The sequence below is a fragment of the Lagenorhynchus albirostris genome, chromosome 20 (assembly GCF_949774975.1).
Source record: "Lagenorhynchus albirostris chromosome 20, mLagAlb1.1, whole genome shotgun sequence".
Taxonomy (NCBI): Eukaryota; Metazoa; Chordata; class Mammalia; order Artiodactyla; family Delphinidae; genus Lagenorhynchus; species Lagenorhynchus albirostris.
The window spans coordinates 43,309,847-43,442,423 of record NC_083114.1 but is presented as its reverse complement, the minus strand read 5'-3'; the positions used below and the strand labels follow the sequence as shown (position 1 = coordinate 43,442,423).

General features: G+C 49.9%; 5 protein-coding genes, 1 long non-coding RNA gene and 1 other non-coding gene across 15 annotated transcripts; 6 read left to right on the top strand and 1 right to left on the bottom strand.

Moving 5' to 3' along the window:
* The first annotated feature begins 6,542 nt into the window (after window positions 1-6,542).
* WNT9B (Wnt family member 9B) lies at window positions 6,543-26,957 on the top strand. Its single transcript, XM_060135744.1, has 4 exons — window positions 6,543-7,192; window positions 23,377-23,633; window positions 25,341-25,606; window positions 26,484-26,957. The coding sequence occupies exons 1-4, from the start codon at window positions 6,543-6,545 to the stop codon at window positions 26,955-26,957; spliced, it is 1,647 nt and encodes a 548-aa protein (XP_059991727.1).
* A 32,335-nt stretch (window positions 26,958-59,292) lies between these two features.
* GOSR2 (golgi SNAP receptor complex member 2) lies at window positions 59,293-79,412 on the top strand. 3 transcript variants are annotated; one of them, XM_060133801.1, is made up of 6 exons: window positions 59,293-59,379; window positions 67,698-67,762; window positions 69,372-69,480; window positions 70,488-70,620; window positions 73,086-73,226; window positions 76,348-79,412. In XM_060133801.1, exons 1-6 carry the CDS (start codon window positions 59,351-59,353, stop codon window positions 76,507-76,509), a joined length of 639 nt encoding a protein of 212 aa, XP_059989784.1. In that variant the 5' UTR covers window positions 59,293-59,350; the 3' UTR covers window positions 76,510-79,412. The 3 variants fall into 3 exon arrangements, with proteins under 3 accessions (XP_059989784.1, XP_059989787.1, XP_059989785.1); XM_060133804.1 differs by lacking the exon at window positions 59,293-59,379 and adding an exon at window positions 59,443-59,462; XM_060133802.1 differs by lacking the exon at window positions 59,293-59,379 and adding an exon at window positions 66,357-66,691.
* A 10,080-nt stretch (window positions 79,413-89,492) lies between these two features.
* On the top strand, window positions 89,493-94,019 carry LOC132511223 (uncharacterized). Its single transcript, XR_009537557.1, has 2 exons — window positions 89,493-89,717; window positions 93,088-94,019. It is a non-coding gene; the product is annotated as an uncharacterized LOC132511223 (long non-coding RNA).
* Window positions 94,020-95,395: 1,376 nt separating this feature from the next.
* On the top strand, window positions 95,396-132,322 carry LOC132511221 (lysozyme-like protein 6). Of its 7 annotated transcripts, none has more exons than XM_060134234.1 (5): window positions 95,396-97,471; window positions 128,450-128,641; window positions 129,867-130,053; window positions 130,933-131,011; window positions 131,982-132,322. In XM_060134234.1, the coding sequence occupies exons 2-5, from the start codon at window positions 128,503-128,505 to the stop codon at window positions 132,171-132,173; spliced, it is 597 nt and encodes a 198-aa protein (XP_059990217.1). In that variant the 5' UTR covers window positions 95,396-97,471; window positions 128,450-128,502; the 3' UTR covers window positions 132,174-132,322. The 7 variants fall into 7 exon arrangements, 4 of the variants coding, with proteins under 4 accessions (XP_059990217.1, XP_059990216.1, XP_059990215.1 ...); XM_060134233.1 differs by having other exon boundaries at window positions 128,414-128,641; XM_060134232.1 differs by lacking the exon at window positions 95,396-97,471 and adding an exon at window positions 115,007-116,187 and having other exon boundaries at window positions 128,414-128,641.
* RPRML (reprimo like) lies at window positions 103,017-103,592 on the bottom strand. The gene has a single exon (XM_060134237.1). It carries the CDS (start codon window positions 103,590-103,592, stop codon window positions 103,227-103,229), a length of 366 nt encoding a protein of 121 aa, XP_059990220.1. The 3' UTR covers window positions 103,017-103,226.
* Window positions 112,067-112,139, top strand: TRNAG-ACC (transfer RNA glycine (anticodon ACC)). Its single transcript has one exon. It is a non-coding gene; the product is annotated as a tRNA-Gly (tRNA).
* Window positions 119,935-120,197, top strand: LOC132511327 (NADH dehydrogenase [ubiquinone] 1 beta subcomplex subunit 1-like). The gene has a single exon (XM_060134452.1). The coding sequence runs from the start codon at window positions 119,964-119,966 to the stop codon at window positions 120,138-120,140; it is 177 nt and encodes a 58-aa protein (XP_059990435.1). The 5' UTR covers window positions 119,935-119,963; the 3' UTR covers window positions 120,141-120,197.
* Window positions 132,323-132,577: the final 255 nt, after the last annotated feature.

The following is a 132,577-nucleotide window of genomic DNA, read 5'->3' as shown; positions in this document are numbered from 1 at the left end:
GTCACTCTGCAAGATCCTGCTCAAATAGCACTACATCTCAGTATTGTCCCAGGCATACCTTCCCTGGAACAATGAACGGCTCGTCCTCTTGCCTGGTTCCCATCTCATTTGGCAGTTCCTTCTCTTTGCTGCAATTCGGCGGTGAAACACATACCGGCTCCCTGGTTTCTAATCCCAAGCTTACTAGCTGGGCAGTTACTTAACCTCCCTGTGCCTCAGTTTCTTCATCTGTAAAATGTTCTGAGGATAAAATGAGTTAATATTCCTATAGGATTTATAACAATGCTTGGCACATAGTAAGTACTCAATAACGGCTTATACTGATATAGAAATGTCAAAATGCTATATGTACTTATGGACATGTCTTTCCCAAAAAACTCTGTGCTCCTCAAGGACAGGACCTCGTTCATCATCTCTTACTCCCGGGGTTTAACATCAGACGGTCAAAGTTTGTTAAATTGACTAGTATATAATCATACTTTCTATGAAAAGGAAATTTTGTAGTAAAATGGAGTTAGTCACTCTGTGTGTGTGTGTGTGTGTGTGTGTGTGCACTTGTGTGTGAGGAGTTAAGCCTGAGCTTACTGTTTCCCAGAGATAAATTAAGATTTGAGCCTCTCCCCAGTTTCAAGGAAGACCTCTGGCTGGGCCATTGAACGCACACATTGAGTTTAGGAAAACATGCTGTGGTCCAACTGTCTACTAGTAAGACTTTGTTAGTGAGCACTTCCTGCAAACTCATGTGTACCTGTGGTTGTGCAAATGTGACCTGGAGAAGGTGGTCTGTGATGGACACCTTCTAGAACTAATGCAACGGATTGCATTCCTCCAGGCACCAGCTGAACATTCTGAACAAGATGGGAACGCTTTCCTCTCATCCTTCCCTTTCAGAAGCAAGAAGTTTCTCAGATGAAAACACACTATACAAAAAGAATACGTGAAGTGTGCCTCTGTTCAGAGTCGGATCTTCAGAATATTATTGATAGTAAATTCTGGATGATTTCTCATTTCTATTTCCTAAGAAAGTTGTTTTTCTTGCCCTCCTCGTACCCTTCCTTCCTTCCTTGTTTTCTTTCTTTTGAGCCGTGTTAGTAGCCGTGGCTTGTCCGGAACACCTTTCTGTTATAAAACACCCAAAAGTAGAGTCTTTCATTAGCGCTTTGCCAGTGGGATAGCTCTGGAGTGGATTCTCAGTAGTCGAAGGCAGAAAGCATGCTGCCCCGTGCTGCTTGCCCGGTCGTCTCACTGTGTTCTAATGCTTCTGGAAGTGGGAACCCAGGGGGTGGGTATGTATATTCATGGTGAGCCCAGTACCCAGGCAGAGCACAGGCATATATGTCACCTGACGGTTCTGAGTTCACTTTTGGGGACAATGGAGCAGGCTGTTTGAAATTGGGGTTGTCCATCCAGATAGCCATTTCTCTACCTACCTCCGCATTCAGTCTTCCTCGGTCAAGTGCAAAGATGCTGTTATGGGACTTCCCTGGTGGTCCAGTGGTTAAGACTCCATGCTCCCAATGCAGGGGGCACGGGTTCTATCCTTGGTCGGGGAACTAAAACCCTGCATGCTGTACGGTGTGGCCAAAAAAAAAGATGCTGTTGAATCAAGGCTGGAGAAGGGCCTGAAGCAGGGGCGGAGGTGCAAGGAAGCGTCATACCACCTTCCATACAACACAACCTCCACTCAGAGCATAGTTCAGGAGCAAAGAAGGCTAGGAAGGGAGGAAGGAACAGAGGTAAGAAGGGCTCGGATTGGAATTGCCATGGGTGAGGTGTGCCCTGCCAGCTATAGCACAAGCTCCCCAAGAGAGGACAGGAGCCCTTCCTATAGAAGAATAGGTAGATGGATGCCATAGGAGAATGTCCAGGAATACCTTCCCGGTTCCCCTCCCAAATATTTTTCCTGCCAATGCTTAAAGTTCTACCATTAGAGGGACTTCCCTGGCGGTCCAGTGGTTGAGACTCTGCGCTTCCAATGCAGGGAGCCCGGGTTCGATCTCTGGTTGGGGAGCTAAGATCCCACATGCCTCATGGTGTGGCCAAAAAATGGGGAAAAAAAAAAGTTCTACCATTAGAGATTTATTCTTGTGTCTTTGTTCCCTCCCACATTTAAGAAAGAAAAATTGCATTATAAATGTTAAATATGCTTGCGATAGAAAATTGGAAAATACAAAGAGGATAAAAACATTTTTAACACACACTCGCAACCTCCAAGGCACCCACAAAAAAGTAATATCTTCGTATCCTTCTCTCCCATCTTTTTGGCTGTTTTCAAGCATAGTTGTGTCTCCCACGTGTGGAATTCTGTGGCCCACTTTCCCCACTTAGTTTCAGTCCTATTTCAGTCTGATGTTCTGGAAAGATCAAGTACCCAGCCACCAAGTGCCGATCAGTTCCATAATGCTGAGGAAGTTACTTACCTTTCTGAGCTCCAGTGTCCTATCTGTAAAGGGGGGACAGTGATGCCCCATGTGATACCTCATGGCCCCCTGGAACCAAATCAGAGAGAGAGTGAGAGTTAAGGCCAGTTCAAATGTGCTGGGGTAGGACGGATGGGAGTGGTCAGAACAGAACTGGTTACAATGAGGCCATAGCACAGAAAGCTAGGTCTCAGGGAGTGGGGGAGCCCAGGCAGAGGGACAAGTGAGCACACCCACACCTGTCCGGTTGGGTCCTCCCCAGCACCAGCTCCCCTGAACAGCCATGCCTCGGGCTTGGCTTGGGCACTGGTACCTTCCCTCCGAGCCACTGGGTATCACTTGCCCCACTTCCTGTTGGGTCGAGTCCATTTCCGGTGCAGCCCTGAGGGTGGTTAGAGAGAGATAGCCAGCCTGGAATTCCTCATTTCCACTTGCTCACAGCCTGGTGGTGAGCACAGAGGATTGTGTGAGTGCTGGGCTCTGCCTGGGGCCTGGGCTTGACTTTGGAGCTCTGGGGGACCTGGGGCCAGACAAGGATGAATGGCTCCTGGGGGTTTGCTTCAGGCAGGGTGGCCTGGTCTGGGGGCAGGTTTGCGGGGAGGATGAAGAGGCCTGGAGCTGGATTTGATACAGCCTACACAAGCCTTTCAGGTCACTCATTTGTGACCTCCATGGTGTGCGTGTATGTGCGCTTGCGCGCAGGGGGCCAGGAGAACTCCATCCCCAAGCTGTGGTTGCCTTGGGCTGGTTCTTGGAGACAGGTAGCTGCATGTGGATGTCTAAGAATGCTTCTCTTGCATACCTGTGTGAACGTGTAGGTCCGGGAGCAGCTGTGGGTCTGCCTAGGAATTTAGACAGCCACGGGGGAGGTATGGGGGAGTCTGTGTGTCACTGAATGCCTGGACTTGTGTTGTAGAGTGTCAAGGTGTGTGTGTGTGTGTGTGTGTGTATGATGGAGCATGTGTCTGGGCACGGGAGGGGGTGTTTCTGTGAGCATGCATTGTGTCAGAATAACACTTTCTATCTCTGCAGCCCCATAAAAAGTCCTTAGACCTAAGTTACAAGCTGACGACAACACACATTACCTGAGTACCTACTAAGGGCTAGGCCCTGTGTCAGGCCCTGGAGATACAGAAAGAAGTAAAACTCACCCTCCCCCCCTCCCCCCCACCCCCCATTGAGGAGCTCACGGGGCAGAGCGGGAGGTGTGAGGAACAAATCATTATGGCCCAGGCTGTAAGTCCTGAGGGCTGATCCTTGTGTCTTTCCTCAGGGGTCCCACAATGTCACAACTGTGGAGATAATCTGTTTTCACCATCATCTCCTCCTCCAGACTAGAGCCCCTTAATGATGATTGGCACTTAGGAGGTACATGATGCTCTGTAAGGATGAATTATGCAAAGGCCACTGTGAGTCAGGCTACGCCTGGGTGGCCCTCAGCCAGCCGTGGCCAATCATGAGTGACAAGCAGTGTGACCGACCCACTGGGGCTGGGCTTAACTCTTGCTTCCACTACTTACAGCTGGGTCACAAGCACCAGATACTTAATCTTCCTGAGCTTCACTTAACTCATCTGTGCAATGGGAATAATGATTGCCCTAACCTCTCAGGAGGCTTGAGGCTTCAGTGAGACATGCTGGACCCAAGGGTGGGGTTCACACCATTGGCTGGTGGAGGCTCAAGAACTTCCTTCTGAGTTTGGGATGAGCAGGTGCAGACTATTACATATAGAATGGATAAATAATAAGGTCCTATTGTATAGCATGGGGAACTATTTCAATATCTTGTGATAAACCATAATGGAAAAGAATATGCAAAAGAATGTATATATACGTATAACTGAATCACTTTGCTGTACAGTAGAACTCAACACAACATTGTAAATCAACTATACTTAAAATAAAATGTTTTTAAAAAGAACTTCCTTCTGGATATTTCCATGTGTATCTCACCATCCAACCACTAATGTCTCCGGTGAATCTTTGGTGCTTTCTCCAATTTCCCTGCATCACAGCTTTAACTGTCAGATGCCAACATGTAACTTTTATGAAACGTTGAAAATGCGTCACTTTGGGAGAATGTGCCTCCCCCTCCTCGCCCCCCGCCAGGCATGTGCATGCTTGTGTGTACCTGTGTGTATGGTGGGTGCCCATGGGCATGAGGACAGGAGGGGCAGCTGGGGCAGCTCCCTCCTCACCTGCCCGAACTCAGGTGCCCATTGGGGTGGCTGGCGCCTGGTGGGGGCTCTTTTTCCTCTCTGACTCACACTGGTCCAGCTTGGCCTCCCCTCCTCTGAGCCTCGTTGAGCCTGGTTCAAGGTCTTACTAGTTGTGTGCTGGAGCTGGTTTGGACTGGCTTGTGGAGCCACCTGTGCAAATCTCTTCCTAACTCCTTAGATCAAGGATGATGCCACATTGGTAGCTTGAAATCAGCCACGGTGGCAATATTTGCAGCACGGGAATCTGCAAATGATATAAATCAGACTCCCACCCACCCCGCAATGCAGCACATCCCTGGTCACACCTGCAGTTATAACAACCCCTGATATTGAGTGCCAGCACCTGCTAGGCATTTGGCATCACTCTTTTTTTTTTTTTTTCTTTTTTGGCCGTACCACGCTGCTTGCAGGATTTTAGTTCCCCGAACAGGGATTGAACCTGCGCCCTTGGCAGTGAAAGCATGGAGTCCTAACAACTGGACCTCCAGGGAACTCCCATGGCATCACTCTTATTTGCACAAAAATCCTGTGAGATATTTATCGTCATCCCCATTTCCTATCTGAGGTTCATAATTTACATGATTTGAATTCATGTCTCTGGCCACCACACTGGACCGTGTGCCTCAATAAACAGAACCATGAGATGCGATATCGCTGTCAGAGTTGTTAAAGATCATTCATTAGCTAATCACTCCCCTCATTGGACAGGGGAACTGAGCCCAGAGAGGCTCACTATGGCTGGGGGCTTCCTCTGTTAATATTGCAGCTCCCGTCTTCCCACCAGTCTCCCAGCGCCTTTGTGTTCACAAAGCCAAGGTCACTGTCACCTGATGTTCTGCATGCATGGTTGATTTTTTGGAAACTTTACATGCAGATCTTGACATTCAGTGCAAGTTCTATTTTGTTTTGCTTGATTTGACCCAGTGTTCAAGACTCTCAAAAACATTAAATCTTGCTTGGGCCATTTGTTGTATGCCTCCCTCCTAGATGGGTGCCACACACTGCCTTGATCACTGCACCTTCGCTGCAGGAATTGGGGTTAAACTTTAAAAAAGAATAAGCAAGACAGAGCTTTATGGCCCAACACTGGACATCTCCACCCTGTCTGACAGAAGTTCTGGCGTCTACACTCTTTGGAAGAAAGCAGGTTCCTCTCCCACCCCCATCCTGGCTCGGCCTGCCCCCACTGACCAGAGGATCTGCATTTTTGTTCCATGAACATCAGCAAATGCTCACTGAGACGTCCTCCCTGACAGTCTCCTGTTTAGAAACTGGGCTCCCTTTTCCCCACTCCTCTCTGACCAAGGGACCCCCCCGCCCCAACCAGGACTCCCTTTGCCGTTAGACGTGCATTTCTCCTGCTCTGGAAGAGCGGCTCTGCATCCACAGCCGGCCCTGCCTTCGGAGTCGTGGAGCCTGGGCAGAGGGACCCGCACCGGCCCGTCTAGAGAGCGGACGAGACACTACTTCTGCTCAGACTCCAGGCGCCTCCCTCCTTCTACGCCCCCTTGTTCTTTGGGGGAAGGTATCCTGCGTGTGCCTCCACCCCGCCCGGAGGGGCAAAAACTCCCTGGTCCCCGGCTCGTACCCCCATCTTCGCCTCTCCAGGCGCGGGACCTTCACGTTCAGCCGCCGCGTCTCCAGGCCCGCACCGCGTCAGGTGAGCTCTCACCTGGGGAGGGTGGGCGCGGGAGCTGGGGGCGGGGCGGGGGCGGACCCGGGGCGGTGGCCCCACCCGCGACGGGGCGGGGCAAGCCGGCGGGGCCAATGAGGCGGGGGGCTCGCCGCCTGCGGGGGTGCGCAGCCAGCGCCGCTCCTGTCCGCCCGCCCGCTCCGCCCCTCCGGGGTTTAAAGCCCCGCGGGCGGCTGGTGGCGGCGCTGCTAGCGCGGAGCGGCGCGAGGAGATGCGACAGGGCGCCGCGCCGCCGGCATCATGCGCCCCCCGCCCGCGCTGGCCCTGGCCGCGCTCTGCCTGCTGGCGCTGCCCGCCGCCGCCGCCGCCGCCTACTTCGGGTCAGTGCCCGCCGCGCCCCGGCCCGCCTGCCTTCCCCTCCTCCCGCTGCAGCAAGGCCAACTTTTCCCTTCCGCTGGCCCTGGCCCCGGCAGGATCTCGAACTCAGACCTTAGCCCCGGTGATACCCAGCCCCATCTCGGGGTCGGAGTTCGCGCCCAGAACTCCTTCTCTGGCTTCCCCGACTCGGACCCGGATCCCACCTTCTAGCGTCCGAGCTCTGGTCCCCTTCACCGCCGCTCTTCTCACCCTGTCCTGTCCGAGACCTCATCCCGCCCACTCGGCCGGGTCTCAGACCCCCACCCAAGCTCCCGGACTCTGCAGGCGTTTCGCACCTTGTCCCCGTCCTCCCCGGGGCTCCCTGTCCCTGCCTGTCCAAGGCGTCCCTCCCGCGCTCGGATGCCCTCTCGGATCCTCACTCGGTGCCCTGTCCGCCCCAATCCTGGGCTCTGTCCAGCCACCCGTCCTTGCCTGGGGCTCCCTCGCGACCCTCTGCCTTCGCCCCGCAGAGCGGAGACCCGGAGGGCTGGCTGGATGGGTGGGGTGGGTTTTTACCGAGGCTGGGGGAGGGGATCGCGCTGATCCAAGAGGGATGGGGGAACCTGCGGACCGTGGGGAGTGTCAGCTGGAGAGCGGGAGGGAACCGTCTGTGGGGGAAACCCAACCAAATCTCAGACCTGGCGTCGGGTGACTTCTCAGGAGAATGACGAAGAGAGTAAGAGGGGAGGCGGTATACATGATTGGAAAAGGAGGGTCCGAGTTGGGGGTGACAACTGGGGAGAGAATGGGTGGGAGTGGGCAGTGTTTGGAGAGCAAGTTACAGGGCAATTGTCCCTCCTTCTCTGACCCTGAATTGCAGGGACTTGGGGTGGGAGATGGGGTCGTGGGTGTGAAGGGACTTTCCTGACCTCCACCCAAAGCCTGTTCTAAATATATACAGTCTCTTACTTTAAATCATGGCACTTTTTGTGATCCTCACCCCAAATCAAGATGAGGTTTACAGTCTGACCCCAGCAAAGGCAAAAACAAACAAACAAAAACCAAAAAACATAAACCACCAAGCAAGTGACCTGCCAGAGACTGCTCTTAAGGACCTGGCAGGGAGGGGGCCAATAAGGGTCTGAGAGGGTCTGAGAGGTCCTGCACAGGCTGGAATAAGGGCTGTGGGCTAATTTCCAGGTCATGACCCCTGGTTAAAACATGCCTTGGCTGTGGGCAGTGGCCGCTCCTGAAATATATAGCGGGTGGCATCAGCCCAGACCCTAGCTCAGGGCTCAGCTTGCTGGTGACTTGGGAAGATCACTTAGTCTCTGGCCTCATTGTTCCCTTTTGTACAGAGAAGGGGCTAAACTTGATATGACTGAGCCTCTCTATCCACTTCAAGAGCATTGTGCATTCATGTTCGTTTCCCAATGATTTCAGTCTTGAAAAGGCACTGCTCCTGCCTCAGCAGACAGGATAAAATGGTTATAGGGCACAGACTCTGGGCTCAATCCCCAATCCATCTGCTTGCTAGCTGTGTGCTCTTGGCCAAGTCACTTAACCTTTCTGTACCTCAGTTTCTTATCCTTAAAATGAGAATAATAGTGCTTATTTCATATGAGGATCATGTGAGTTAGTACATGTAAAGCACTTAGAACAGGGTCTGGCACATAGTAAATGCTCAACTAATGTCACTAATTATTAAGGAGATACAGTGTCTTGGTATTCCAGCCCCAGCAGGGGTTTCTGAGCTGGAATGGAGAGTGGGGGCAGGAGAGGGGTGTGGACAAATGGTGCCTGCATCCTCTTGGATATCAGCTCATTTTCACAATCCTTGTGTTTGCTTGGGTTTGGAGGTTGAGGATGGGGCAAGGGCCAGATGAGATGGGAGGAGAGGGGCTCCAGGAAGCTGGAACCACCCAGCCTGGTGTGGTTGGAAGGGAAAGGAGTTTGTGGCAGTGCACAGGTTTAGAATTTGAGGACCGTGAGCAAGGGGGCAGTCTTGGAAATGAAAAGGGAGATGGTGGATCAGGCATGGGTTGGGGCTGAGAGGGAACCTCTTCCAAGTCGTGAGCCCCCCTGGACACAGCTGGCAAAATACACTCAAGCCACCACCACCCCAGTCTGGGGAGGAGGAAAAATGTTCAGAGAATAAGCTAAAACTGGGGTTTTGTGCTGTTGTGTTTGGTCTCAGAGAACAGACAGGATGCAGCCCGAATTCTCACTGAGGAAGCCCTTTCATGACTCAGTTAGGCCAGGTTTTCCATCGTACTATCCGAATTCGCTCTCTGGAAGGAATCTATAACACTGTAGTGAGAATGTGAGGCAATGTGCTTCTCCCCCCTCTAGGTCATTTGCATCTGAAGTCTCATTTCTGATTATAAGATCAAGTGTTTTGGCATCCTGATAAAAGAAAATTCAGACATCAGGAGAGCAGGTGAGGCCAATCTTCTTGGGGTTTTTAAGATCATAGAATCAGGCTTTAGAGTTGGAAGTGACCCCCAAAGTTTCTCTGGTCTAACTCCCTGCTTCAAGCAGGTCATGTATTATTATTCCTATTTTTCAGATGAAGGAACCGTCATCCCCAAATCAGTGAGCCAGCAACTGCTTCTGGTGCTTTTGCTTGAGCCTAGCACCTAATTCTGGTGATGCCGATAATAACGTAACTAGTATTGCAGTTTACAGATAATTTTCTTGTTCAGGCCCTCTGCCATCTGATCCTCAGACCCATTCTTGAGGTATACAGGATGGGTGTAAATAGTTCCCAAAAGGAAACTGAGGGTGAGAAAGTTTCAGTGACTCACGCTATGTCGCACAGCAAGCTAGTGGGAGAGGCAGGATAGAAACCAGGTCCTGCCGCCAATCTGGACTCTTTGTTCTACAGAGAGTATTAGCCACTAGAGCTAATACTGTGTGGTCACCCAGGAGAGCTGCAGCTGCAAAGGAGCTGCAGAGGGTGAGGAGGTAGAGGGTTGCCCCCTCCCCTACTTGGTTAAATCTGTCAGATTCTTGGCTGTAGTGGGATGGGTGAGGTCACAGCATTCTCCTCTGTCCTCAGCAGTGAGATAGGATGCACTGAGCCCTGCTCGGGTATCAGGTGGGCTCCCAGAGGATGGCACGATGACAGTGGGATGGAAGGTGGACCAAGTTTGTCCTGGCTCTGGACCACTCTCAGTGTTGTCCACGATCGAGTCACTTACCTTCAAGGTCTTTAGCATCTGGAGGTCCTAATGTTCCCTAACCAGCTGGTCCTGGCTTGGAAGTCTAGGATTACTCACGAGCTCATGTCTTGGCTCAAATGGCTTGGGAATTCTGCAAATCTTAAGTTCTGTGGTGTTTTATAAATGAACACTCACTGTATTATGTGATGAGCTGGGTGTATGTTAGGCCTTGTCAAAAGTCATCTCAGTGAATTTTGTATCTAGAAATAGTTCCTGCGGATGCAGCTTTTAAAATAGTAGTTGACTTTGGTGGTGTTTTTTAAATGTGTGACCTCTGCCCTGTTTGGGTTTCTTTCCTATCTAGGGATGGTACAGATCCGTTTATGAAAGCACAGGCTTTTGAGTTATCTAGAACTTAGTTTGAATCCTGGTTTTGCCTCTTGCTAGCTGTGTGACTCCAGGCACATGTCTTAACCTGTCTGAGCTTTGGGTGATGATAATACCCATCCTAAAGGCTGGTGTGAGGCTTAATTCAGACAACGAATGAAAGGGCCTGGTAGGGTGCCTGGCACATACTAAGTGCTCAGTACAGGCTCACTCTTGTTGGTTGCTAGGGTTCTAACCATCTTCTTGGGTTGTGGAAGTTTCATCATTGTGAAGAAGCAAAACACAACCTTAATTTTTTTTTCCAAATCAACATTACATGCAATAAAATGCATGTATTCTAAGTGCATGGTTTGGGTTTTTTTTTGCGGTACGCGCGGCTCTCACTGTTGCGGCCTCTCCCGTTGCGGAGCACAGGCTCTGGACGCGCAGGCTCAGCGGCCATGGCTCATGGGCCCAGCCGCTCCACGGCACGTGGGATCCTCCCAGATCGGGGCACGAACCCATGTCCCCTGCATCGGCAGGTGGACTCTCAACCACTGCGCCACCAGGGAAGCCCCCCCGGTTTGGGTTTTAACAAATGTATACCCTGTGTAACCACCACCACAATTGCTATATGGAACAGTGCCATCATCCCAAAGGATCCCTTGTGCTCCTTTGCAGTCAACACTCTCCCACCAGCCGCCCCCGTCACCACTTCCCCGCTTTCTCTCACTTTAGTTTTGCCCATTGTAGAGTTTCATATAAATGGAATCATATGGTATATAGCCTTTTGTGTATGAATTCTTTTGCTCAAAATAATTTTTTGAGATTCATCCATGTTGCTGCATGTATCGGTAGCACATTCCTTTTTTCCTGCTGAGTAGTATTCCACTGCATGGATGTACTGCAATTTGTTTATTCATTCACCAGTTGATGGACATTTGGATCGTTTCCAGTTTGGGGCTATTCCAAATAAAGCTGCTATGAACATTCATGTACATCCCTTTTTGTGGGCATATGTTTTTATTTCTCTTGAATACATATCTAGGACTGGATATTTGGATCGTATGGTCATTTGAATGTCTTTTTCATTGGGTTATTTGTCTTATTGAGTTGTAAGAGTTCTTTACATGTTTTAGATATAAGTCCTTTGTCAGAAAGTATTGGCAATATTTTTTCCCTGTCTGTAGCTTGCCTTTTCATTTTCTTATTGTTATCTTATGAAGAACAGAAGACTTTAATTGTGATGAAGTACAACTTTTGAACTTTTTCTTGTATGGTTTGTACTTTTTGTGTGTCTCATCCAAGAAATCTCTGCCTATTAGAGGCTGCAAAGATTTCCTCCTATGTTTTCTTCTAGAAACTTCCTAGTTTTAGCTTTTACACTCAGATCTATGATTCTTTTGGGGTTAATATTTGTGGATGATGTGAGGTAAATGTTGAAGTTTATTGTTTTCCATGTAGATATCCACTTGTTCCAGCACCATTTGTCAAAAAGATGATCCTTTTTTCATCGTCATCTTTGTTGCAAATTAATTGACCCGATATATGAGGGCTTATTTCTGGACTCTCTATTCTATTCCATAAGTGTATCTTTAGGCCAATGCCACAGTCTTGATCACTGTAGCTGTATGGTAAGTCTTGAAACCAAGTACTATAAGTTCTGTCCTTTTTCAAAATTGTTTTGGCTACTCTAGATCCTTTGTATTTTCACATAAATTTTAGTATCAACTTGTCAATATCTGCAAGAAGGACTGCTGGGATTTTGACTGGGATCGCATTGCATCTATAAGTCAACTTATAGATGATTGGCATTCTAACAATATTGAGTCTTCAGATTTATAAACTGCCCATATCTCTCTTTTGGGGGCTTTTAAGATTTCTTTCAGCAGTGTTTTGTAATTTTCAGTGTATAGGTCTTGCAAACATTTAAAAAATTATTCCTAAGTGTTTTATGTATTTGGATGTTTTTTTAAAAACAGTTTTAGGAATTGACTGGGCCCTGAGAAAAATACGGTTGGAGGGAAGAAAGGGTAAAAGAAATTTTACTGCTTTGGGGTGGTAGATTGCAAGCCAAACATCACTGATAAGAATCATTGTATTGGGGGAAGGAATTTAGGCTAGCTTCTCTCTGGGCTCAGCTGTAACCCATGAGGAGCTGGGCTCTAGAGCTGGGGTCAAACCAGCCTCCTCAGTGGACGGTGGTGGAGTTTCTGAGGCTGAGTGGGGAGGAAACAGAAGAGAGAGAAGCAAGGGGTCTGGGGGACACCTGGGCTGGAATCTCCTAAGGAAGAGAGGTCCTGGTGCCTTTAGGCTTGTGTGCTTAGGTAGAAGTTGGGCTCAGGAGGAGGTGGGCCAGGTGCTGTGAGGGAGACCCTCACCCTGGCATCAGCCTGAGCAGGATGGGAGCCAGCCTAATGCCCTGCTATAGTGTAAGGAGCGCTGGACTTGTAATCACACAGATCGAGTTCAAATCCTCCAGCCAACCACTTACTAGTTGTGACCCAGAGCAAGTCAGTTAACTGCTCTGACCTCAGTTTTCCCATCTATAAAATGGGCTTATCCTTACCTTGTAGGGTCGTTATGAGGGTTTTATGTATATAAAAGTGCTGAAATGCTCTCCACATGTATGGAGTCCAGGAAATCTAGTGGCCCGTCTTAGAGCATCCCAGGTTAAGGAGTATCTTTTTGACATCTGTTCCTTCCTCTCTTCATCTTTATCCAGTCGTTATATAATTTGAATCCTTCCTATACTCAGCCCTTTATGTGCATAATCTCATTTAACCATTGTGACATCCCAGGAGGTAAATGCTGGTGGAATTATCCTCGTTTACAGGTGAGTGGGGGCGTGGGGGGAAGCTCAGAGAGGCCAAGTGCCTTGCCCACAGTCACAAAGCCAGTGGCGGGCAGCACCTAGATTTGAATTCTAGTCTGTCAGAACCCGGAGCCAACCTCTTCAACCCTGCCTCCTGCACCTGTTGACTACCAGCTGAGGCCTGCCTTCCCCTGGGCAGCTCTGACCCTCTGAGCCCTCCACCCCGTAGCCTACATCTCTCACTTGGCGTACGTCGTAGGTATCTCTCGCACTGCATGTCTTCAACTCTTGGTTTGTTACCTAATTTTTTATGTGCTCACGTCTCCGATTCGTGCATAGAGCCCTTTAAGCGGAAGTCTTGGGGCCCTGTTGTTGGTTGGCTCCACCCACGGTCCCTAGCATTGCTTCCTGGTCCACAGTGAGTGTCAGGGTGGGCAGTCCCCTCTCCCTTTTGCTGACCCTTCCTCGCCCCCAGAACCTCCCTCTCTGCCCCATCATGTTTGCTCTTTCTGCATGGCCCTCTCAGGCACATGCTGCTTGGCCACGACCCGGCCTCTGTCAGCATAGGAATGGGAAGCAAAGCAGAGAGCAGGCACTAGCCCCCAACAGACTCTGGAAGTCAACCACACCTGGCCTTCCATGGGAATCCTGGGGGCAGCAGAGATGAGCTGGGGGTGGGGCAGACACCTCAAGCCCAGACCCTCTCACTGGAGAGACTGAAGAGAGAGGGTGAAGAGTCTCAAAGAATCAAGAGAAAATCAAACCACCATGTTCAGTCTGTCTTGGAAATTCCAAAGAGACTAGTTTTAGGGCAAGAGCAGAGAAGGTCTGCTTTCCCCATAGTGACAATCCCTTTGAGGCCAGATGTGTTTCAGATTTCAGGAGTTTTCAAATTTTAGCAAGATAATACAATACGCATACCACGTATAACATCATATCCCTAGCAAGGTATAGGGCAGCCCCCAGTAATCGGACACGATTATTTTTGCAGGAAAAACATCTACGTGTTGGGATAAATATAGACCATAAATATTCTCACTTTGGTTCAGGTCAAGTCTTGCTGCCATATGAGTTCACCACAACTGTACCCCAAAATTGTAGTTGTCGGAGATTTCTGGAGTCCAGAATCTTGGATAAAATTTTGTGAACCTGTCACGTGTCATCGCGAGAGGTTGGGTACATTGAGATTTAAAGAAAGACCTGGACCGAGTTCTCACTGTGTATCAGAGGGAGGCTCTGGCTGCCCAAGCACAGCTTATCCCCAGAAACTGGGGTTCAGAGGGAAGCAGCCTGGCTCTCCCTGTCCCCATAGGGGCTAAGCTGGTCAGAGGAGTCAGGGTCTGACTGACCGAGGCCAGACTGCCCTGAGATCTGGGTCGGTCCAGATCCCAGTTTGAGGGCTGGGGCAGGCATGGCCACAGGGAAGCTTCTCCAGAGCCACGCCCCTCCAGAGCCACGCCCCTCCAGAGCCTTCGAGGCTTGAGCTTGGGAAGGTTTGGTGGTGAGGTTGGGGGATATTAGGTAACCCCTGCAGCCTGGGAGTGAGACGGCAGGGAGGCCAGTGGTTTGGACCTGGGAGTGGAGGGGACTGAGGGAGAGCCTGGAGCTATACTCTGCCTGGCAGTTAGCACCTGAGGGATGTATGCAGTCAGCAGGTGCCTGGGTTGGGGATGGGGGTGCCTCAGGGGATGAGAAACCAGGACCTCTGCCAAGGGGGTTACGGCCTATTTGGAGAGACTGTCTATACAGCCCTGAGGAGGAAGAAAATAAGTGAGCTGTGCAGAACTAATGGTACTACATCCGAAAAACTGGGAGAAGACAGAGAAGTTGGATGGTTAGAGTGGGATGGGGCTGGCAAGTAAGGAGGACTTCCTGGAAGAGGCAGACAAGCATCTTAGGCTACTAGAGCTGAATAGGGCCTCAGGATCACCTTTCCCATTCCCTGCATTTTTGAGTCAAGTGTTGAAAAAGGCTGTGGTTATAAGAGTCCAGGGGATCCACGAGGGCTTTTAGACTGGGAAAGGCAACCCAGGTAGCAATTACAGCATGAAGAAAGGCATGGAGGTTGGACTGAGTTAGCCATGGCAGGAAGACAAGGAAGAGCATGGCCTGGCATGAGGGGAGGGGCCCTTTGCTACAACCCTGGTTGGCTCTGCATCCAGGAGATTCCAAGGTGGGAAGTTGTCCTGGTCCTGCTCTGGAGGACCCTGCTGTATTCTCAGGGAAGCCATTTATAACTCCATCTATACCCTGGGGCTGTCCTGACCACTCGGGCCCTCACTAGGCATACTCAGGGAGTGGCTCCTTGACCAGGCTGGAGGTTCCTGCTATCCTTAGGGCTGAGGGGAGGGGTGTGGAGGGGCATGAGCCATCCCTGGGACCTGCAGGAGGACAAATGGAATCTGCAGCATGGGACATCTCCTCCGAGAGCATATGTAAACAGTGGAATTGTCCACATCACAGGGTGATCACACACAAGGCATTCACCAGGGGCCAGGCCCTCCCAGGGCCCACAGCCCAGCCTGAGCCTGCCTGTCCACAGGGATAAGGGTGACTACCCAAGAGACTGCCAAGCTGGTTAGTTGGTCAACTTATCATGGTTAAAAAAACTCGGCCAGGGCTTCCCTGGTGGCACAGTGGTTGAGAGTCCGCCTGCCGATGCAGGGGACACGGGTTTGTGCCCCGGTCCGGGAAGATCCCACATGCCATGGAGCGGCTGGGCCCGTGAGCCCTGCGCGTCCAGACCCTGTGCTCCGCAATGGGAGAGGCCACAACAGTGAGAGGCCCGCGTACCGCTAAAAAAAAAAAAAAAAAAAAACTTGGCCAAAGTTGGCCAGCCCATGAGCCAGGATCCCATGGTCGGGGCAGAGCTGGGTATGGGTGTTGGCTGCCCCAAGATGATACGGCCTCAGCGACTACTTGCCTTTCCCTGCCGTCCCCATGCTGTGTCCCCTAAACGACTCCTCCCCTGGGTCAGGGCTGGGCCTGTGAACCCAAGAAGCTGGGGAAGCTTATCTTAAGGCTTCCAGCCCCCCTCCTCTCCTCCCCTTCCTTTCCTCACCCCAGACTTCCCCTTTCTCTCTTCTCTTCATGATCCCACACTCTCTCCTTTGAGCTTCCTCTGTCTAGCAAAGTATGTTCTCAGGTACTGGCATTGTTATATCAGACTCTCACACTTCAATATGAGTTGGCAGGCCACTGCTCCAAGCTTTATTTCTGACTCTTGGCTGAAAAGAAACTGAGTTTTAGACCAGGGTCCTCTCTCCTTTCAGCTGCTCAGGGGGCCAGAGGAGTCCTGACCAGCCTTCCTTCCCTTCAATCCTACCAGCCTTGCGTTCCGATCACCGTAGACATTTACCATGGTGAAGGCTGCTTTTGCTTCCCTGAAGTGTTACATTAAAACTGAAAGCAGAGACCGCCAATCTTGATGGAAGCAATCGGGAGACCGGGAGTGCAGCCCCAGCCCTGCCACTAATTCAGTGGATCATCTTGGACAAGAATCTTACATGAACTTCCAGGGCACCAGACAGATCAAAGCAGAGACTTGCATACTTGGCAAACCTCTTGCCTTCCTGCCTGCACTGCAGAAGCCTCTGGGGTACCTCCCAGAAGCCATCAGGGCAAAACTTCTGGACTGGATGATCCTGAAGGGTTTCCCCAGCCCTAGAATATCATGATTCAAGTGGTGTACATTTGGACCCAGCCAGGGAAGTGGGGGAGATGCTTATCATCCCAGACTTGTGAAGGGGAGGGCTTCCTTTGCACAGGAGTGACTTTGGTACCCTCCATGGTCACTGTGCCACCTGATCCATCCATGCCAGGGACAGACTTCCCCTCCTCAGCTTCAGCCTGAGCCTGAGCGGAGTGGCAGGAAGACAGGAGGAGGAAGGGGGAAGCATTTCCTCCACAGATGTTGCACCAGCCAGGCTCTAAATACCCGAGATTGTTGAGATGCAAAGCAAGCCTGTTGGGCGGCCTGCTTGCTGCCCACTTAGCTCCTGCGCACCCGTCTCCACGATGCCATCCTCAGCAGGCAGCCCAGTGGGCGGCTGCAAAACAGGAAGTGGAGCTGTTCTGGGAGAGATAAAGCCCACAGCTGGGCCAGTCTCTTTTCTCTCTGAGCCAGGGGTGGGCTGGTGGGGGGCGGGGAGGTGTGCTGATTCAGTCCTCAAGGTGGGTTCTGAGGCTAAGAGGTGGGGAGGAAAGGAAGGCTGAGACCCGGACAGGGATGTAGTGAGCAGTCTGGTTTGTTTTGGTCTTCTGTGGCCTGAAGCTGATGCTCAATATTGATATTTAAATAAAAGAGTGAGTGAAGGGATGGGGGAGGGGGAGTTGGAGGAAAAGTGGGAAACGGTACCTGCCAAATTTGCCATTAAGGCTGCTCAGTAAGGACATCCTCATGGAGGACGTATGAGGTGACAGTGAGTCTTGTCAAGGAGAGAGGAGTCTGAAGGATGGAGAGAGGGATGTGCTTCTCAGCAGAGTAAACCTCGGGGCCCCTCAGATGACGGGAGGAGGGGAGAGGAGCCAGGGGTGTGGAGGGGGCCCCCTGTCTGAAGAAGGACTGCCCGGAGCCATGTGCCCTCTTTTCCTGGGCCAGACACTGTCCTCACTAACTCTCCCCTGCTGGGAAGAGGTGGGGACTGGAGAGGGCAGGTGGGGGTGGGGAGTGTAAGTGTCAGTGTGAGTGTGTGTGTGTGTGTGTGTGTGTGTGTGTGTGTGTGTGTGTAGGGGGATTTAGTGAGGGCGGGAGAGGTGGGCTGAGATATTTGAGATGAAAGCACAAAAGGTGCACTTACCATGCAAATGGCCCTGCAGCGGAGGAAGCCTGTTATCGGAGCATCTAATAGGGTTTTGCGGGGCCAAGGCCAATGCTCCAGGCAGGGCAAGGCTTTCCTGGTTCCCAGGTAGCTGCCTGCAGTTGGCACCAGCCCTGGTGCCAGGAACAGCTCCTGGTCCCTCCAGCTAAGTGTCCAGACAGGCTGGCATTACCTGGTGTCCTGGGAACCGCCAGTCTTGTCCTGTGCCACCCACCTGCTCACCCACCCACATCCCAGGGGCGGTCTCCTCTGGAACCATCAGACCCTCTCGAGCAGAAACAGGGATGGGGGTGGGGGTGGGAGAACAGAGCCTGGGCACCCCCAGGTGATGGGAAGTGCTCTACACCTGCCGAGCCTTCTCCAGAGAGCTCCCAAGAGCTTCCTTCAGCCACCTCTCCGCCCCGGGCCTCCCACTGCAGGCAGGAGGGGACTGGCTGAGGTCAGGGTCTTACCCAGATGGTGTTAGGAGATCTGATCCAGGTCCCTGAGCAGCTATTGTCCTCTGGGACTTGGGCTGGTTCAGAGCCTTCTCCTTCCCTGCCCCTTGGGGTCTGGGGAGAGTTTGCAGTGCTCTGAATCCAGCCAAGTTCCCTCCAGACTGTGAGCTCCTTGAGGTTATGAGTGTGTGTCCCAGCACCCAGCACAGCACCTGGCAGGTAGTAGATGCTTAAGAATGACACTTACCTGGAGCTTACCGTGTGCCAGATACTGTTCTAAGAGCTCTACAGATGTCCATTCATTTAATCCTCACAACAAGCATGTGAAACAGGTCCTGTGATTATCTGCATTTCACAGATCAGGCACAGAGAGGTGAAGTGCCTTGCCCAAGGTAGAACAGCTAGTAAGAGGCGGAGGTGGGATTTGAACTGAGGCTCCAGTCATGCTCTCCCACTAGTCAAGGTGTATTTGTTAGATAGAATGAGCTCAGGGGGTGAGTGGACATCCCTGGGGTCACCAGTGAGTGAGGGCAGACCTGGGACCAGACTACCCAGGCCAGAACAGCCTTGGGGGCCTGAGGTCCTTTGGTCCCCACACTCTAGCAAGTGCTGGGTGATCATTCCAGGGTGAACTCTAGTTCTGCTCAGGGCTTCGCTGGTCCCTGGTGTCCTGTTGACCATAGACCAAAGCAGTCTCCTGGGAGGCTTCCCCAAAGCCTGGGAGAACCTACTTTTGCTTCCTTCAAGGTCATCCCAGATGGGGCAGCTTTAGCCAAAACTGGATGGTGTGAGCCTTGCGCAGGGTGAAAGAAGGCATGGGCGGGGAAGACCAGGCATGGACAGAGGGGGTCTGGGGGCGCGGGATGTGAGATGAAGTCCGGAGGGGCACCCTTGGCTTTTCCCACTTTGGAGGGAGATGTGGTGGCCTGGGAAGTGGCTGGGGAGGCTCTGGGGTCAAAGCCAAAGGCATCTCATTGTGTGAAGGTGGGGGCTTCCAGTCTTATCGACCTGACCACCAAGGGCCATGGGCTGAGGGTGCAAAGGACAGAGGGGCACAGGCTGGGGGCAAAGAAGGGAGGTGAACGGAGACGGTCACGTGGGGTGGTTGCTTTCCTAATGGGACAAAAGAGGCTGGAAGTCAACCTGGGAGAGCCCGACAGGAAACAGGAACTGGGGAGACAGACCAGCTGGGCCAAAGCAGGTGCAACTGATGGGGAAGGGTTGGTCCCAGGTGGCTCAGGGGCACTTGAGTCAGGCAGGAGCCTGCAGGTGCTCTTATCCCTCAGCCCAGAAGGGTAATCAGCAAGTTTACAGGTTATTTGTCCTCTGCTCTTCAGTCCAGAACAGCGCTCGCTTGCTTGACTGATAGCGTCCCACCTGACCATGGGGAGATATCTTCATTAAAACCCCAGATTTTGTATGGATTACCTTAGGCTCAACAAAGCTCACTCGATCTTCTCTGGTTGTACATCTTACCCTCAAGATGCAACTAACATGTAGAGATTTTTGCAGAAGGGCTTGGTGGGTGGGGTTCTCAGGCTTGGAGTGCCAGATAGAATGATTTCTTCAATGGGAACGGATCATGCCCACGGACCCCGGAACAGATTGGAACCTGCAACACCTAGAATTCTTCTGAGGTCCAAGAAGAAACCGTCTCTAGCAGATGCCATGGCAGCCACAGGGCATGTGTCAGAGCATTTACTAGCACTGTTTAAGGAAATCAGTTGAGGTATTTTCTAAGTTTGATGTCCTGCCACTATTTCTTCAAAGAAAAAATGGTCCCAGAGTGCAACATAGAAAACAAATGAAAGGGAAACTGGGTCCTGGTATGTCTCTCGGTTGTCTTCCTAGGTCCTATGGGGGCCCCTGAGGCAGTGTGAGGGGGCCTTTTTGGAGAGCAGCCCTGGGCAGACCAGGGCCCAGTATGGCCTGAAGCTCCTGTGCGGTTGGCTGCCTTTCCTGACCATTAATCGCTACTAAGTGTCATTACTGCTAATAAAATTAACCGACTTTATACTGGACTCCTGGGGCCATCAATCACAGGGTCTATTACACGAAATTAAAAAAACAGTGGCCTGTTGATGGGAGGAAAATGTGTTTGCCGAGCCTGGCTCACAAGTGCAGCGTAGGGTGTGCTGGTACTCCACAGCTGTCAGAAGGTGGTGACCAGGGACGGCACCCTTAATTAGACAAACTGACTCTCAGCCTTGACATTGTTCTACAGATAGAAGTGTCTCAAGAAAGAACAGAGATGACCACAGGGAGACTCTGGGGCCAGGGGCTGAAAATCTCCCCCAATTCTCCCTCCCATTTTCACCTCTGTTCCTCTCTATGGGTTTGGTTCACTCTTTTTCTCTCTCTTTGGACCAGCTTTCTATCTCTTGAGTTACAAGCCCAAAGAAAGAGAAAACAACTGTATGCTGTCTTAAGTCAAAGAAAGAGAGAGAGCAAATGTATGCTCTCTTAAGTCAAATTCCAAATTCCCAGAGAAAGAACTGATTGGCCCAGCCTGGGTCATGTGATCCTCAGTGGTCCAATCAGCAGGCCAGAGGAGCAAGATCATATGGTATAAAATGGCCGACAGGGTAACCATGTAGATAGAAGGAACAGGTAGGCAGCCAACCCAACAGGTGTCTGAAAGAGTAATTTAAAGGGCTTAGTAATAAGCACTCAGAATGTGGTAGCTAAGGGAGTTCCCTGATGGTCCAGTGGTTAAGACTTGGCACTTTCACTGTTGGGCCTGGGTTCAATCCCTGGTCAGGGGATTAAGACCCCACAAGCCACATGGCATGGCCAAAAAAAACCCCGTGGTAGATGATATTATATAATAGAATATAAATTATACATTATATATTATATAATATAGCTATAATGATATAAAAATAATAGCTATTGTTCTTATAATGGAATTTGATCCTTGAAGGATCTGCTGTCCTGTTGGCCAAAATTCCCATCATTCCCTGCTCGTTCTCTCATCTGTTAATCACTACTACAAGGGAAACACAAGAACTGCATGAACAGAAGTTGCCCCTCACACCAGTCCCTGGTGTGGGGAGGAAGACATTTGAGGGGCTAGATGGCTGCTGCACCCTTTGCTCCTGCAGCCCCCAAGCTGCCCTCCACACCGGAAGTCAGTCAGGGTGGGGTCTCCTGGGCTGGAGTTGACATTGGGTTCTGCTCTGGACCTGCCAAGGGTCAAGCTCTAAGGGTTTCCTGCCAGACTGCAGGGAGGGGTTTGGGTGTAGACCTGGTGGACTGGAAATTTACCCATTTGCCCCCAGATTAATGATTAACGGGTCCCTGCCCTCACCCTGTCTGGGAGGGGAGCCCAGGGCCAGGCTGGGCCAGGAGGAGCCCGATAGCATCTGTCTCTGCTCGGGGGTTTCCGAGATTTGCTCCACACTGGGTTGGCTGCACCTGATGGATTTGGGATCTACGGGCACTTTCTGGGGGCAGCTGGGACCCGGCCAGGACCCACACCCTCCCTGGGGTGGACGGGGAAGGTGTGGCATCCAGCCAGATGTCCTGGCTGGGGCAGGTGGCTCCAAACAGGAGAGCCGCACCCTTGGCCCTGTGGGATGTGCGCCTCTCTGACCACTCAGGGCTTGGCCACAGGGCTTGCCTTGGCTGGGGGCCCTTGAGCACTATGGGGTGCAGCCCAGACCTGGCCACACAAGTGACAAGGGCCCCATCCAAGCAGGAGCTTTAAGAGCCATCGCCTGGTTCCACCTTTGACCTTTTACCACGGCACAAGGCCAGCAACTTCCAGAAAGGGGCTGCTTCCTCCAGCCTGGGTGCCGGAATGATGTATATTTCACCCACTCCGAGGGCCGCCAGGGTACAGGACAGCATATATTTTGAACTGGGAGAAACATCTCATGGACCGCTTCTGGGCGGAGGGAGGGTGAGCTCTATTTGTAGTCCAGAGGGCATGGGTTCGATCCATGGTGGGGGAACTATGATGCCGCGGGGCACAGCCAAAAAAAAAAAAAAAAATCACTGTAGTCCCCACCTTGCTGCTGATCTGCTGTAAGACTCAAGTTAGTCACTGCCTCTTTGTAAAACCTTTGTTTCCTTATCTGTACAAAGGGAAGACTCTGCCCAGCTTAGAGAGTAAAACATCTTGCAAGAGGAAAGAGTTTTGAGAAACTCCAGCTAGCAGGAAAGTGAAACAGCAAGTCCCAGGCCCTGTGGTTAGTAACTTTTCAAATAATCCTCCCAGCAGCCCCAGGAGGTAGCGAGGATCACACTTTCCATTTTCCAGAGGAGAAAATCAGTGCTTCTAGGTTACACATCTAGGAAGTGACGGGCCACTGGAACGTGGCAGCCTGACGTCAGCATCCGTGGACTTCAGATATAGTAGAGCAAAGAGTCTGGAGCTGGTGGCCTCATGAAAATATACTTCCTTCATCTTCATCCACCTGTCAGTCCATCCAGCCATCCTTCCTTCCTCCCTTCATCTCTCCATCCTTCCACCGTTCCATCCATTCAGGTATTCCCTAAGTATCTTTTTGTAACAGGCATGGAGTGGCCAGATGGTTAAAGATCTCTCTGGGGATTATGGAAACAAGTTAGGTTGGCATGGCATTACTTGGGCAACAACCTAATGTAAGGGAGAGAGGAATACCAGGGAAATTGGCTGGATGTCTTCTTACTGTCGACATCCCTCTGCCTGCCCCTCTTAGGAACATACAAGCCAGGCAGCAGCCAATGCTATGTGCAGTGTTTGATCCCCAAAGCTGCCCAGGGAATGTGGAAAATATACAGATTCCCAGGTCCTATTCCAGACCAAGAGAAGCAGAATTGCTAAGTATAGATCCTGGGCATCTGTATTTTTAATAAGATGATTTTTCTGATTGGGCAAGTTTGGGGAATAAGGTGGGTAAGAAGAGCAGAGACTTTGGCTTCTGGAAAACTTGGGTTTGAGATCTTGCACTAGCTCTTGTTATAAGCACCTTGGTTTCCTGCTCTGTAAAATGGGGGCATGACCCCATGGGGCCATCCTCCCTCCTAGAAGGGCGAATAGTGCAGCCCCCAGGAAGGCCCTTCCACTCACCTGCCCCACATTCTTAGAGACTGTCATCCTTCCTCCTCCCCTGTCACGACCCAAGGGTCACTGGTCTCCCTTCTCTCTTGCTCCCTCTAGCCTAACCGGGCGGGAGGTCCTGACACCCTTCCCGGGTCTGGGCACTGCCCCTGCCCCAGCACAGGGTGGGGCCCACCTGAAGCAGTGTGACCTCCTGAAGCTGTCCCGCCGGCAGAAGCAGCTCTGCCGGCGGGAGCCAGGCCTGGCTGAGACCCTGCAGGATGCCGCACACCTCAGCCTGCTCGAGTGCCAGTTCCAGTTCCGGCATGAGCGCTGGAACTGCAGCCTAGAGGGGAGGACGGGGCTGCTCAAGAGAGGTAGGGAGGCGGGCTGGGAGGAGGAGGGCTGCGGGGAGGAGGGCTGGGGGGAGGAGGGCTGGGGGGAGGAGGGCTGCGGGGAGGAGGGCTGCGGGGAGGAGGGCTGGGGGGAGGAGGGCTGCGGGGAGGAGGGCTGCGGGGAGGAGGGCTGGGGGGAGGAGGGCTGCGGGGAGGAGGGCTGGGGGGAGGAGGGCTGGGAGGAGGAGGGCTGCGGGGAGGAGGGCTGGGAGGGAGGAGGGTTGGTGAGGAGGAGGATGCCTTTCCCACTCCAACATTCCCAAGACCACGTTGCCCTTACGAGCCCAGCGCGGTCCTGAGTAAGAAGGGTCCTGGAGCTAATGAGCCCTAGCTTTTCCCTGTTTGGTGGGGGCAGGGGAGCAAGGAGGACACAAGAGAGGAGAGGAGGAGCACAACCCATTCCTGGAAGAGCCCACAGATGAGATGGGTGGTCCCCCAGTCCCTTCCCTCAGCCTCCATACACACACACACACACACACACACTCACACTCACACACACTCACACTCTCACACACTCACTCACACTCACACACACACTCACACACACTCACACTCACAAAGGTATGAGAGCAGATAAGGAGGGATGGCAGTTAATAGCTGGCCAAGTGACATGACACAGGCCAACAACAGACTTCATTTGTTCATTGACTCACCTGCTTCTTTGTTGATCATAAGCATCAGTCCATGCTTCCCTCCTTCCCTTCCATTCCCACGCTCCCTCCCTCCCTCCCTTCCATTCCCACGCTCCCTCCCTCCCTCCCTGCCCGCCCCATGTCTCCACTTGGCCATCATTTCACTAAGCATCTGGTGAGGCTCTCAGTGAGCCAGGCACTGTGCTGGATGCTGGAGATATGGAGCCGAGCAAGACCCCATCTTCCCTCAGAAAGCATTCAGCCCAAGTGGGGGAAAAGGTCATCCTGTGACTATCACCAAGCATCAATGGGCTTTTGACAAAAAAGGGAGCGATGGTGCATCAGAGCAGCCCACCCCCTTTCAGGCAACTGTTCCCCGTGGCTGGGAGCGTCTGGGCAGAGCTGATGCCCCCCCCACCTCAGTGTCACAAGCACCCCGGGTATATCAGAGAGCAGGTAGAAGGTAGTGAGCTCACGGGGAGGCCAGCTCTGGGCTGCACCCCATAGTGCAAGCGCTGTGATTGTCCTGGAAGTGGGTGGATGGTTGGTTTGGGACCAGTCAGGTGGGAGACCCGAGGTCCCTCAGTCATTGGGTCTACTCCCCAGTAGGTAGCAGAGGGTGACATTGGGAGGCATCAGGAAGCATATTTCAGAGGATCAGGGGCTCAGAAACGGGGTGGTCCAACTTGCTCACACATCAGCTTGGAGTCAAGATCAATGGTTTAACCCCCTTCGCCACTCGCCAGATGCCCGTGTCACTTCTCTCTGCATTTGTGTTCTCACCTGTTTAGTAGAAGGAGAAGCCCCTGTCCTGCTGCCCTTAGAACCTGGGCACACACTCCCTTGGGAATTGGAAGTTCCATTTAAACAGCAACTTGCATGCTGAGTTTAAAGGGCAGGTGACAGGGAGGCTGCCCTGAGCTGTGCCCTCAGGTTCACAGGCCCTTCATCCTGCTCGCCACAGTGGCCCCACCACCCACTGTATCCTCAGAGGGCAGCAGACAGCCCCTGAGCCCACTCTCCTCCTCCCTCCCGATCCTCCCGGGGCCCGGCCCAGGTTTCAAGGAGACGGCCTTCCTGTACGCGGTGTCCTCGGCCGCCCTCACGCACACTCTGGCCCGGGCCTGCAGCGCCGGGCGCATGGAGCGTTGCACCTGTGATGACTCTCCAGGCCTGGAGAGCCGGCAGGCCTGGCAGTGGGGCGTGTGCGGCGACAACCTCAAGTACAGCACCAAATTCCTGAACAACTTCCTGGGGCCCAAGAGAGGAAGCAAAGACCTGCGGGCACGGGTAGATGCCCACAACACCCACGTGGGCATCAAGGTGAGCACGTTCCCGGGTGACCCAAGCCCTTCCCAGCCAGAGTGCAGGGCTGCGGAGCGAGGTCTCTAGGAGGCCATTATCCGCCCTGCCCCCAGCACACGCACAGAGCTGGCCCAGGATGAACCTCATCCTTGCAACCAACATTCCTTGGGCATCCATTCTGGACCATTACCAGGTACCAGGAAGTAGGGAAGGATCCTGGACATCACTGTCGGCTGGGCAGCAGGTGGGAGCTTGGCTCAGGATGGGGCCTTGGTGAGGCAGAAACGTGTTTGGAGAAGGGTCTCCATTCCAAGCACTGGCCTTCCTGGAGGTCCTAGAAGCCAAGGTAGTTTGAAAACTGACCTGGTACAACCCCTGTCCCTTCTCCATTTTACAGATGGGAAGACAGAGGAGGCCCAGAGAGGGGAAGGAACTTGGCTGAGGTCACACAGTAGTGGGAGGGCGGGAGGGTAAAAGCTATCTAGGTCTACTCGGACCAGAAAGCTGGGAGAGGCTAGGCCTCCATTTCTTTAAGAAATTGAGTTCTGTGTTCTGTTTCCTTATCACTGAGTTTGTGTAAACCAGGGCTGCTGTGTTCAGTTGTGCAAGCTGTCTGCTCCACAAGGACTTTGGGCCAGGGGAGGAGCTGGGGCTAACATCCGGCCCACACTGCTCTTACCAAGATGTGAGGACTGTCTCTGCCCAGAGGAAGGGGCGCCTAGAGCTAGTTTTCACTAAGGTGCCACGTGGGCCGGCTAGAGTCTTATCTGCGCCCCCCATGGGGACCTTCCCCTGTCTCTTTCCCATCCTCCTGTTGCTTCCCAGCCAGGGCTGGTGCTCTGGGGTCTGTGGGCCCGGGTCTCTGACCACGCCTCCCTGCCGCCTCTCCTCGCAGGCCGTGAAGAGTGGCCTCAGGACCACGTGTAAGTGCCACGGCGTGTCGGGCTCCTGCGCCGTGCGCACCTGCTGGAAGCAGCTCTCCCCGTTCCGCGAGACAGGCCAGGTGTTAAAGCTGCGCCACGACTCAGCCGTCAAGGTGTCCAGCGCCACCAACGAGGCCTTGGGCCGCCTGGAGCTGTGGGCACCGGCCAGAGCAGGCAGCTCCACCAGGGGCCCGGCCCCACGGCCCGGGGACCTGGTCTACATGGAGGACTCACCCAGCTTCTGCCGGCCCAGCAAGTACTCGCCCGGCACAGCGGGCAGGGTGTGCTCCCGGGAGGCCAGCTGCAGCAGCCTGTGCTGCGGGCGGGGCTATGACACCCAGAGCCGCCTGGTGGCCTTCTCCTGCCACTGCCAGGTGCAGTGGTGTTGCTACGTGGAGTGTCAGCAGTGCGTGCAGGAGGAGCTCGTGTACACCTGTAAGCATTAGGCCCCCTGCCCAGTGTGGCAGTGGACTCTGCCAGGACCTCGCATGGCACCGGGCCGCCTCGAGGCCACCCAGATGTCCAGCCAGCCCCCCTGGGCAGGCGCACGCAGCGTGCATGCACTCACCCACGCGCATGCCAGTGCACATGTGTTCCTCTCCCCACTGGGCCCCATCAGCCTTCCCCTCCCTCGACTCGAAAGGTGGGAGCCCCACCCCTGAACCCAAGGGTCCCCAGCCTTGTTGAGGACTTGGAGCGGGAGGGCAGAGTGGGAAGGATGTGGAGGGAAATAAGGGAGGCCAAGAGAAGGGCAGGACTGAGGTTTTGGAGAGGAGAGGGGGTGCATCCCGCCATCTCGATTCCTGGGATTAGTGGCCTAAAGCCAGCAAGATGTTGGGAGGTGAGCTTCTGGGCCAGGAAGGCTCAGGGAGGCAGGGTCAGTCAGAAGCAAAGGCCGGAGTCTGCCTGGGACGGGTCAGTCCAGCTGTAAGTGTGACCGGGGTCCACCTGTGCTGTGAGGCCCCAGTGCAGCTGGCATTCGTGATACACAAGACTTGGTTTATGAGTTCTGATTCGGTTACGTTTGTACACTCACAGCTACTCATCTAACTCAGATTTTTACCAGGGCTAGCGTTATAGGCGTGGGAAAGTCTTTGCTAAGCCTGGCGCCTTGGGGGACCCCTTCATTTACTAATGGTCCCCCACTTTGGCTCTTACCTGAGGAAGAGAAGTGACTGCTAATTCCCTCTGATGCTGTGGACCTTTCCTTTGCTGCCTACTGAGGCCCTGAGAGGGAGGAGAGAGAGGATGGTACATACACACGGGTGCACACAGGCACCCCCCCCACACATGCATGCACACCCCTTGGACCTGCCAGGCTGAGGGCTCTCATTCAGGGACACACACCTCTCTGGTTCAGGATCAAGACCTTGCAGGGGTCACTTTGCTGGAAGCTGTGTGCTTTCCCAGAGCAGAGCCCGATGCCAGCCGGGAGGAAGTGACCTCCTTCGGGACGCCCTTGGCTGCTTTGCTGGCCCTGCCGCGCCCTCTGTCAGCTTCCTTTCTCCCGGAACCCAGAGTTGCTGACCCTTTGCTGAGACAGGAAACTCTTCAGAAGCAGCCGAATGCTGAGAAACCATCTGTGCAAGGCCCAGGAGGAAGCCCCCGCGGCTCCCTGTGATCTCCAAGGGCAAGGAGAGGCTGCCCCGTCTTCGGTGAATCAGGCAGCCTCCGGAGGGATGCTGGAAGGATCTTTGGCAGCAGAGGCTCTGATGAGAAGCCAAATTGACCTGAGGCCCCTCCCGAGAGTGACTTTGCTGACCCAAGCAGCTGGCCCACATCTTGGCAGGAAGAGAAAAAGGACAGAGGGCTGTTTCCCTAGTTTCTTCCGCTCCCCAATCGCAAGGAGACTTTCTCTCTGCCAGCCTGCTCTATCCTCCTCCTCTGAGACCCCAACCCTGCCTCCACCTTGGCTCAGCCCTAGGCATAAGGCAGCAGGAAGAGGGCGCCCAGTCCACCAACATGCCATCTGCATCCCAAGTCCATGGCTGGCAGTGCCGGGGTGGCAGGAAGATAAAGGGTAGCCTCTGAGGGACTGTGGCCACCGTCGGCCACTAACACTGACCAGGCCAAGGGCACGGGTCAGGCTCTGAGGGCCCCTCGGCCTGTGAGGTCTTCCCTGTGCAGCCATCTCCCCTCTTCTACTTCCCTGTTCCCACCCCTTTCTCTTCCAATTGCCCCCAAAGGTCCACCTCAGCCCCGCTGGGGCCCCTGGGACCAGTGACCACGGACCTCTCCTTCTACAGCTTTAAGGGAAACACTCACAGGGTATTTTTTTGGTCTACCTCGCATATATAGTTTTTAGGGCAAAAGAGAATAATTTATATAGCTAAGAGATATGAGAAAATATTTATGTTATTTATATAGTTTCTATGTTTTATGGGCAGCCGCTCTGGGGCTTGTGTATTCTGCTGGAAGCCGTCTATCTGGGGAGCTGCAGCTGCCCTGACGGGGGCGCCACCCATCTGGACACCAGGTGGCCGGGGAGAAGGTCTTGTGGGCTCCGTGTCCCTGGACCGGGACTGTCCCAGAGCTCGTGAGCAGCATCCCCTCTGCACAAGAGCTCTGATGGGCTTGATCCGGATCCTCCTTGTAAAGTTGTTGTAAATTCTCTGCTCTTCTGGGTCCCAGGCCCCCTCTTCTGCTCTGGCCAAACTCGTCTTGCTCATGGCAATAATGATGACAAGGACGACCACACTTTGCATTTGTAAAGCACTTTTGATCTTTGGAAACACTTTCGTCCCTTTAATCTCACTTGATTTCCCCATTATCCCTGTGAGGTAGGGGCGGCTACGTAACTGTGCCCATTTTACAAGATGCGGCCCAGAGATGGAGGGCTGTGTTCAAAGTCACACTGAAGAGGTTCTTTCAGTGAATATTTATTGAACGTTAACCTGGGCCAGATTATGGGAGCTGACTTACCCAGAGCCTGGAAGCCCCAAGTCTGTATCCACCCCGAGTCCAAGAACCCAGGGATGCGGCTGCCTCCCTGGCTGTGTGCGACCCTGCCTTTGGGATCTCAGCAGCGTGTCAGCATTTCCTGTGTCTCAGGGGCTGGGACTGCCTGAGAGGCCTGGAGAGATGAGGACCCCGTAGACGCCACTCCAGGGGCCCCACCCCTGGGCCCTCCCTCCTTCTGCCCACACTGCCTGAGAGGGCTGGGTTACGACCCAGGGCCCCTGCCAGCCCACAGATGGGCTTTGTTTGCTCTCATCTGGGTTTTTCTTTTAAAAATGATTTGTCTTCAATTGGCTTTCTGGCTTCTCTTGTAAAATCAGCTGCGCTGGCAAATTGGTCCTGCATTCCCACCTTGGCCGCAGTCAGCTAGAGAGAGGGACCCCTATCAGACAGGATGCACGGGGGCTCCCCAGTTTGCTAGGTACCTCCCACCTCACTCGTGCCTGCTGCCGCCTGGCTCTTGTGGGCACATCATGTCTGCCCCTGGTCCAGATAAGCCCAGCTTCCCTGGTGTCCTCCACTGGCTGACAGAGCGACAGAGACACCCATGCCAGCCCTGAAGATTATTTCTTGCTTCCCAGAATTTCCTTTCTCAACAACCATGAACTTCAAAAGCTTTTGTCTCAGCACATTTTAGAATCACAACCAGACCTATCGTATATCGAGCACCTGTTCTGTTCATCCATTCAGTCAGCGATGGTTTAGGGAGCTCCTACTGAGGGCCAGCCACCACCCCCGGTGCTGGGGTGCAGCAGTGAAGGAGACCAAGTCCCTGCCTCGTGGGGCTGCCACTCCAGCGGGAGAGAGAGAGAGACAATGAACCAATAAACCACGTGTCAGCTATTTGTACCTATTTTGTCTCGCTTTATTGCAATAACTCTGCGTATTGGACACGACCATGCCCATCTCATGGTCAAGGAAACGGAGGCTATGAGGTGTGAAGGCTCCCGAATGCCACTGGCAAGCTTTGGTCTCAGGATTAGAACACAGAGCTGCTGGCCTCCGAAGTATGAGTCCTTGCCTCCCCTCAGAAGTATGTAGCACGGGGATGGGTCATCCCATTCTATGGATTCTGGGGAAGCTGAGGCCCAGAGGAAAGAGGTGACCCACCCAAGGTTATATACCTGGTTGGACCAGGCCAGAGCCTGGGTCCCCTCCTGGAGATGACAAGTAGTTTTAGTGACCGCGTCCTATGGCCAGCCATGCAGGTTGGGGTGGGGCAAGTTAAGGCAGAGCAGGAGCCTTCAGGGACTTACGGTTCCGTAGGAGAAATGAGACACACGGCCGTGCAATGGTTCTGGTCATTTACTTGTCAGCCTCAGAGTCCCTCCCTGGCCACTGCCCTCCCAGCATGCTTTGGGAAGTGCAAGTGCGTGTCCCCAACCAGCTGCTGCTCCTGGGGGTCTGATGAGGGAGGAGGCCTCTTTTGAGAGCAAAGGTCAGCAGAGAAGACTTGTCCCTGCCCTGCCCTGGTTCTTCAGCCTGCTGGGATCCACACGGGGTCTCCGGGGAGGCAGGCAGAAGGAGATTCGCAGTCCAACCGTGAGGGCACCTGCATTTCCACCTGCGTGCCTGTTCTGACGTGTTCCTTCTACCCTGTGTTCCTGGGCCCGGAGACGGGCTGGTTCTGAGCAGTGACAGAGGTGCCACAAGGAGCAGATATATATATATATATATATATATATATATATATATATATATATATATACCTATGTAGATGGGGCGGGGGGGAGAGAGAGGGAAATACATGTATATATTGTTGATCCATTTGTGAGAACACTGCAGACACCAAGACACAAATAATTTATCACCAATCTCCTAAAAACCAGAACATTCTCCAAAAGGATCACAAGGCTGTCATCACATCTGAGAGATTTAACATTGACACAATATTATCTACCACACACTCCTTATTCAAACTGCCCTAATTGTCCCTCGAAATATCCTTCAGAGCTTTTTTTCCTGATCCAGGATCCACTCAAGAATCGGGCACTGAATGTGCTGTCATGTCTCTCTAGCCCCCTCTAATCTAGCAGAGTCTCCTTGCCTTCTTTGTTTTCACGACGTTGACGTTTTGAAGAGTTCAGGCTGGCTGTCTTGTAGAACGTCTCTCAACTGAGATTTGTCTGATTGTTTCCTTATGATTAGATTTTGGTTAAACATTTTGGCAAGAGGTCTACTTGGTGGTGTGCACCGTTCTCTGTGCATGCTGTCAGGGGCCACCATTTGTCAACATTACTGGTGATGCTGAATTTCATCACTTGGTTTAGGTGGTTTCCCCCAGGTCTCTCCCATGTAAAGTTACCTTTTCCCCTTTGTGGTTCATGACTCATCTGTAGGGTGATGCTTGGAGACTCTGGGACCATCCTGTTGCCCAGCAACGCTTTACCCAGTAGTTTCAGCATCCATTGGTGATCCTTGTCCAAATCAATTGCAAATGGTGATTTTTTTGATTCCATAATTCCTTGCCTATTTTTCAGTTGGTATTCTTCTGTAAAGAAGAGCTTTTCCTTCTCTGTTACCACCATACCATTCCTTTTAGTTTTCACCATCACCCTGCAGGGTAAGAATTGCCACCCCCATTCTACAGATGAGGAAATGGAGGTTCCAGGAGCTTGAAACATTCACTGAGTGGGTGGCAGAGCTGGGGTTCAAACTCAGGCCTTTTTCATGCCTGAGCTCATACCCACTGCCTTCTAGAATCTTCTCCAATTCCTGGGTTTCTTCTCTGATGACTTAGCTCTGAGCAGGGGGGAGAAGCTATGCCTTCTCCTGATGGAATTCCTGTAGCAGGCGGGGAAGGCGTTTAGAGTAGCACTCGTGGGGGGTCAGGAAGGGAGATTTCCATTCTTGCAATCATGAGACAGCCTTGCTCCAGCCTCCCTGACCCACCTTCCACCTTAGAGGCTCAGCAGTGCCTCAGCCTCCCTCTTTGCTGCCCCTGTGGGCCCCTCACCCCTGCCAGCCCCGCTCTGTCCTTGCTGGGTTCCCGGAGCTGTGGAACATGACTGTGGTGACCCCAAGTCCTGCAGCTCCTCAGATGGGCCCAAGGTTGACGACTGCCCAATGACTCCTAAAGACACGTGGAATGATCCCCTACGTCCGATTTCCATTGGGGAGATATGGTCACCGTCTGGCCAGCAAGCATGTCCTGCCTGAGCTCTGCTCTAGAAGAAAGGCCAGAGGGATGACCTGTGATCAGAGTGGGGACATTCTGGAGGGACAGTGGCAGTGGGGTCCCCTGCCTACCCCAACCCTCCCCTTTCACTTATTTCATTTTTAAAAAAGAAGTTTATTTACTTTATTTTTGGCTGCGTTGGGTCTTTGTTGCTGCACGCAGGCTTTCTCTAGTTGTGGCGAGCGGGGGCTACTCTTCGTTGCGGTGCTCGGACTTCTCATCGCGGAGGCTTCTCTTGCTGTGGGGCACGGGCTCTAGGCGCGTGGGCTTCAGAAGTTGTGGCTCGCGGGCTCTAGAGTGCAGGCTCAGTAGTTGTGGCGCACGGGCTTAGTTGCTCCGCGGCATGTGGGAGTCTTCCCGATGAGGGATAGAACCTGTGTTCCCTGCATTTGCAGGCGGACTGTTAACCACTGCGCCACCAGGGAAGCCCCGACCCTCCCCTTTCATTTCCCACTCTTTACTTACACATCTCACACCTGGTCCCTTCATGGAAATGCTCACTCAGCGAACACTGACTGGCCACCTAAAGAGTGTGCCAGGAACGTGCTGGGGTGCTGTGGTGACAAGACTTAGGCCCGGCCTTCACGGGAGTCACAGACAAAGAGACAGACAAGGAGTGAGATCCCTAGTGGTTAAGCACTGTGACAGGCGTCCGACTACACGGAAACCCTTACGCCATCTCCATGTATTATCTCATTTAACTGAAATGGCAATCCTAGGGGTACATACAACCACCACCCCATTTTATAGAGGAGGAAACTAAAGCTCAGAGAGGCTCCCTGCCACGCCCAAAGCCCTACAATAAATAGCAGGGCTGAAAATTAAACGGCCTCTTCATGCGTCTTCTCCCACAGTGCAGAGCACAGTTTGCGCAAAGGCCTGGACACCAGGGAGCAGGCGGCATGGGGGAATTGCAAGGATCCAGCCTGGCCGGTGGCATCTTCCTGCCTCTCCCTCGGGCCGCCTGCTTCTCATCTTCCTCTCCTTCCCTCTCCCTCTCTCTCCTCCCTGCATACCTGCAGAGCTGAGACTGACAGCCTCTTGGGTGTCTTATCCCCTCTACTCCCATCCGTCCTCGAGTCCCCAGGGGCTGTGGGGCCCACATTCCTCCCTGGCTCTCTCGGGCCCATTAGAGTGTTTACGCTGGAGCCATCCCAGGGGAGCAGAGCCCGGGCACTCCCACCCCGCCCCCCACCACGGAGAGCAGACAGTTGCGAAGTGGTGGCTGGTCGGAGCCGCGGGAGAACCTGACCCAGTGTCCGAATTCCTGCCCCCCCCCATTCCGAACAAATCCCGGGCGGCCAACGGTAGCCCCTGGGGTCCCCGCACCCCTTCCCGCACAGCCCCTCCCCTGGCTGACAGGCCCTAATCTCAGCTGTCTTCGTGCAGCCAGCCCTCCAAGCCTGGGGTCACCTGACGCCGACACATTTTAATTCAGAAGCTGATTTCTGCTTGTTGGCAACATGTCATTTCTGAAATTGCTTTCTCTGCCCAGAGGCAGGAGATGTCAGAGCTGTGCAGGTGTTACAGTGGTGCCGCCCCCCACCCCGCACCCAACCCCCCCAAGTTCAGGAAGGATTAAGGGGCGCGGGGGGCACACATTAGATCCTCAAGCTCTGCTTCTCATATTTCCCCAAGGGCCAGGGGGGCCAGGGATGGGGGATGATGGGAACAGCCTCTGCTTTCCTCTCCGCCCAAAGACAGAGGCCCAGACTTGGGGGAATGAAGCTGCTGCCACTGCTGATACTGACAATATCAACAGCAGATCATTCTGAGCACGTGCTATACAGGGGCCAGGCACCCTTCAAAGTGCCTCTCACGCACTGTCGTATTTGAATCTCATGACTACCCTCCAAGTCGGCGTCGTCCCTACTTTACTGCTGAGAAAATGGAGGTTCAGAGAGGTTAGATCACTTCCCTGAGGTCACACAACAAGCACGTAGCAGAGCTCAGACTCAAACCCAGTGAGGGCAACAGCTGGACTGGGATTTGGAAGTCTGGGAAGAAATGAGCCACAGAGCCGGGGAGGACTTGGGGCCTGATTTCTCCTTTGCTTGCTTCATGGCTTGACCTAAATATCTTCAGTGAAATCTGCCTGCTCCCCTAACTTTCCCACTCCTGCAACCCCCCCAAAGAGTTATTTGCTCCTTCTTTAAATTTTCGTAGCATTTTTGCATATACCTGTATCTTGATTAGCAATTATCACAACACTGGCATCCTTCGTTTTATTGGATGAATGAAGGAAAAGATGAACAAATGAATTTATGACCCTTGCTCTCTGTCCTGTCGCCCCTTCTCCATTTCCCTCCCCAGCAGCACCTTACCATAACAGGCTTCCTGGAACCGTGTCCCTCCCTGACACACTGACTCCTCTCTAGCCATGCTCCCTGCTCTCTTCTCTTCTCACTTTCCTTCCCCTCACTCCCTCTTTCCTCCCCTACCCAATCCCCAGAATCCCTGGCTGCCTCAACCACCAGGAACAAGGCCCTGCAGAAGACTGAACCTGGAGTTTCCACAAGATACGGGCTGCTTGCTGAATCCCCAGGCAGGGGATGAGCTAATCTAGCTGGAAAGCAGTCCACTGGTCCCCTGGTAAAGATGGTGCATGGGCCAACCCACCTTCCCCAACGTGGTCCTCACCACTCAGCTCTACCTGCTTCCCCAGGATGAATTTCTCCCTCCTGCCTCTCCCTCCAGCTCTTCAGAGGACCTATGGCTGTGTGTGCTTGACCCTTGACCGGGGCCAGAGCTAGGAACCTGGCCAGATTGGCTGACGAGGAGAAAACTGTCCTGACCCACATCATGCATGTGTTGCCTTGGTATCAAATATTAGCTTTAATCAAAAGACTTTCACAGCTATCATTTCATTTAGTGCTGGCATAAAACAGCACCAGCTGGAAGGGGTAAAGACAGAGAAGACGTAAAAATCCATAGAACGTCAGACCTAATGGGTCCCTTCCCATTTTACAGAAGAGGAGACTGAGGCCCAAGGTAAGCAGCCACAGCAGCAATAACATCCTGGGGCTACAACACTGGGGCCGGGATTGGGCAGGACCAGGGAGACTTCTGAAGTATGATGAGGCCCTGTTTCCTGAAACATGGCTCTTTGTTCTGTGATCACTTATCGAGGGGTACTATTTCTGTTCCAATTAAAAAATTGCACTTAAAAAATGAAATCATTTCACAGGACGGTCAAAAGTCCAAGAAGAAGGGACAGGTGGCCTCTAAAAGTCAGATAAACAGGGAATTCCCTGGATGTCCAGTGGTTAGGGACTCCGTGCTCTCACTGCCGAGAGCCTGGCTTCAACCCCCAGTCTGGGAGCTAAAATCCCATAAGCCGCACGGTGAGGCCATAAAACAAAAGTCAGATAAACAGAGTCCCTGGGTGAGCACTGTCTTGGGAGTTAGAGCCAAGCAGCCAAGTTAACTTTCTTCTCTGAGCCTCATTCATGAAAACAAAGCAAAACAACAAAAAAGTCTGTATAGATATCTCTCAGAGAGAGAGAGAGCGATTATATACATAGAACTTTTACTATATGCCAGGCACTGTGCCGGGCCCTGGGAACGAAGCAGTTAACAAGACAGGCCTAGTCCCTGGTCCTAAAGGACAGAAGACAGATAAACAAGTCATCACTGTTTGGTGTGATGAAACTGACAGCCCTGGGCCTCAGGCGGCTGAACTCAGTGGCTGGGGAACAGGGATAGGAGAGCAGGACGACTTTCCACTGTATCCCTTGTTGTGGCTTTTGGATTTCGAATCATGTGAATGCATTGCTTACCCCCAAATAAATAAAATTAAAAACGGAATAAAAATAAAGCGTAATGAGGGTTAACAAAGGGTAAGAACAGGCTGCTGATGGGACCCCTGAGTCGGGGTTGTGAGCAGACCTGGCCAAGGGGAAGTGAGACAAGGCTTCCCAAAGGAGTGATAGCCCAGATCCAGCCTGAAGTTTAATGGGGTCTTGGCCAGGTGAGGAGTTTGAGAGGGAGGGGGATGCAGGTGTCAGCGGGAAGGTTACGGCATGGGGTGATACAAACCAACTTGCAGGGTCATCAGGAGCGTTAGAGGGTGTCTCTAGAAAGCGACTGGCAGGCGGGATGTGCTTGATGCGCGGTAGCCACTGCTGTTATTATTCCCCGGTTATAGTCGCTGCCGTTGGCAGGGGCTGGGGAGAGGGGGCCCTCATGCTGCCGCTGACTCTGACATATTCCTGGGCATCTAGGGGTCCCATGGTGGCAGGAACTCCTGGCACTGCTGCAGCATGTTACGGTTTACATGCACCCAGCCCTGGGGCAGGAAGGCAGAGAGAAGGCCTAAACTCAGGGCACATTGTGCAGGGGGAGGCCTTGGATCTTCTGGAATCCGCCCCGCCTAAGACACAGCACCCAAACAGGCCCAGACGGTCTGACGCAGGGGACAGCTGCCCAGGTTGTTTCATTTCCCGTCACAGACCAAGAAACCTCCCCAGGCTGGGAAGAGAAGGGACGGAATCCCCTCCCAGCCTCAGGCTCAAGGCGGTACATAGCATAGCAAATGAGAACCAGTGCTATGAGCACGGATAACGCGCTGACAACCATCCTCCCAGGAGCGAGGTACTAAGATCACTACCCCCATTTTCCAGATAAGGACGCTGAGGCGTGCAAGGGTTAAGGAGCCTTCATGAGGTCACATGATCAGGCTTTGACCCCGCCCCCCCCAGCGGCCTCTTAGCCCCTTACAGGCCCTGAAGCAGAGCTCCTGTATCTCAAATGTTCTCTGCTTGTCTGCTTAGCCCGTCCCTGCAACAGGAGGAAGACCATTTCCTCCAACTCAGTGAGCCCACTAAGCATAACTGAAACCTTCTTTGTGTCCTGGATGTAGAACCCCTGATGACACCAATAAAATTGTGAACATCTGATTCCCAGGGAGGCCAGATGGTCAGGAGCTGACTCCATCTAGATGCAGGATGGCGGGGGTGGGGGTGGGGGTGGTACACTGCTCACTTAGAGGTGTTTGCTTCAGAATCAGGCCTCGTGGGGCAGGACGGCCTCAGCCCAACTGGAAGTGCGTCCCTCAGGAGGGGGCTCAGCATGTCTTCCCCGGTGGCTGGGGGCCAGAGAGGAAGAGCCTTGACCCCAGGGAAGCCATGTTGGTGACCATGTCCCCTCTCTCCACGGTAGAAAGTGGGAGTCACATCTTGACCCACCGCTTCGACCTGGCCTTGTCAGAGTTCAGCCAGCCGTCACTGGTCATGGCCTCCAGCCCCTGGTTGGCTACATGGACCTCTGACCTCTGACTCCTAAGGGCTAATGAAGACCTCTGACCTCTGTGTTCCTGGTCCCTCCTCTCCCTGGCACTCACTTGGCCCGCATCATTCAGGCCTGGGTGGTGGTTATGAGCGCGTGTCCTTTCTTCTGTTCCAAACCCTGGACAGAAGGGTCCCACACAGCTAGCATCTCACTGACTCCTGAGCTCGGCCTTTGACGTTTGACCTTTAGACGGAAGAAGAAGGCCTCTGTGAGCAGCCAGACCCCAGCCTTGCGCTTAGGATGGGTGTTCTTTATTGATGATGGACCTCTCTGTTCCATCATTTTTACACGGTCAAAACAGGGCAGTAATACTAACACCTACATCGTGAGGATTACATTCGTGGATATGAGAGCGTGGAACGGAGTCTGGCTCATTGCAGCTCTAAAGAAGCAATAGCTGCTATTATTATTATCATCATCATCATCACCATTGCTATTGCTAGAAGACTGTGCCCCAGTCTCCTGGGCAGCCCCTCTCACACCACCTCGGCCCCGCCGGAGTCTCCATCCCTGAGGTCCTGCCTGTGTCTGCTGTCTGTCTTTTGTCCCCGTTCCTCCTCTCTCTCCCCTCCCCTCGCTGCTATCCCGCTGCTCCCGCAGCCCTTGGCTGGCTAATAACACTACTGTCAACTCAGATTAGAGCCCGTTACGTCCCTTCATCTCGGCTTAACATTTTTGTGGTTTCCCAGCTCTGCCTAAAGTGCTCCACGAGAGGCAAGGGCTGCCCAGCAGGAGGAAGCTTTGGAAGGAAGAATGCAGGTCTGTGAGTCGCCCAGGTGGGCTTTCCCGGATTCCTGCTGATCAGAGATGCGGCTGGAGTTGGCAGTGGTGGGGGGTGGGGGCCCAGGAGGAGCGACCCCTCTGTGGGCTGCGCTCAGGACACCAGGGAACCGGATGTCTTAGAATCTTGGCCCCATTGCCCTGGGGGAGACTCTCAGCCCAGTGTCCCGAGACAGATAGAACCACACTGAGGACTGTGTCTTGGTCACTCCGTCTGAGAAGTGTCCCAGAGTTGTGAAATTCTGCACCTGGGAAGTTCCCAGCAAAACCACTGGGCCCGGCCCTCACTCTGGGGTCCAGCTACTTCGGCCACTGGTGCGGCTTCTCCTCTCAGACCTTCTCAGACCTCACCACTGCCTTGCTCAGGCCCAAGCTCCGGGGATCTGACCGGCCACAGGGAACACTAGGGAGGCTCCCAGGAAGTGACAAAAGTGGGCGCGGAGGAATGGGGGGGTGCTGAGCACGATGAGGAGGATAAGAAGACAAACAACCACTCCGGTGAGTGCTTTCAGAGCCTGCAGTCTGGCCACGGCCTTTAATTCCCACAACCGCCCCCTGGGGTAGACACTCCTGTCACGGCTGTACAGGTGAGGAAACTGAGGCACAGAGATAGGAAGTGCCTTGCCCAAGGTCACACAGCTAGAAGGGGAAAAGCAGAATGGGAACTCAGGTTGGTCGGTCTCCGTTGCAGAGCATTTGACGACGAGAGACAGAAGGAGGGCCCCCAGTGGAGTCCGGGGCTCTCTCTGGCTAGGCCCAGCCCCTAGCAGACCTGGGTGCAGAGCCCTGACCTTCCAGGTCTGGGTTGTCCCTGCTCTGTGACTCAGGTGTGACATGTTCATGATCACAGCTGACTTTTTTTTTTTTTTTGCGGTACGCGGGCCTCTCACTGTTGAGGCCTCTCCCGCTGCGGAACACAGACTCCGGACGCGCAGCCTCAGCGACCATGGCTCACGGGCCCAGCCGCTCCGCGGCATGTAGGATCTACCCGGACCGGGGCACAAACCCGTGTCCCCTGCATCGGCAGGCGGACTCTCAACCACTGCGCCCCCAGGGAAGCCCCACAGCTGGCTTTTGTGTAGGGCGTTCCCACTTACAAAGCATCTCCCATGGCTCTTCTTCCTTTGTTGACCCCGCCCCCCCAATCGTAGTTCACAGGGTAGATAGAGGCTTATCATCTATCTTTTGCAGATGAGGAAACCAAGGCTCAGAGAGGTGAAGACCACCTTGCCAAGGTCACAGGTGGAAGGTGACTGAACCAGAACTCAATCCAATGTGCAGAGTGGAGACACTGCGCTCTGATTTCCCCACCCTCTGCAGAGTTCCCAGCTGTGCTGCCCCAAGAGCTGAGAGGCTTCCCGTGGGTACCTGAGCAAGGGTGGGATCTCGTCTGGGGCCCTCAAACCTTCTCCTGTCCCAGTCCATCAGTTCAGTCCGGAGGACCTCAGCTTGCCTGTAGAGAACACCAGGGGGAAAATTGCCAGGAAATATCTCCCATTCCACTCATCCCAACAGCATTTCCACTGGAAACGTCCTCACAGGTGGCCCCGTCTCGCCCTGCCACCAGGTCCCAGTCCTTCTTTGTGCTCTGCTCCCGTGGGCCAGAGGGCCGCTCTCTGCAGGGGCTTCAGGGACCCCAGAGCTTTCTTGGCTCTAAATGAAATGGTCTCTGTTTTTAGTGAAGGTGCATTCCAGTCCTCAGGGTTTCTTGGTAGGTGGACATTTCACACCCCTGCTTGGAAACCTTGGTTATTCATCTCCAGGCGAGCTCCTCAGCCCTTCCCCGCCCTCCCGCGCTCCCGGTCCAGGCCTCTGGGCCCTGCTCAAAGTGCCCCACGCCCCATTCAGCTGAGCCACTTCACCTCTCCCTGAATGTGGCCCGTTTTCCCACCTCTGTGCCTTTGCCATCCAGTCCTGCTGAGAATGACTCTCCTCCCTGTGTCCACCTGACTCAGTCCTGCTCAGCCCTAAAGACTCAATTATAAACTTCCAACGCTCCCCAGAGTGAATCACTCTCTCCTCTTAGCCACCCCCCCCCACCATCAGACTGCTTTTTCTTTTCTTGCACCAATCACCCTTCACTGTGGGCAACTGTGTGTCCACCTCTCTCTTTCTCTCCCCCACTGGACTGTGAGCTCCTTGTAAACAAGGCCTGACTCTCATCCATCTCAATTCCTGAAAAAGTTCTTCCCTTTCTTCCTTCCTTCTTCTCTCCCTCTCTCTTCCCCTCTGTCCGATACATATTTTTCAGTCTTGCGATGTGCCAAGCCAGGTGCTGGGGGTTCAGAGGTGAACAAAAAGTCTTAGTAGTCATGGAGTTTACAGTTTAGTGGAGGCTGTAGATAGATAATCAAATACGCATACAATTAATCAAAAGATTGATTAGCACTGTGGTAAGTGGTCTGTTGAAGATGCATGCAGAGTTATACAGGCCAGGACTACCTGAGCTTTCTTAAGAAGCACCTGATGGTGAAGAGCAGGTTGCTACCTTCAAATCTTTCCTGGCACTCCAGCATCCTGTTGGTTTGACTCAGAACATCCGTGTGGCCAGTGTAGTTTCAGCTTGTGGTCCTTTATGAACCCCAGATCCTTTCTATTTATTCTTGCTCAGACTCATTCATTCCCCTCACCTGGCATTTCTAGGGGATCTACTAGCCCCGTCTAGACTAGGTCAGTGGGACAGTGTATGGGAAATGCTGGGAAGGCCAGGGCCTCTTTGACTTGGACCGGTCTTGACCTACACATCATTTGTGGGATTTGCTCACCATGCGTAGGGGTGAGAACAGCATCCAATTTGAAGTTGAGGTTAGAAGCCTGAAGAAATCAAACTGGAGATGCTCTGGCTTCTAGAGGCTGGGAAAAGAGAAAGAAGCAAGGAGCCTAATTCATTCTCCTGGGCAAGGGCATCTCTTCAGGGCCCAGTTGGCCAAACAGGGCTGTGGATCCCTAGTGGAGCCGGATAATGGACATCATGCTTCCAGGGTCTCCGTGGGGGCGGAGATGGCTTAGTGGACATCTTTGTCAAGACACACATAGTGAAGACTAGCCCAGCTGGATTGGCACAGCTGGCTGCCTCGACACCACCTGCCTATAGTCCGTCTGCCTGTGGCACTCAGCAACCCGCTCCCCACTGTGCCTTGCTTTGTCCTGGTGACTCCAGACCATGGTTCTCACCTACATCCATTCTTCATGGCCAGTGAATGGGCTCTGAAGATTTGCAGAATGCTCCAAATGATCATTATGCTTCTTAGGTGCAAACTTTTTATCATCCACACAAGCAACAAATGCTCATTGAACACCCATGGTGTTCAAAACACTGTGGGTTCAGTGGCATAATGAAGTCACCCTGGCCTTGATTACTCTAAGCTAATAACCCCAGTTCCCTTAGCCCCAATACTTTAGGTATAAAGAGGAGAATTAAAGATGCAGCCCCCATCCTCAAGGGACTTACAACCCCATGGGACTAACCACACGGCTGCCTGATTGCTGAGTCCCTTTACTTCTCTGGGCCTTGGGTTCCTGCTCTGTAATAACGAGGAGGGTCAGACTCCCTGACCCTGAGTCCTTGCCAGGCTCATATAATCCCAATGTAGGTTCTACATTTAAGGTCACTGGGTGATGTGCAGGAATCATTTAAGTCCTCCTAAGACAGGGGCCAGGAAACCTACCAATTGGATAATTAGGCTTGCCCCGACCCCTCATCCCTTGAGGAAGCAGATGTGGACCTCAGCTGCACTCCCCGCAGGGGCGGAAGCGCCGGGCGCCGCGGGGGTCCCCTGGTGGAATGTGGCCATGGTGGGCGCTGGGACGGAGGGCTCGGCTGACAGATCTAAGGCTGCCGCCTGCCACCAGGTCTCCATAGGGCGGCCTCCCTCCTGTGGAATGACGAGCCCCACTCCCCCCTACCTGGCGTTTAATCTTTAATGCAGCCCCAGCTGCCCTGGGGCAGGACCCATCAACCCACCCGCTCTGATAAAAGCGATAATTAGCTCTTTTTCAAGTTTTCACTTCTCCCCCACCTTCCACTCTGATGTGTGAGCATTGGGAGAATTCCAGCTAATGGGCCTGCCCTCAGCCAATTCTCGGGCCCATGCAGGCCGGAATGCGCGGGGTCATTAGCCGGGCCTCCCGGGCAGGGGCCTGCGCTCGGACGTGCTTGCCTGCCCGCTCTGGGGCGTCCCAGCCACCCGGGAGAGGGCCCGGCCTCGGCAGAACAGACCTGCCCAGACCTGCTGGATCCCACCTTCCTCAGCAGCAGCCCCTTCCTGTACCTCGACAGAGCCCACTGGGAGGTCGCCTCAGGCTCCCACGGGGCCAGGCCGAGAGGACACGGGACCGTCCGTCCCCAGGCATTGCCCTGCTTCCAGGGCAGGGAGCCCAGCCTGGGTTCAGCTGCCGGTCAGTGCGGAGACTGCTGGTTGGGATCCCCCCGGCTCCGCCCCGTCAGTGGCTTATAATAACTAACTTGTGCGCGGGGCCTGTCCCTTACGAAGCGCTTCCAGATCGCTCAGCTCAGAAGCAGCCGCGGCCGGCCGAGGGCTTAACCATGCAGGCTCAGGAGCTGCACCCCAGGAGCATGGGGTGATTCTGGCCAAGCTCCTTTTCTCTTCTTCTCCAACCAGCCCAGGTTAATGCCCACAGACTCATTGGTCACCTAGTGCCAGAGGCTGCCAGCACCTAGAGCCATGGGGCCTCCATCACTAATGCCACAGGGTCACCAGCACCCAGATTGCCCATGGTTACCAACATCTAGAGCCACCACCTCCTAGGGTCATAAACAGGGCCACCGATGCCTAGAAGCAGAGGTTACCATTAGCCAGGGCCACCTTCACCTAGAAACCCAGGGCTTACTTTGCCTGGTGCTGCTGACACCTGGAGCCAGTTAGACCCACAGGGCACAGGCACCTGGAGCCCCAGATGGGCTCACCCAGGGCGGCCGTAAACTAGACCTTTCGAGTCATCACGTTGAGTCAGCAATGTGTCAGCATCCTTGGACACATACTGGACCGAGGAACTTCGTAGTAAGCTCCCGATGGTGCTTAGTGAACGGTTTTCCTCAGACAGGCTCTGGGAATATTTCCCTTCACTGGCTCTGCTCGGCAATGAAATATCCCAGACACTCCTGGGCCACTTCTTCCACTGCCTGAACTGAAGGGCTCCTCACCTACTTGGGTCCTGGATTCTCACTGTGAACTTTCCAGAGGGAAAAAACGAGGTGGCACATAGGTGGATCCTGCACACCCAGTGTCCATCCCTGAGTGGGGCCTGTTCAGCAAGGGAGAGAGTGCATGGCCTCCTAACGTGGTCCCCTCTTTTCCCAGAAAGTTCTTTGGGGAGTAGGATCAAAGGACTTCCTGGAGGAGGCAGCATTAATGCCCCAGAGACAGAGCAGAACATTCTCGGGGACTGGTCACTGGGACCAGGACCTCTCTAAATCATACCCTCTCCATCCCACCCACCCTAGGGCCAGCCCTTCTCCACACTTTTCAGCCCTGGACAGTGCTGTGACCTTGCTGAGATACCCCAGGGAAGATGTGGGAAAGGACTTTTCTCTTTCCACCTCCCCACCCACCCCCAGCCAACAAATACCCAGCTTCAAAATATCACAAATGTACACAGAAAAAGTTTCAAGCTCTTAGCTGAAATCTTAGTGATTTTGATTTTAATGTACATTTTAATCCTGCTCCTAGGCATATATCCGGAGAAAACCATAATTCAAAAGGATGCGTGCACCCCAATGTTCGTTGCATCACTATTCAGAACAGCCAGGCCACGGAAACAACCTAAATGTCCATCGACAGAGGAATGGATAAAGAAGATGTAGTACATATATACAATGGAATATTACTCAGCCATAAAAAGGAATGAAATAATGCCATTGCAGAGACATGGATGGACCTAGAGATTGTCATATAGAGTGAAGTAAGTCAGAAAGAGAAAAACAAATATCGTTTGTTTGTGGAATCTAGAAAAATGGTACAGGTGAACTTACTGGCAAAGCAAAAATAGAGACACAGATATAGAGAACAAACTTATGGTTACCAAGGTTGGGGGAGAGAGAGGTGGGATGAATTGGGGGATTGGCCTTGATGTATATACACGACTATGTATAAAATAGGTGACTAATGAGACCCTACTGTACAGCACAGGGAACTCTACTCAACGATCTGTGGTGACCTAAAAGGGAAGGAAATCTAAAAAAAGAGTGAATATATGTATACGTATAGCTGATTCACTTTGCTGTACAGCAGAAAATAACACAACATTTTAAAGCAACTAGACTCCAATAAAAATTAATTTAAAAATATAAAAAATAAAATTGTACATTTGAAATAATTCCCACGTGGTGCCTTGGCCTGCTATCCCAAGTGTTTCCACTGCCAAGTTCAAGGGTTCCCCAGGAAGTGGGGTTCTCAGCTTCTCTCCTCCCACTCTGGCCATGGTCTGTGCCCATGGCTGTTCTCATGAAACCTGGCCTCATCTCTGGTCCACCAGGGCCTTCAGTCACCGCATGGTGTATGAGCAGGGCACAGGTGAGAACCGTGGGGAAAACAGGATTGGGGGAGAGTTAGCGATTAGGGCAAAGAGGAAAGTAAGAAGGCAGGTGGAGTGGAGAGACAACCAAACAAAAATAAAAGTCATGCTGGGGGTTCTTGCCTTGTAGAACCTCAAAATTCAGGAGGCTCTAGTCAACCATATATTTCAACAGTAATACAAGAGCACCTGGCATCCCTCATGCATTGTAACCCTCCTACACTGCTGGTGGGAACATAAAATGGTGCAGCTGCTTTGGAAAACACTCTGAATATTCCTCAAAATGTTAAACATAGGGTTATCATATGACTCAGCAATTACACTCCTGGGTGTTTACCCAAGAGAACTGAAACATATGTCTATGCAGAAACTTACATAGGAATGTTCTAAGCAGCATTATTCATAAGAGTGGAAAGCTGGAAACAACTCAGAGTCCACCAACTGGTGAATGGATAAATGAATGTGGTCATTAGGCCATCAGAAAATGAAGTACCAGGTGGTACTTCCCTGGTGGTGCAGTGGTAAAGAATCTGCCTGCCAATGCAGGGGACATGGGTTCAATCCCTAGTCTGGGAAGATCCCACGTGCTGCAGAGCAACTAAGCCCGTGCGCCACAACTACTGAGCCTGCACTCTAGAGCCTGTGCTCCGCAACAAGAGAAGCCACAATGAGAAGCCCGCGTGCTGCAACGAAGACCCAGTGCAGTCAAAAATAAATTTACTAAAAAAAAAAATGTACCAATGCGTGCTATAACATGGTGAGCCTTGAAACTATCCTATTGAATAGAAGAAACCAACCACAAAACACCATCTATTGAATGATTCCATTTACATGAAATGGATAGAACAGAAAAATCCATAGAGGCAAAAAATAGAGTAGTGGTTGCCTAGGACTAGGGAGAGGAGGGAATGGCAATGATTGCTAATGTACAACCTCAACTCCACCTTCTACTAGTTCAAGGACCTTGAACAAGTCTCTTGACCTTCATGAGCCTCGGAGTTCTCATCTGTAAAATGGGCACACTGATCTGTGTGGTACACACACAGCACAGTGCCTGGAGTGTGTAGGCATCATTATCATTAGAGATGCTTCCTTCACACCGTCCTCCCATCATTTTCTCTTTCTCAAGCCTCCTGAAGTGCAATCACCCTTAGAGGAGAAGGAGAAGCATTTACGAGAAAGTCTTCCACCTGCTTCTCTCTGTCAACTCACTCCTGCGTGATCAGCATTGCGGGGTGAGGAGACTATAGTTGTAGCTAATCTCTATCAGGTACTTTGGAAGGAGGTTTACATTTATTCTTTGTTGTTGTTGTTGTTCATTTCATCCCAGAAAAGTGGCCTGGGCTGGAACATCATTAATTAATTCATTGTTGACCACTATCTACAGGCCAGGCTCTGTGTTCCAGGATAGGGTTGGGACCAAGACAGTCCAGGGTCTGGCCCTCATAGGACTTCTATTCTAGTGGGGGTGGTGGTGGTAGATAATAAAGAAGTAAATCTATAAAGAACGTATCTTCTGATCAGCTATAATGCAATTAAAGTAAATCAAACAAAGGAGGAAGGGACTTCCTTATCTAGGTGTTCAAGGAAGGTTTCTCTGAAAAGCTGGCTTCTGAGCTAAGATAGGAGGAGGGCATTTGAGGGAGAGGGAACAAGCCTGGCACCTTTAAAGAACAGCAAGAAGGCCAGGGTGGCTGTAGCTAAGGCAGCAAGTGGGAGTGAGCAAGGGGAGGTCCCGGGGTGGGCATAGGTCCTGCTACACACAGCGAGCAAGTCTGCATCAGGGACTTGATTTTTGTATTTAGTGTGCTTGGCTGCCACAGGAAGGTTCTCTTAGACTTGCTGTGACAGGGAACCGCAAGGGAGCAGTAGCCTCGCAAGGACTGTATCTAGAATGGTGTCTCTCTATGCTTACGGCAATGAGGTAAACGTTGAGTCATTCACAACAAATCTTTGGGTTTTCCCCGCAATGTCCAGCTGCCATGCACTGTCTCTGGGCTGGATGGAGCAAAATATTTTACCACTGAGATTCCTTTCGGTGCTTGCTACGGACACAACTGGATAAGCGGCCTCCCTCCCTGAATGCTGTCCCATAAGCATCTTCCTTCTGGATGGGCCCCAGAGAGCACATGAGGTTAGATGTCGTTTCTCCTTTGCATTAGATCAAGTCCAGTCTTTGGCTATGAGTTGTTGATGAAGAAATGGAGGTTCAAAGATGCCGACTTGTGCAGACCTTGTCAGAAATGAATGGTGGTGTCTGTACTGGGGAGGGGGCAATGCACCAGAACAGGCATGTTCCTCATGTAGATGTAGGATTTAGAGTAATTCAGTGGACACCTAGATTGTGTGTGTGTGTGTGTGTGTGCGTGTGCGCGTGTGTGTGTTGTAAGACTGAGATGGGGAGAAAGAACGCCATGGCAGGAAGTTTTCACATGGCCAAGTTTTAACAACAAACAAAGAGCAGTTTGTGGCCAAGCAGTCAGTCTAGAGGGAAAAACAAACAGATCAGGGGGCTGAGAAAGGCAGGGATGGGTTTCCCAAGCTGCTCACAGGGTGGGGGAAGAAACACAAAACGCTGGGATTTTCCTTCTGGTTACCAACAGGTACTATGAGTAGCCAGCTTCTCCTTCTTCTCGGTAAAGAGAACCCCAGTTCTGGTGGGATAGCCATTCTCCCTAAGGAAGGGATCTCCACTTCAGGGGTAAACCCTGATTCACCTAAGCCTGGTGTGGTCAACCCTTTTCAGAGATTAACTTGAGTTTGGGCAGGTGATGAAATGCCAGCCAATGAGAGTTGAAGGCAATTTCTGCTGGGATTTGTGGGAAAGGTCTCCTCTCTCTTAAAAAGAGATGCAAGAAGAAACTGTTCCTCTTACACTTCAGTAGTTTACAGTATTGGCATGCAGTACATGGACGTGTGGCAGCCACTTTGACACCATGAGGTAAGCTGTCAGGCACTTGGAGGGTAGGCAGGTGGAAAATTTTTAAAAAATCTAAATTCTCAGTGACACCATTGAGTCCCTAAATTGACCAATCACAGAGCCTCCTTCCTCTGGCCCTCTTGCCATGTGAGATAAGTTTTCCTTGTTGTTTGAGCCATTTCAGGCAGGGCTCCCAGGTACTTCTATCCTAATCAATGTTGTGTTCCTCACTGGAAAACAATTTGAAAGTAAGGACCATGGCTTCTTCTCTTCTGGATCTCCGGCACCCATCGCGAAGCCTGGCTTATCGTGGGTGCTGAGCAGAGGGATGGGTGGATAGACAGACAGATGGATAGAGCTCACCATCTCCCACGGCATCTTTGTTCTAGCATTTGCTCTTCTAGTTTGCATTTTATCCTTGATCAAGTTCAGAGGGCCCTGAAGAAGCATAAAGTCTCAAACTCGGGAGACCTGCATGAAGCCTCCACGTGAACACAGGGCTGAGCTGTGCCTGGGCCTGCCAGGAAAACCATGATCTTCCCAGCAAAGATCTCAGAAAGAGCCCCTTGCCCAGAACTGCCTCTCCCCTGGAGATAAGGCACTCATGTCTCCTTGGGGGTCCCCTCCCAGTGTGCAGAGCAGGAAATGCTCACCCCTACCACAAAGGAACCAGCTCTGGAATCTTGGAGCTGGTCTCTATGTGTCCCAAAGCCACTGTTGCTATATTGGATAAAGGGGAACCACAGTGGTCCTAGTGAGATGACCTTCTTAGATAGCCTGCATCCCAGCATCCAAAGGTCCCCTGTGAAGATGATGCTTGGAATAGCCCACCCCCAGCCAGAGTGGGCAGCAGCAAGAAGAGAGTTTTCTCTTTCTGCTGAGTCATGAGCTGATCCCTTTTGGACATGTTACACATGTTTGAGAGAGCAAGCTCTGGTGCAGGGTGACGTCTGTGACTATGGGAGAGAAGGAAATCCATGGTCCTATCTGAGGACTAACCCATGACCTTGACCTCTTGGGCAATGAACACTGACAGCTAAGCCATCACTCCCAACAGCCCATTTTGCATCCGGACAGTGGGGCCTTGCAGCCTGGGACAGCCCAGTGGAATGTCAAGCAGACGGCCAAGTCGACAACTGGTCGCTTCATCCCACAGCCCCGGGACTGTGCGTATGTGTGTGTGTGGCGAGTGGGGCATTGTGTGCCTGTGAGTGTGTGCCCAGCCCTGCAGACCAGGGTCCTCCAAGGGGCCTGCCCCAGTGTGAAGGAAAGACCCCGCCCAGCAATGACGAAGTGGCTAGGACATCTTTCCACAGCATCTGGGAGGAATGGGCAGGGCCGGATGTGGGCCACTGACCTTCTCCCTTCCTCCTAGAGAGGAAGCTCCTCCCGCAGCCACCTTTGTGCTGACCACTGGGCGGTCACCAGTGTGTCCCCTGCCTGATGGTCTCTTCCTGAGCCGTGAGAAGCAGTTTGTCTAGCCCAGCCCAGCCCCCACTCGCGAGAAAACCAGCGCAGGGAAGGAGCTGCAGGCCCTGGCTTCTGACCAGTGCTCACGGGTGGGGTGGGAGGCAAGGACCAGTGACCAAGCCAAGGCGTTCACCCGGCCTCTTCTGGAGCTCAACTCCCTCCCCATCCTATAAGAAAACAGATACAGGGTCAGAAGGGACTTCCCTGAACAGGACAGTTTCTGCAAAAGGCCTGCAGGGGGGCCAGGAGGTGGATGGTGAGCTTCTCTGGGCAGGGAAGGTGGTCAATAAATTTCATTTGACAAAACACTCCTGTAGCTTGTATCATGTGCCCTTTATAATTCTTACCTTATTTCAATCCCACAACAACCCTAGGAAGAAGGTGCCATCATTATGCCCATTTTACAAATGAGGAGGCTGAGGCACAGAGAAGTTAAGCAACTGGCCTGAGATTGCCCAGCTAGTAAGTGGCAGAGACCGGATTTGAACTCAGGCTGCAGAGTTATGCTCTAAACTGATATGCAACCCTACTTCCCAAAGGTATAAAAATAAGAGCCCTGGGCTTCCCTGGTGGCGCAGTGGTTGAGAGTCCACCTGCCGATGCAGGGGACACGGGTTCGTGCCCCGGTCCGGGAAGATGCCACATGCCGCGGAGTGGCTGGGCCCGTGAGCCATGGCCGCTGAGCCTGCGCGTCCGGAGCCTGTGCTCTGCAACGGGAGAGGCCACAACAGTGAGAGGCCCATGTACCACAAAAAAATAAATAAATAAATAAAATAAAATAAGAGCACTGCCTGAACACCATGTGTGTACTGGGCGCTATCACGGGGTCCTGCCTGGAGCCCACCACTCAGGAGCCCAGCATATAACTATGCCACAGTTACACTGAAGTTAGGGCAATTAGTGTGATTGGAGCTATATCGTGAAGGTATCTAGGGAAGTAGGAGGGCGGGAGACAGAAGCATGAATTCCACCTGATGGCAGCACCCACTATGTATTGTGCCAGGTACTTTCAAATACGTGATTTCATTGAATCCTTGCAAAAATCTCACAAGGAAAATGGTCAGAGCAGTCAAGTGACTTATTCAAAGATACAGAGCTAGCCACTGACCCAAGCCACATCTCTCTGATAGCAAGGCCAGATGTCTTTCCACTCTACTAGGAGTATACTAGGAGCACACCAATTAAGGAAAGGGACCTCAGAGAATTCAAGTAGCATGCCAAGGTCAAAGGGCAGCAAGGGGCTGAGTCAGGATTCAAACACAGGCCTTTCTGATGCCTCAATGAGCAACTCCCAAGGCTTGGGGCTCTTCTTGGCCCTGCTGTAGTCAGGACTGCCGTCCCCCAGTCGGGGCTCCCTTGGGAGGGAAGGAGAGATGGGAAGTCCATGCTCTCGTCCTACCTGGCAGGGAGGGCCTGGCCGTGGACGTAAGCACTCAGCACATCTGAGGCTGGCTGACCCCTGGTGCTTCAGGAGGGCGAACCAGGTGCAGGTGTTAGACCGGGTGGGGAGGATAAGCGGCCCTCTGCTCTTATCTGAGGGACCCTTCCCACTCTCCAGCCCCCCTCTCCAGCCCCAGCTCTTGGCCTAAACAAGCTTTTGGAGACCCCCCCCAGTGCAAGCCAACTCTCCTGATTTTAGAAAAAGAAAAGATAGTCAAGATTGCCTCTCAATTTGTGTGCTATTTTCTTAAAAGCAGGAGCAGACAAAAAGACCCCACCAATTTCTATTTTGCCCTGGGCCCCTAACCACAGCTCCAGCTGCTGGGTGGCGTATAGGAGATTTGTCCCTGCACCGTGAGTAAGCAGGACGGGGCGGGGCCGGGGGGGCGGCCCAGCCTGGGTTGCCGACCCCCTAATCCCCCACCAATGGAATGTGCTTGATTCCGGGAGGTTAAGGTTTGGGGGGTTGGGGGGTGCTGCAGAAGGCCCCTTTAAAAAGCCAAATGTTCAGGCAGGCCTGTGGCCCTACTGTTTGACGGTTCCTGATGGATGAGCCCACGACCCTCCTGTCGAGCCTCCTCGTCCCCCCTCCTCACGTGCCCCCCTCACTCTGTGAGGTCTGGCTTGTGCAAGGAAGCCTGTCAGTGTTGGGACACGTTGGCCGCATGGCCTGCAGCAGGACGGAGGCCTCTGAGAGATGCCTGCTGTCTGGCCCTCGCCTCAGAGGGCTCCTCTAGCCCCAGGCCTCGGGGTTTTGGGTGCTTCCCTTTCAAAGCTGCAAAATTATCACCATTAATGCAGCTTGTCTCCTGGAGTGCCCTGAAAGTAGGGCGAGGAGGCCCTGGCTACTGAAGATCTGGGCTTGATCTGGCTCTTTGGGGCCGGCGTGGTGGCTGTTGGGTGGGGTTTTTGCCCATGCGAGGTGTGGGCTATTAGGACCACCCTGGGACGGCGGTGAGCTCAGCTGTGGACCTCTGTGGCGATGTGGCTCCTGCCCGGGCCCCACCGAAGGGACCGTATTGGAGCCTGACAGGGCTGGGAACAGGGCGAGCAGCAAGCAAAGCACCTGGGCTCAGCCCCTGCGCCACCCTGAGAGCGAGTTCCTTCTGAAATTTTGTGACCTGGGTACCTGGCTTGCCTCAGCCCGCCCTGAAGCCCCCTTCGCCTCCAACAGGAAGCCTGCCTTGACTGCCTTCATACCCTAACTCTGAGACTCTTTGGATCTAAGTGGACCTCAGAGGAGCGCACACGGAGGGGCTCTTCAGTCTGGAGAACTGGGGACACAATCTGTGCTTCAGCATGTGCCAGGCCTGGGATGTTTCCACTGCAGGGGATGCGGGTTTGATCCCTGGTCAGGGAACTAAGATCCCGCATGCTGCGTGGTGTGGCGCAGCTAAAAAAAAAAAAAAAAGGAATAATATATTTTATTTAACCCAAGACATCCAAAAATGTATCGTTTCAACATGAATCAATGTAAAAAAGTATTGAGGTATTTGACGTTATTTTGTACTAAGCTTTTGAAAGCCGGTGGGTATCTTACACTTACAACACAAGCCGATTTGCACTGGCCACACTTCAAGTGCCCAATAGCCACATGTGGCTAACAGCTAGTGAGCGTATTGGACAGGGCAGCCCTAGACCAGGTGGCTTAGGCTATGGTGACAGCACCTTCATTTCAAGGGAAGAAAAATACAGGCTGCACCAAGGTATGGCAGGTTTAGGGGCTTTGGAGAGGGGCTTAGAGATTCCTTCTTGGAAACTTTTCAGTCTGGGTGGGCCTACTCCACCTCCTGGCAGATTAAAGGCTATTTCAATGGGGGAGGCTGGTTCCCAGGCCTGTACTTCGGGAATCCTTGCCTGCGGACCTTGAGCTGTGTGTGTCACCCAAGAGATAGTGTGAGGTAGGGAGCTGGGCCCTGCACTGGAGTCAGGACATGCAGGTTCCAACCCCAGCTGGGCTTTGAACTCTGTGTGATATGGATAGGTCACACCCCTCTTGGGGCCTCCGTTTCTCTCTAGGTAGATGAGCAGGCTGAATGGTCATCAGTTCATTGGTTATCAAGGGCATGGGAGGAAAATTCCTCAATACTCCTGCTTGCCACCAGAATCCCTGAGGACTTATTGAATGGTGGAGATGAAAGGGGATGACACAAGGCTCCTGTATGCTCAGGGCAAGCCCTATGGGCTGTAGAATAGAGGGCTTCTAGGTTGGTACTCTTGGCCAGGTCCCACAAAGTTGCCACCAGCCAAAAACAATCCCCGCCTCCGTATTGGCCTGCCATGGCTCACATCAACTCATGAGTGTGCAATGATCCCTCCAGTGAGCCGGATCCTCAGAGCAGCACTGCTCAAGGGGCTCACGTGGCAGGTTAACACTCTCTCCTGACTTGTAGATGGATGGAGTCCTGAGGACCTCCCCTTAAGCTGACTGCCTCTCTAGCCTAGATTTGTTGAGCAGATTCTTTGAAAGACGCAGACAGGTCTTTGTCCTCAAGAAGCTGATGATCTAATGTGGAGACTGGTTGTACATGGAAAGCCAACATGCCTAGGAAGTGAATGCTGAGGAACAGAGAATGATAAAGACAAAGAGGGTGGAGAGGGTGCGACAGGATGGGTGGTAAGGAAGCCAGCTGGATGAGGGGCTGGGATCTGAGCCAACTTGGAAGAGGGGACAAATCTCTACAAGGAGCCAGCCCAGGCCCACAGGTATGAGAACACACAGTGTGTTTAGACACCTCAAGTAGGATCCGTGACTCAAGGCCATGGTCGGGCAGGGGAGCAGAGGCTCCAGCTTTGGGAGTGAGAAGTGAGCCAGTTCTGGAAAGGTGAGTTTCAGGCCAAGGAAGCAGTAGCAGGGAGACACTGATGGTTCCTGAGCAGGAGACATGCATAAGGTGGTATGTTATGCATGTGAATCTGAAGGCAGTATTCCTGGAGAGGCAGGTGGGTGAGGAGGTGAAAACTAGAGGCAAAAATTCACTCAGGAGGTCCCATGACAATCACTGTGAAATTAACACTCAAATCACTTGCAAATCCCTTCACATTTAATCCTCCTTCAACCTGGTGAAATACCGAGAGTGGATATTAGTGTCCCCATCTGACAGAAAAAGAAACTTAGGCTCAGAGGAACTGATTGATTTGGCCAAAGGGACCAAGTTGGAAAATCAAACTCAGGCTCCCTGTATCAAACTCTGAACTCTTTCTATCCCATGCTCAGGGGTCCAGGAAAATGGGGGCCCGAAAGGAGGAGACAGAGATGACCAAGGAAGGCTCCCTGGAGGGGTGAAGTATATTCAGAGAAAAGCTGAACTCACTGGATCTAAGCATCCCTGGGAAGTCTTCACACTTAAACGCTGATGTGGTGCATCTGGTCCGACTGACACTGAAGTGCCCAGACTGGGAGTCAGCAAGGCCTGAGTTCAGGTCTCAGCTGGTCACTCACCCACTGTTTACTGTGGACACTTAACCTCTCTGAACCTCAGTTTTGTCATCTATAGATTAAGACACCTGCCACACAGGGGGTTGTAAGGAATGAATGAGCTCATTAGAGCCCAGAGAGACGGAGCTCCCGGTCAGTCCCTCAAGTCTAAATTAAGCCAACCCATGGCTCCGTGTGCTGACGCCCAAGCCTCCTTCTCCCCTCCAACTACCAGCCTCCTGCTACCTCTGCCTTCCTCAGACTACCTCTCTTTCCACAGATGCCTCCACATATGCCCTGCTCCAGGTGGTCCCAAAGAGCAGGGGCCTCAGAAGGCATTTCTCCAGCCTGGCAGAGGGCTTCCTAGAAACTGTGCTGAGCCCCACAAATGCCTAATGACCATGGAAATCACTTAGCAAGGGGGAAGGCAGACCTCTGCCCTGGCTCCGCTCACAGGTGATGGGGTTAATCGGGAATTCTCTTTCCCTCCCTCAGGGCTGCTGGTGGGGGTCCAGCTCCCCGATGACCTGGGGACACATTAGTCAGTGATAAGTGGGGCTTTCCAACCCCTTTTATCCTGTTTACAATACACTGGCTCTCCTCGGACCAAACCCTGCTCCCCCGACCTTGCTCCTGGCTGTTATGGCTACATGAGACAATTTGCTGATGGACTCTCTGTGGAGGGCAGCTTCCCTGGAGACCTCTCCCCACCTCCCACAGCACCCGGGGCAACATCTCCTCCACCTGGTGGGTCCTGGAAGGGGCCCCAGATGCTTGTTGTGCTCAGCTCATTGCAGCCTCTGAATTCAGAAATGTCATCCTTTCTGTCTGCTCAGCTTTAATCGAAGGGGTTAGGGAGAAAACCCAGAGGCGGTGAGATTATGTTTCTCCGGCTTTGGGGGCGGGGGTGACTAGGGTTTTGTTGCTGTCCAAAGCAGAAACCATCAGAGGTGTTTTATTTATCTGTGCAAGGACCTCGGAGTCAAAAAGGCAGGATGACAGAGCAGCTACCTGGAGGGCGGTGTGTGACTGCAGCCTGGACCTTGTTCCCCTCACCCACAGTCAGCTTAGGCAAGCAAGTTAATCTCTGAAGCTCAGGATGCTTGTCTAGGAAACCAGGATGGTGATGCCTGTCCTGCCTCTGACCGGGTGGTTATGAGCACAGGATGAGAAACTGTTGTGAAATCGCTTAAAGAGGAGACATTTTGTTTAGCGCTCTGCACTGATTTCAAGTGACAAGGCTTTCAACAAGAATGGCTCTTCTGATGCAGGCAGTTTTAAATTGCCTAAAAGTCAACTTTCAAATAATTCTGGGCTTCTGAAATGGCAGGCAGGTGGAATACTTAGGAGAGTGAGTTGATTAAATGGAGTCCATTTCAAGGCAACAAGATATTTAACAAGCACCTACCTTATACCAGTCACTGAGCTGGATGCTAGGAAGGTACAGGGATGAAAGACACACCTCCTGCCCTTGGGCTGGTGGACAGAGAATTGGGATACTTGTGATAAGTGCTGAGAAGGGGCACCAGGTGCCAGAGGAGCACAGGGGAGGAGCTCAGATCCAGCCTCAGTGTCAGAGGCCCTCCCCAAGGGAGGTGAAACCAGAGCTGAGACTTGAATGAGTTCATCAGGCTTGAGGCAGAAGGAAGGGTGTTTGAAGCACAGGGAACAGTGCATGCAAAGGCCAGAGGACACAAAGGCCCTTGAGAGAAGAACTCCAATTACTCTAGTTAGGATGGGGGAAGTGGCCAGAGATGTGGCCAGTAAGGAGAGCTCTGTCTGCCAAGATAAGAATTTGTTACCGTGTTCTTTAGGCACCAGGGAGCTATCAAAAGGCTCAACATTGAAGAGAATGATTGGAAAGGGGAGGGAGTGGTTGAGGAATGATGAGGGCCTCTCTCTCAGGTTTGGTAGGGGAAGGGGGACATATTCACAGCTGGCACCAATTGTGCAAGGTGCTGCACGAGCATTGACACAGGTGGGATAGACAATAGGGGGAGGGGGGCTTAGGAGGCAACAGAATCAGAAGGTGCACTGGGAGGGCGGTAGACACCAGGGCAGGGGCAGTATAGGGAGCAGTGATGGTTTGGTAGGAGGGATAACAGAATTGTTCTATTCCATCTGATTGAGTTGACCAGAGAGACACAACAGATTAATGGCTTCAGAGAGAACAATTAAGTTCCTCAAATTGGACACATCAAAAATACTCTTCAGGGACTTCCCTGGTGGTGCAGTGGTTGAGAGTCTACCTGCCCACGTGGGGGACATGGGTTTGAGCCCTGGTCCGGGAGGATCCCACATGCCGCAGAGTGGCTGGGCCCGTGTGCCACGGCTACTGAGCCTGTGCTCTGGAGCCTGCGAGCCACAGCTGCTGAGCCCACGTGCCACGGCTGCTGAAGCCTGCGTGCCTGGGGCCCATGCTTCGCAGCAGGAGAGGCCAACGCAATGAGAGGCCCGTGCACCGCAGCGAGGAGTAGCGCCCGATCGCCACAACTAGAGAAAGCCTGTGTGCAGCAGCGAAGACCCAACGCAGCCAAAAATAAAAATAAATAAATTTTAAAAAACGCTCTTCAGAGTATTGAAGTTTATCATACCACAAAGGGAAGAAACAGGCAGAATATGGATTAGTTTACCAAATCCTGGAACAGTAGAACTTCGGGACACCTCTTAAAGTTCAGATAAAAGGAGAGGGCATAAAGTCATCATATTGATTTTCCTGAAATCAGTGGAAAGTTGATTCCATTACCCAAGGCTCAAAGCCCTCCAGATGTTCCACAAGGTGGAGGCAAAGCATCTTTCCTGTTTGTGTATATTCCTCTACTGCAGAAACCCTCTGCTCTAGCCAGGAGGAACCACACAGACTGCCTGGGACTACCTACAGCTCCTGAAAATTTCTCTCTCTGCTTGCCAAGAACTCCCTGTGCCCTGCATCTCCATACATCTTAATCTTTCTTGTACTTCAAGGTTTAGCTGAAATCTCATCTCTTCTGGAAAGCCTTCCTTCATCACCAAATTGAAAGGGATCTCTTCCTTCCCTATGTTATGACAGAAACTAATTGTCTTTGCTACTCATTACACATTCATACATTGTCTTGCACTGTTACCTTTTCATAATCCCTGTACCCTGTCTCTCTAACTAGCTGATAAGCTTTTTGAGGTCAGGTATCTATTGCTGCAAAATGAACTACCCCAAAATTTAGTGGCTTAAAATATCACCCACTTTACTGTATCTCTTGATTTCCTGGACAGGAATTCAGGCACAGGCTCAGTTGGGCAATTCTTTTGTTCCACGTGGAGTCTACAGAGGTCACTTGGTGGGAGTCAGCTGACGGACAGACTAGTATTGAGGGTACAAGATGGCTTCACTTACAAGTCTGGTGCCTTGGCTGGAAGAGTGGGCTCAGCTAGGCATGTTGACTAGAATACATATAGACATGGCCTTTCCAGCATGATGGCTTCAAGGTAGTCAAACTTCTTCCAAGGTGACTCAGGATCACCAGAGTGAGTGCTCCTTTAGAGGGCTGAGTAGAAGCTGCAAGGCTTCTTATGACTTGGCCTTGGAAACCCTAATATTTCACTCTTGCTACATTCTGTTGCTCAAGCAAGTCACTAAGGCCAGCTCAGATTAAAAATGAATGGAATTAGACTCCACCTTTTAATCGGAACAGTAGCAAAGAATACAAAACCATCTTTATTCTACCACACAAGATTGTCCTAAGACCTAGGCAAGCCAAGTCCCTGGCCCAGGTCCCGGGCCTCAGGGTGTCCCACGCTTTGGAGTGCTATTTTAAATTTTTTCTAAGTCCTCCTTAAGTGGCTGGGATCATTCTAGTCTGTTTCTCTAGGGCTGTGTCTTACTTCTATTCCTCCCCTCCCCCCCCCCGAGTATCTGTGCCTGGTAATAGCAGGTACTCATTAATAAATATTAGAATAAGTGAAAAAAAATGTTAGGGAAAGAAGGTACATGGGTGGACAGTCCCTTGGGGCACAAAACTGGGTGGGATCCAGGATACAGGAAAATAGAAGCATCAACTTGTCAAAGGAAGAGGAACATCTCCTCCCTTGGGAGGAATGGTAGATAAGCCTGGGAGGATGGAAACGGATTAGGTCTACGTGGAGAGCCAAGTGTCCAAATCCTTCAAGTCCTAACTCAAATGCCACCTCCTACATTGTCTTTCCTGAATCTCTCACTGGAGCCGACTCCAGCTCACTCAACCTCTTCAGACTTTCTACCTTGTAGATGTTTATTTGTACACACATCTTATTTCCTTTCCTATACCAAGACCTCTTTGAGGGCAAGAAGAACCGGTTTCCTCCACAGAACTTGTGATACATGGTAACCACTCATTCACTCTGGGTTTATTAGACGGATAAATGGGGTGGGGGACGAGACAGGAGATGCTTGCACCAGAGACTCCAGCGAAGAGTGAAATCTTCAGACCCACAACAAACAGTTTGAAGCGAAGCCAAGCAGGAATCCTCCCGCACTTGCTCCCGCAAATATGAACTGCTGTCCTCTGGTCTCCAGACTTGCTCTGAGGACCCCACGTCGGTACCTTACGACTGCCCTTACCAATGCCTGACTCAATGCTGGAGACGGCCTCCGGCCAAAACCTAGGCTTCCTCGTCTCCCATCTGAGACAGAACCTCTGACTACACTTAGCCTTCTTCTCCAGGCCCCTTTACTCGTTTCCCTTCCCCTTTCTCGCAGTCACCACCAGTAGGGCGCGCGTTGGGGCAGCCCTAGCCGGCAGGGAAGGGAGGGTCCTGAGACCGGAAGCCGGAAGCCGGAAGTGGGGCTGTGAGTACGTGTTCTGTGGAAGCCAGCGCGGTACCCGGTGGGGCCGGCAACATGGAGCCGCTGTACCAGCAAACGCACAAGTGAGGGACGAGTCGGGCACGGGCTGGGGCAAAGCCAGGCTGGGCGAGGCCCGCCCCCTGGCTGGGGCCTCGGGCGTCCGCCGGTATGGAGGCCGAGTCCTTCCGTCCGGGCGCTGCAGGGGGGAGCAGCTCGGAAGTGCTCAGTCTTTGGCGGGATGCCCAGGTAGCGGAGGCCGGAGGGTCCGACCTGGTGCCCGAGGACATTGGGCCGAATGCCTCCGGGGACCTTGGAGGCCATGACTGCCCGCTGGGTAGACTAGGTGAAGGGGAAGTCGCACTTTGTCCAGCACCGGCCAACTCTATGGTCCGATTTGGTAGAGCTGGTGCGGACTCAGGGCCCCGGCACAGAGGAGTTTACTAGTTGGAGAGTCAGGACGTGTGCGAAAAAAGGTCTAATGTGTGGCACAATGAGGTGGAAGGTAAATGAGCAGTACCAGCACGATCTCCTTAAGTAATTTAGAAGGATCCATCACTGGGATAAGGTCGTCAGAAAAAGTTTAATTAATAGCTCACAGCTCCTAAATGATGTTAGTCCCTACTCTTTATTGACTCAAAACTTGTTGTTTCTACACTGTGATTTTTTTCTTTTATTCTGATTTTGGTTTATACTAAAGACTGTATTTTTATAATACAAAGGAATTGCTCAGATAGCATTCAGTATTATACGGTACTTGTTATTCATATCTGGTTACAGGTTACCTTTAAGGAAGTTGAATTTTGGTTTAGCTTCTCATAACTTAAATTCCTTGGTAGTGTCCTTTATTCATATTGTCCTGCATTTTTGGAACTTGCTGAAATGTGTAATTGAATATGGAAATAAGATCATACCTATCGTATTTGGGGGGATGATTTATCTTTCATTGTGGTCAGACATGCATTAACGTAAAAATTTACCATTTTAAAGTTAACCATTTAATTTTTAATTGTTACCAGTATCATTTAGTTTGCCATTTAAAATTATAATCATTTCTTTTTTTATATATTATTTATTTATGTATGTATGTATGGCTGCATTGGGTCCTCGTTGCTGCACACGGGCTTTCTCTAGTTGTGGTGAGTGGGGGCTACTCTTCGTTGTGGTGTGCGGGCTTCTCCTTGCGGTGGCTTCTTTTTGTTGCGGAGCTTGGGCTTTAGGCGTGTGGGCTTCAGTAGTTGTGGCACACGGGCTCAGTAGTTGTGGCACATGGGCTTAGTTGTTCGGCAGCATGTGGGATCTTCTCCAACCAAGGCTCAAACCCGTGTCCCCTGCATTGGCAGGCGGATTCTTAACCACTGCGCCACCAGGGAAGTCCCTATAATCATTTCTAAGTGTACAGTTCAGTGACATCAAGTACATTCACAGTGTCGTGTAACCATCAACATTATCCATTTCAAGAACTTTTTCATTATCCCAATCAGAAACTCATGTACCCGTTAAGCAGTACCTCCCCCTTCTTCCCCAATCCCCTGGTAACCTGTTCTGCTTTCTGTTTCTGAATTTGCCAATTCTATATATCTCATATAAGTTGAATAATATAATATTTGGCTTATTTTACTTAGCATAATGTTTCCAAGGTTCACGTATGTCATAGCGTGTATCAGAACATCGTTCCTTTTTATGGCTGAATAATATTCTTTTGTGGATACACACATGCACACACACACACACACCACGTTTCATTATCCATTCATCTATTGATGGACACTTGGGTTGTTTCCACCTTCTGGCTGTTGTGAATAATACTGCTGAGAACACTGGTGTACAAATATCTGTTTGAGTCTCTGTTTTCCATTTTTTTGGAGTGTATGCCTATACCTGTCCTATTCTAACAACTTTCAAATATATGCTGTAGTTTTGTGCTGATGAAAACACTTAAAATCACACCTCCAGGGCCTGGGAAAGAAAGAAAATGGGGACCCACCTCTCTAATGAATTCACAACAAAAGCAATACTTTGGAGCATTAGAATGAGAGGAAGATGATCCAGTTATTGTTTCATTTTCTAAGTTTATGTTTCATTAAGTTACTGTTTCATTTTCTACTTTCTTTCTTTCTACTTTATTGATTGTTTGGTTTGGGTGGGTGAAAATGTAGAGCCTACTTTGTAATAGTATTGAAATGACAGAAATGGTCTTACACTTTTATTCTCATAAAAATTATAGGAAGGAACTTTAAAAACTAGATCTGAGAGTCAGTTGGAAAAGGAATGAAACAGGAAATTATGCTCACGTTACTAAGATAGGGCAGATCTTTTACAATAATAAGGCTCAATGGACTGAGGTGCTTTGAAGTTGATCTGTGATGTACAGTCTCATCTGGTTAGTTAATTTGGTTAAAGGATGTTGCTAAGGAGGCCGCGACCCAGTTTATTTTTAAGAATAATTTTGTTCACAGAGTCTCAGACTACCTGTTATCATTGCAGCAGGTAGCTGATCACATAGTAAACTAGGAAGCTCAATTCTATGTAAACTTAGAGGAGCAATACTCAACGGTGTCCCAAACAAGATTTGTGGAGTGTAGATGAACTACTTACCTCTGCAGGCCTCCAGTGATTTACCCTCAAACTCTGGAGACCCTTAGAGTCTATAGCAGAGCTTGCCAACTTTTTCTGTCAAGAGCCAGGTAGTAAATATTTCAGGCCTTACAGACCGTCCGGTCTCTGTAGCGGCTGTTCAACTCTGCTATTATAGGGGGCAAGCAGCTGTAAGACAATATGTAAACAAATGGATGTGACTGTATTCCAATAAAACTTTATTACAAAAACAGACAAGGGGCAAGATCTGACCAACCACTGCTAGGCCTTCTACTATGCAGTCGTTCATTGATTCATTTCTTTAGCACCTGCTTTGTGTCGGCACCATTCCCAGTGCTAACTGTACAGCCCTGCCCTTAGGGAGTTTACCTTGTTTCACGCTGCAGTATATTCTGATCTGCCTCCTTTCCCCTCAAGGACTGAACCAGGACTGGGGATTCTGGCTCTAGACCTCTTCACCTTGTTTTCCTCATCTGTAAAATGAAGGTTTGGGGCTGATTAAACTGTAAGGCTCCTTTCAGCTCCATAATACTGGTGATTGAGTGCCTTTAAAAGGAAACACACAGAATCCTGTGCGCATCAGCAGTTAACTTTTGCAGTTGCAGAAATTAGTGATTGCAGCTGAATTGACACAGCAGTAACTGAAAGTATTAATTTTACTGGAACTTTGAACCCAATTTATAGTTATCTCTTGCCACGTCCCTGAAAGTACATTGAAATTAGATCAACATTTTAAAGTGTGTATCTTGAAAACGCCTGGACTACCTGAACAATGAATGAAGAGAAAAAAGATGAAAAACAGGTTAAACATTTTGCACTTAAATAATACTGTGTTAGGATGAACTTTATAGAGGAGCTAATAGCCAGGCTTCTATTTTTGAGATCCCAGTGCTTGGAAAGGTGCCCATATTTGTCCAGGATCATTCAGTGCCCTGGACCTTATTATCACTAGAGATTCTGATTCAATAGGTTTGGAGCACAAGAAGCTCTATTTTTAACAAGCTCTCCAGGTGATTTTGATGAACAGCTGGGTTTAAAGACTGCTACCTTATCTCAAAAACAGCTTTTCCTTTTTTTGATTTTCCCTTCTGATGAGAGGCTAAATATAGTAGAGGCAAAGTGGGTGAGTGAAAATGCCCAGATGGTTCCCACTACTTTTAAGCAAAGCTGAGTAAAAACAACAAACTTCTGTATGGTGCTGTATGGGTTACACAGCAGTTCCATATTGCATTTGGATCTATGCTTTAAGTAATTATGATTATCAGTACCCCGTTTTACAGTTGAGAACACCGAGGCACCAGGGAATTAAATGACTTGTTCAGTGTCCCTCAGCTACTGCACAGTGGCACTAGAACGTCAGCTCAGATCTTTTTACTCCAAAACCCTGTTTCCTGCTCAAGTTGGTCAGAGGCAGCATGGGTGCAAAGTGGGTGTATATGATGGGGGTGGGGTAGTTCCATGGACTTTTAAAAAACAATTATGTTTTTAAATTCTTCCTAGATCTTCTACAGACTTTTTTTTTTTTTTTTAATCAGCAACAGTGACCCTTGCTTATTTGCTACTAGGTCTCTGCTTGGTTATGTTTTCACCCATGCCCACCATGGACCCCATGCTAGGCAGGGCTAGGACTTCTGATTTCTAGTGTCCACACTCCCAAGTCATGCTTGTGTAGCAGCTGTTTCGTATTGGCTTCAAATGTGTGTCCGAATTCCCAGTTCAGTATAAAACAGATCTGCCACTCGGCACGGCAGTTCCCACCATGCCATTCATGCTTACTTTGTTGTTTTGCATTTATTTCCTCTCGGGCATGACACGTAGAGATTGTATCGCTTTATTGGCTCTAACTTTTTCGGTTCATTCAAAGCAAATAGAGATTGGATGGAAAAAGTCAGTAACATTTCCCTGCAATTTAAAGTTTATCCATTGTAGCTTAGAAAACAGTAAAAGCCAGCTGAAGAGTGCTTATAGGGTTTTGTGGGTATGGGCATTATCTCCTGCTGTCATCGTAGAATTTCGGAATTGAAAGTGACTGGCAAGATCTTCCATTCCAACTCACTTTGGTCGGGAAGACCCTTTATAAAACTCAAGGTAGTTCATGTACTCTGTGTTTAAACATGCCAGAGCTCTTTTTTTTTCCCTCTTCTTGAAGAGAGAGTTTGTAATTGTTCTCATTTTTCCCGGGGTTGAGCTGAAATCTGTCATCTTGAAATTTGTACCTTTTGGTTCTGGGTCTCCCTTAAGGAGCAGCCACAGAGAACAAGCCCACTCCTCTTTCTGTATGTCATCTCCAGATACTTGAAGAGCCCCAGCTGCCCCATTTTAGTTTAGTTTTTTCTTTTCTTTTCTCAGAGGATCATTATCACTAGCTCTTTTGACCATTCCTCTTCATAACTTGACTTCTAAACTCTTTTCCAGCCGTCCTGTTCATCTTCCATTGGGAGAAACCTTTAATTGGTAGGGTTCCTTTAGCAGATGGCTCCCAAAGTTGAATGCCAGTCTATATTGTGCATTTGACTTTTTTTTTAACCTCAAGTCAAAATGTGTGGTTTTTTTCCTTTAACATCTTTATTGGAGTATAATTGCTTTACAGTGATGTGTTAGTTTCTGCTTTATAACAAAGTGAATCAGCTATACATATACATATATCCCCATATCTCCTCCCTCTTGCGTCTCCCTCCCACCCTCCCTATCCCACCCCTCTAGGTGGTCACAAAGCACAGAGCTGATCTCCCTGTGCTATGCGGCTGCTTCCCACTAGCTATCTGTTTTACACAAAATGTGTTTTATCCCTGACAAATTCATCTTACTACTTTAGCCTAAATGAAAAATGTTAATATTTGTTTTGTGGTACAATATCCTAAGCACTCACTAGAGCACAGAATCATGTGCAAATTTCATAATCAAACGTTGATTTTTAAAAATTAATTAATTACTTATTTTTGGCTGTGTTGGGTCTTCGTTTCTGTGCGAGGGCTTTCTCTAGTTGCGGCGTGCAGGGGCCACTCTTCATCGTGGTGCGCGGGCCTCTCACTGTCAATGGCCTCTCCCGTTGCGGAGCACAGGCTCCAAACGCGCAGGCTCAGTAGCTGTGGCTCACGGGCCCAGCTGCTCCGCGGCATGTGGGATCCTCCCAGGCCAGGGCCCGAACCCGTGTCCCCTGCATTGGCAGGCAGACTCTCAACTACTGCGCCACCAGGGAAGCCCTCAAACGTTGATTTTTAAAAAACACTGAGCAAAACACAGCGCCAAAGGCAGTCCTTTGGTGGAACCTGGAAGTCTTCCCAGGATCCCTTGGGGACCATGGTTTTGCCTGCTATGAGTCCCTCATCCTTAAAGTTTAAAATATTTGTCAATCTAATGGGAGAAATATGATTTCATTGTTTATTATTTTTTAAAATAAATTTATTTATTTTGTTTATTTTTGATGGTGTTGGGTCTTTGTTGCTGCGCGCGGGCTTTTCTCTAGTTGCGCGAGAGCTACTCTTCGTTGCCGTGCACGGGTTTCTCATTGCAGTGGCTTTTCTTGTTGCAGAGCGCGGGCTTCAGTAGTTGTGGCACACGGGCTTAGTTGCTCTGTGGCATGTGGGATCTTCCTGGACCAGGGCTCGAACCCGTGTCCCCCGCATTGACAGGCGGATTCTTAACCACTGCACCACCATGATGTCATTGTTTTTAATTTGCATTTTCCTGATTACTAGAAGAGAGTCTCTTCATATATTTATTGGCCATTTGGGTTTCCTTTTCTGTCAGTTGCCCTTTGCCCATTTTAAAAATTGCTTTGTTTGACTTTTCCTATTGATTTGTAGCAGTTCCTTATACATTCTGAATACTATTCCCTTGTTACCTGCTGCAGGTATCTTCCAGTCTCTGCCTGTCTTTTTTTTTTGTAAATTGTGCCTTTGGTGTAAAAAGGGTTTTGTTTTAATGTAGCCAGATCTATCAGTCTTTTCTTTTGTGGTTTGTGGGGTTTTGGGGGTAGTTTTGGTTTTTGTCTTGTTTAAGAAATCCTTCTTTAACCTGAAGTCATAATATGCACGCCTATATTTTCTTCGGAAAGTTCTAAAGCCTCACTTTTTACATTTAGGCTTTAAACCATCTTGAGTTTATCTTTGTGTACTATTACATGAGGTGTCTTTTTTCCACGTGGATAACGAGCTGAGCCATCAGCACTTATTGTAGTCCATTCTTTTCCCACTGCCATTAGAAGTTTACCTCACTGCCCACATCCAGGCCTTCAGGGAAGTCCTAGTTCTCTTTTCCATCTCAGCATTGCCATCCAGTCCTCTCTGGCTGTTTTCACGGTTGCCCTGATCCAGATGTTGGTTTCTTCAAGCTGCCTTTCTACATCTGCCTCCATATCTCCACGTGCCTCCATTCTGAAGCATCCAGACTTGCCTTCCTGAAGTAGCAGGTTCTAGGAGTGATTTCCTGGTGCCTCTCAGGACCATGGGTCTTGCCCAGGAGCGCTCTGAGAGTCGTTAGAGAGCTGCTCTTGCTTCTGGGGCCATGGGTCATGTTTAGAGGCCACAGGGACACCCTGGAAAAGACTAGAGGCAAGTTCAAATGAAATTTGGGCTCCTGGCTCACATTGGTAAATTTGGGGTCACAGTTTGTGGTGCTCACGGTGGAGGATGGTTGCTGACCTTTCCCTCAAGGGTTGGTGATGATGGAAGAGCTCACAGGTCCCTCTCATGTGGCTCTCACGTGGAGAGACCAGAGGCACCAGGAGGCGGTTGTTGGAGTAGGATAAACAGTATCCCCAGGACTGATCACAGAGGACGGCTCGGAAGGGCTCAGCGGGTAGGTGACCTTGCCCAGTCCCCGGGGAGCCTCCAAAAGATGCTCTGGGGCCCGATGTCCGGGACCATGCCAGAGGTTCTGCGTGCAGTGTTGGCGTTTCCAAGTGAGATGACAGTCTCCTCATATTGCCAGGGAAAGATGTTGACCAAACAGGAGATCCGTATCTTTCAGGGCCTTCCTCTAATGGTTTCCTCCAGCTAATCCCTCATCCCCTTCTTCCCTCTGACCCCAACCCTCAGGCAGGCCAGCCTGCTGGTAACGCACGTGATGTGCCTTGCAGGCCTTTTTGCATGTCATTTTCTCCACATCTTCCTTCACCAAATCACGTCTGTCGTCTTCAAAATGATGTTGAGAACTCCCTTCACCCACAAAGCTTTCCCCAGCTCACTCTTCTGTTCATTGCCTTTGCTTAGCACTGCTGCGCCTAGCTCCTCAGCTTTCTTTTTGTTTACACTTCTATGTGTTAGTGTTCTCTTAAATCTTCTTGGGACTTCACATGTCTATCTGGCCTGTCCTTCCTAATTACACTGTTTCTCAAGGACAAGGATTATATCTCTCTTGCCCTTTGACTCTCCCTAGTACAGACCAGTGCTCAGCACATTGGGTCAAAGAACAGGGAGTAGGATTGGCTGGGTCCAGATCGAGGTTTATCACTTGGTGTGTGACCTTGAACAAGTTACATAACCTTTCTGGGCTTCGGTTTTCTTATTTACAAAATGAGGATGATAATAGTACTTTCCTCATAGGGTTATTGACTTTGCAGAATGTCTCAGATGTGGTAAGCACTCACTAAATGCTGCCTGTCAGTATTATTATTAATATTAATGTTAAAATATTAGAAACCGTGCCAAAACATGTGACCTGAAGCGCCACATACAAATTTTACAGTTCAGCGATACTGTCAATTTAAATCAGCTAGATGTTGGCATTAGAAAATTTGTCTTTCCTGACCAAAGTGCTGTTGATTACTCCTGTCTCACTCATTTCCTCCCTCTTCCTTTGATAGGCAGGTCCACGAGATCCAGTCTCACATGGGACGCCTGGAGACGGCCGACAAGCAGTCTCTGCACTGTGAGTAATTAACTATGGAGACCAGAGTCCTTTCTCTGATGACACGGTGCTAATGGGCTGGGTTTCCTGACTGCGTTTCTGCCTCAGGGGCTTAATGATTCAGCGTGGAATGAGTTCTGTTGTTAGGGTGGACAGAAAAACCCTATGGCAAAGTCACTGATTTTCCTGATTGTGCCCTTTGGAATCCCACAAGTCTTATCCCCCATTACCCCTCCACTCAACCTGACATGGCCCTATGGGAATGGAAGTCCTTTCCTCCATCTGTCTTAATCTCATTACCTAGTCTGTAGAGGAATGTGGTCCATAAAAATTCAGAGATGTTTAACTGGAATTGGCCATTTCTTCTGAGCTGAGAACTGTGACTTTTTAGGCGGATTATTCAGAAACGATGAGCAATATTAATTGGTTTAGTTCCCACACCGTGATTTCCTTTTAGAAGAGTGCTGCTTTCTGTGTTTTCGTTTCTTCTCTGTTGTAAGAAAAGGTCATTTTTCTGAGTCGGTCACACAGGCATTGCTGATCCCCCACCCACTGCAGATGCGGTCCCCTCCTCTCACTCCTCGGCTGGCGCCGTGCTCATTTCTCCTGTTTTCTCACGTCCGCTTTCTGCAGCTCCAAAAGCACCTGGTCTCTTCGTCCTGTGCCGCACCTTGTTCTGAGCCGTGCTCGTTAGCTGTGGGCTCTCCTAGGAAGGTGACATTTCTGTCTCTGCTGTCGTTTCTGTTTCGGGCAGGAGGCAGTCTGGACGCCTTCTGCGCAGTTCAGCTGCTTCTGTCCGTTCACTTTGTTTGCCTTCCCAGCAATCTCGTTGGTACATGATTAGAAATGGAAAAGTGGTCATTTTGACTGTTTATCGAAAGGGATAAGGTAAATGACTGTATTTATCATATCGTTACCGCTGTGGATTCTTTCCTGTTGATATTCGGTCTATTCTGGGGACTCCAACATCAGTCTGCCCATTCTTAAGGGAACTCTTCTCTATGTTTCACATACTAAATCTTTCCCTTTGCGCTTTTTTTTTTTAACCTCATTATGTTCTGTGGGGAGTTCAGTTGGCAGTCTTTCTACGAGATATTTATAACCCATATCTGAAAATAATCTCAAATGAAAAGAGGCCTCACTTTGTATCAGAAAATATTACATTTTGCTTAAAATATTTATTTGGACAATCTTTAAATGTTCATTTTATTTTCTAAAGGCAGGAAATTTATTTCTACAGATGTATCTTCAGCTTCTTAAAAAATTGGCGTTGTTATGGCGTTAACAGCTATATATATATTTTTTTTTTGAAACGTTTACAGTCACTTACTATAATTTGAATTTTTTTCCCCATCATCATTAGTGTATGCATTTTTCTCCTTTTGAAATACATATTTTTGAGTTCATTTGATATAGAAAAAAGATACGTTTGATTTCTTCCAATTTAAGTTCACTGTTATTATTATTCTTCCAGCAGTTATTCTTTGACTCTGTTTGCCTTCCCAGCAATCTCGTTGGTACATGATTAGAAATGGAAAAGAGGTCATTTTGACTGTGTATTGAAAGGGATAAGGTAAATGACTGTATTTATTATTTTTCCAGTAATTATTCTTTTTTCTCTTTTGTGCAGTAGTAGAAAACGAAATCCAAGCAAGCATAGACCAGGTATTCAGCCATCTAGAGCGTCTGGAGATCTTGTCCAGCAAGGAGCCTCCTAACAAAAGACAGAATGCCAAACTGTGAGTACTCTGACACCCCAGGCCTATCACAGCAGGCCTTTCTCCCAGGGGAGGCCATCACATATTCTGAAAATCCCATTTATACATTGAAAAACTGAGACTATGAAAAGATAAAGTCCCATAAAGAGCACAATTCTGTTTTGAGTGGTACCCCCTCGGAGTAAAAAGCCTGTGTTGTATAACACGGGGAATAGAGCCAATGTTTTGTGATAACTGTGAATGGAGTATAACCTTTAAAAGTTGTGAATCACCATATTGTATACCTGTAACTTATATCATATTGTATATCAACTATACTTCAATTTAAAAAAAAAAAAGGAATAAAAAGCCTGTCAGGTTAGTGGCTCAGAAGCCTCACGTCTCCTTTTCTCGTTGGTGTCATTTAGAAATTTTGCCCCCAGTACTGTTTTTCTGACCAGACCCATGGCCACTTGAAACCTAATGCTACCGGGGAGTTTCAGTCTGCTCTTTGGTTCCCACTACATTCTTGGGTGGAAATATCTTGCTCTTAATCACTCCAGTCGGTGTATTTATAATGAAATACTGATCTAATGTTTGATACACCCCCATGAAATTAAAATGAAATCACCCTCACCATCTCTACCCCAGCCCCTGCTCCCAAAAGTTTTATGAAACTTCATAGATGCTTTACTCCAAAGATGCCCTTGGGCTTCTTCCAGGAGAGTGATATAACCCCTAGAAGGTCAGGAAGAGGTCATCAAACCTGCTTCCTGTCACCTGTTCCCTGTCATGCATCCAGAATCAGAGACCAGCAGATATTTAAGTAAAGCTGCTGGAATCTCATGTGCTACCACCCCGCTCTAAGCACAAGCTCCTTCTTTACTTTCAATATCATTGATCAAAATCAGATTATTTGTGGGGGATGGATGGCATGGAGTCGTGTAGGGGGAAGTGAGGAAATGTCTTTTTTCCTGAAGACAAAGCCTGGCTACCTCCAATCATTGCTGCTCTGGACTCCTGGAATTTAATCTCTCTGTCAATTCTAGTCGTGTCGACCAGTTAAAGTATGATGTCCAGCACCTGCAGACTGCTCTCCGAAACTTCCAGCATCAGCGATACGCAAAGGAGCAGCAGGAAAGACAGCGAGAAGAGCTTCTGTCCCGCACCTTCACCACTAATGTAAGCCAGGCTCCTGGGTGGGATCTGCGGGAACTCGACAGCTTGTGGGAGCTGCAGCTCAGGGCTCTGAGCGGCGGTCTTTTAGGGGGTGTCTGAAGCAGACTGATCGGACAGGAGGAGAGCAACCGGAAGTGACGGCAGACTTTGTGCGTTGCCACAGAGACTAGACCTAAGCAGGGAATCTCTTTCTCTGTCACAAAAACCTGAAGAGGAAGCAGTTAAATTGAGGGAACGAGCAGAGGTGAAAATTACCTGGTTTGACTGGTCCGATGCAGAGAGGTGGACATTCACATGGTGGAAATGTTTTCCTGATCAGATCGAGACAGATGATTAGAACTTAGGCTGTTTGCAGTGAGGGCAGCGTTTCAAAGCTGCCTTCAGGCAGTTGCCATTGGTGGGGGGGGGGGTTGTGGGGGGTGTGTGTGTGGTTCCAGTGTCAGATGCATTAAAATGTTTTTGCCCCTAGTCTGAGCGGCAGTTTGGAGGGATTTGTTAACAAATATTTCATTTTAGTGGGATTGCTTGACTCGAGCCTGTTTGAAAGTGGCCTCTTGGTTTGCACGTTGGATTTCTTAGGACACCCTTGTCCGTGTCCTTTGGTCTCAAGAGGATCATTTCCCACACATGGCTGTAGAACGTACCGGCCTTTGTCGTGTCCTGCATATGTATTCCACCAAATTAGGTGGGTCTTGGTGTGTGGCGGGGGGAGAGTTGCTTATTTGTTTTGTTTGTTTTTACAGAGAGTTTCATTTTCTAAAAAGATCTTAGCTTTCTAAGCCTATCATCAGAATTCAGATCAGCTCCCACTTTGCAGATGTTTAACTCTCTTTGCTGTGTCCACACTTGGAATAATGTCCCCAGGTGCTTCAGAATGTGCCTATGTAGTTTGGTTTCTCTAGCGCAAGCAGTCAGGTAACTGTGATTAACACTTCAGAAGTTCAATGAACATGTGTTGGTGGTATAATGGTAAGCAGAGCTGCCTTTCAGAAGAGTAGAGAACTGTACAACACACGAAAAGGTGGTGGCATTGGTTATTCCAGGCTTTTTAGGCCATGGATGATGGCTCAGAATTATTTTGTTTCTTACCAGCCTAGTGTGATGCTGTGCATACACTGGGCCCTTAATAAAAACTGATTGGCCGAATGAACTTCTTCCTGGTCTTTCTACGATCGGGAGGTATAATACATTTTTCTGAGAGATAACAGCCCATCAGCTATACCTTTTCAGATGGGAGGGTAAGAAAGATTTGTATATAAAAGGCATTCAATAAATACTTGTCAGATAAATGAAAAGAAGTCTCTAATTGATTCAAACACTGGAGTCTTGACCCACAGAGCATCAGCTTATGCAGAATGCTATTTAAGGTACCGAGAGTAAAGCGTGTGTAAATTAAAAACCATGACTCCTACCTCTGAGAAACTCCCGTGTTAGGGTGGGGGGACGTATACCTGAATGAAAAATGATTGTGAACTTGAGCAGCCAAGAAAAGGTGCTTTAACCTCTTCATGATGATGGAAAGTGGTAAAAGTGGCACCGCTTGGCAGAAGAGTTTGTAATGGTCAGGAGGCGGGAGAGAAGACAGTGCTGTGGCTGGTCGTGCCCTGCTTCTGTGTCCTTCCCACTTGCCGTGTAAAAGTGGAGCCCTGGGATTGGTCTTGCTTTTCTCCCTACAGGATGGTTAAGAGGGCAGGCTCTGCACCCAGCACTGGGATTCGTGCCCCGCTGGACGTCTTACCAGCTCTGCGTACTCTTGAACAAGTCATTCCACCTCTCTGGGTTTCCGTTTCTTCATCTAAAACAGGGATAATATCATAACTACTGCGTAAGGGTAGAGTGAGGATTAAGTGAGCTTAGGGTAAAGAGCATGCAGAGTGGAAAGCACTTGATCAGTATTAGTTTTTTCTCCCTTCGTTTCTTTATAGACTTTCTTCCCTGCTCAGGTGGATAGACCCATCCTCAACACCGTTAGGCCTTTAATAGAAAACAGTCTCTTCTCTCCTTAGTCAGTCTGTCTAATTGGAGGGATAAGCTGTAGATAAAATAGCCGGAGGACAAAAGCAAACCTTTAACACTGCACTGAGGGAAAGCCAAGTAAAGGAACATTTGGAATAAGCTAGTTAGCAAGGAGTCAGAGAAAGCCTTTAGGAGAAGCCCAGCAAGGTCTTAGAAGAATAGAGTTTTTCCTAAGTTGGGGGAATGATAATGGAGGCAGGGATGAACAAGACTTGTGTGGTGGAACCCACTTGCAGAGTGATAGGTCTGAGAATTCCTTTTCCTCTGAGTGAACAGAGGCCACCCCAGATCTTTGCTTTTTCTTCTCTGTTAAGTTCCTCTGATTCTCGCACCATTCCCTCTGGCTGTTTTTCCGGCGTGACCTTGGCCAGGAGGCACAGCGGTCAGATGTGGTGGGGCCCCTGGAGCTGACCAGCAAGCAGAGTAACCAAGCGCCTGCGTTTCTTTCACAGGACTCCGACACCACCATACCAATGGATGAATCACTGCAGTTCAACTCCTCCCTCCAGAAAATTCACCACGGCATGGATGACCTCATTGGAGGCGGGCACAGTATTCTGGAGGGACTGAGGGCCCAGAGACTGACCATGAAGGTGGGGGCCCTCTTGGGGGACAGGGAGAAGGCCTTTTGTTTTGGCTTTGTCCAAAAGTGTGGGACCTGCGTTTACCTTTTGATCGCATACCCCTAAATTGTGATACTGTGATAGTGAGACAGAGCCTTTGAGTTTGGGTTCCTTTCTGTTGGAATTGAATTATTATGAGTCCAAAAGGAGCCAGATTCCCTTTGCCAGTAGGTGTTTCTTGTGTTTGCAATGAACCATAATGTGGCATCTCTTGGTATCCAGGTCTTTTTCCATTTCCTGAACTTAATGTAAAGTGACTGCTGCTATGAGAGGAAGCAGTAATGGACTGGGAAATTCTGTTACAGAATCCGCTCTCTCAAGAGGGAAGACGCAGCTGTACTTGGCCTCTCGCTCTCTTTCGGTTTTCCTGTGTGGCGCCCCCCACCCACCCCGCGCCCACCGGTGGACGGCCTTATAGCCGAGACCTCTGTACTGCAGCAACTGAAGGGGGTCTTAGGGCTGCCTTGGTTGACTAGCAGCGGGTGCCTTCTAGAGCACAGGCTGGTGATCCCCAGTGACTCTTCACTCTCTCTTTAGCAACAGGTATTCCTAGAAGCCCTGCCCCATTGGCTGAGACTCAGAACCCCTGGGAGTGGTTTACAGAAACATTACACAGCCTCTGATGTCAGTCATGATGTTTCAGCCTCAGCCCTTTTCCTGTGTCAACCCTGATGGATAATGGGGTGTGGGCTGTGTCTGTTATCAGGGTGTGGTCCCCAGTGGACGAAGCCCTCCCAGCCACTGAGCTGTGAGAAGCAGTCACTCGGAAGCGTGAGCTTTATCTTAGTTTTTGTTGGACCGTGTTGAGCCTGTCAGCTCCATGGGACTTCTGTACATTTCTGAGCAGCGCCTGCCACCTTTACCCAGGAGAAGGTCAGGCGAGCTGCGAGTGACGCTTATCTCTTGCTGATGGCCGCAGCGCTTCAAATGGTCTGGAAGCGTGGTCTCTGACAGCTCCATGGGTGCCCCCCTTTCAGAACAGCCACCTGCAGTAATCTAAACTGATACATGATGGTTAATCCTCCCTTTCTTTAGAAAACTGCTGGCCTCCTTCCCATATCTCAGAAAAACAGTAAAACCCTTTTAGGACGAGACTCACCATGTCACACTCAAGTTGACCCGCTGGGGGTCAGAGCTTATTGTTAAAGCACATGTCAGCTTCTTCCCGAAGTCTGGTGTCACTGAGGAGTCCAAGCAACTTCTGCCCCGACACTGCCCCCAGAGGTGAAGCGCCGGGAAGTCTGGTGGGCAGTCAGGGGCTGGAATGAGAGGTTTCTAATTCCGTTTCCTCTGCACGCCTACTATACCTGTCTTTTGCCTCTTGGTTCCCTCCACCTGCCTCCTACCCCACTTCTGTCAGGAAAGTTTCTGCCCAAACCATTTGAAAGGAACATAGGAGGGAGCGTGAAGGAACCGGGCCTTGATTTGGGGTGGAAAATGAATAACATTTTTGAAATTTATGTTAATTTTCAACTGATTTTCGAAGCTTGGTACTTGAACTTCACAGAGTGATGAAATAATCTGCTCTTTCAGAGCTAAGCGGAGTCTTTAGTGACAGTCTAGTTTATACCATCATTGTTATGGGAAAAACATGTCTCTGGTCTCTGGCAGAGATAAAGTTTGACCTGAGAGATCTCTCTCCGTGAGGCTTGTATATCATTGTCGGGGCAGAGCGTGGGTCTTGAACTCCTGTCCGTGATGCCTGTGTTCTCACCTCTCTTGCATCTTCTCTCAGTTGCTCGTTACTGTGTTCACTTAAAAAATGGTTGCAGGACATTAGGTTAGATGCCGTCATACAGATGCAGTTGGTGATGTGTGTAAGTTAAGTTGGGGTCTGCCCAGCTTTCATTTATATTTGTTACTTCATACGAAATTGAATGTGCTTAAAAATGAAAATTAGAAAGCAGAGAGGAAGGGTGGCCTGGGTGGTTTGGGCTGTTGGTTTAGGAATAAAATACCCTTTTGTTTTGGGTGGTGGGTGATGACATTCCTATAAGGAGTTGTAGGTCCTTGGGTTGGTGTCTGCCAGTTGTGTTTCTGTGGTTCCATCTTGCCCCCTTCAAACTCTCTTATAAACGTGGACACAGAGCCATACGTTGTACTCAGCAGAATCCCTGCGGTTTCTCCTCTACAGAGTACACAGGCTGAGCGCAAGCATTTTAGAGTCAGGGAGCAGAGAGAAGTCTTTTGATGTTGCCTCTTTTTCAATATAAAATATTCTAATTTAAAACTTTTTTTCTGGAGGTATAATGTGCATACGGTGAGGCATACAGATCTTATTTGTACAGATCATTGAATTTTGACAAATACATACCTCCGTCTTTGTAACTCACACTGCTGTCAAGGCAGAGACCGTTTTCACCACCCCGAAAGATCCCTTGTGCCCTTTCCCAGTCAGTCTACCCCTGTTCCCTCCGCCTGCCCCAGGCAACCACTGTTCTAATTGATTTCACCATTTATTAGTTTTGACTGTTGTTGAACTTAATGTAAATGTATTCACATTACGATTTTGTGTGTGACTTCTTCCTCTCAGGAATGTTTTCCAGGCTCATTCGTATTGTTACATGGTGTAATCAGGTCCTTTTTATTGCCCAGCAGTATCCCGTTGTGCACAGAACACACATTGTTAATCCATCCTCTGGTTGATATACACCTGGATTGTTTCCAGTTTGGGGACATTCTTCTGTTTTCTTCTAGAAGCTTTATTATAGTTTTAGCGTTTTTGTTTAATTCTACGAACGAATTAATTTTTATGTATAATATGAATCAGAGGTCTTTTTTAACACTAATATATTATATACAGACATATATGTACGTGTGTGTATATGATACATGTGATACTCATTATACACCATCTGTTCCAGCACATTTGTGGAAGACTTTCCTTCCCCCCTTGCTTTGCTCTACAACCTTGACCAAAAGTCATTTGGCGATAGGAGCGTGATCTGTTTCTGGTGGCTGCTGCTGCTTGTATGCTTTAGGCATGACCAGGAGACTGTCTGTTGGTAAAGCCCCGTCTCATGATGACATTCACCCATCCTTGGTAGACGGAGTTGATCTTTGTTTTTCTTCCTCTTCTCGTCTGTCCCAGGGGACCCAGAAGAAGATCCTCGACATTGCCAATATGCTCGGCTTGTCCAACACAGTGATGCGGCTCATCGAGAAGCGAGCTTTCCAGGACAAGTACTTCATGATCGGTGGGATGCTGCTCACCTGTGTGGTCATGTTCCTTGTGGTGCAGTACCTGACCTGAGCCAGCCAGGCCCCGTGGCTGAACAACGGTCCCACAGCGTGAGAGTGTGTGTGAGTGTGAGTGTGCAAAGAGAGGGAGGCCCGGAGGCTGCCTTCTGAAATGTGTGCCCATCTTAACTGTGAAGACCACTCAGAAGTAATTGTGACCTGCAACCTGGTGGGAGTTTCAAACCTCTGTTTTTTGTGACATCTTGGAGGGGAAACTCGTGCTACCAAGATGTGGTGCTTAGGAAATGAACGAAGTGTCTGTTCTCTCTCATGCTCACTGTCACTCTCACTGGGGGAGGAAGTGATGCAAGGGTAAGGGAGGACCAGGGAGAGGGGAGGAAGAGAATGGCCTTGGTGGTTTTTGTCCTCATAGCTGATGTGCACCCAGGAAGGCTTTCACGGTGAGCTTGCAGACAGGACTGTCCACTCTTTGCCATCCACTGGCCTTTCTGGTTCCTAGTAGATAGTCTAGAGCAGAAGCAAAGAGAGGAGGGGAAAGAGGCCTTCTTTTCCTGCACCCACTACAGTAGGTGGGTTCACATGCTCTTGCTACTAGCCACCTTCCCCCACACCCCTCCAAAAAATAATGACATGCCAATGACTGACTGCTAATACTCGTCGTCCTTCCCCGGAAGCAGCTACCTAGAGGAAACAGAGGCATTGGCGCTGTTGCTGATAGCAAGATTTTCCACATCACGGATGTTGGGTGTTTCTCCTTTCTAAAGTAAGGCCACTGTTAACTCCCTGGGAATGGTCAGTCTTGAAACTGAAGACCCTAGTCACCGATATTTTTCCCAGTAGTTAATGGTTGGCTTTTAAGACTGCAGCCTGGCACCCGTGCCCAGGCTTTGGTGGGTGTTTGCCCCTTATCAGGTAGCTGTGAGCAAAGGTTAGTGATTTGTCTTTTACAGTCTCATCTCTAGTTTTAGTGTCTCTAATTAAAAATTGGCTCTCTTCCCTTCCTTGAAATATATTAGCAACTGCCAGCCAAGCCTCCATTCTGCCCAGCCAGTGTGGGCACATGCCTCCCTGGAGACGTCTCTGGTGTGTATGTCCTTGTAAGACTCTGTTTTCAGGGACCAGGACCTTTTTCCTTCTCGGACCAACCCTAGATTAAGGCTGTACCGGTACCCGGCGTATTGTGGAATTTATTGTAAAGCCAGTCTGTTCAAGGAGACTAATCACTGAAAGTACCAGAAAGACCTGGTTAGCCTATTTTTTCATCTGTCACAGGCCCTACCAGCCCTAGGCTCAGTATGGCAAGACATAAATAACACTCACAGTTTCCCAGAGGAACTGTAAACCTGGTCAGTATTAACGCCACCTTTGACTGTCTTGCCCTACCTACTTCCCGTCTTTGTTTCTTGTCATTTGGACTATCTTCTGTCATCTTTCTCTTTTCTGTGTGTTTTCTCTTCCACCTTCCTTCTTTACCGCCCCCCCCCACCTGTTTCTGTAGCAGTATTGATCTTTGTAGGTACATCTGTGGCATAGATCCCTTTTGGGGGAATGATTCTTAATTGTCACAGGTTTTGTTTTTTTGGGGTTTTTTTTGCTGTACGCGGGCCTCTCACTGCTGTGGCCTCTCCCATTGCGGAGCACAGGCTCCGGACGAGCAGGCTCAGCGGCCATGGCTCACGGGCCCAGCCGCTCCGTGGCATGTGGGATCCTCCCGGACCGGGGCACGAACCCATGTCCCCGGCATCGGCAGGCGGACTCTCAACCACTGCGCCACCAGGGAAGCCCTGTCACAGATTTTTAACATGAGTTTCCTGGGTACTGATTTCACACTTTTGGTAGGATCTCTGTTGCTCTTACTTGTCTGGGCTAAACAGGGGCCCTGGGTTTCCAAGGAAAGGGGAATCTTTGATCCCTTCATAAAAGGATTGAAGGCTCTGCCAGAGTGAAAACATTGGCCTGGTGGATGGACAGAGGGGTGGAAGCATCTTCAGACCTAGCTCTGACTTTGGGGAGGCCCAGTTGGAAATTCCATCATACCCAGCACCCCTGCCATCCCAGGGACCCAGCACAGGTCTCCTAGCAGTGCATGAAATGGGTTTTTAAACTGCACAGACTTGGCTCTGAGCCTGGGCACCTGAGGATCCTGCCAGACAGTGCACTTTGGAAGAAGATGTACAAGGAGCAGCTAAGCCATTTGGACTTGAACTCTGGGGAGGCAGAAACTCCCCCCACCCTCTGCCCTCTGTTGGCTGATGTGACACCTATTTGTAATGTACACCAGTCTGTTTCCACACTTGCCTTTCTAGTGATTGTTGGCCTCGACGAACCAGAAGTAAGGCCTTCCTTCGTGCTGCACCTTCAGAGCCATTCTCCCTACTTTGTAATAAAAATAGAGGGGGCAGTTCGTGGGTCTTCACCACCCGGAGCTAAGGAACAGCAGCCACAGTATGTCTGGAGACCCTGGGGCACCTCGTGTCATCGTGTGCTTGCCCTTCCCTGTCACACATTGGCTTTCAATGCTCTGTGAGCAAGACACTTTTTTGTCTCCACAGTCCTCAGAGTGTAGGGCAGGGTCTCCAGGCCAGGGAAGGAGCACCCTCTAGTGGAGTTGGGGTGAATTCTCAGGTGCAAGAATCTCCAGGAGCCGCCTCTGCGACCTTGTACAGGATTTTGGTGTACCTATTGGGGTTTAAGACAGGTGGGTTGTCAAGGAACTTGGAGAGTCTTCATTCCGTGGATGTGTACTCCAGGTGTGATAACCTTAAGAAAAGCCGAACTCCATGACCAAGTAAGTAGGAGAGTCTTCATTTTATAGAAAGCTTCGCTGCTGGGATTTTTCCTGTCCTTTGCCCTGATGAGTTTAAATGGGTTTGATTTGCAAATTTGGCTTTACACTCATTGTTTTTGAAACACATCAGTTGAATAAAGTTGCTGTTTATTTTATTTAGAAAATTACATTTTGTAAAGGAATTTGACATTCATCGTCATAACCAATGACCCTTTTTTTCTCTCAGGCCAGAGATTCTGAAACACTGTTCCGAGATGAGGGGTGGGTTGGCTGCCTCAGCAGTAGCTGGGAAACTTTTTAAAAATTATGGATTCCTCCGGCCTACCCCAGACCTTCTGCATTAGAATATTTTTTAAGTCTCTAAGGTAATTCTGATGTGTGTCTTTTATTTATTTTCCACATTTATTTAGGTATTTTATATTTGGCTGTGTTGGGTCTTTGTTGCTGCACGCGGGCTTTCTCTAGTTGCGGCGAGCGAGGGCTACTCTGTTGCGGTGCACGGGCTTCTCATTGCAGTGGCTTCTCGTTGCGGAGCACGGGCTCTAGGTGCGTGGGCTTCAGTAGTTGCGGCACGAGGGTTCTATAGTTGTTGCTTGCGGGCTCTAGAGCACAGGCTTAGTAGTTGTAGCACGCGGGCTTAGTTGCTCTGCAGCATGTGGGATCTTCCTGGACCAGGGCTCGAACCCTTGTCCCCTGCATTGGCAGGCAGATTCTTAACCACTGCGCCACCAGGGAAGCGGTAGACAGAGGCTTTTGTTTTTTTGCTTTTTTGTTTTTTTTGCGGTACGCGGGCCTCTCACTATTGTGGCCTCTCCCGTTGCGGAGCACAGGCTCCAGACGTGCAGGCTCAGCGGCCATGGCTCACGGGCCTAGCCACTCCGCGGTGTGTGGGATCTTCCCAGACCAGGGCACGAACCCGTGTCCCCTGCATCGGCAGGCGGACTCCCAACCACTGCGCCACCAGGGAAGCCCCAGAGGCTTTTGTTTTAATCAAAGACTATAGCATTTGAAAACATGCGAACTAAGCATATATGAGTGAAGAGCAAAACTTATCAAGTCCAAAATAAAGTCTTAATTTGTTTATAACTTATTCCAGGAAAGATTTGAGGAGACTTAGAGGAAATAACTAAGACAGTGAAATATAAAGAAGTGAGAACCAAGAACAAGTCAGTAGAATGTCAGTGCCAAGAAAAAGACACATGCAAGTCATGAAGCCCCACAAAAACACTCTGGGGAATCCCTGATTAGGCCTGGAGCCAAAGCAAAGAGAGAAGCATGATCTGTTACTGTCTGTTGAAGGGTAGGATGTCATATTTGCTCAGAGGAGAGCCCAGACCTTGACTACTGCTAGCTTGCCTGTGGCCCTTACTGGAAGTCAGGCATGGTTAGTTTCCCGGGTCTTCCCTCTAATCGTCACAAAGCCTCTGAGTTAGGCTATGTGTCATTTCCTTTGTGCAGATGAAGGGATGGAGCTTTAGTGACTTTTCTCAAGGCCCCACAGGGAGTCCTGGAGGAACCAACCCCTCCTCTGTCCGGCTTCATAGCCCAGGCTGATAAACACTGCACCCGTGCTCGGGACGAGTTGCAGGAGACCAAGGCAGGTTTCTGGGATTGGGTAAAGGGCTGTAACGCATTTGGTGCACCTTACATGGCAGGTTCTCTGCTCTGAAGTATTTTCCTTATTTGAAGGGGGAGAGAGAATTTGAGGAGGAGCTTCTGGAGTGGAGAATGGAAGGTGTACTCAGATCTTGCCACTAGGGGGCGACATAACCCTTTCTGGCTGGTCTGCCCAGAACTCGGCTCTGCCTTAGGGCTGGTGTACTTGGAAGAGGAGGAAACACCTGCAGATTTAGTTTGCTTCAGATCCAGAAATTCCCTGCCGAGTAGCGGCTTCGGGCTCCCTTCGAGCTCCCTGGAGCTCTCAGGGTATGGCCCCAAATGCCTTCTGAAATCCTAGTTCATTGTGGTTTCTAGGGCTCCCCTCCCCTTTCAGTCTTTCCCTCAGCACATGGGCATATTGCAAACAACGGTGGAAAGTGTTCCCCGGTGTGATGTCAGTTCCTTCTCCCCTTTTTGTGTCCTTTCGTGTCATGTGACACATGGGAGAGGAGGGAAGTGGCATGGCGGTGAGGGGACTCTGCAGGTCCTTGGCCCGCTCAGGTGCGGTTGGCAAGCCCCCCCACCATAGAACCTCCTTGATGAGCAGGCCCCCCCTCATCCCCACGTCCCGCTAGCAGAGGGCTCCCAACCTTGGCTCCACATCGGGATTCCCTCCAGAGCTTTTAAAGATACCTGTGTGTGGGTCTTACCCTGATCCACTCTGATATAATTGGCTTGTGGTGCAGCCTAGATATGGGGAGTCTTAAGGGTTGCCCAGGCATTTGTAATGTGTAGACAAGGGTGAGAGAGACTGGTCTAGCACAGGAGGGTTCTACCCAAGGCAAGGCGGGGGACCACTTCCCCAGACCAGCTGGGGATGGGGTAGAAGCTTACTTTTCCCATGTGGTTTGGGAAGGGGCCAGATCCTTCCTGGCCTGTGGACCCCCTCATTGACTGATGCCTCTGTGTCTGCTGAGGACAGTACCTTAGTGTGACAGGCCAGCCTGTCACTGCCCCCTCCAGTGCACCTCCTGGCCCTCCCTACCAGCCCTGCCCGTTTCTCCATCCTCCCTGGACTGCTTGGCCTTCTGGGAACATGCCATGCCCTTTTGTACATCTGCATCTTTGTTTCCACCCCCAGCATACCTCTAGCACCACATAGTCCCTGGGGAGTGGTAGTTGTTGAGGTGTCCTCACTGCAGGGACCTTTCTTGTGCATCCTGTGTACACAGTAGGCGCCCCACAGGTATTGGGTCAGGGCCTGTAGGAGGGCACTGGAGCCTGGCCCAGGCAGCTGACAGACTTCTGAGAATGGAGGCCACGGACCAGCTGCGTTGCTGTGGCTAGGCCAGGAGGAAGCCGGAAGGGTGAAGGCCACTGGTGGCACTGGCCTTGTGCTTGTAGGCCCTCAACCGCAGCGATGGTCACTGTGAAAGCAGGTGAGGCACGGGAGGGAAAATGCCAACCAGCACTGTTTGGGGAGAGACGAGGGGGCAGCTAATTCGTTCTGGCTCTAAAGCTGAAAGTCCTGAATCCTGGTGACCTCCTCAGGCTGGAGTAAACCAGGGTGGTTGGTCATCCTGTGGACAGTAGACTGTGACTGATTCAGGGCACCCAGGAAGAGGGGACTGTGGCTGTGGAGGCTGTCTCCCTGGCCTAGCAGTTCTGTTGGTGGCGTCTCCCCAGCCCCTCCTCCTGGAGAGCTGACGTAGACTTGCCCAGGCCCAGCAGGGAAGACTTCCACCTCCTCAGCCTTGGGTACCCAGCTACCAGAGCCCTGGCATATGCCCAGCACCGTGTTAGCTGTTTCAGGGCAGACAGAGGGGTTGGGAGCAGCCTCTGCCCTCTGCAGCTAGCAGTAATTAAAGAGGCACGACGCAGCAGTAAAAGCCCTGAATCTAGGATGCGGATGCCTGGTCTCAAGCCGCAGCCCTGCTGGCAGCAGCCGCATGGCAGGCACCTCTCTGAACCTAAGCTCGCTCCTCTTAGAATGGGAGTAACACCTGTCTTTGTCCCTTCCCAGGGTGGACATGGGGCCCAAATAACCTAGTGTTTGTAGCAGACTCCAGAGGTCTGAAGAAGTGCTTCTCAGCCTAGGCCACTTACGGGGGAGCTTTAAAAAGCCTTGATTGTGGATCTTGCCCCCAGAGGATCTGAGCTACTTGATCAGGGGTTTGGCCTGGATTTCAGGATTTTTTTTTTTTTTAACCTTCCAAGAGATTCTCACGTGCAGCCAAGGTTGAGAACCTCTGCTCTAAATGCCTTCCAGGTGTGATAGGTTATTCCCGTTTAACTGGAAAGGCAAGAACTAGTCATGAACCGAGCAGAGGACAGAGTAGCATGCAGAATCTCCCAGGGTGGAGGGACAGCAGTTTAGAGTGGCTGTCTCAGTGGGGCATTAGCTAGGATGGGCTTTCTGGGAGAGAGCGCGGTGATGGCTGCGGGATGCTTGAAGGAGAGGAAGAGTCGTGGGAGAAGTTGAAGGGGAGGTGGCTGGCATGGGGGAGTTAACAAGCTCTAATCAGCCTCTAAGTGTCAGAGGCGGCGAGGGAGAGCCGCTGGGAGGGCTGACTGCCATCGTCTGCTTGGCTCACAGCCCATCAGAGAAATGGTTGATGCTCAGAGTCTCAAGAAGCCTGAAATGGAGCTGAAGCCTTGGTGGGCTGTCGCTCATCAGGGGCGAGCAGGTGTGGGCTGTGCAGGAGACGGTTCCACTCCCCCTTCCCCTTTCCAGCCTGGGCCACGGCCCCCCCTTCTTTCAACCAAGACATCTGGGGCAAGGCCTAGCCTCTGGCTCTGCTCACCTCCTGGCACCTGTCGGCATGCTCTGCTAAGAGTTCCTCATGCTAGGGCCTGTGCAGGGACAGGGGCAAGGGGTCGGAGAGCTGGGACCTCTGTAGAAGCAGAGAATAATCATCGCTGTCCCCTGGACCTCTCCATGTTGTTGTGAATATCAAAAGATAAAATTCTGAACGCTCCTGGGTGTCGTGTGAGTTCTTGCTGCATGCACGTGTGGGCGCAAAAGTCAGTGTCCAGGAAACCATTTCTTTCTTCTCTCTCCTTCACCGCTGTGGCAGGGAGCAGCTTCTCTTACCGCGGCCCACAGGCCTTAGGAGACCCTTGGCAGGCAGCCCCCGGGGCAGAATTCCAGTTTGGGAACCTTGGTCACCTCCTCGAATGAGAAAGCATCTTGAAACAAATTTTCTGAGATCATCCATTTGGAGGGAACAGCGCTTAATTAAAGATGTAGAAGGGCTGGGATATTCACTTAAGGAAAAAAAAAGCTCACCCCTAGTATTGTACCCTTTTAACATAAGAAGTCGATTTAATAATTACAGGAGGTGTCACAGGGCAGGGTAGATACCCCAAGACGAGAGCTTATCGAGATGGGGGCGGAGTGGTGTTGGAGTGCTTCCTGGAGGAGGGAGGACAGGGGCCGGGTGGAGAATAGGTCAGTGGCCGAGGATGGTACTGACTGACGTCCTCGCAGGACATCCCTCCCTGGGGAGGGGTGCTGCTTTGAAGGGAAGGAGTGTGAGCTCAGTTCTCAGCTGGCCGGGTTTCAGAGTGGCCTGTGGAAAGAGTGGGAAAGTATTGGGTAGGAAGCTGGAGCTGGGGGTGGAGGAAAGCCCTGCTGTGAACGCAGATGTAAGGATCCTTAGTTGTTGTCCTGAAACCAGAGCAGTGGGAAGGATCCCTGCGCACGCCCTGAGCTCTGTGGACTCAGGAAGGAGGAGGGGGGACGCTCCTAAGCCAGCCTCGCCATGAGGGTCTGGGTTAGAGCCTGCTCTCTGGTGTAAGTGTACAGGAGGGAGGGTTTACTGGGGCTCCGGGTAGCCAGTCTTTCGCAGGAGCACCTGGGTCTGAACTCCTCAGACATGGAGCAATCACCAAACGGGCACAGGTTGTGGAGGCAGCGGCTGGCACTGCCACATACCCTGAGAGCTCACCACAGCTCATTTGTGACATGCTGATGAGACTTGGTGGAGAAGCTGTTAGTCTAACGTGGGGTGTGGACAAGTTCAGCTCTCCTGGGAGGACTGGGCCACCAAGGACCTTGACGTGATCTTGTGAGATGCAGCTAGCACGACGAGGGTGGTGGGATGGCATTTGTGATGGGGTTGGCAGACATGGCTTAGCCACTTCTTAGCAAGATAACCTTGGGCTTAATTGTCCAAACCTGTTTCCTCATCTGTGTGATGGGAATAATACTAGCTACCTCATAAGGGTGGCTTATGTGCCCATATTTGAGGTCTTGGCAGTCAATGGAAGTGATTTGTTAAGAGGCAGAAAAGTTTTAAGTGGTTGGAATCAAGCAGGCCTGGGTATGCAGCCCATCTCTTGTCATTATTGTGTTACCTCAAGCAAGTCATATCACCTATCCCAAGACTCTGCTCTCTTATAGGGATAAATTATGCCCATCCCAATGGGAGGCTGGGAGCCAGTGAACACTGCAGTGTATATAAAGTGCTTCTGCACAGCCTGGGACATAAGGTGGTAGCCGAAGGTTTTTTTTTAATTGTTAATTAGCATTGTATAAGACCTAGGTCTGGTCCATTCTCGTTCAGCTGACGTGGCTGTTAGTCAAGGACCCGATATCCCTAAAGAAAGTACAGCAGACATTCACAGTTAGACTTTATTTGTGAACAGGTATGATGTCGTGGATATAATATTGCATTTGGCATCGGAAGATCTGAATTCAAATCCCTGCTTTATTACTTATTATCACTTGCTTACTGTCTCTTTCTCTCAACCTCAGTGTCCTCAGGTATGAAATGGGGATGGTAATAATGACCTACTTCACAGAACTGTGGTGAGGACAAAACGATCAATTGCGTGGACCAGTGAGGATGCTCTGGGCTGCAAACACAGGCAACTCCAAGTAGCTTAAAGAACTGATGGAGCTGAAGTAGGCTGCAGGGTTGGTTGATTCAGGGCTCAGTGATGTCATCCAGGGCAGGCTTGGGACTGCCTAGGTTCCCTGAGAGCAGGGGAACTCTGGGGAGAGGATGTAGGAGAGGTGAGAGTGATGATTGGAAGGTTAGACTAGAATTGTCACCTGCTGAAGTTCATTCATTCAGTCATTCAGTAAATACTAATTGGGCACCCACTGTGTATCATCATGGGGCTGGGCCTTGTAGTACAAACGTGATTCACGAGGTCCCACCTGCATTACGTTTGCATAACATGTCACCACAAAACATAGGGGCTTAAGATAGCAGTACTCCACTGTTATATCTCACCGTTTCTAAAGATCTGGAACTAGGACAGGACTGGGACAGCTCATCTCTGCTCCATAACGTCTGGAGCTTCAGCTGGAAGATTCCAGGGCTGGGGATGGGAATCATCTGAAGGTTCACTCACAGAGGTGCTTGGATGTCCGCTGAGCTCCTTGGCTGGACCTGTCCACTAGGACACCTGCACGAGGCATCTCCATGCAGCCAGGGCTTCCCCACAGCATGATGGCGAGGTTCCAAGAGTGAGCACCCCAAGGGTAAGAGCCTGGGGGGGAGCTGTATCCTATTTATGACCAAGCCTCAGAAGTCACACGGCATCAGTTCTGCCATACTCCTTGGTCTGTGGCAGTCACAAGCCCCCCACTCCCTTTCGGAGGGAAGAATGTCAGTCACGGGAGCATGCGGGGGGCAGCTGGGAGCTTCAGGAGCGTCTGTCTGCGTGCTCAGACATCCCCAAGCTCAGGAGCAAGATGGCCCCGAGCAGCGAAGGCCAGCGGGATTGGGGGCTGCCGCAGCATCTTACCTGTCTCAGAACCTGCTCAGCAGCCTGAGAAGAGCCAGAACTGGTCTCTGTGGGGGACACCCTGTGCCGTGGTGGGGTAGTGCAGTGGGCTGAGACGTGGGGCTGATGAGATCACAACTGTCAGGTTCCAGATGCCAGAAGAGAGGAAAAGTGGAGCTGGAAGGGTCTTAGGGACCTTCTGGGAGAGTGACTCACTCAGTCACTCAGGGATCACTCAGTCAGTTGTAATAACAGATCTGAAGTCAGAATGGAGGTCCCCTACTCCCAGTGCAGTGCTTCTGCCATTTCACCCCTGCCATGGGCATTCTCACCTTGCCAGCTTGTCCTAATCCTAGCCTGTGGCCCTCGCCCGAGCTACAGTCCCATTGCCTGGCACTGTACCATACTCTTGCCAGCACAGCTAACTCAGGGTGGCAGGAGCCATGCCAAGTCTTCTCTGATTAGGGGGTATCTCCCCAGGCCCCTCAGATACTGACGTGATCTGGCACGCACATTGCCAGATTGTGGTGTCCCTAAGAGAATGCAGGCAGAGGTGGACAGAGCCCACGAACATGGCTGAAACGGTGCTTCCAGAGGTGCCCGCTTGCCGCCCACAGTGAAAGCCTGGTGGTGGGTGGCATTCTCCCCTCGGGTTACCCATTGGACCATTTTTCATCCTCCCAGAGTCAGTTTCCATGGAAACAGCAAGTTCCTTTCCCATCATTTTCATCCTTAAAGATTCCCACCAGAGCTGTCTGTGCCTGGGCTCCTCGCCCAGCTGCCGCATCAGCCGGCACCAGATCCCAGGTTTAATGGTAAATTGTCACGCTGCCAGGTAGAGCTGCCTGGGATGTGTCTGATAACTGGCATAGCCCTTACTGGGTTAGGAACTTGCTCTCAGTGGCTCCCTCTTGCTCCCGTGTCAGAGCCACCTCCCTCCTCTCCCCTGCAATTTGGCATTGGAGGTCTTCCCCGTACCCCTCTGCCCCACCTCCCAGGCCAAGATAATTTTTTTTTTAATTTATTTTTGGCTGCGTTAGACCTTCGTTGCTGCGTGCGGGCGTTCTCTAGTTGCGGCGAGCGGGAGCTACTCTTCGTTGCGGTGCCCGGGCTTTTCATTGCGGTGGCTTCTCTTGTTGCAGAGCACGGGCTGTAGGTGCGCGGGCTTCAGTAGTTGTGGCACACGGGCCCTAGAACACACGGCTTCAGTAGTTGGGGCACGTGAGCTCAGTAGTTGTAGCGCGCAGGCTTCAGTAGTTGTGGCTCGCGGCCTCTAGAGCGCAGGCTTAATAGTTGTGGCGCACGGGTTTAGTTGCTCCGCGGCATGTGGGATCTTCCTGGACCAGGGATCAAACCCGTGTCCCCTGCATTGGCAGGCGGATTCTCAACCACTGCTGCACCAAAGCCAGACAGTGACCCAGGTCGGAAAGGGAAGCCTCCAGTTTTCTGGGGACCAGGTACACTCAGGGAGGACCCCACCCTCACAGCCTCAGGGTGGGCTGTCCACTCCTCCTCCCCTCTCTTTCCCAGCCAGCCCTGTTCCTGGCCTCTGTGTAGCGCTTCTCCCTCTGGGCTTTTGCCTCCCTGCTCCTCCTCTCTAGCCATCACCTCCTTCACACCCCAACTCCAAGTTCACTCCCACCAGGATGTCTTCCTTTCTAAACCATTTTTCTCAGTGCAGCTCTATTTGGTTCCTGCAGTATAACTTTGTATATATTGTATCAGGGAGAGGAGGAGATTCCTGAAGCTATTTTTCTTTTTAAAGCTTTTTTTTTTTTTCCGGTTATTTTCTTTCTGTACTGGAGAATTCTTGTCGTGGGCGTATGTTGTTTATCTGCCCAGCATCTCCTCTTTGGACTACAAGCCGTTATCCCCTTCTGCTGGTAACATAATCTCTCCTTCCTATGGAAAAATCTGTTCCATGGGATTCAGCTAGGGCTGCCTTCTTCAACAGGGGGAAGCCCCTGAAGCAAGCCTGGCCAATCAGAGGACTCTATCAGTAGGCCCTAGTGGTTGGTTCAGGGATGACCACATGACCATGCAGAGCCAATAAGAATCTTCCTTGGTATTCCTATAGACAGTGCTGGCTGCCCCACCAATGTCCTTTCTCCTTTTGGTTCTCGATAACAAAACCCTAATTTTATTGGAAGCCCAGTTGAAAATACTTGCCTCTGCAGGCTTTCTTGCAGTGGGAGAAGTTATGTCACCCAGTTCTGGTCAACAGGATGTGGGGAGAAGTTGCTGGAAGGGACTTACGGGAAAGTTTCAAAAGAAACAGACTCAGACTGGCATGGCCCCTTTAGTACTAATTCTAACTGGTCACTGCCTCCGTGAGAGCAAGACATCTTAACCTGGAGCTTTTGTTCCAGCCATGTGGAGAGGCTGCCTGAGAATGAAGCCCTCCAAGAGGAAAGCACAGCCAAGAGATGGAGAGAGAGGGAGGGAGAGAGAGAGGAGAAGAGAGAGGGGGGAGGGAGGGAGGGAGAGAGGAGAAAAGAGTGGGGGAAGGGAGGGAGAGAGAGAGGAGAAAAGAGAGGGGGGAGGGAGGGAGAGAGAGAGGAGAAGAGAGAGGGGGGAGGGAGGGAGGGAGAGAGGAGAAAAGAGTGGGGGAAGGGAGGGAGAGAGAGAGGAGAAAAGAGAGGGGGGAGGGAGGGAGAGAGAGAGGAGAAGAGAGAGGGGGGAGGGAGGGAGAGAGAGAGGGAACAGTGTCAGGTAAGCCCCTGGATTGAGCCGTGCCCTCAGAACTTCCCGATTTAGGGAGCCAGTAAATCCCTTTCCTACTTAAGCTGGGTTCTGTGTCTTTCATTGAAGGCTCAGAAGGAAACCCTCTACTAGACCAAAGCCATGCCTTTGTCTGTGTTCTCTCCTCCCAAGTTATTTACATTATAAGATGCTAGATGCAAAGCTGGCACACAGTAAATATTAACTCAGATAGACCTTGAGCCCCCCAAATTTTTGTCTTGACAGGAGTCCAAGTAGAGCTTGGAGGGACTTGATTTCTGAACCAGACTCATTAAGGAACACACTCATCAATTCTCTGTGGACGTCTCAGGCCAAGCACACCTCCCATGCAGTGCATGGCTTGGAATCCCTTCTCTTCACCAAAGCATTCCTTCAGCGCTCACCTCCTCCAGGTAGCCTTCCAAACCAGGTCTTAACTTCATCACCATTCCTCGCTTTGTGATTCCTTGCTTTTGCTAACACTTTGGTCCAGCTGTACTTGGTCAGATGTGTTATTTGAGCGTAGCTGTGTGTGTGTCATCCCTCTCACCTCACCCCTGGCCAACTGACTAAAGAGCTTTTTAGAACAGGGTCTCCACCATCAGTCTAGGAACCTTCTGGGGGCGGGGACTCTAACTCCCCTATTAGATCGGGGATCCAGATGCTGCCTCTCCTCACATCAGACTAGGCACTGCGCAATCTAGAATCATCTCTCCATGCCTCATGAAGCCTCATCAGCAAGGCAAGAAAATACGGTCTGACCTACAGACAGCCCTGTAGGAATGGAGAGTGGGAGGAAGAGGGGTAAGAGTGGCCCTCCTCACTCACAGGAGGGTCCATCTTAACCTTCAGGGGAAAACTGATGAAGAGCCCATAAGGTTAGTCCTGGATCAGAATGCTATTCAGCAACTCCAGAAATATTCTAACTCAGCTCCTGTTCCCTCCTGTGTAGCAGCGTAAACAGAAACCTCCCCACACGAGGCCAGAATTCTGCCTTATAAGCCTTCTTGCTTCCCTTGTTCCTTGTCTGTTGGGTAACAATGAATCCTTTATTGGGAAGCTTGTCAAATCCACGTAGACACCGAGGGGGTGGCCATATGTTTTCTGTCTCGTGGCTCCTGTTGGATGGCAGCCCTGGAGTAGCCTGTGTAGCTGACAGTGCTGGTGGGACACAATACCACCCTCCCGCTCTCTTCAACACGCTACCCTGTCTTTGTACCTCCTGCCCCCATTCCAACACTCAAGCCTTTTCAGCAGCAGCTGTGCAGTGAGCCACTGTGGAGGAAGGATGCTAACGTAAGTTCTCGGAGAAGGTGATGGGGATTCCCAACAAGGGTCAGAGAAAGTCATTCGGGGAGGACAGAGCCTGAGTAAAGCCAGTCTGAGCACGGTGGGTGAGGCTGCTCTCGGAGAGCTGACCTGGAAGTACAGAGGGCAGGGAGCCAAGGTGAGGAGGGGCAAGGTGGAGAGGGCATGAAGGGCTGGCTTGTTTGGTGGGAGAGGAAGGAATTGACGAAAGCCCTTGAATGCAAGTTGAGTCTGTATCTGGTAGAAAAAGCAGTGGGGAGATGAGGACAGATCTTGGATAGGAAAGAGACGTGATAAAAATAGTGCGAGTGATCCAGTCATCTGCATGTGGGAGGCTGAGTGCTCGGGGAAACGGAGGCGAGGTGCTAAGCCTGGATTCTGCGGCAGGATTGGTGTGCCTGTTGATGATTATGGAAGTGGGTTGGAGCTGGGGTCTAGGTGAGTGACTCCTCATCTTTTAGACAGGCTTCATCTCTTGGAGGAAGGTGCTAGGAGCTCTGGCTTAATTCCCCAAGGGGATGATGGCTCCAGGAATGGGGGCTGCTGCTTTGGGGATCTGTTGCTGCCAAAAGTCAGTGGATCTGGGTGATCCCGTTCAACCCATGGAGAGCAGGTCTCCTTGTCCTCAGCTGCACCTGGCTGAGCTCTGCCAGAGGTGTGTGTAACCTTAGAAGTCACGAAGCATCCTGAAAGTGTTTCCATTCCCACGAGGGATAAACACATAGAACAAGAGGAATCATTCTTACTGAAGCCACTGAAGTATGTACTTAAGGATCAATAAGACTGCTCTTGCGGATCTATGCTTATTCAACATTCATGCAAGAAGTAGTGATTAAGCGTCTGTTATATACAGGCACATTGCTAAATACTGTATATGTAGCTATGAGTAAGACTGACATGGGCCCTCCCCTGTCAGGCATTTTGTAATTTATAGAAATAGGTGTCTCTGAACTTGTCCAGGACTTTCTTTCCATTGGCAGCAACTGGCCAGAGACCTTGATGAAGACAGGAATGAGGTGCAGGCTACCAAGAAGCTCGGGCCCAGGTAAACCAACTTGCATGGCAAGGGCGCGCCTTCAGCCTCCCCATTTTACCCACATTCATATCACACACCAAATAAGGAGAAAGATGGGACCCATTTGCACAGTAGTTCAAGACAGGGTCTCCATGGCAACAATTACCCAAAAATCTACTCCTGACAGCCGCAACAGCAGGAGCTAGCAAAGAAGACTCTGGGGGTGGGAGATGCGCGTGGGGGCTCAGAGGATGGCTTCCTTTTATTCTTAAACTGAAGGAAGTGCTGATGGCAGGAGCCAAGGCGTCTCAGAGCCTGACTAAGCCAAGAACCATGGGAAGGGGGAGCTGGAAGGAGACTTAAAGATGAGCTACTCTGAGGCCTAGCTGCAGAACACTCCAGGAGGATGTGCCGGCTCAGGGGTGAGGGCTGGGCCATCAGGGCGTCGTCCCTCCCACCACCCACTTCCGGTGCACAGGAGTTCTCCCTGCCTCCAGAGATCGTGGGATGGGGACAAGGGGTGGACCCAACTTCCTGGGAAGTCAGGGGCTCTGGGGAGTTTGAGTCTGCCTGAAGACTGAGTCCGGTCCATGAAAACCCCCCACGTGGATGCGGGTTGGGAGAACATGGGCTCTAGCCCACTCCATCCCCCAACTTGCTGTATGACCCCTCAGTTTCCCCAACAGTGAAATGTACAACCTACCTTGAAGAACCTAGTACAAGGCTGAATGAGTAGTGTGAGATGGGAAATGCTTTACCAAAGTAAATTCCAATGCAAAGACAAGAGGTGTCCATGTGTCCAGGCAGGACAGCTTGACAAAATTAGGTGTGCCCAAGGCTCTCCTCCACAGGCAGAGCATCCTAGGACAAGTGAGTCAGTGTCAGGAATGCAAGGGGAGACCTAAGTGTGGCCAGAGAGCAGTACCAGGGAGCTGGTGGGAAGGTGGGGGCAGAGGGTGCCTTAGCAGCAGAAGCATCATCTGCTTCCTACCAGCAGACAGATGGACAGACTGACTGAGAGCAGTCAGCAAAGTGCATGACCTCCAGTCTTTAAATTTTTCAGAAGAGGTTTGGCTCAACAGGAAAAGTATTCTGCTTTCTTTTTTGGAAAAGACTGAATCTACCACTACCCCACCCCGACTTCTAAGTTTACTTCTCTTGGTCTGGTAGTGCTCAAGAACCGCTGACTGTTTTTCAGGTCCTGTAGATCACGACCACACTTAGGTCCCCCATTGCATTCCTGACACTGCATTCAAAACCCTGGAGAAAGGAGTTCTCCATCTTTCTTTGGGGAACTAAGAAAAAAGGCAAGTTGCCTCTATCTCTAGAGCAAAGAAGGCTCTGCTGCATTTGGAAATAAAACTTCTCTACCAACCCCCACAGATAGCAATCCCTTTACACTGAATTATGGTGAGAAGGGATTAAGCTAGAGTATTTCCTGAACACTTTTTTTGTTCCAGGCTCTCTCCTTTGCCCTCCCACTCTCCACCCCCAAAACTTTTCTCCTCCCTTTTTATCTCTCTAACCACGGAAAGTCCTTCCATCCCTGGGGGTCCCCAGAAGCCAATCCTCCCACCCTGGAGCTGACTTCCCTCCCTCACCTTCTGGACTGAGCAGGGAAGAGAGAGATGCAAGAGAGGTGCCATCTGAGGAAGGCTGGCTGGGCCCTCAGGCAGGACCTCACAGGGCGGACTTCAGAGTGACCATCATGGTCCAGGCTACAGGAGGGTCCAGACGGTGGGCCAGGACCCTCAACAGTGGCCACAGCCTCTCTGGACTGACCAGACTCAGTGATGAGCAACCAGAGCACCACTTCCTAAACTCAGGATGGAAGGGATGGAGGCTGCCTTTTCAGTCACTGGACTACCCATGCTCACTATTCTGGGGACTCCTTTCCTGGAGTCAGGAGACCAGGGAAGCCAAAATAAAGATCAGAAAGCCACTTGGAGAACAGAGAACCAGCGCAAGAAGGCAATAGACCTGAGTGATGCAAAGCCCAGACCAGAGTGAGTCACCTCTTCATTCACTATTATATCATCCACTCAACAGACATCTGTGGCGTCCCTGCCATGCAGGTGCTAGCTAGGTACTGAGGACACAGTAGCGGTGGTGGGGGTGGCAGTGGTTGGGGGAGGTATGGAACTCTGTGAGAGACTCTGTTAAGAGAATGAAAAGACAAGGCATAGGCTGGGAAAAAATATTCACAAATCACAATCAGCCAAAAGACTGTATCCAAACTATACAGAAGTCAACAATCAGAAACTAACAACCCAACTTTAAAACTGAGCAAAAGACACTGCACTCAAGAAGACATGCAGATGACAAATGAGCCCATGAAAAGATTTTCAACACCACCATTCATTAGAAAATAGAAATTTAACTCAGTGAGATATTGCTACACACACACTAGGAAGACACATGTACAAATAAACAAAATACAAAAATTATAATAACCCTGACATTACCAAGTGCTGGTGAGGATGCAGAGCAACTAAAGCGTTTGCACATTGCTGATGGGAATGCAAAGTGTGACGTCCACCGTGGAAGACACTTCGGCAGTTTCTTGTAGAGTTAAGTATATACTTTCTATATGACGCAACAGTCCCCCTTCTAGGTATTTACCCAAGAGAAATGAAAAATTTTTGTACACATACATACAAAACTGTACATGACTGTGATGGATTTTTCATAATCACCAAAACCCGATACAACCCAAATGCCCTTCAACTGGAGATAGATAAAAATCAAAAATTAATTTTAAAAATCTGTGATGCATTCATATGATGGAATACTACTCAACGATAAAAAAGAACGAACTATTGGTATGCGCAGCAATGTGGATGCATTAAGCTAAGTGTAAGAAGCCAAACTGGAAAGGCTATATGTCTTATGGTTCCATTGATTTGACATTCTGGAAAAGAAAAACCGTAAGGACAGAGAACAAGTCAGTGATTGTCAGGGGTTAAAGGAAGGAGGGAGGATTTGACTACAAAGTGGCAGCATGAGGAACTGTGTTTGTCTGGTAGAACTGTTCTGTATCTTGATTGTGTTGGCGATTACACAACTCGAAGCATTTGTCAAAACACCTAGTACCATACACCAGAAAAAAATGAATTTCACTGTATGTAATTTTAAAAATAAAAAGACATTTATAATGACTATTTTGGGGAGAGTTTAAAAAAAAAAGGTGTAAATAAAATACCAGACAAGAGGGCTTCCCTGGTGGCGCAGTGGTTGAGAGTCCGCCTGCCGATGCAGTGGTTGAGAGTCCGCCTGCCGATGCAGGGTTCGTGCCCCGGTCCTGGAGGATCCCACATGCTGCGAAGCGGCTGGGCCCGTGAGCCATGGCCGCTGAGCCTGCGCGTCCGGAGCCTGTGCTCCGCAACGGGAGAGGCCACAGCGGTGAGAGGCCCGCGTACCGCAAAAAGTAAAACAAATTTTAAAAAAGAGGTATGTGTCATTAACCCCCATTTTACAAACGAAGAAACTGAAGCTTGGAAAGCATGTCTTATAGCTGATAAGGAGCAGAAGCAGGACTTGAATCAAGGGCCCTTCTTTTTTTTTTTTTTTTTGCGGTATGTGGGCCTCTCACTGTTGTGGCCTCTCCCGTTGCGGAGCACAGGCTCCAGACGCGCAGGCTCAGCGGCCATGGCTCACGGGCCCAGCCGCTCCGCGGCCTGTGGGATCTTCCCGGACCGGGGCACGAACCCATGTCCCCTGCATCGGCAGGCGGACTCTCAACCAATGCGCCACCAGGGAAGCCCAAGGGGCCCTTCTTGATTATGGACTCCACACTCCCAAACATCCCATTATGTCAACAAATGGGGGAGTTGAAGGGTGAAAAACATGTTTCAGAGCGAATTGTGGTGTCTGTGTCCCTCCTAGTGTGAACTCCCTTTGAGCTTTCCTTTCTTTGTCTTTTTCATCCTGTGATACTGAGGAGTGAAGCAGATTCTGGAAAGATAATCAGATAAGTAGGCGGATGATATAAGTTGGAGATTTTATTATAGTTTTGACACGTTTCATGACAAGCAGTAATCATCCTCAGTGTTCAGTTGTCACTTGAGAAAATGTAAATGCTACATCTGCTCACGGCCTGTCTTTTCTTCCAGACAAAAGAACATATGTTCCTAACAAGGGCGTGTGCTTTGTTCATCATCGTCGGTCCTACTAGAGAAGCCTGAGCCTTGGGACAGGTGGGGATTGGCTGAATGTGTATGGGCTCTCCTGTCCCCTGTAGCCCAGGCAAGCTTCCCAGGACTATTCTGGCCCATCGGGCGTTAGGGATCATCTTAGTCCCCATCTTAGTCTCATTGATGAGAAAACAAAGGTCCACAGGGAAAGTGTGGCTTCATCAAAAACCCATTGACAGCAAATGTCAGAGTCAGGCTGGGACCACACCTCTAGATTCCTCCTCCAGTGCTCTCTGAACTCCAAGACCCTCTGGAGTCTCCTCTCCAGCTGCAAGCAGGTCCCTAGGCTCCTGATGGAGGCGGCCTGAGTCCGCCAGTCTCTGGGAGTGCTGAGAATAGCCATGATCTATTGAGAAAAGGATGTGGCCCAGGAGCTCAACAGACAGATGTTCAGCACCACAGACAGCTCCGCTGGCCTAATTTACTTGAGAGGCTGGTTGCCCCTCGAGGCAGAGTGTCATGGGAGAGAGAAAAGTACTGGAATGATCTTAGAGACCACCTAGTCCAGCTCCTTGCTTTGTATGGGAGGAAACCCAGGAACAGATAGAATGACTTGTCCAAGGTCACACGGCAGGTCAATACAGAGCCAGAGAGGAGGGCCAGTAGCCCTCTTCCTCACACCTCTTCAGGGCCCTCAGATACCTGATTCCCATGACTTATTAATGGCACAGCCAGAGCTTGAATCAAAGTCTTCAAAATTTAAATCCCTTGCCTTTGGGGATGGCAAGAAAAGAAAAGAAAAAAAGAAGTAAAAAGAAACTGAAAGAGCACCCGGCCCTGATGGGAAGGTCTGTGATTTGGCCTCTAACTTCAAGTGTTTTTGTTTTTTTTTTTTTTTGCGGTACGCAGGCCTCTCACTGTTGTGGCCTCTCCCATTGCGGAGCACAGGCTCCGGACGCACAGGCTCAGCGGCCATGGCTCACGGGCCTAGCCGCTCCGTGGCACGTGGGATCTTCCCGGACCGGGGCACGAACTCGTGTCCCCTGCATCGGCAGGCGGACTGTCAACCACTGTGCCACCAGGGAAGACCTAGCTTCAAGTCTTTGACAGGAGCTTCCTACTTCCCCAAGGTGATGTGGCATTTTAGAAACAGTTTTGTTTCCATGGCAACCTCATTCCAGGTTTCATCTCCATGGCAATTCATTGGAGTTTTTCACCCTTTTGGTAAGTACACATGTGACTGCCGATACATACATTGCAGAAAAGTTAATATAAAGCCACATTTTTAGAAGTGGAGCATCTCATTATCTAAGTCTGCAGTCCGGAGCATAACAAGGCAGGTTCCAGGGGAGACAGGGCCCATGGCATCAAGGAACCAGAGCAGTCTTTGGGGCAGGTATGCCCTCTGACTGCCATTGTAAACCTCTTCTAATCTTTACGGATCAGTGTATCTTAAGGTCACCATGGCCATAAATAATTTCTCCTTTTCTGTGTCATCCCTCGTGCCCTGCTCATGACAAAGCCTCAGAGTTGCCTCTGATGGAAAGAAGTGCTGGGACAAGGAGAGAGGAAGCTGATTCTTCTGACTACAACCTCTGCAGTACCCCGGGAGTGACTCCACCTGCTTCCCTTGCCCATGCACCCCAGTTTGGCGTACGCTGAAACAGTTCCCACCTTTTGTGGCAGACCTTGCTTTCCTGATCTGTGAGCTGTGAGTACCCCTTCCGACCTGACCTAATCTGACACCTATTTTCCAGGATATCTTCATGGTTTCTAGTCCACTGAGGGCACCCCTTATGTTTTCCTGCAATGCTATAGATTTTCTTTAGTATCTGTCCCAGTGTTTATAATGACTCAGGGCTGGATGGAGTGAGTATATAGTCAACCATCTCGACATAACCCTCTCTTTCCCTCTCTACTTCTAGTGTTTTGGGTAACTTTTCTTGTCAACTTATAGTCTGTTTAATGATGGTGGTGAGTCGTTAATTTCTCTGCATCATCACCAACATCTTCCTCATCAGTAGTAGTGGTACTATTTCATGACTAAGGAGTCACCATCACATTCTGCAACAAAGAAAAGTGAGGAGTGCTCCCCCAAATATCCCCACATCCTGAACAATGAAACAGAAAAATCAAGGCATGGTGTAACTTCAAAATTTCAATCAAAATCATAAAATGTGCCAGCTCTTCACCTTCCAAGTATGTTTTGAACTCAGGTAGACTTGAATGTGGACCCTTAACTGTGGTTTCAGAGGAATGACCTAACAGTCTGAGCCTTGTTCTCTTCAGTGGAGATGAGAACAGTCTCTGCCTTGCAGGAATTATTAGATCTGGGTTATGAAAAAAATAGAAAGGATTATGAGATAAAATATGAAAAGTGCTTCACACCATTCCTGGCATGTGGAAGATCTTCTCTAAATGGCAATATTAGCACCTAAAAAGGGAGTCATTACCATGGAATTTTATTTGCATCTGACTGAAGTGAACACTTACCCTCCTTGTGTTTTGTTTATTTCATGACACGTCTTTGATCCCTATGATGCATGACGCCCCTTGAAAGCAGAGGCTGTGTCTTCAATTCAACCAAGTTTTGTGATGTTCCTAAACAGAATAAAGCATCATGCTCGGCACCATAGAAAATACACACACAGAGGAGACAGTTCTGGTCCTCGAGGGTAGTGTAGTGATGGAGCTCTGTCACACCGTAGAGCTGCCGGGGTAAGAGATGCTGCCTCAGGGTAGGGACCCCACACCCCCGCCCCAGCTGCCATCTCAGAGACCTAGACACTTGCCTGGTTTGGCCTGCCCTGAGCTGGGTTCGGGGATCTGGACATCCTATGTACCTGGTAAGATCTTGATTGGCAAGAGAGGATCGTGGGCGGCACACAAGGAATGCTACTCAGAGATCCCACCAAATTCCCTGGTATAAAATGTGTGACCCAGGGCTTCCCTGGTGGCGCAGTGGTTGAGAGTCCACCTGCCGATGCAGGGGACATGGGTTCGTGCCCCAGTCCAGGAGGATCCCACATGCCGCGGAGCGGTTGGGCCCGTGAGCCATGGCCGCTGAGCCTGCGCGTCCGGAGCCTGTGAGAGGCCACAACAGTGAGAGGCCCACGTACCGCCAAAAAAAAAAAAAAAAAGTGTGACACACACATACCCACCCCCCCCACCCTCCCACACACACCCCCTTCCCCCAACATTGGAATGCTGGATGTGGCCATTTTTTGTCTGTGCCCACCACTTGTCAGGCTTCACTGTCCCTTCTAAACCTCCCCTAACACTCCAGGCTGCTCTTGGCCTGCTGCTGAGTTGGGGTCTGGGGAGAGTTTGGGCAGAGCGACTCCCAGAAGCCAGACCAGCATGGCTCTGTGTGAACTGGATTCAGACAAACAAGTGGGAAAGTAAGTGGATGTTGTGATGTAAGCCCTTCCTAGTGTCCCCCATTCCAGAGGAGCTCTTGCTAGTGAGAGCACAACTGACCCCAGATATTCCATCCCTGACTCAGAGGAAGGGAAGCAGAGGGTTTGACCTAGTCCCTGAGACCCTCAATACCCGAGGGCTAGTGGTCCTGAGGAGCAGTGCAAGTACCCGCGGCTGCAGGCCAGGCTAGACTCCAGTTCTGCTATTGCCTTGCTCACCCCAGTGCCTGCACGGTACCTGGCCCACAGGAGATTCCCAGTAGACACTCATTGAAAGGATGAACAGGGGCAAGTCCGTTAAATGGAAACTTAGTTTCCTCTCCTATAACAGGCTCATGGGAGAGTGTGTGCTCTTACTCACCGAGCTGTTGTGGTCAGCAAACAAGAGCATATGGAGGGAAGGCTGGAGTCACAGGCAGGGCTGAATCCTAGCTCTGCCCCTTCCTGGCTGGGTGACCTCAGACAACCTCTTAGAGCCTCAGTTACCTCACCTGTAAAATGGGAGCAGTAATGAAACCTTCCTCAGCAAGATGGGAGCTCAGTGCTCTGCTCATTAGACACACGATACATTATTTTTGTCCTGATTATGAGAGTGCTTTGAAACCTACAAAATGCTTTGCAAATACGAGTTACTATTTTTCTGTCCAAGATCCCTTTTCAGAGAACCAAATATATCTTGCTGGGGAAGAGTTCACACCTTAAACAAAAATAATGATAATCATAATCATTGTCTTTATTGGCTGTTTATCACATGCCAGGCACTGTGTCGGCTACTTTATACTCATCATCTCATGGGAGCTGTGGCTACTATGGCTTCCATTCTATAGATGAGGAAACTAAGGCTCAGAGAGATTGAGTTACTTCCCCAGAGTCACAGAGCCAGGAAGCAGGGCGGCTAGGATTTCAAAGACCAGCGTCCAGGACTTCTCTTCTGAACCCAGGACCTCCAGAGATTTGGCCCCTGAATCTTGGGCAGCCCTTGTTGGAAGATCTCTCCCTGCACAGGGGTGGGGAGTGAGGAGAGGGCATTGGAGAACCAGGCTCTTTCTTGGTCCAGTGCCCGATGCCCCAGGCTCAGGACTCTGATCTAGTCCCGCCTTTCACCTGAAGCACTATGCTTCGTGTGCTCGCTCTTTGGTACCTAAGGGTGCCCACCCCTGAGGTTTATATAAGAGAGCTCTGTAAACACATTGCAGGACATCAGGGCTTCGAAAGAACTAAGATGGACTGCAGAAGAGATGTCACCCTCCACCCTTCCCTGGACCCCACTCACACTTGCTAGTTTCCTGTTTGGGGCTTGAGCCTGGCTTTGTGTGCACCTGCCTGTGTGTGCATACTTGTCCACATGGGTGTGCCAGTCATGGGATGGGGTGCACAAACACACATGTTAGTACATGTCTTCATTGTCCTTTTTCTTCTTTACAGTGAGAAAATCCTGCAAAGCTTCCCCATTAAGGCTTTTCCTTTTTCAGCAAATTCAGGAAACTTAACTCTTGAATCCCCTTCTCTTGCCCCAGTTGCAGATCCATTTTATTAGAGGGAAGTTCTCGTAGTGTTTGCTCCAACTTGGTCAGCCAGAAGACAGTGTCTAAGCTGTGTCCCTGCCAAAACTCCCATTTTTCCTGTCATTTGGGTTTTACGTGAACACCTGCGGCTCTCTGACCTCCATTCTTCAGGCCATCGGGTCAGCCGGGCTCCAGACAGCTGTGCTACACAGAGCCAGATCCCCAGGTTGCCCCAGTTGTCCAAGGCTGCTCTCACCAGATCAAGCTGGGCTACTTACCCAAACCAACAACAGAGCATTCTTCACATTGTGGGTTTAACTCTGCAGTAGTTTCTGGCCCCTATCCTTTACTGGACTGGCCTAACTGGATGAACTCTCCCAGGTCTGAGATTGGGGTGGTGGGGTGGGTGTGGGTGGGAAGATGACACATCCTAATGATGATGATTCTTTTTTTTTTTAATATTTATTTATTAATTTATTTGGTTCCACCGGGTCTTAGTTGCCGCACGCGGGCTCTTTTAGTTGCGGCATGCATGTGGGATCTAGTTCCCCGACCAGGGATGGAACCCGGGCCCCCCCTGCATTGGCAGCACGGAGTCTTAACCACTGGATCACCAGGGAAGTCCCTAATGATGATGATCCTGGTTACACAGGAGGGCTCAGGAGCCAGGAGGATTCTGAATCCTTCATAATCAGTGACCATCATGGGCTTCCCTGGTGGCGCAGTGGTTGAGAGTCCGCCTGCCGATGCAGGGGACACGGGATCGTGCCCCGGTCCAGGAAGATCCCACAGGCCGCGGAGTGGCTGGGCCCGTGAGCCATGGCCGCTGAGCCTGCGCGTCCGGAGCCTGTGCTCCGCAACGGGAGAGGCCACAACAGTGAGAGGCCCGCGTACCGCAAAAACAAAAACAAAAACATAGTCAGTGACCATCTATGCTTTTGTTGAGATGCTGTGCACCCCCTCGCAAACCTCGTAGGGAACTAGCGTTGGAGACATGAGATGGCGCTCATACAAGAGAAGTATACTTCTCTTCCCAAAGCCAAGTAAGGCTTCAGCCACCTTCCTTCTCATTCACCTTCACTTCTACCCATGGCAAAAGAGAGAAGAGGGGGAGAAATCCACTAGAGCCCTCCCCCCAAATCTTCCAAGCACCAGGGTGCCTGAGTGGGGTTGGCACTAGGGCTAAGGGGGATATACACAAGCTACAAAGACCAGCTTTCTCTCCTCCTGTCCCCCACCCCCCAGTTTCAGTTCTTCCCCACACCAGACACTTGCAGAGAGCAGAGCCACTCACACTTCCCCTTGGCTGTGAGTGCCAAGGTTCTAACTGCTTAACACGGCTTTAAGGAAATTCTGCACCTATAAGAGGTGCCAGGGTTCTGGGAAGCAGGGGGCATCTCATAATGGGAGCTTCCAAATTCCCTGAACACAGCTACATTGGAGGTCATTTGCTCCATTTTAAACATCCTGGGTCCTTCAAACCACAAAGCCCTCTCCCAAGCATACGTTCCACCCACCCAAACTCTCCTCCCCATGCTGCAAGGGCACATCTTCAGAATCTGCTCACCTACCCTCTACAAGGGTAGCGTCAAGCAAGCCCTTACATGGGGCTTTGGGCCCTATAATTAAAATTTCCCTCGATCTAGACTGCTGCCCACACATTAATTGAATTTTATTTGCCCACTGTTCTGATGTATTATTTTTGCTATTTTCTCCGTTTTGGACTCAAGTAACTGATTTTTTTTTTCCATCTCACGGAATAGATTCAAATTTTCCAGGGATTTAATTGATCTCACCAGCTATCCCGCCAGCCTGCAGGACCTGCCTCCCTGGCTGTACGCGTAGAAAACAGGACCTTTTTTCCTCCCCGGCTGCAGCTTCCGAGTGGGTCTCAGGAGCCCGCGACCAGCCCCGACAGCTGCCCAGTCCTGAGGCCTGGCGTCCTGTGACCTGCCTAAAGTACTTGCTAGTAGGCTACACACGGCCCACCCCCGCCCACCCCCACCCCCACCATACACACACATCCCACAGGAGTGCGGGCGGAAGCCGCGGGAAGCCCGACGGCTGTAGCTTTATTGCAAGATTTCTTCTCAAATGCGAAATCAAGCCAACAAGCTCAGGGACTCGGATTCGTCAACAGCGGCGCCCCCCCGCACGCTGCTCGGAACTCGCGCCCACTCCACCCCACCTACGTACACACAAAGTTCCCACGCCAGTGACCTCAGCCCCAAGTGCATCCCACAACTTCTCCCACCCTGCCCAGAACTTCCTTTCAAAGTAACAGTTAAGAACCCCCATCCTCTACCCTCCCACCCCGCAACGCTGGACCGCACGCAGGACCGAGTCGGGTGTGGAAGTCCCTTCCCGCGCCGCCGCCTAAGGTCCCGCAGTGGCCCGGGCCCGGGCGCCCGGAGGCACGTCGCTGCCCCTCGCGCTGCCCGCCAAGAGGCGGCGGCAGAGCCCGGGGAGGGGGAACCAGGGTCCTGGGCTCCCTTCTCCGTCTTCTTCCAGCCAAACTGCCGAGGGCGGGCCGAGGCGGCGCTCAGTACAGCCCCAGAATGGCAGCGCCCACGTCCTTGGAAGGCCGGCGCTCCTGCATCAGAAAGTTAATCATGCTCTCCGACTTGATGAGCAGGTTGCAGCCCAGGAAGAAAACGCCGAAGACCACGGTGAGCGACAACACGCAGAGCACGGCAATCTGCGCCACGCGCGACACCCACAGGCTGCGCTCATCCGGAGCCAGCCCCGCGGGGACCCCGTCACTGGCGGACAGCGGCGCGCCCCCGGGGCAGCAGCCCAGCCACGTGCCCAGCCCGTGGCTGCGATTTCCCACGGCGGCCCCGCCGCCGCCGCCGCCCAAGCCACCCGCCGCTTCCAGGCCGCTGTGGTTCAGGAAGGTCGCGTTCATCGCCGCTCGGCGCCCGGGGTCTTGGCGCGCGGTCCGGGGCACACCGGGAGGCTCTCCGGCGTCCGCGCTCTCGGAGACGCTCGGGTCCACCTGTGTGCGTGGAGAGCAAGAGGACGGGGGGCTGCCCGCGCGCCGCACCCCTCGGGCCGCCGGCCCCTGGGCACCTGGCGGGAAGCGGCGGCCGGGAGAAGGCAGCAACAGGCTTCGCGGGAGCTGGAGCGGCAGAGCCGAGCGCGCCTGGCGGCACCGACTGCGCTCCTCGCACTCCCCGCCGCCCCTCCCCTAGCAACGGCCCCGCCCCCTCCTTCCTTCCCCATCCCCCCCCCCGCCCCAGGCCCTGCAGCGTCCTTGGGGGGCGGGAATCCCGCAGCGATCGCAGCTCCCCTAGTGTCCCAAGGCTGGAAGGGGTTGGGAGATCAGGGCAGTCCCGCTCTCGGTCGGCGAAGCTCGACACCCTCGGGGCAGCCTTGGTTCCAGCCGGGAAAAATCTCCCAAGGAACCTCTTCTGGGATTTGGTGCTCTTAGCTGTTAAGTTCTTCTTGAAGTCTGCCCTAAGTCTCTTCTCCGCTCTTTACTGAAGTCGCAGCAAGCCTTCCCAGATGTCAGAGGTGTTGCAGAGACCCCTCCCCTCGCCCCAGCGTTGCCTTCCCTCTCCTCTCTCCCCTCGTCACTGGGCAATGGCCCTGGGTGGCCGGCCGTGCCCCGCCGCTCCCACCCAGGTCCTCCCAGCCTCGCTCCCACCATCAAGGTGAGGAGTACTCTCTGCCTCCTTCCCACCTCGCCCCCAGCCCTCCCCGTTTGACATTTTCTTAATTTAAAAATGTTATTGCATTTTTCCCTTCTCCATTCCTTTTCACAAATACACGTCATTGTAAACTTGTTAGAAATTACCGATTAGCAAAACACAAAAAAATCTAAAAGCTCGTAATCCTACTACCCAGAGAGTGTCCACGTCACCGCCTTGGTACAAAATCTTCCTGTCCTTTTTCTATGTGTGTCTTTATATATGTATTCAGAATAGGGACGCACTGTTCATACATGCTGTTTTGTACATGCTGTTTTGTAACCCTTTGTCATTTAACAGTTTATCCTTTGGTAATGATAAATATTCACCTACAACAGTGGTTCTGAATTGCCCAGGGGGCTTGTTAAAACCCAGATTCCCGGGCTCAGCCCAGAGTTTCTGAATCAGTAAGCCTGTGCATTTCAAATAAATGCTCTTGCTGCGCCTCCTAGATGCACTTTGAGAATTACTGGTCTGCAGCATCATTTTTAGTGAAGGAATTGTATATTGTAGTCAAAGTACAGACTGTTACAATTTATTTAACCAAATTCTCTATTTTTGGATATTTGACTTGTTTCTCTCTCTCCCTTTCTTTCTCTTTCTCCCTCCCTTCCTTCCATTCCTTCCCTTCTTTCTTTCTCTTCTCCCTTCCTTCCTTCCTTCCTTCCTTCCTTTCTCTTTCTTTCTTTCTTTCTTTCTTTCTTTCTTTCTTTCTTTCTTTCTTTCTTTCTTTCTTTCTTTCTTTCTTTCTTTCTTTCATCAGAAACAAGATTACCATAAAGAACCTTGTAATGAAATCTTGGTACAGAAACTGTAATTTTATTTATTTATTTTTTTGCGGTACGCGGGCCTCTCACTGTTGTGGCCTCTCCCGTTGCGCAGCACAGGCTCCGTCCAGACGCGCAGGCTCAGCGACCATGGCTCACGGGCCCAGCCGCTCTGCGGCACGTGGGATCTTCCTGGACCGGGTCACGAACCCGCATCCCCTGCATCGGCAGGTGGACTCTCAACCACTGCGCCACCAGGGAAGCCCAGAAACTGTCATTTTTTATTTCTATTATATTTTGAAAAGTGGACCTGCAGAATCAGTAAATCACGTCTAACCAAATTGCCCTCGAGAAATGTACCAGTTTACACACCAGCCCTGTGGAGAAAGAGCATACTGCCCCCAGTCCTGTTTATTGTCAATATTTAAAAAATCATCGTGTGAATTTAGTGGCTAGTGGATGGTTTCTCACCCTTGTATTCTTTGATTGTTGAATCAAAGGAAAGAAGGAAAGCATTCAGGACTTTTTGCAATAGTCCAGGCAAAAGATGGCTGGCTGGAGACTTGGATTCCAGTGGTGGCAGTGGAAGGAGAGATAAGTGGATGGAAAGAAAGGCTTGGCAAATTGGAGGAAGGGGATTCAGGATGCCTCCAGCACATGAGCATCCCAAAGCCACCCCCTCACTATTAGTAGAACACTAATTTGTGTGTGTGTGTGTCCTGCGAAGCTATTAAATTTCTCATTTTAAAGATGAAGAAACTAACATGTATGCGCGCGCGCGCGCACACACACACACACACACACACACACACACACACAGGAGAGATTAGGGAAAGACCCAGCTCACCTCCTCAGTCTTAAGAAAGCAACCTGGCACAAGGGCACTCAGAGTTTTCTGGGCAGGAGTCTCCCTTTCCTGACCACCCCTCAGAGCCATGATAGAACAGGATGAGAACAGGTATCTGGCCTAGACATTTTGTCCTCTGCGTTTGACCAGCTGGGTTTCTTTAGAGAAATGCTTTTATGTCTTTTGTCCATCCTTTTCCTGAGACCAACCCCTGACCTTTGATATACCCTGGACTTGGAGCCCATGGCTTTGACCCCATCCAGCTGAGGTCAGTCAAGCTGTCTGCTGCACAGAAAGGTTGGGGAGGGGTGAGTAAAGGTGGGGTACAGGGGCCTGCCTACTCCAGCAAGAGGCTGTGAGGAGGCTCATGGTTGGCCTTTCCTTTATTAAGCACCTATTATATGCTCAGTGCATTCAATATATTACCTCACTGAATTCTTACAGTGGATGTCCCCTTGACATGATGAAACAGAGACTCAGAGTGGTTATTTGACTTACTTAAGACCACACAGCTAGTTAAGCATCAGAGCCAGAATTTGAGCCGAGATCTGTCCTGTTCCAAAGCTACACTCTTTTTTAAAAAAATTTATTGAAATATGGTTGATTTACAATGTTGTGTTAATTTCTGCTGTACTGCAAAGTGACTCAGTTATACATATATATTTTTTCATATTCTTTTCCATTATAGTTTGTCACAGAATATTGAATGTAGTTCCCTGTGCTATACGGTAGGACCTTGTTGTTTATCCATCCTGTATATAATAGTTTACATCTGCTAATCCCACACTCCCAGTCCTTCCCTCCCCTACCAACCCCTCCCTTGGCAACCACAATTCTGGTCTCTATGTCTGTGAGTCTGTTTTTGTTTTGTAGATATGTTGGTTTGTACCGTATTTTAGATTCCACATATAAGTTATATCACGAGGTATTTTTCTTTCTCTTTCTGACTTACTTTGCTTAGTATGGTAATCTCTAGGTCCATCCATGTTGCTGCTAATGTCATTATTTTATTCTTTTTGATGGTTGGGTAATATTCCAGTGTGTGTGTGTGTGTGTGTGTGTGTGTGTGTGTGTAGAGATAGATATAGGTATAGATATAGATATATCAATACTACGTCCAAAGCTACACTCTTAATTATAACCGTCCCCTTTCTTCCATCATCCCTGAGCAGCTTTCTCTGGTTACGTGGCAGGAGAGGAAGGTGTTGTCTGTGACCTGGGAGCAGGAAGGGGGAGAGAGAAACTTGGGCTTGTGGAAGTAAACAAAGACCACCCAAATGAACAAGCAAGGGCTATTCATTCACAGCTTACTACAGTAGGGGAGTCAGCCACCATTACTTGAGTTTGGCAGAGACACAAAGGCAGATAGAGGAGCGGGAAAGCTTTGTAGCAGCAAAAAGGGCCGGCTTCAGGTGTGCCCCGATTGGAGGCTGCTGGCATAGAAAAGCTATAGGTGGGATGACTAGACGAGGGGCAGCCCATGTGATTGGTTAGGGGAGAATATTTAACTTTCTCCAATTTGTACTGTGTTGAAAGTGGGGGCAAAATTAGGAAAGCTTGTTATTGATCAAGGCCTGGATGTTTGGGGCTGGTTGCTACAGGGGTTGTGGTTCGGCTTCCTGGGCTGTTGCTATAGGTAGTGGGTCAGAGCACTATTTTTTTTTTTTTTCCCTTCGGTACGCGGGCTTCTCACTGCTGTGGCCTCTCCCGTTGCGGAGCACAGGCTCCGGATGTGCAGGCTCAGCGGCCATGGCTCACAGGCCCAGCCGCTCCGCGGCATGTGGGATCCTCCTGGACCAGGGCACGAACCCGTGTCCCTCGCATCGGCAGGCGGACTCTCAACCACTGCGCCACCAGGGAAGCCCCAGAGCACTATTTTTATATACGGTCTGGCCATTGTATATTCAGTCTCTCAGCCTCCTTCCCAGAGTTCAGGAGTGGGAGACCTGCCTGGCCTGGATTCAGCCAGGTGCTCCCTCCTTCTGCTTTTCCCTTCTGCCTTTCTGGAGTCACTGGTCCCAGCAAGTCCGGTTGCTATTTGATTGCATTAACTGCCTTTTTTTTTTTTTTTTTTGAGGGGGCCACCTGAGTGGCTTGTGGGATCTTAGTTTCCTGACCAGGGATTTGAACCCTTGCCCTCGGCAGTGAAAGTGCAGAGTCCTAACCACAGGACTACAAGGGAAGTCCCTGCATTAACTCTTAATTCGTATAATATCCCTGAAAGAGAAGTACATTACTTATCTCTGCATCACAAATCACCCCCAAATTTAGCAAATATTTATTAGCTCACATAGCTTCTGAGGGCCAGGAAACTGGAAGCAGCTTAGCTGGGTTGTTCTGGCTCAGGGTCTCTCATGAGGCTGCAGTCAAGGGGTTGGCCAGGGCCACAGTCACGTGAAGGCTCCACTGGGGGTAGGGGATCGGCTTCTAACGTGACTCCCCAGCAGAGCTATTGTCTGGAAGCCTCTGTTCCTGGCCCTGGAGACCTTCCCGTAGGGCTGCTTGAAGTCCTCATGACATGCAGCTGGCTTGCCTTAGAGCAACTCTTGAAGAATGTGCTGGAAGGTGAGCAACCGGTGGAAGGGGGAGGGGCAGAAGAGTGAGGTTGCAGAGTAGAACATGTCAGCTGTCATTGTTACTTAATCTTCACAGCGAGCCTTGCAGAGAGAAGTCAGAAGCCCCATTTGACAGATGAGAAAATGGAGGCTCCGAAAGGAGAAAAATCTTGCCTGAGGTCACAGAGCTGGTACCTGGCACAGCCAGAATTTCAGCCCTTAGCTACCTTATAACCCAGCCCAAGTTTGTTCCAGCACGTTCTTTGTGCTTTGGGGGGGAGGGGGAGGGGGGATGGGAGTGTTTCTCTGTTAGAGAAAGACCACCCTCCCCCCAGGCCCCAGGGCTTGGGAGGGGCCTCGGGAGCCTAAGAAGGTGCCTATCAACTGGGCTGCCTTCCCGCTCTAGAATGAGGAAGCCAGAGCCTCTGGGCCCAGCGGCCACCCACACAGGACTATTTTTACCCTCCACCTCAGTGACAAGCCTGCATCTCCCAGCTCTGGAAAGGCCGTCTGGGCAGTCTGGCTGCCCCAGGAAGAACCTCCACCCAGAGGCCACCGTTGTCCCCGCAGCTGTTTCTAGATGAACCTCTAGCTGTCCACCATGCCTTGGCCATCCGGGGTTGGTAAGACGATTCCACCCCTAGATTCAGAGACTAATAAAACACCCCCAATTAGTATCAGTTGCCGGATGGACCTATCTGAACCGAAATGTTTACATCTGAAGGTATTTTAAATTGTTCACATTTCTAAAAAGGTTAACAAAGTGTTCTACGCATGAACCATTTTAATCAAGAGGTAAGAATGATTTTACTTGCGTATTCAACTGTACGCACACAAACACACACACACAAAATGTCAATAGATGACCATTGTACAACAGTGCACTTCAGGGAAGCCCAAAAGCCCTTGAAAGGAATTCATTTTCTGAAGTGGTTTCAAACAGCTGCCCTGAGCCTCCTGTTTATGCCCTTAGTTTGTTTGGCAAACTCTTCCTGGAGCAGGCAAAGGTTGCCTTCGGCCCAGGTCCTGTCCAAATGATCTCACGTTTTACATTGGCAGAGGGGAAGTTAATGATTTCCTGCATCTGGTACAGAATTTAAATAAACACAGATTGCCCTGTTTAGCTTTTGCCCCTCCTCGAGAGACTTCGAGGCTGGCCCCTGCTCTGTTCACCCGTCCAAGGTGGAGAGCAGAGGAGCGCCACTCTTCACACCAGGGTGCCTTTGCCCAAAGCATCAGGGGAAATGCCTCAGGGGTGTCTGTGCCGTAGCAGAAAGGGGGCAGTACCTGTGTAAGTACTGTGCAGTGGAGAACTTGAGAGCAGGTATCACAGGTATCAGGAACTTCACACGCCACCTCCTACCACCTGTCTGATTTGTGTTTCAGAGAATACCTGGATTTTGGAGATCTGGAATCTATTTCTGCCTCTGCCCCTAATTGGCTATGTGCCCTTTGACAAGTCACCCATCCTCTCTGGGCCTTGATTGGCTCATCCATAAATCAAGGGAGCTGAAACAGATCATCTTCAATAAAACTTTATTTATAAAACAGGGAGTGGGCCATTTGGATCATGGTTTGCCTTCCTCCACCCTCTGTTTCCTGGAAGGTGGGGGAGGGGATGTGCAGAGAGCATTGGGCCCAAGATCTGTGCCTGGTCTGCACCTAAACCACTACTTGGGCCTCCCTTACCCCATATATAAGATGAGAAGCATGGTTAGTATCTTCATTCCCCAAACTGTGCTTTCTGGATCAGCAGTTCTGTGAGGTCTGTACAAAAGTGGCACTGACCTTAACAGATTTCTTTACTACAGGACTTCTCAGGGCCTTTAGTATGTTGATGTGCATTGTGAATTTCCCGGGGGGGGGGGGGTGGGGGCGGGGTTGCAGGATGCGGTGTGTAACAATGGGATTCTTTTTCCCTACCCACCTACTAATATTTTTTGCCACTGTGCACCACTCAGCACAGTTAGGGAAATGCCCTGTAACCTCCCCAAAGCCTCTGTTTCCTTCCCTGCAGAACAGGGGTGATAAATGGTTTCTGCCTCCTAGAATTGTTGGGAAGGGTAAATGAGGTAATGCCTGGAAGCGGGCCTGGCACAGGGCCTGGCACAGAGTAAGTGTTCAATAAATGCTGGCGGTGATTATTTATAATGAGGTTCTTCCCTTCCAGCTCTGACATGCACTTCCAACGGCAGCGTGTAATTAGACCCCAAAGCAACTGGCTCCTCGAGCCGAAAGAACAAGGCTGGAGGAAGGAAAAAGGAGGAGAAATATCCTTCTGGGTTGCCCATTTGGCACCAGCCTCACTGCCAGTCGTCACAACAGGGGAATGTAGCAAAATGCCAACCCCTGATGACTAGGCTCAGGGGAGCTGGTGGTTCCCTGTTTAGCTCAGACGCTGTGGGGAATATCGGAAACTGAGGAGAGGAGAGGGCTAGGACCAGCGCTGCTTTGGGGTCAAGCAGAAGAACCCCACAGCATCCCAAGTGGGTCAGCCTCCCTTTCTCACCGTCCGGGCACGGTGATCTTGGCCATTTACAGGTCTGTGTGATGTGCTGGGGGAACAGTGACAGGAGTGCTGAGTCAGAAAAGGTAAACAGGAAAATGCAGACAAGGGCAGGAAGAGCAATCCGCAGAGGAAGCAGCATCTGCCATGGCTCTGAAGCCTGGGGAAGCATAGGGCTGTAGTCACAGGGACCCAGGGGTGGGGCGGCAGTGCGGAGGAGTGACAAAAGAGAAGGCTACAGGGTGGGCGGGGAAGTCAGCGGGGAAGCATTTACATTCCCCTGGATTAAAAAAGAAAACAAACTCTCCTCTGTATTTTTAAAAAATTTGACAATGAACGTGTATAGCTCTTATAAGAAGAGAAATAATGTTTTTGAGAAAGGAAAATGATCACCCTTGCAACCATGTAGAGATCACTCTGGATGCTACTGCAATTGACCAGACAAAAGGTAAAGATGAGCAATTCCACTCGCAGGTGTACATTCCCAAAGAGTTGGAAATGTACAAATACACATACATGCGTGTTCACAGCAGCACTGTGCATAGTAGCTGAAAGGTGGAAACGACCAAATGTCCATCCACAGATGAATGGACAAACAAAACGTGGTCTAGCCATTCAAATGGGATATTATTCATAAAAAGGAACGAAGGACTGATGCACGCTGCCACGTGGATGAACCTCAAAAACTTTAGGCTAAGTACAAGCAGCTGGACACAAAAGGTCACATACTGTATGATATCATTTATATGAAATATCCAGAGTCGGTAAATCCATAGAAACAAAAATGCAGATTAGTGGTTGCCAGGAGCTGGCAACAGCTTAAAGGGTGTGAGAGAAAGTCGCAGCATTCAGAACGCTGAAATCTCCCATAGTTTGGTCATAAGCCCTCTCTATAGCTTAAGCTACCTCGAGCTGACTTTCACTTATACAGAAGAGTCGTATCTAATTCACCTGATACCATTCCATAAGCCTCTTTGCCAAAGTTCTTAAATCAAGAATAAAGTCACCAGGGACTTCCCTGGTGGTCCAGTGGCTAAGACTCTGCGCTACCAACGCAGGGGGCCCGGGTTCCATCCCTGGTCAGGGAACTAGATCCACACGCTGGCAACTAAGAGTTTGCACGCCGCAATAAAGATCCCATACGTGGCAATGAAGATGCTGCGTGCTGCAACTAAGACCCGGCGCAGCCAAATAAATAAATAAATATATATATATATATATATATATATATATATATGAGAAAAGAATAAAATCACCTACGGGTGGGGGGAGAGGGAATTGGATGAAGGTGGTGAAAAGGTGCAAACTTCCAGTTACGAGATAAAAAAGTACTAAGGATGTAATGTACAACATGTTAAATATAATTAACACTGCTGTATGTTATACATGAAAGTTGTTAAGAGGGTAGAGTCCAAGAGTTCTCATCACAGGGAAAAATATTTTTTTTCTTTTATTTTGTATCTATATGAGATAATGGATGTTCACTAAACTTATTGTAGTAATCATTTCATGATGTATGTAAGTCAAATCTTTATGCTGTACACCTTAAACTTATGCAGTGCTGTATGTCAATTATATCTCAGGAAGGCTGGAAGAAAAAAAAAGAAGAAAATGATCATACTATCAATGTTTCTGAAAGCCATGATGAACATGTGCAATGGGAGGAACTTGAAGAACCTTCTACAAGGTTTATAATGATGAAAAAATGGAACCAAATTAAATGTCCAAGAAAAGGGGGTTGATCGGGCTTCCCTGGTGGCGCAGTGGTTGAGAGTCCACCTGCCGATGCAGGGGACGCGGGTTCGTGCCCCGGTCCGGAAGGATCCCACGTGCCGCGGAGCGGCTGGGCCCGTGAGCCATGGCCGCTGAGCCTGCGCGTCCGGAGCCTGTGCTCCGCAACGGGAGAGGCCCGCGGACTGGAAAAATAAAAGGGGGGGGGGTTGGTCAAATTACAGTGCATCCCTTCAGCAAAAAGAATGCAAGGCCACCATGGGAAAATGATTCTGTGGCACGGGGGCCCTCCAGCTTGGCCACACATTGGAACCACCTGGGGAGTCTTAAAAGTCCCATAGACCAACCCCATCCCAGGCCCATTATATCGGCCTGGGGGTGGAACCCAGACGTGAATATTTGTTAAGCTTTCCTGGGGGGTTCTAATGAGAGCCACTGTTGGAGAACATAGAAATATGGCCACTATATGCAGTCATTCCTTGATATCCAAAGGGAATTGGTTCCAGGACCTGCCTTGGATACCAAAATCCGCAGATGCTAAAGTCCCAGAGCTGGTCCTCCATATCTGCGAATATGGAACCTGCCTTGTATTGGAAAAAGTCTGCTATAAGGGGACCCGCGCAGTTGAAACCTGTGTGGTTCAAGGTCAACTTTATTGTTAAGTGAAGAGAAGCTAATAATCTAACAGAGTATACCCTATGACTCCTTTCTGGTAAATTTCTACCTGTGTGTGCACACACACACACACACACATACACACAGACTCACATAGATGAACAATAGGTGTGAAACATTGATGTGCTCATCTCTGTAGGATGGGGCTATGAGAGACTTTGATATTTTTCGTTTGATTATCTGTATTTCCTCTATGTTCTAAAGTAAACATTATGTCTTGTAATAAGTACAAAAAAAGATAAAGTCATCATCTTAAAAAGTCATATACTTTTCATTTCAGGAAAAAGACAGAAATGAGCATCTAATCAAACAAGGTGTCTGCAGGTCATCTGCGAACACAGAACATCCCTAGGGGTGCTGCCACTGCAGCCCAACCGAGAGGCAGGTCCCAGCCTCCTGGCGACACCTGGGTTCTGTGAGTTAGTCAGGTGCTCCTGCCTGTAAGCCTCAGGCTCCTCCAGGGTTAAATGGGATGGGTTTGCCGGCCTCACAAGATTAACGGCATGAATGTGCAGCGTCCGGCACAAAGTAGGCGCTGGATGCAGGCTGCTTCTTCCTCCATCGGTAAATCTCAGAGTCAGAGCCTGCAGCCCGTCAGCTCCTTGCTTGTCTTGCTGAAGGAGAAGGATTGGTTTTGCCCAAGTTCATCCACAGCTGCTGGTCCCCAGTGCTGCTGCAGCTGTGCTAGCCAGTGGCCACCTCTCACTGGCTTTGGCTGGGAATCTCTGCTGCCCGTGGAATTTTCCTGGGCTCCCTAGAAAGACCCCAGCTTCTCATCAGCACAACCTGTTGACCCTCTTATCAACATAGTCTGTATCCACCATCCCCAGGTTGGGTCCCATCTGCATAAAGAAAGAAGGGCTTTCAGTCTTCCTGGGGTTGCTCACCTTTAATAAAAATGACAATTGTAGCTGCCATATATGGACCCTACGTGTGCCTGGGCTTAACACCCTCTATCTCTCAGCCTTGACTCTGCCGGGCATGGGATGATACTATTCCCTTTTCACAGGTGAGGCTCAGAGAGGTGAAGGGACTCAGTCATGGTCACACAGCTGATAACTGGCAGGCCTGTCTGGCCCCCAGGTTTCTCCACTCTACCACACTGCCTTCTAGCTGTCTCTGTTCCCTTTTCTATCCCAGTGGATTCTCATGTGCGGCCAAGTTAGATAACTGTTTTTACAAAAGCAGTGATTCTCAACATTGACTATGGAATTGCCTAGAAAGATTTTTCTAGGACATTGGAGGGTGTGGGGTGGGAAGGGTGGAGGTGGGAGGAGGGCGAGTGGGTGGGTAGCCACCAGAAGGGGACACTCAGGGCCTTCTGCGGTTGTGGTAATGTTCTACTTCTTGATCTGGGGGCTGGGTACTTGGGTTGTTCATTTATTTGTGAAAGTCATTGAGCTGTACACTTATGATTTGTGTGCTTTTCTACATACATGTTATTCTATGGTAAAATTGTTTTAATTATTTTTTTAAGTAAAGGACAAAAGGCAGTTGTCCTCAGCCACGTCACTGCCTCCTGGGAAAAGGCAGTCTGTGGCCCCGGATTCATCATCTTAAGGATGCTTTTCACGGCATCAGGCAGTTGTTGGCCTTTGAGTCTGTGCCTGTCCTTGACAGTGAGCAGACACTTCTTCCAGGGCTCACGCTACGCTTAGCTGTAAAAGGTCCACTGCTGCTGCTCTGGTACTCAGGGACCGTCAGGCCCTGTGGCTGGGCTCAACACCCCCTCCCTCCCCACAACTGCACTCATATGACCTCACTCTGCCCAAGCCCTGGGACCTAGGGCAGCAGGGATGGAAACAGCTACAGCCCAGCACCTGGGCCTAAGCTGTGAGTTCCCTGCTGACTTCTGCCTTGTATCATAATTTGAGTCACTGGATACGTGTTCTCTGACCTTCACTTACTGACTCTCTGATTTTTAGCTGGGCCCATGAATGTGTGAAATGAAGACGGTATTTCCCATTGTCATTTGTGGCTAGGTCTAGTTATGTGACTCAGTTTTGGCCAATAGAATCTAAGTGAAGTAGTCTGCACAATTTTAGAAAATGCCCTAAAAAAGGAGACTGCTCTTCTCCTTCCCCTACTCTTTCTTGATACCTGGAATATGGCAAGGAAAGGCCGAGTCCCAGCAGCCTTTTTGGTCCAAGGAGCAAAGTTATGATTGAAGATGACAGGGGAGCCTGGGTCCTCTCTCTCTTTCATCTCCTTTGTACCATGGAGCACCCTGTTGGTGGTAGACTGACTCCCTTGGGGTGTCTTAACTTGAGAAGGAAATGAGCTTCTACCCTGTTTGAGCCAGTGATAGCTGGGGTTTTCCATTCCTCTCCACTCAGCTTAATCCTAACTAATCCTCATGGCTTCTGATTTGATCCTTAGCTTGAGTTTCTGCCTTGGTCACCTGCCCAGTATGAGGCTGAGGGCCCTGCCTTGCCCCTCCTGTGCACTGGAGTTCTGTCCCCGCCCCGTCTCAGTGCCACCTACTGGTGCCCCCCATCCATGCTCCCTGCAGGATTGTGTGTTGCTGCATTTGCCTCTTGCCAGGGAGAAGTATAGTCTGCCGCTCCAGTTGCTTTCTTAGAGTGAACCCTGCTGCTTCTCTCTCATCCTCTTACCGTGGCTCCTGCCCTGTGCCTGACAGGCTGGCAGCTCTCTGGACATCTACAGCAGGACCGATGCCTGCAGGACCTTCCCCAGTGGGCAGGTCCACGAGCAGCCAGTTCTGGAGAGGTAAAAACAATGGAACCTTCATTCATGTATTCATTCAACTATTTATCAAGTGTCGATCTTGGGCACTGGGGACACAACAGTAGGACCAGGTCGAGAGATGGTGCACTGGGTACAAGCACAGGCTGTGGAGCAGGAACGGCAGACACAGGCATCAAAGACCCTGGAACTGATCACAGGAATTTTTAGGGGTTTCCTTTAAGGTTATTCCCAGGACCTTGGTTACATGTGCAAGTCTGCGTATGTCACTACACCTCTCCGGCCTTCAGCCTCCTCACCTTCCCCATCTGAACATGACAAGGCTGAACTGGGTGATGTTTAAGATTCTGTGCAGATCTGTCCTCCTATGAAGGGAGAAAAAGGCCTAGGAGTCCTTAAGCCCAGGTTTGCCACCCATGGGCTGCTGCCTGATTTAGGGCCTTAAGACAACTCCTATTTAATTATTTATTATAATTCTGTGGGTTGATGGGGGCTCAGCTGGACAGTTCTTCTGGTAACAGTTCCCTTTACCCCTCTGACCTCTGTGCTCATATAGAAATGGGGTACACTTGTACCGACCCAGAATTCTCACAGAATTCATGAGATAATAGCCCAGGTAACCGATAGTAGAGGAGGGGAAGTTTCTCTTTATTGAAATAAACCAGTTACTAAATGAAGAAGGAATTATAGAATTAGGATGTCACCATGTTTAACTCCCAGAGAATTAATGGATCCAGGCATTGGGCATCAACAGCTGCTAATGTCACAAAAAGGAAGCCAACTAGACATTATGTCCCTTTGATGGAAGAACACAACACCTGCTTTGATCTTAATCAGATCAAACCTTTAGACTCAACTGTCAATTTACAGGAATTATAGAAGACAGAGCAATATGTTAAACTACATCATGGGCTTGTAATCATCAAAACACAGACTGTGGACAATCTACAAGGTATATGCTCTGCCTTCTTCAATAATAAATTACAAAGAAAAAGCGAAAGAGGGGAGAGAAACCTATGGATTAAAAGAGATTTAGGAGACATCAACCAATCACAACTGAGCGCATCTTATTTGGATCTTGATTTAATCCAATTGTTAAAAAAAATGCTTTTTGGCATAGAACAATTAGAAATTTGAACACTGACTGAATATGTAATGATATTAAAGAATTATTGTTTTCAGAAAGACACAAGATAATGAGTAAATAGTAATAGACAAAGTACAAAGAAGTGTCCAGAAGCAAGGACCTATCATTAACTAAGTCTGGGGAGTGTGGGAGAAAGAGACTGTGCTGGGAGTCCTACCCCCAACTTGGCCATTAGCTCACCCTGTGTGTAGCCTTGGTCGAGGCTTTTCCCCTCCCCAGTCCTCAGTTTTCCCATCTATGAAATGAAGCAAGTGGATCCAATGGGTCTGTGAGGACTTGTTTATCTCTGGCCTCCTTTTGCTTTGTCCTCACCTGTGCAGCCCTGGAGCCTTTACTTGGTGCCTGTATCACCCCTACCATGTGTCCATAAGAGCATAAAAGCAGCAGGATGGGCAGAAGCCCATAGCTGATGGGCCCTGCAGAACAGAAGAGGCCACCTCCCTGAGGCACCTTGCCTGGAGGATCAAGCTGCATGATCCCAGGCGGACCGGTCCAAGCCCAAGGGGGAGGATGTCCAGGAAAGAAACCTCTGGAGAGGGACTTCACTGGTTGTGCAGTGGTTAAGAATCTGCCTGCCAACGCAGGGGACACGGGTTCGATCCCTGGTCCGGAAAGATCTCACATTCCATGGAGCATCTAAGCCTGTGCGCCACAACTACTGAGCCTGTGTTCTAGGGCCTGTAAGCCACAAGAGAGGCCACCGCAATGAGAAGCCCACGCACTGCAACAAAGAGTAGCCCCCGCTCGCCACAACTAGAGAAAGCTTGCACACAGCAACAAAGACCCAACGCAGCCAAAAATAAAAATAAAAAAAAATTACAAAAGAAACCGCTGGAATACTTCATCACCCACAAACCACACACATGAGTTATCTGCTCACTGGGACGGTTTGGCTTTTCCTGACGACTGGGGCCTTTTGGTGAGCTCCCTGGACCTACATCCTGGTCTAGGCACCTGCTCGGGACTCCAGCTGAGGTGGGGCCCCGCTGCCTTTGACACACATCTGTGGGCAGAAATGAACAATGTCTCTGGGTCATTCCATATCACCTGCCCCTCGATTCCTTGTTGCTGGTCTCTGCCCACCTGCCCTTCCGATAGCATCACTAAGAAAGTATCAACCTTAGCACAGAATCTCACACATTGAAAATGTTCAATAAATAGAGAGGACTTCCCTCCTGGACCATCACAGGGGATTAAAATTCTTTTGAATCATCAGGAGCTTTATCTCCAGAAGTTTGAAATAAAATACCCACCACCTGCTACCAACACCAACCAATTTAACACAGGAACTAAATAATACCCCAGCCCCAAAGAGTAAGAAAGACAATTCCATGAAAGTGAGCAGTACAGAGTAGCAGCTAAACCCACCATGTTGGTGTCAAACCTGAATTCAAATCCTTGCTCTACCTCCTGCAAGCTCTGTGATTATGGGTGAATTACTTAACTTCTCTGCATCTAATTTCACAAGAGTGCTGTGAAGGTGAAATGATTCACTGCATACACGCTTCGTGCCTCACACACTGGGAGGGCTCAGTATGTATTAACAATAGTTTTTATTGGGGGGCCTCCATTGTAGCATCCCATGGGTGCTCCACCATCACCTCCCCACCCCCAATTAAACCCTGTCTCCTTTCCCTGTCCCTTATAAAAAATGACCTTTCCACCAGTGCTTCACTCTTCAGCCTGGTTAGCTAAGCCTGTGATGTTGCAGTGTCTGATAATGGAACGCTGACTTTTTTTTTTTTTTTGGCTGCATTGGGTCTTCGTCGCTGCGCGCAAGCTTTCTCTAGTTGCGGCGAGCGGGGCTACTCTTCGTTGCGGTGCGCGGGCTTCTAATTGCAGTGGCTTCTCTTGTTGCGGAGCACGGGCTCTAGGCGCGCGGGCTGCAGTAGTTGCGGCATGTGGACTCAGTAGTTGTGGCTGGCAGGCTCTAGAGTGCAGGCTCAGTAGTTGTGGTGCACGGGCTTAGTCGCTCCGCAGTATGTGGGATCTTCCCGGACCAGGGCTCGAACCCGTGCCCCCTGCATTGGCAGGCAGATTCTTAACTACTGCGCCACCAGGGAAGTCCGCCTTGTTTCATAGTAGGAGGGTTTCAGGCAAGGTGGAAGGCCAATACAGAGGGTACCTTGAGCCTGAGCGGCCTTCTAAAGGCACCTTGAGAATCACAACTCTTTGATGCCACCTCCAACTACTCCATGTCACTTCTGTGGATGACAGACCTGGAGCTCTGGCTGCTGCCTCACTGGACATAGGACATATGGTAGCACAGGGAGGGCTCTTGATGTTGAGGGACCAACAAAGTGGAATCAGGAGCCAGAGAGACCACAACCCAAATCCCGGCTCTACCACTGCATAAATCGGGGATATTAATGCCCAGCTCCCAGGCTGGCGAGCATAGAGGAGGGAATACTTTTACGTGTTGGTGTCCCCGCAGCCCGTGCCTTCCTGTACCTGGACCTCTGCTGGCCTCTAGTGGCCACTTGGATAAATTGCACAGAGAGTTGTCCTGAAAACCGGCATGTGGGAGAAACTTTGCTCCAACTTCTGAATTTTCCTAATACTGGGATTCTCAGCCATGACAGACCCATAACTCCCTTTCCACAAAATATATTTTGTGGGTAGTGTCGTTGTTACTTCCGAGGCTTCAGCATTCATGATGAACTTACTTCAGATTGTGTGTGACCACTGGGTACATATACTTGTCCCTGTGGGATTTGTCGTTGGATGCTATCTAGACAGAAAGAATGATGAAAAGCTAATTGCCTTCCGGAACAAGAGTCTGTTATATAAAAGGGAATTAAGACCCAGTGAAGAAGTCACCAGGAAGTAAGAGTTGCTGCTGAATTACAGAATGTTCACATTTTTTAAAATATAAGAGAAAAACACATTCATTACTTAAATATATATATATAGTGTAATGATAGTAATTTTTAAAGATTTTAAGCACTTTATTGACATATAATAAATGACATATTTATAGTGTACAATTTGCTAATTTTTGATTTATGTAAATTCTCCTGAAGCCATCATCACATCAAGATAGTGAACATCTCAATCACCCCCCAAAATTTCCTTGTGCCCCTTTCTACTCCCTAATCCCCCAAAAAACTACTGATCTGTTTTGTCATTATAGATGAGTTTACACTTTCTAGAGTTTTCTATAAATGGACTCATACAGTATATACTCTTTTTTTGGTCTGGCTTCTTTCACTCAGCATAATTATTTTGAAATTTATCCACGTTGTTGTGTGTACCAGTCATTCATTTCCTTTTTCTTTTTTTTTTTCTTTGCGGTACGCCGGCCTCTCACTGCTGTGGCCTCTCCCGTTGCGGAGCACAGGCTCCATCTGGACGCGCAGGCTCAGCGGCCATGACTCACGGGCCCAGCCGCTCTGTGGCATGTGGGATCTTCCCGGACCGGGGCACGAACCCATGCCCCCTGCATCGGCAGGCGGACTCTCAACCACTGCGCCACCAGGGAAGCCCCATTCATTCCTTTTTATTGATTTGTTTAATCCATTCATAATGACGGTAAATTTAAAAATCAGCATAATGCTTTAACTATAATATAAAAGAGAAACTGGGGGAAAGTAATAAAATAATAGGTAAGTTCTATGAAGATGCACAGGTATGATTACACTAAAACATATAATGATGTAATCACATGCTTTACCTATACATGCAGTTATATGAGCCCAGTTCTTTGCCAGGAATTTTGGTTTGACTCCAAAGGCCAGCAATTGGCCACCTCATGCAAGAGGGTCCGAAGCTGGGTGGATGACGTGTGGGGACTGAGTTTAAGCAGAGAAAGTGGACACAGGCAAATTTTAGCTCAGTGGAAAGATTCATTTCTCGAAGGGCTGACCATCAGGGTGGCATGCTTCTTTTTGAACTATGTGAATGATGTGTCTGGACTGGACCACCGTGGAATTTCTCCAGTCTATTAATTACTCAGACTTATGGCCCTGCTAAGGTCCATATTTGATTTTTCAAAGGCAGGTGTGTATTTCACTCATCTTGCATTTCACAGCACAATCTAGGAGCTTCCATTGCACTTTCCTGAGCAGAGACATGTCTCTCTCCTTGCCACATGCTCCCAGGTCCAGCAGCAGGCAGTGGTACTTCTCAGTCCTGCTGGGGGTCCCCCCTTGGGACAAAATATGATTTTATGGGAGAAAGTATTTGGCAATGCTTTTGGGGTGTCAAGGCTTTAGAACCTTCAGTTATATTTACTTTCTTGGATAATCTACCCACTGTGTTTTTATTAAAGAAATCTGTTGTTTGCTGGTAACCCTTGGCTTCCGAGTGGCCAGTCCTTGCAAGGAATTCACTCCAGAAACTTTGAAATATTTAGTTTACACAACACTAATGCTACAGAGAAGGATCCAAAGTCCATGGTGGGACATGTAATATTCAGGTTCTCTAGTCTTTGCTTCTTAACTTTGTTTTTAACTCGTCAACCAATATTTCCCCCTGAAGCCAATTAAATACGTTACACTTTCATTCTTATGTTTTGCTTCCTTCTGTTTTCCCTTGGGAATGTTTTTCTTCTACTTTTTCTAACTTCTTGAGTTGAATGCTCAGTTTGCTTGTTTTATTTGAATGAAAGCAGTTAAGATTATGAATTTACTTCTAAATAAATTTCCAACACTTAATATATTAATGTCATTTTCATTGTTTTGCAAACCTGTTATTCCAGATTTTAATTTTGCCTTCGACTCAGTAATTATTCAGAGGGGAAAAAGTGTGTGTGTGTGTGTGAGTGTGTGTGTGTGTGTGTGTTTCTGTTAAAGTTATAAGAAACTGAGGTTTTTAAATTATAGCCAGAGTACGGAGCTTACGTAATTCCTCCTTTGGGGACAAATTGCGGTATTATTTGTAGCCTAGTTTATAATCAATTTCATCACTATTCCTGAAGTATTTGAGAAGGTATGTGTTCTGTGGGGTAAAGTACAGGCCTAAAAGTAAAGTCAAAAATTCAGTCTTATGAATATATGGTTTGAATATGTCTCAGTAGTGACTGTCTTTTCATGTATTTTTCCTGGAACACAGGTTACCTGTCAGATCTGCAAACTCACCTTTTTCAGCTCTGGTGTCTTTGTCCCAGTCTAAGGCTCTAATCTTTATCATCCATAGCCATCCTTTTTTTGTCCCATTGTTTTCCACACGTCTTTCTGCTCTGCATTTGAAGAACTTCCCACGTGTGTGATTCCAGCCTTGATTGACTCTTCTGCCCTGTGGATTCTGCTCTTCCTGCCTTCAATACAGATTTCATTTCTGTCACTGGATTTTAGTTCCTTGTATTCTGCATTTCAGCCAGCGGTATCATCTGGGGGTTTTCTCATATTTTATTGAAAACTCAAAGCAGACACTTCCTTAACTTTTCCTCTGGTTTCTATAGCAATTTATTGCCAGAGCATACTTTTCCAGTATTGCCATTAAAACTGACAAGTGGAGCCCCTAGCTGGGCCTGTGCTTAGTGCACCTGCAGACAAGACAATTAAATTAAACCACAGGATCCCTACTGATGCCTCCAGATCTGGCACTCAGCACTAGCACAGCACGACTTAACCCGAAACATCCACTCTCTTGACTAACAATGTTTAGGCCCTGGGGAGATGCTTCTTTACATCTTACCCTACGTTCATGGGGAAAAATGCAACTGCGTCTAAAGGTTTGATGAAAGCTTAATGACTCCTGTTTGGTACAATTTCAGAGTCCAGAGACGCTTTGAGCAGAAAAGAACTTAGGAAAGAGAAAAGACTAACTTGTCAGAGCTTTCCTCTCAGGTAGCTTGAACGCAATAGATTTGAACACAATGAAATATCATTTTCTAGTAGTGCTGAGTGGTACCATTCTTATTTTCATGTTTCTACTCATGGTTCTGGAAGTACACAGGAATTAGTACAGTATTTGCCTCGGTTGTAAAAAGCTAAGGAAATTTTTGTAATATTGCATAAATCACATTACATATTACTCTTAAATTTTTATATATGTTTAGACTTCAGACATAACATGATACTAATTCTTTACATTAGCAACAAGATGGACATTGAATGCTAGACTTATGAATTGTAACATTTTCATTTTAAAAGTTTTAAATTAAAAAAAGTTTTAAAATTAATTTATAATTTAAATAAAATTTAAGTTAAATTTTAAAATTAAAAGTTACTTAATAAAATTTAATTAAACTTTCAGAGAGTAAAAGAAAGCGTTTGGATTTATATAAATAATTTGATATAAAAATTTAATATTCATTCATGTTAATTTGTATTTTGCCTTTTGAATTGTTAGATACCTTTCAATATTTTAAAACTAATTTTTGGAAAACAGAAAATTAATACATTTTTCACATAAATTTATATTTTTGATGAAAATATATTTAAAATTTTGTACTTTGAATATAATTATGTTTTAAATTCTTAAATATATTGAAAAATCTTGATAATAGTAATATAATTAGTGATTGTATTGAAAGGGAGATAAGAAAAATAAATTTCATGGAATAGTTATAATCCTTTATGAATTATGTATCTGTTTATTATTCATCCCAACATTGCCAGCCCATTAACAGAGCATCTAGACATGTGGAATAAAAATTAAATTCATTCATCTTTGACATTTTGCTAACCTTCAGTCATATATAAACCATAACTTCATACACATTTTAAAATTTTATCCTTTTAAAAGAATGTTTGTCAGAATGTGAGGATAGAAAATATTTTAGTTAACAGCTTGTTAGTTTGATTTATAACTTGTAAATATTTATTTAGACCAATGATCTGTGGCTTCCATGTCTTCTTGTCCCAGGTTGCAACATTCCGAATTTATCCTTGGGTCCCAAGTTGGGTCCCAGGTTGGGTCCCAGGTCCTTGAATGGGTAGGAATCCATTCAGGGCTCATGTCTGTCACAGTTGGGGGGTGGGGGTGGAGGGTCCCTCTGGTCCCCCTTTGAGTGCTGCCATCATCCCCTCTAAGACTTTAAGCTGCAGGGAGACCCTCCCCTGGCCCAATTTCCAGCATGTGGTCCTGGGCCATGAAAGCCTCTCCTCCTACCCAGGTCTCTAATTCTACACAGACATGGTAGTTTGGGTCATCTGAGGTATCTGCATATTTTTGGCCCCAAACGATACTTCATAAAGTGGTACCCAGAGAATACCCTCCTCCCAGAGTTCAACCTCCACCAGAGCTCCGGCTGCCTTCACATCCCAAGATGCAATGCTCTGCTGTCCCACTGGGGAGGGAAGTCCAAAGCCAGAGGGTATGGGGCATCACTGTCCACTTAGAAAGCTCTTCCTACTTCCTTTCTGTCAGACCTTATCACCCTGTTTCAGAGGGTGGAGTGAACATCAGTAACAGAATTTTCTCTTGCTTCCTTTTTGCTATAGTTGGTGGAAATGTCTCCCAGACTTTGTTGACAAATGATACTAAGATGTGTGACCTTCATGGGGAGGTGACAGGTTGTCAGGTCACCATTCCGTGGATGGTTAACCCCATGCTTTCTCTCCTGGCAGGTCTCTTTTGGTTGTAAGTGATAGAAACTCAACTCAAACATGTTCACACAAGAAAGGACATTTATTGAATCATAGGGTAGTAGTAAGGGCAAGAGGGTGTTTAGGTTGCAGAAAGGGTGGACCCTGGGGCTGGAATCCTGTCTGGACTCTGATCCCTGTTCAAGGAGGCTTATTCTCTCGGATGGGCCGTATCCACGTGATTCCAAACTGTCCGCCTCTGGCCCCACACCCAAAGTCTACCTGGGAGAAGCTGAGCTGCTCTGCTTAATTTCAGTTCAAGATACACTGGTTGGGGCACGGGCACACCCTGTCACCTGGAGTGCAGGGCCCTGTGACTGTGGCACTAAAGCCCCATGGGGGAAGGAGTTCCCTTAAAGGTGGTACTGTTCCCAGAAGGGAAGGGAGGTGCGCAGACAGAACAACCAGCCCCCTCTACCCTATCCCACAGTTGTCACCAATCCCTCCAGGCCCATCTACCATTTCTGCCTGAAGTTTGGCCTCAAGACTGAGCCAATTTGCATGTAAGACCAGAGTATTTCCAGGAGAGTGATGACATCACAGAACTGGGGTTCCAGAAGTTGGGGATGGCTGAGCACTCCCGTCTTCTTTAGAATATGGAGAGCGGTGAGCTGGGCGGGGCCACAGGGTAGTCCATGAGGAAGAGGAGGCTCCTACCCAAACGACTTTGTTCTACAGATTCTCCCAGAAAGCCCTAGGCCGGCTGGGACCTGGGGTCAGAGAGGAATAGGAGAGCGGTAAGCTCGGGAGGGGAAGTTGGGGGTTCACCTGCCGGAACCACTTTTTCCCCAGGGAACCCCAAGAGGGGCCTTCATGGGCAGAGATGGAGCTCCCTGCTTTCCGAGGTTCAGTGATACCTGTCTCTGTAGGACCCTACTGAGTCAGGGCAGAGTAAGGTTGCATGAGACACACTTATACTAAAAACTTATTTGTTGTTTGTCTGAAATTCTAATGTAACAGGGCATCCTGTAATTTTATTTGCTAAATCTGGCAACTGTAGGGTGGAAGAGAGAGGCAAAAGAATGGTCGCAAGCTCAGGCTGCAATGGAGTGAGTCTTAGGAGACAGAATAAAACATCCGTGAGGAGACAGGCATCAGGGTAGCCATGTTGTCCAAGAAGCTGCCTGACTCATGAAGCTAGTGGATGGAGGAATCCTCAGTAACATACACCTAGTTTAATGGAAAGATACACACACACACACACACACACACACACACACACACACACACTCACACCCCTAGTGATAGAAATAGCCTCATTCTTTGCTTTCATGGCATTGATCATTTTGAAGAACGTAGGCCAGTTATCTTGTAGATTTTCCCTCCATTTGGCTTTGTCTGCTGTTTCCTCAAGATTAGCTACAGGTTATGCATCTCTGGCCAGAATGCTGCATAAGTGATGTGTGTCCTCAGGGTATCACATCTGGGGGCACATAATCTCTCTCTGTCCCTCACTGGTGGTGTTAATTTTGATTACAAGGTCAAAATACTGTCTGGTTTCTCCACTGTATTGTTACTGTTTTTCTCATGCAGTCAAGGAGAGATACTTTAAGACCATGAACATACTCAGCTCTTCACCAAGCTTCCCACCCCCTCATATTTAGCATCTATTGATGATTATTTCTTGCTCAAACCAGTTTAGGATGGTTTCAAGATGGTGATTTTCGAACTTCATGACTACCAACACTTTTATCAGTCAGCATTTTCTTGTCAAGAAGAGCTCCCCTTTAATCCCCATTATGTATCTATTTATCTATTACTGTTATGAACTCATGGATTCCTATCTCATTCAGTGGGTTATAATCTGTCACTATCATCATTTATTTTGATGGTCAAATTGTTCCAGATTACCTTGGAAACCATTATGCATTGGTTTCACATATATGATACCAAAAGCATATGCAACAAAAGAAAAAAATACATAAATCAGTCTTCATCAAAATTTACAAATTTTGTGTTTCAAACAACACCATCAAGAAAGTGAAAGGCGGGACTTCCCTGGTGGTGCAGTGGCTAAGAAACTGCCTGCCAATGCAGGGGACACGGGCTTGAGCCCTGGTCCGGGAAGATCCCACATGTCACGGAGAAACAAAGCCTGTATGCCACAACTACTGAGCCTGTGCTCTAGAGCCCGTAAGCCACAACTACCGAGCCCACATGCCACAACTACTGAAGCGCACGTGCCTGGAGTCCATGCTCCGCAACAAGAGAAGCCACCTCAATGAGAAGCCCACGCACTGCAACCAACAGTAGCCCCCACTTGCCACAACTAGAGAAAGCCCACGCACAGCAACAAACACCCAATGCAGCCAAAAATAAATAAATAAATAAATTTATTAAAAAAGAAAAAGAAAAGAAAGTGAAAGGCAACCCACAGAATGTGAGGAAGTATTTGCAAAGCAAGTATCTGATAAGGTTCTAATACCCAGAATATATAAAGAGCACTTACAACTCAATAATGAAAAGACAAACAACCCAACTGAAAAAGTGGGCAGAGGTTCTGACAAGACATTTTACCAAAGTTACACAAATAGCCAATGAGCATGTGAAAAGATGATCAACATTATTAGCCATGAGGCAAATGTAAATCAAAATCATAACGTGATACCACTTCACACCCATTAGGATAGCCTTGATCAAAAAGACAGTTAATAACTCTGTTGGTGAGAATGTGGAGAAATTAGAACCTCCATACATTGCTGATGGGAATGTAAAATGGTACAGCCGCTTTGGAAGTCAGCAATTCCTCAAAAGTTTAAACTTTAGGTCACCATGTGACCCAGTAATTCCACTCTTTGGTATGTATCCAAAGGAATGGAAACATTTGTCCACACAAAAACTTGTACACGAATGTTCATAGCAGCATTATTCATAATAGCCAAAAAATAGAAACAACTCAAATGTCTACAAACCGATGAATGCATAACCATATTGTGATATATCCTTACAATGGCATATTATTCAACCGTGAAAGGGCATGAAATATTGGTACATGCTACAAGATGGATGAAACCTTGAAAACATTGTGAAGTGAAAGAAGTCAAACACAGAAGACCAGATATTGTATGACTTCATTTATATGAAATGTTCAGAATATGCAAATCTATAGAGATAGAAGGTAGATTATTGGTTGCCAGAGGCTGGAGGGAAGTGGAACAGACAGTGAGTGCTAACGGATATGGGGTTTCTTTTTGGGTTGATGAAAATATTCTAAAGTTGACTGTGGATTGGTTGCACAGTTCTGTGAAAAATGATTGAATTGTATACTTTAAATGAATTAAGTGTATGGTATGTGAATTATATATTGTGAATTATATCTCAGTAAAGCTGTTACCCAAAAAATGCTGTCCCAGATTTGGCCAGTGGGTACCCCTTTGAGCTGGCTCTCATTTCTATTTGACATGCCCCAGCATCGTTAATTTTAGACTAGGAAAAACAAAAACAGAAACAGAAACAAAACAACAGGAGACCCCCCCAAAAAAATGTATTTATAAAATAATACATGAGAGGAAAGAGAAACAGCCAGGAGGTGGGCAGTGAGTAAGCGAGGACATGTGGTTGCTCTCTCCAGATTCCCCAGAAGACTCTCTCTCCTGGGAGACCCTAGGACCCGCAGGCCTTCCTCTGCTCACCCTCCACTGCGTCTCCTCCCCTCTGAGGATGACGACCCTGCTACTCATCTCCTTGGGCAGCTGTCTCGTTGCCGTGAATCAAGCCAGCCTCATCAACCGATGTGACTTGGCCAATGTGCTGCACCAGGAGGACTTGGATGGCTTTGAGGGCTACTCCCTGAGCGACTGTGAGTACCGTTTCCTCACACACTCACACCCCTTTTCTCCTCCTCTCCCGGTCATGCCCTCCGTGGCCATCTTTCTTTTTCTCTCATTTGTTTTTCAAAGTCAAGTTCAAAAAGTAGCCCTCTCCAAGAAGCCTTTCCCAACATTCGATATTTGTTCCACGATTCTTAACTGAGCACTTATTATGTCCCAGGAACTACTTTAGGCGCTGGGGATACAGATATCAACACAGCTCCTTCTCTCATAGTGTTCACATTCTAGGGGAAGAGACAGCAAGAAAGAAACACACAAATATATGAAGTGCTTCCTGGTGGTGATAAATGCTATGCAGAAGAGTAAAGCAGTGGGGAGTGATGGGTGACACTGTTCTAGAGGGGGAAGTCAAGGAAGGCCTCTCTGAGGAGGTGACATTGAGCAGTGCTGAATGGAATAAAGGACCTAGTCCCCCAAACATCTGGCGGAAGAGCATTCCAGGTGGAGGGAACAGCCAGTGCAAAGGTTTCGTCCTACTCCATGGTAGAGATAGCTCCCTCTTGCCCAGAATTGTAAGGCACGACTGCCTTATAACACTCTCTCCTTTCATCTTGCTTTGTGGTTTTTTAGGTACATATCTTCATTCTTATTCTATAGGCACCTTGAAGGCAGCCTCTGCGTTTGAGCCAGCTAAATGGCCCTCGTTGGGTTTTGCACAGTTCTGACACACAGTAGGTGATCATTAAGTGCAGAAATCATTCATGGACAGATGGACGGATGAGTGGTTGTACTGATGGGTGGATGGACTGAAGAATGAGAGGAGAAGCTAATGGGTGTTTCTGGCCCACTAGCCCCATCTAGCCTCTTAGGCTTTGTTCCTTTCTTCTTTTTTTAAAAAAAAAAAAATTAATTAATTAATTATTGGCTGCGTTGGGTCTCTGTTGCTGCGCGCAGGCTTTCTCTAGTTGTGGCGAGCGGGAGTTACTCTTCGTTGAGTTGTGCAGGCTTCTCATTGCGGTGGCTTCTCTTGTTGTGGAGCACGGGCCCTAGAGTGCGTGGGCTTCAGTACTTGTGGCTCGCTGGCTCTAGAGCGCAGGCTCTGTAGTTGTGGCGCACGGGCTTAGTTGTCTTAACCACTGCACCACCAGGGAAGCCTGTTCCTTTCTTCTGATTCCTCGTCTCCCTTTCTCCTCCGTCTTCCTTGTCCCTCAGCTTGGCCCCCCCGTCTAAAAACCCTCTTCTCCCTGTTCTAAGGGCTGTGCCTGGCTTTCGTGGAAAGTCACTTCAACATAACAAAGGTAAATGAAAATACAGATGGCAGCTTTGACTATGGCATCTTCCAGATCAACAGCCACTACTGGTGCAATGATGACAAGAGTCACACGGAAAACATTTGCCAAGTGGACTGTCAAGGTCTGGCCAGGGCCCCAGGGCGGGAGAGGTGAGAGAGATGACCAGGCTCTGCTCACGGGACTAACCTTCCCACACACAGCCTGGAAACAACCCCAGAGGATTGGTTCAAGGAATCAGGGAATCCCTTTACTGAGCAGAGGGTTGACTCGTGTCCCTAAATGCCTATAGGAGGTTCTGCAGTGTGCTAGCAGGGTCCAGAGAAGCTCTGCACAGGCAGTAGCAGTAGAGCAGTGCAGCAGCCAGCATTTACTGAGAGCGTATTATATACTCAGTACTTTACATACATAGCTCATTTCATCCAACTTGCCGTGCAGTAGAAACTAGTATGATCCCCACTTTATTGGTGAGCAAACTGAGGCTCATAGAACCAGTGCTGAATGCCAAACTGGTGGCCCTGAAGGCTCAGCTCTCACCACCAAGTAGAGCTGCCTTTGGCTAATGGTCTGACCGAAGGCCAAGTGCAAACTCCTACCTCAGGGCTAATCCAGGAGGCTCCACAGGTCCGTGACTGTGTCCCCCATCTCCTCCTTTGTATTCTGATTAATGGCCCTGGGCTCTTCACCTGAAGAGCCTCCCTCCTCAGGCAGGACTTTTCCTTCGTCTCTGTGCTGCCTCTTTTGGCATTTCCTTTCCCTAGAATCCTCCACACTTGGGGTGAACTACCATCCATTAGGAAGTATGGCAGTAAACAGGCTCAAATCTCAGCCCTCCTGCCCTTCCTGCCCCCACCCCCCAACCATCCCCAACCTCCAGCAGCCATTGTACGGATGTCCAAATGGGCCTCTGAGGGGGAAGACTTGCCTCGTCTGGAAGTTCTCAGCCACTGGGTGGCACATGCCTTGCAGGGAGAGCCAGGCTTCGGGACTGTCCCCTGTGCTCTGACGGGTATTCTCTTTCTCCCTTTCAGAATTGCTGAGCCTCAATCTTCTTTCAAACATCAACTGTGTGAAAAAAATTGTGTCCGGAACAGGGGGGATGAAGAACTGGTAAGAAGGCCATGGTGGGACGAAGTTAGTGGGCAGAGCCTTAAGAAAGATGTAGTGACAGAGAAAGGGACAGTAGGCCAGGACCTGACCTTTTCTACAGCCTAGAAAAATGTGGGATGTGGCAGGGCTTGGAACTCCGACTTAGAAGACCTGGGATCTGGCTCTTCCTCTGACACCGTATTAAACAAAACTCTTTTGGTTGCAGGAACAGAGCAACTTGAGCTAGCTGGGGGAGATTTATTCTGAGAGGACAAGGTGTCTTGCTGAGCCCACACGAGGGGTGCAGCTGGGCCTCAGGAAGAGGGTGGAAGCAGGGCTGGAAACTTTCCTTTGCAGGTTTCTGCTTCTCTTTGTGCATTGGCTTCACTACTCCCTCTGCAGACCAGCTTTCTCTGCTCTACAGTCCACCAGACAGACTATGTCCGCCCTGAATCTATGGGCTAATGTCCTAAGCGACCATAGAGACTAGCTAGGCTCAGTCCCAGTCCAAGTGCCTGGCAGGGAGGATCTGATGGGTTCAGCTTGGACCCTGTGTCCCACCTCCATTCATTCAGCTACAGGCATGGAAGAAATTAAGCAACATAAACATGGCTGCCACGGGCCCTCTCTACATAATTGGCAGCAACATTTTCTATAAAAAGTGTTGCTGGCCTTCCCTGGTGGCTCATTGGTTAAGAATCCGCCTGCTAATGCAGGGGACACGGGTTCGAACCCTGGTCCGGGAAGATCCCACATGCCGTGGAGCAACAAAGCCCATGTGCCACACCTATTGAGCCCACATGCCTGGAGCCCGTGCTCCGCAACAAGAGAAGCCACCGCAATAAGAAGCCCGCGCACCGCAACAAAGAGTAGTCCCCGCTCGTCGCAACTAGAGAAAGCCCGTGTGCAGCAACGAAGACCCAACGCAACCAAAAATAAATAAAATTGATTCTTAATAAAAAAAAAGAACCAATCTTCTTTCTCTCCACAGGGTAAAATGGAGGTTGCACTGTGCAGACCGGCCACTCTCCTACTGGATGACAGGATGCCACCTGGCATGAGACAGGGAGCAGGCCTGTGGTGGAGTCATTCCAGAACTCCTCTCCTCACTTGGGAATTCTTCATTTCTTCTTCCTCTTGCCTCCACCTCATGTTATTTTCTTCCTTTCCCATTTACAAATAAAACTGACCAGAGCCCCAGGAATAAATAGTTTTCTAGGGCTTCCTCCTTGTTCCTATCCAGGCCCAGGCCCCTGGTTCCTGACTGTCATTTGCAAACCAAGAAGACCACGATGAAGAATTTTCTATATTTTTGGAATTATTAAAGCATTCCTTGTGCAAAGAATGTGTTAATTTAGTCATGATTAATCCCAGGTATATTTGAGTACCTAATAGAGTATGAGTGTGCTAAGTACTAGAAAAAGGGTGATAAATCTGTAAATATTGTTCATGAGGTGTTCATAATCAATCTGGAGAAGATTATGGGGATCTTCTCCATACACAGATAATGGATACAATGAATAAATGGATACATACAATGAATGCAATGGATAATGATATGGATAATAAATCTATAGTTATTGGTTT

Coding starts and splice junctions, on each gene's coding strand:
- WNT9B (XM_060135744.1), top strand. CDS start 6,543: ATGCGACAGGGCGCCGCGCCGCCGGCATCATGCGCCCCCCGCCCGCGC. Junction 7,193..23,376: donor GGGCTGGCTGGATGGGTGGG/GTGGGTTTTTAC, acceptor TGCTCCCTCTAG/CCTAACCGGGCGGGAGGTCC. Junction 25,607..26,483: donor ACACCCACGTGGGCATCAAG/GTGAGCACGTTC, acceptor CTCTCCTCGCAG/GCCGTGAAGAGTGGCCTCAG.
- GOSR2 (XM_060133801.1), top strand. CDS start 59,351: ATGGAGCCGCTGTACCAGCAAACGCACAA. Junction 67,763..69,371: donor CGACAAGCAGTCTCTGCACT/GTGAGTAATTAA, acceptor TCTTTTGTGCAG/TAGTAGAAAACGAAATCCAA. Junction 70,621..73,085: donor CCCGCACCTTCACCACTAAT/GTAAGCCAGGCT, acceptor TTTCTTTCACAG/GACTCCGACACCACCATACC.
- RPRML (XM_060134237.1), bottom strand. CDS start 103,592: ATGAACGCGACCTTCCTGAACCACAGCGGCCTGGAAGCGGCGGGTGGC.
- LOC132511221 (XM_060134232.1), top strand. CDS start 116,133: ATGCCTGCAGGACCTTCCCCAGTGGGCAGGTCCACGAGCAGCCAGTTC. Junction 116,188..128,413: donor GAGCAGCCAGTTCTGGAGAG/GTAAAAACAATG, acceptor TGCTCTCTCCAG/ATTCCCCAGAAGACTCTCTC. Junction 128,642..129,866: donor GGGCTACTCCCTGAGCGACT/GTGAGTACCGTT, acceptor CCCTGTTCTAAG/GGCTGTGCCTGGCTTTCGTG.
- LOC132511327 (XM_060134452.1), top strand. CDS start 119,964: ATGATGAACTTACTTCAGATTGTGTGTGACCACTGGGTACATATACTT.